Here is a 122,181-nt window from a genome sequence, read left to right on the forward strand (position 1 = left end):
TTATTATTTGTTTATATATTCATTTATTCATTTATTTGATTGCTTATTGACTAATTGTAATAAAGTTTGGATCTCCTTATCTTAGTCAGGTTGGAAGTACAATGGCTATTCATGGGCCTTATCCCTCTGATGATCTGCACAAAAGCTTTGATCTGTTCCACTTCAAATCTGAACTGATTCTATCTCCTTAGACCACCTGGTGGCTCCTGCTGTGGGATGGGAAGGTCAGCATATTGATTTAGTGTGAGTACTTTAACCTTATTGTAGCTCAGAACTCCCAAGCTCAAGATTCATCTATCTCACCCTCCCCAATAGCAGCAATTCCAGATAAGCAGAAGGATTATAGACCAGTACTACCACATTCAGATAGCCCTCTCCTTTTAGATAAAAATTCAGAAGAAAAAGAAAGAAAAGAAACCTGCTCCTAGGCAAAAGTATGAAAAAAGTAAGTGACTCAATGATTTTTTTCCTAAACCTATTCTTCCTGTGGCACCTCTTTGCTATTTAGTTCCAGCCTCTTCTACCACAGATGCCAGATACTTTTACCACCACAAGTCACCCAGTACTCTGTGATGTCCCCTGCTTGCCCAGGGTTTCAGATGTCAGTATAATTACCCACCTGGATTTGTTTTTATATTAAAATTATTAAGCATTTATTTTTCTCTCCATCCCACCTACACCCTCACAGCTTAATTTTTTAAAGAAAAACAAAACCTTTGAAATATATGCATATAAGTCAAGCAAAATAGAAGCTCGTATTAAATATGTCCAACATTGTGTGTCTAAAACTGCATATTTAGCTCAACTCTTTTGGGAGAGAGGGAGAGAGAGGAAGAGAGGAGAAAGAGGGAGAGGGAGAGGAAGAGAGAGAAAGAGAGAGAGAGAGAGAGAGAGAGAGAGAGAGAGAGAGAGAGAGAATTATTTAACATTAATCATTGAGTGAATGTACCCATGATTACACAGATGGTTAAAGTTAAGAATAGATCTGATCCTATAGGTCTTTATCCCATATAACCCTTTATTAGAGAGTCAAACAAAATAAATCAGGATAAGGACCATGTTTGAAATGTTTGCCTTTTTCCAATTCCACATGATGCAAGGGTATTTTTCTTTAAGGTGTCTGTAGTTGTTATAAAGATATTTTTAATTAAAAATTTAAAAATTAAAATAAAAAATTAATCAAATATTTTAAAATTTTAAAAAAGTTTAGACTTTAGGAAGTGATGGAGAAAATGTTAATTATGCAGAATAACTTTAAAATGTACAAACCTCACTCCAGAGATCTGATTGTTAAACATTTAACAGCAGTCCTAGAAACAAGTAGATCTCAGTACTAATTCCAGTTCTACCAATCCATCAGTAAACATAAAGGAGGTACCTATTATGTGTCAGGCACTGAATTAAGCCACTACTTAAGTTACTGTAATTCTCTGGATCTTTTGTTTCTATAAAGTAAGGGATCAAACTATATATATTATTTCAGTGATCCTTATCACCTCTAACATTTGAGAAGCCATTAAGTTCAAACTATGACAAAAACTCTAGAAAGGTGATTTCATTATCATTATTGCCCAAGACAATGCAGTGAGAGCAAAAGATAACTATTAACCAATAACTTCCCTGTGGTAGGTTGTAAATTTCTTGAGGGTAAAAACTATATCTCATTTATTTTTGTATATCTCCAATATAGAAGATGATATTTAACAGATTTGGCATTTTTTATTATTATTAAATGTTTTAATATTGTATTACTAAAATTAATGACAATTCTCTTTTATATACTGCTTTAAGGTTCACAAATATAACAGACATGGGTGAGATCATAATGCTTTCCTAACAACAGGTCCATGGAGCCAATAAACTTCTTTATATCATTTTATAAAAGAAACATCTAGGAATCAAAGATGCCCAGTCAAGTAAATGCTAGTATTGAAGCCAGAGCTGATAACTGAATCATTCATTTTGAATCTAAAACCCCTTTCTATATAAACAACTTAATCTCTTATGGACTTTAGTTTTGGGACAATGATTTCCTACTCTTATGACTAAATAAGAAAGGAAATGAGAGTAGAAAGTACCTGTAACTCCAGCTTTCTGTTTTCTCTGCCTTTGACCTTCTGGAGTTATACTTCAAAGTGTCCTCAAGATAGCAGATATTACCAGTAGGGCCAGGGATGTTCTGGCAAGTTTTGACTACCTAATTATTAGAAGCATAAAAGGAAAAAAAAAAGGATATACAGAAGAACATAATCAATAGGCTAATGGGAGAAGGGAGAGGAAGAGAAAAGTTTTCATTAGAGGAAGGTACAAAATATTCTGAAAAAAAAAAGAGTTTTGCTATGCTTGCAGGACCAGACAGTGAATTCAGATGTTTCCAAAGTATATTCAACTTCAAACTTCAGTCTTCTGTTTTTCAAGTCAATAAAAGCAAATGATCTGAATAGTTTATATTTTCATGGTGTCAATAAGAATAGCTCATATTTATTTTACTACTTTAAAGTTTGCAAAATAATTTATAAACATTATTTTATTGTCCTCAATGAACCTATGAGGTAAACACTATTATTATCCTTCTTATACTTATGAGGGAATTGAAGCTCAAAGAAATGAAGTGATTTATTTAGTGTTTATTCTGTTTGTACTTACATATATTTTCCCCCCAAGAAAATGTAAACCCCTTGAAGTGGGATAGTCTTATTCATTATATTTATATCTCAAGTGCCTAATTCAGAACCTACCACATAATAAGCATTTAATAATTGCATATTGATTGATTGGTATGGACAAAATATGTTTATTCATCATTACCCATGTCCTTAGAGCCAGAATTATTCAGACAATTTTTGGGCATATTTAGCAGTGACTGGAAGTTTTCAATAGGTTGGAATGTTGGATTTTATCATGAAAAACTATTTATCAAATTATTTGAACTGGGTTTGCATTAAAAATGTGACTTGTGATTTTATATATTTGTAATTTGCTTTTTGAGAGGACATTGGGATTGATCAATAAAGGGATTACTGTAAAGATAGCAGACCTTCATCCCAAAAATAATAACTCATTTTTAGATTTCACTTTTAGTTACAAAGCATTTTACATAATTTTTATTTTATCTATGTATATACCCAATAAGACAAGTCAAGTAAATATTATCAGTGTGTTCCCCTGGGATGAATACTGGACTCAGATTCAAGTAACTTACGTTCAAATTTCAATTCTGACATTTTCTCTCAAAATCACCACATCACCTTCACCTAGAAAATGGCAATTTGACATAGATCTCCTTCATTTACATCCAATTCCCATATAAGTCAAGAAGTCATGTTCATGATGTCATTAATTCTCTTTGAAAACAAAGGACCAACAACAACATTAAGATGAAGCATTGTTAGTTACATTTCTTGCCTCTCAGGTAATAAAAGTACTTTGCAATCTTTAAGTACTCAGCATGGCTCTGCGATTTTACCGTTTCGAGAGTTCCCTCCTACTAGACACAGATCATATCCATGCTTGTCCATCAGCAAGTTTTATATACTTGTCATCCCAAAAATTCACTGGAGAGGATCCACCCAATGTGTCAAAGACCTTAGCTTTCTCCTGACATATTAAGAATACCAGGGGAATCTTCTGGCCACTCACCAGTAATACTTCATTATTTTCAAGAGACCAAAACTTTTTTTTTCAGTTATATAATTCTTTGATGGGATCCTTTGGGTCCATTCTTCTTTGTGACTCCTCACCTGTTTATACTTGCTATGCTTTGTTTCAGCTTTCTATGTGTGATACCTAACTAAAGAACTACAAAAGCAATGTTGTTCTAGGTCTCGCTTCCATACAACAATGTGGGTAAAATGTGTCTATAAGAAAGATGGGTCTTTGATGTTATTGGAAGCTCAGGATCAATGAAATTGCTCTGCAGTCTTCTGAAAGAAATTCAGACCTCCTTCCTCCTCCTTTCAATATCTGGGCCCAGTTCATTGCCCATTTGTAATATTTATCCATGATATACATACTGCTGGACAAAACTCCATAGCAAGGATTCTTAACCATTTTTGTGTGACAGATGCTTCTTTGGTATTCTCATGAAGCTTCTGAACTTTCCAGAATAATGTTTTACACATATAAAATGTAATTCATAATATTCAAAAGGAAATTGATTAATTAAAACACAGTTAACAAAATACATATATGTATATTTATAAAATTCTTTAGAACTCCTGCTCAATAAGAGTATCCATTCAAATGTATGTTGAAATCTGAACAACATTCTTCTATTTGATCTTTTCTTTCAGGATAGACAGAACACTTGAGTGATTACTTTTTGCCTCCCATAAGGCTCTGCAATATGTTGGGGTTTTTATGCAATCAACATAATGTTATCTTCAAGCAGGAGCATTTGGAAAATCTCACTATCCATAGGGAATCTTTCTTCAATTTGGGTTCTAAGTTGGAACTTCTCCTTCCCAGCAGTGAATATTCTTGGTGACCATACATCTTTCTTATATAGCTGATAGCTATCAAAAAGTCATTAAATAATATAATTTGTGTTGCTACACTTTCCGAGGAATCCTGAATGATCTTGATGTGTGGATGAGAAATAACTTATTGTGAAAGACTCTAAAAAGTGGCAACCTGTTATCTAATAGGATGGTTTTTGGGGTAATTAAACAGTAAGTACAATGAGAGATAATATAATAAAGGGATGTTCCATTATTGAAAATCATTTACAAAAGTCTTTACATCACCTTCATCAAGGAGGCCCTCTATTTGTATTTAGATGGTCCTCTTAAAGATTTTTCATAGATACAAGAGTAAGCATATAAGTCAGTAGTTATTAATGTCTTACAGGAACACTTTTTGGTGTCAATAAGGTATAAGAATTTTCTCATAGCTTTGGTCTTTTCCCCTTCTTTAAGTGCTTTATATTTTATATTAATTGCATTTTTTATATTCTGAACATTTTCACATGCATTGCAGAATACAAAGTGAATTGTACATGTAATTATGAGTCTCCATTTCATTTTTTTGCTTTCTAAAATATATATATATGTATATATATATATATGTATATCTATATCTATATCTATACATTCAACACATTATTTGCAAAACTGCCCTTCTCTTTGTACTTCTTTCTGAACTTCCTTCCACTCTCTCTGCGCAACTGAAAATATTTCAATTGATGCAATTTTAGCATTAATATTGCTAAATGTCTCCCAATCCTTCAATTGCCCCCCCCATTTTAAAATAGAGGAAAAAATTTGTTAACAAATAAGCATAGTCAAGAAAAATATATCCACACCAACTATGTCCAAAAAAATTGTGCACCTTGAATTTATCACTGCTTTTTCAGGAAGTAGAAAATATGCTTTATCACCGACACACTGGAGACATGTTTGATCATTGCTTGAATCAGAGGATAAATCACAGAACATCATAGAAGATATTAATTTTTCTGAGGAATACTGAAAGGCATCTGCTTGAGGGACCTTAACATTGAGTATTAATAATTCATGATTATTTAGCATTTTCTTCACAACACTTTTTGAGATCGGTAGAACAAGTACATTTATATCCATTTTAAAAAGAAACTGAGAATCTATGACTTCTATAAATGCCAAAATCTAGACTCAAACATCTGCCATATTACTAGATGATAACACAACAGCATTAGTATTAGGTGGGTTAATAATTGATTGAATATAGCCATACTCAAAGAACTTAATGGACCTGTATAAACCTAGAAGGAATCTCTAGTAGAATGCCACAGCATGATGTCCTTGACCCTGCCATATTCAATATTTTTTTACCAGTGATTTAGGTAAAGACACCCTCATGAATTTTGCAACTGACACATAACTGGAAAGGATAGTTAATATATGATACAAGAATGAATGGAAATATAAAATTATTCTCAGCAGGCTGAAACATTGGGCCAAATGCAACAGAAAGAAATTTAACTTGGATAAATGTAATTTCTTGCATTTAGACTTTAAAAAAACAATTACACAAGCACTTGACGGTGGAGATTTGGTTAGACAGTAGTTCATATAACAAAGATGGGGAGCTGAGGGGAGAGGGGAATAAATTGGTCACAGATTTAATATAAGTCAATGATGATGAAGCTGCCAATCTTAGATTATGTTAATAGATGTAGGGTCTCCAAGATGGTGGAAAATAACAGTCCCACTGTACTCTGTGCTGATCAGACCACACCCTGAGTATTATGTTCAGTTTGGGCTGCCACATTTTTAAAAATGATACTGACAAGCTGGAAACTTAGAAGAACAAGACCTGAATAGTAAGGGATTTGGAAACCATCTACAGGGTAATATTTGAACGAAAGACCTATTGGATAATTTGGTTTGCTAGACAATTTGGCCTAGAAAAGAAAGGAAAGAGACAATAGATATCTATCTTTAAATAAGATGAGATTTGAAATCTCGTATATATATCTTTCCACATTCTTTTGTGGAAAGAATGAGTAAATTGCTTTGTGCTGCTATAGGAGACAAAACTATGGATTAATATATAGGTTTTGAAGAGAATCAAATGTCAATTAGAATATTCTAACAGCAAAAAATTGTATAAGGCCTTTTAGTCAGCAGGATCTCTGTCACTTTAAGTATTAAAATACAGCCATGATGATTATCTATCAGGAATGAAGTAGAAGAAATTTTTGAAATGGAAAATCACATCTAAGGCTCATTCCAACACTAATATTTCATGGTACAAGGATATTTAAGTTGAATAAGAACTTTTTGATAATCTTAACTATTCTTTAGTTATCTCTAAGAAGAAAAAAACACCTCTCTCCCTTTGGGAACTAGTTATTTTAATATTTTAAATATTGTAATATTTTAATTTAATTTTAAAATTAATTAAAATTAACTCATTGTTATTCTTTTACCTTCTCTATCCTTGATTGAAAATAAAACAATATCCTAATTTTATACATGAGGTGAAAGTGGTTTGTCCAAAATTTTTAAAATTTTGTTACAATACTGAAGTTAGAACTGAAGGGTCATTGGGTCCAATTCCCTCATTTTACAGATGAAATGATTTACCTAGATCACACAGGTGGAAAAGCTGGATTTGAAGCAGATACAGGCTCTTCCCACAGCATCATACCACAGTCAGGCACCTACCACAAAGTAATTTAGGCAAATTCCAATTCTACCAATGCACTCTATGGTTTCCAGGAAGAGCAAACCATCCTAAAGCACTTCTCTCTCCCCCTGCTGGAAAACTGCAAAAATACAGACTAATCCAAGGCCACTGAAAACTATCCTTTCACCTTTGAGGGCAGTCTGACTCTACTGATGACCACAAGATTGTCAACTTATTGGTGGGTTGCAGAGCCACATTGTTTTTTCATGAAGGATACCTTTCATCAGCCTGTCTCCAGGCTCATCTGCATTCTGATTGAGATTCTCAGCAAAAATCTACAAGAAATCTGACCCTGCTAAGGTTGGCAGAGACTCTCAGAAACCCTCCCATAGCTCCATAGCCATTGCTGTGCCTTGAGAGGCAATATAGCACAATGGAAGTCAGAGAACCTAGATTAAAATCCCAATTCTGACACTCATAAATTGTGTAACCTCACACAAACTTCTCTGACCCCTATGGAATAGGGGTAAGACTATTGATGCTCACTGTTCCTTCCAGCTCTAGAACTAAAAACTAACCAGGATCTGCAAATATGGAAAGCCTCCCCCACCTTCTTTAGAGAAGGAAGTAAAGTCTCCCTTTTGTCCCTGAAAGAGGGTAATAAATACTTTCCTCTTACCCTCCTCCCCTCCACACTTTTCTTTCTCCTGTTCTATTAGTTTTCTCCTAAAATGTTGACAGAGTGCTTGCTTCAGCAGCACATATACTAAAAACTAAAATGCTGTCAAGTTGGCTTCCATTTTGCTGAGGAATAAGTGTCATTTGACTGAAGCCATTAGCTAATTCTGTATGATTTTCTGAGCTATGACTGGTCTAGTCTATGAAAGCCCGGTCATCTTGTGGCCAGAGGCCCTGTAGGACCCTAAGGATCATTCTTAGGTTCTCCAGAACTGGTCCAGCAGAAGATCTAGCATATTCTTCTCTCCAAATAACGAATGTATCATATTATTATATCAATGGTGTAATAGGAAATCCAAAGAATTACCAAATCACAGAATCTGAGTTAGAAGGTACCTCAGAGGCCATACCTGGCCAAGAATCTCTGCTACAACATTCCCAACACGTGTTCATCCAGCTTTCCCTTGCACTCATTCCCTCTCCAAGCAGCCCAATCCACTTGTGGACAGCTCTGTTGTAAGGAAGCTTTTCCTTAGAAACCTAAATTGAACTTAGCAGTTTCCATCCAATGCACTTCTGACTAATGCTACTCTCTACAGCCAAGCAGAACAAGTCTAATCTGCCTCCAGCATGGCAGCCTTCAGATATTTGGAGATAGTTACCATGTCTCACATCTTTCCCATTTCCCAAGTCTTTTCTTCTCTAGACTACATACCCTAAATTACTTCAATTGGTAGATTTGAAAATGCATTTATTAAGTGCTTACTATCTCAGGCACTGGTATACAAGTGTATATATATGTAGTAAAAAAGTCATGTGGAGTAGAGAAGGCACTAGCACCAGGAGAAGGTAGTGGTAGCGTCAAGATTTGGGATTCGGAAAAAGCCTCTGCAGCAGGTGGCCCAAGTCTAGCTTTGAAGGAAACTAAGTATTTTAGAAGATGAGAGTAGAAGGCAGTCTCTCCCATTTAGGCACTGGGGAGAGTCTACATAAAGGCTTAGAAGATGGGAATGTCCTATACCAGGAAAATGAAGGTCTTTTTTTCTTTTTTTTTTTTTTTTTTTTTTTTTTTTTTTTTTTTTTTGGACCACAGGATACCAGAAGGGCAAGAATGAATCCTTGTAATGAATTAAGTACTGCACCTAATCAGGAAGACCTGGATTAAAATCCTGCTTGTATTGGTTGTGTGCTTAAAGATGTCTTTAGTCATTCTAAGCCTCAGTTTCCCCAGCTACAAAAAAAAATAAAATAAAAGAGTCTTCAATTCTAAATCTATGGTCCTTGGATCCTGCTCCAGCTGATCAGTACGCTGGTCCTACCGGTTCATCCCAATCCTAGTTATACCTCTGATCTCCCCTTGCCTCTTTCCTCATTTTTGTGGCTACCTCGGATTTTTCTTTTTCCTTGAGCTCCCAACGCAGTCTCCCCGGTCACCTCTCCACCTCCCAACCCCCAAGCTCCTGACATTCAGAACTGGTTCCTCATAGCCAGAAGCTTGAGGGTCCCTTCATGCCCCCACCCTCACCCCAAGCCTGAACATTTGGACTCAGCATTCCCTCTTCAGATTCCTTCCTTCTCTTCCCCTCCTTCCCTCACTGCCCTCAGCCACGCAGATAAGCCACAGCGGAGTGTTCCAAACTTTCAAGATGATCCGGGGTTATCCCCATTTTCAGCTGCTCAGAAGTATGTTAATTCCCATTCAGACTGCAGTGCTATTGACTGCAATGCAGACACACAGCTACTATAACGCTTTCCTCACATCCCTTTCTTAATTAAGTTGATCTTTTAAGTTTACACCCGACCCTCGATAACTTCTCGTTTCTTTCTTACGGCTTAAATTCACCTTTTTTTTTTTTTTTTTTTTTTTTTTTTTTTTTTAAATCCCCCAGCGCTGCCGGACCAGCTGTGGGTTTCCAAAGGGAACTATCAGATCCCTCCGTCAGCGCTCCTTTTTGCAGTTCAGAATCCTTTTTCCCCTTCCCCCCACTTTGCTCTCCCCCTCCCCTCCCCCAGGAGGGAGGGTTTTTCCTTCTTCCCTAACACCCTCCCATTCCTCCACCCCCACCTCCACCCCCACCTTATGTGTCATTTCCCTCGATGCCTGCCTGCCTACCTACCCTAAGTGCGCTAGAGGTGGATCCCTGAGTACATAGCATGCCAGGAGGTATCTAAGGAGGCTGACAGAAGGAGTCTTAAAGGTCTCTCTCTTTCCAGCCACTGGCAGTGATTTGACGCTGGGCTGGAGGAGGCTTGGGAAAAAAACTGAAAGACCTTTTAGCTTTCGTTCACGCTTACGACCAGGACTGTAACCCTGCTGCTTCTACTGCTGCTGTCACCGCCTGGAAAGAACCTGGGGACATCACACTGGGGAGGGAGGGATTTTTGCTTTCTTCTAGAGAAGCAGAGGGAGCGCAAAAATTTTAGGACAGAAACATCTCTGGAGACTGTGAAGAGGAGGTCTTCGGGAGGATCAAGGGACGGACTTTTCATCATTCCATCACCCAAAGGAAGTCATAAATTGCTCTGCCAGGTGTATGGGACTTAACTTCTTGAACTGCGCTGCACTGTTTAAGGTAACGCCTTCTCTTCTCTCTTTTCTCTTCCCTGAGGCTCTCGCCTTTGCCGGCACTCGGAACGCACTCGTGGCTCAGAGCTAAAGCTGATTGGCTCCTTCTTCACTTGGGGGAAGAGGGAAATTTGGGAGCTTGACAGTTTCCCCGACCTACTGGTGCATTTCAGATCAAACAAACTCGGCGCTAGGAGGAGGGATGAGGATGCCTGATGTCCTGTGACTAGGCAAGTGCCCGTGTTTAGTGTAGGGAATCCCCAGCCATTCGGTTTGGTTTTTTTTTTTTTTTTTCATTGATCCCATTCTCAAATAAGTGAATATTTGTGAATGAGAGTGAGAGAGACAGACAGAGACAGAGACAGACAGACAGACAAGACAGACTGAGAGACCTACAAAACAAAATAGGGAGCCAAGCAGGCAGGAAAACAGAGTCAGAAAGAGGGACATAGAAACAGACAGAGAAAGAATAGAGATACAAATAAAAAGAGGGGGACTGATGGACGAGCTCCAGATTTATTCATTTTCTGAATAAACTGTGTTGGAAGAAAAATAAGTTTGACCCACAAATTAAGGATAGAGAATAAGACCCTTTACACCATATTCATAGGAGTTTCATTTAACCCAAGGGTCTGCTAGGTCTGCTGGGTCTGTTTGGGAATGGAACTGGACAAACGTCTCTCTATTTCTATTTGCTTCATCTGCCAAGAGAGTAAATAGGGGAACCAAAAGGTTTCCAAGGGCTCCAATAAAAGCAGGGTTCTGCCAAACAGAACTGAAAAAAAAGAGGGAGAAAAGACACTGATGTGCAGGTGAACCTTTAGGAAAAGGAGGACTGTCGCCCCCCCCCAAAAAAATACACAGGACTAACCTATATAAAATTCCCATGCCCACCACGAACTTCCATTTGTCAAATTACAGTTTAGGAAAGAGAAGAGGGCAGGTTTTCCTCCGAATGGCCTTCAAGTTAATAGAGAATTTTTCTCATTCTGCCATCGCCCACCCCCTTTAAGAGCCTACTTTATAAATGAACACTGTTGGGATTTGGCTTTCACTTTGCATGGTTGTCAGGTTTCAGGAGTCAGGATCTGACCCCAAGTGCGATATTCATATCCATGTAATTACAAGCTGTGTCATAATGGGGTTCCACTGTACTTTCATTATTAATGAACTCTGTCATCCCATATTTCAACAGGTGTGTAAATTCAAGCATGGGGGTGGAGATAGTGTAAGGCAAAGACGTTGTAAAATAGGACAAAATGTGTTTTTATACGAACACCACCATTACCCCATCTCTAACCTCTAGAGTAGGTGGAAAGCAATTGAGAATACTGACATTGAGGTTATAGCTTCTTCTAATTCAGCTGGTCCAAGTCAATTGGAGGCAATGTGTCTCAATTAGAAAGAGTTAGAGGATCTGTGTTCAAGTCCTACTGTTAATACTTCTTACCTATTTGGCTTTAGGCAAGATATTTGACTCTCCATGCCTTTTCCTCATTTGTAAAAAGAAAGGGTTGGACAAGATGACCTCTGAGCTCTCTTTCTACATAAGATTTATAACTAGTTTTCTGTGACTTGCTAGTGCCTTCTGTGAAGTGGGCAAGATGGTGTAGGGTGGGTGAAGAAAGTAGGAGCATCTGCCACTGAACTCCTTGGAACAGAAATGCTACAAAAAAAAAAAAAAAAAACGAAAGGGAATACAGTGTATGATTGTCAGGAGTGTTCAGGATGGCTGTCTCTCTTTGAAAATAGAACATAGTGTGAAGTTACCCTACTCTTTGACAAGATTTTAGTGAAAAAAGAATCAATTACTTCAGAACTGAAAACTTTTTTTGAGGACAATATTCTCATTTTTAAAAAAATAAGCAGCTATTTTTAAAGCCATTGTTTTTCTAACTTATGAAAATGAAATTCCCAGTTAAAATATTAAAATTAGACTCCTTCCTCCATTATTCATTTTGTGGGAAATGTTTGATATATTGGTCAGCAAACTGAAGATATAAGGAGCCCAGAGAGAGAAAAATGACTCCCATAAGGCTTTTGTCTTGCTATACTTTCCTCTAATATTTCAATACTGCACTTTTACAAGTGCATTACATCCTCCCTATACATTCACACCTAGTTCAGCAAACACATCGATCTCACACATCTCATGCTCTCCATTCAGATATACATGCATAGGGTCACTGACTTTTGAGTTGCAAGGGACATTAGAGTCATCCAACACATACCAACCCCATTCACTTTACAAATGAGGAAATTGAGACCCAGAAAGACTTAACAATTTTCCCAGAGACACATAAGAAGATAATAACAGGGCGTAACTGAAATCAAGGTTCCCTGACTCTAAATTATGAACTCTCTTTCCACTTTATCATATATATGACATGTGAATGTGTACATATAATTTAAATGTACATTTATCCATAATATATCTATATATGCATATATTTGTATGTGTAAAGATTATACACAGAATAGTAACATATAGATGAAAGCTAAAATCTGCACCAGGGAAGAGGTTTCATGTAGAATTTTCCATGAAGATTAATCAAAGATATAGACTCTTCCTATACCAAAATTATAGATCTGGAGCCATATATGTATCCATATATGTATGTGTGGAACTAACTTTAAAATAAGAGAAAAAGAGAGAGAGAAAGATAATCATACATTTGTCCAACATTCACATAGTTCCATCCAATTTCATATTCTTGAATATAAATTATGAATACCCACACAATTATTACTCACACTCATTTCTTTCAAGCCAACATACCCATTCATACTCCCAGCTCATATTCATCAATACTACACATACTGTGTTGCAGCACACTCATTATTGCCATGAATCCTACCCGCATACTCCCTGGAAAGTCGAATTGCCTTCCACATTCCAAAAGTGAGCTTACCAGAAGCTACTCATTCCTTCCTTTAACACTTCCCAAGGTGGCTTGGGTCCTTCCAGAGAAACCCTTTTCAGAGCATTTCCCTTTCTGATGCCTTTAAAAACCAAAGACTAGAGAGTAACCAAATAGGACAATGTCTCGTTTACATCCTACAGGGCGCTATCACAGGACCCCTCTTACAAGGGGAACTGAGTAGATGTTTTCCCTGACACTAAGAATTCCTGGCCGGTGTCAGAAGGACTGAGGCCCCCTTGCTGCTCTTATGCAAAGAGCCAGGCCAGGATGTCCAGATGGTCCTCAGGAACCTCTGCTTAACCCCTTCTTGTCTGGAGATCAAGAGTTGTTATTCCTTAGTTTAGGAACTAAACTATCTAAGTTGGGGGCAGGTGTGTGTGTGTGTGTGTGTGTGTGTGTGTGTGTGTGTGTGTGTGTGTGTGTGCTGGTGGAAAAAGGAAAAAAAATCTTAAATAGAAGTGAACAACTCCTAGGGAAAAAATGTAGAAATGTGTAGAAGAGTAAATCTTGGAGAAAAACTTAATGGGTTACTGAGCTGAGAGAAAGACAAGAGTTCCATAAGAATGATTTCTTCTCTATGCTGTCAGGCTTTTTCTGTGTGTTTTGTCTAGCTCTGGTACCTTCCCCTTCTCTCTCTTTAATTAAGAGCACCTCTACTTTGAGAACTACCTCTACCATGAGAGTTAAGGGGAAGGGGTGCTTACTATGTAAGGTATCCCTCATTGCAAAGCTTGCTGCTTCCCCATACCTCCCTCCACTCATTATTGGACTTCAAAAAGCCCAAAGCTGCTGAACTCTCTGGTCCCATCCAAACCCATCTTGTCCAAGGTGAAAAACTTTGTCCACAGATCCTGGGTCCACAAGATGACTAAGTGGCTATAATATAAGCTTTGATTTCACTGCTGTTAGAAAGAGAGAAAGAGGCGGGGATAGAGGGAAGGAGGGAAATGTGAGAAAACGGTTACTTTTCAAAAAAAAAAAAAAAAAAAGTTGAATTCAGGGCAAGAACGGAAACTGTAGAGTTTACTTTTAAAAACTCAGTGCCTCCTTGTGAACGAGCAGAACAGTCCCATCTGTGTGTGTATGAGGGGGGAGGAATCTGTGGCTCCGTCTGTGTGTATAAGGGAGTGTGTATGTGTGTGAGTGCCCCTCTTTCCTCACTCTCAATGGACTTACAGTATAACCTAAAGAAGCTTTTTGTTAAACTTATGAATAGATGGATTTTGGGCGTGTAGTGCTGGGCATCAAGATTTGGAGATTTGTTTCCCACTGAGGTTATTTTTTTTCCTTTTTAAGACCCAAAAGAAAAAAAAATTCACCTTTCCCCATGTTCTTTTGGGGTTGGTTTTTTCTGTCTTTCTAAAGGTGATTTGAGACTAGGAATGAGGATCAGGAAGGTGCTAAGAACATCTGGTTTCAGCCCTGAACCTATTGCTTCTTAATTTGAAAATGCTAAGGTAGCTTTCACCTTATCCCTTCTTATAGCCAGATTGTTTGTCTGATTGTCCATGGTGGAAAATTCCTGTGACTTAGTGTGAGTCTGGGGGCTTAGAAATACCTTTTGCCATGGTATTGTGGATAGAAAACTAGATCAGGAGTCCAGAAAACCTGAGTTTGAATCCTGCTTCTGATGCTTATTAGCTATGTGACATAGGCAAGACATTTAAACTTTGCTGAGTTTTAGTTTCCTTATCTTTAAGTTCAAGATAACACCTGTAGTACCTACCTCATAGAGTCTTTATAAAGTCCAAATAAAGTAAGGAATGTAAAGTACTTTGCAAATCTTAAAGCACTATATAAATTTAATTTGTTGTTATAACTAGTATTATTCCAAAGAAATTTGTTCTGACCCCCCTCCTTCCTATAGATTTCTTGAGAATAAGTTACAGGATAGTACTACATTTTGGGTCCTGGGGGCAAAATTCCTAGGACATAAATGATATAAGAGAAAGAATTGGGGACATTAAGGGAGAAACTAGATGGAGAAATGGCCTCTCTGAAAATTACAAGGGAATGGAGGTATAACAAGGTCAGTGAGAAGTTTCATTCTTACAGATCTTCTAATATAGACATCTGCAAAAAAGTTTCCAATGAAGCATCTCCGTTGGCAGAAATGAAGTCATGAGATGCTGGCATTCAGAAATGTGCAGAGGTGGAAGAGGACTGTAAGATACTGACATCCAAGAAAGATGATAATAATGTGGGGAAAATAGTCTAGAGCTAGGTCAGAGAAGCTCTTAAATCCACACGTAATGTGTGTTTTCTCTGATAGTGGAGATCTACTCAAGCCAACCCTGTCTCCATTCCCTGTTTTCTTGTGCCCTAAATACAAGAATTCAGACAAGTACCACTAGGCAATTTTGAACAATTATTCCAAGATTTGTTCTGAGCAAATTGGTTGGTAAGCTTATTGAGGCATCTCTCTTTGTTGTTTAATTTTGGTTCTTCTTAGGTTTCTCTTGTTCTTACTGTGACTGGGAAGGGGACAGAGAACAAGATTATGTTTAGGAGTAGTCAGGGAGAAACCATGGGCCAGGCAATGGATGGCCAAGCCTCAGTACTATAGAAACCCAAGTCCAAATAAGAACAGTCACAGATTTCCTATTTCTCTTCCCACCCAATGAATGGAGACATACTCTCTATCAAGGAAGCAGTCAAAGTAGGAAACTGAATAGATATCTTGGAGAGTGAAAGGTGGCCCAAGAGAACCAGTAAAATGTTCTCTTCCCTTCTTGAATTTCTTTCTCTTATTCAGTTCAATACAATAAATACTTATAAAGCCTCTACTATGATTGAGGCACAATAGCAAGTATACAAATGTTGATTGAGTTCCTACAGAATGTATAGAAATTTGACAACAGCACTGAGCCAGGAATTGGAGCTTTTATGATTTATTATCCAAATTGAGGTTCTAGTTCATTCTTTTTTTTTTTTTAGCTTTTTCTTAGTTTTTTATTCTTATTTTTATTTTCCCCAGTTACATGTAAAACAATTTTTGGTAATAAATGTATATTCATTTTTATTATAGCTTTTTATTGATAAAACATATGCATGGTAATTTTTCAACATTGACCCTTGCACTCACTTCTGTTCCAACTTTTCCCCTCCTTCCCTTCACCCTCTCCCCTAGATAGCAGGAAGTCCCATACATGTTAAACATGTTAAAGTATATGTTAAATACAATATATGTTGTATATTCATTTTTTACATATTGCCTTATCAATCATGTTGGGAGAGAAAAATCAAAACAAAAGGGAAAAACCATAAGAGAAAAAAACACAGAAAGGGAAAAATGGTGAAAATAGTATATGCTGATCTATATTCAGTCTCCATAGTTGTCTCTCTGGATGGTGATGGTGTTTTCCATCCAAAGTTTATTGGGATTGTCTTGGATCACTGAACTGCTGAGAAGAACCAAGTCCGTTATAGTTGATCATTGAACAATCCTGCTGTTGCTATGTGCAGTGTTTTCCTGGTTCTGGTCACTTCATTCGGCATCAGTTCACATAAATCTTTCCAAGCATTTCTAAAATCAGCCTGTTCGTCATTTTATATAGAACAATAACATTCTATTACTTTCATCTATCATAACTTATTCAGCCATTACCCAATTGATGGGCATCTACTCATTTTTTTTGCCATCTGGGTTTACTCTTCACTACTATCTCCACATGGAAGTAAAAAAGAAAAGAGATTTCTTCCAATAGTGATTCTCATTTCTTGGTTTCTATATCATTCTGCACATAGTAAGTCCCATACAGTTGAGGTATCTCACAGCTATAAATCACATCATTCAGCTAGCTTTTCACTGTTTAAAGTGCTCCATCATTCCCACTAGGTACAAACCGTGGTTTATTTACCAAGTATTCATTAAAAACTTGCTTTGTATAGAATACTTTAGATACTGAAGGGAATTCCAAGTATATTTAAAATAGGGTTTCTACCCCCATAGAGAAGGCAGCTAGATGACACAGTGGATAGAGCACTCAACTTAGAATCAAGAAGACACATTTTTATGACTTCAAATCTGAACTCAGACACTTACTTGCTATGTGATCCTAGATAAGTCATTTTACCCCAGTTGCCTCAATTCCTCATCTATAAAATTAGCTAGAAAAGGAATTAGCAAACCATTCCAGTATCTTTGTCAAAGAAAACCCCAAATGAGGTTATGAAGAATTGGATATGACTGAAATGGTTCAACAAGCACATCTCTCATAAAGAAGGAAAAATACAAAAATGAAAAACTAAAATATACAACCTTTGATGATGGCTGTCCTAGAGTTGCAAAAGAAACAACTATGTAAATTCTGAAGGGGAAGGTTATTGTTGATCAGGGAAATCAGAGAAGGCTGGATGGAAGAGGTGGCTTTTTTCTTGGGCTTTGAATGATAAGTAGGAATGCCACAGGGAAAGAGAAGAAAGAAATGATATTCTAAGCACTGGGAACAATAAAAGCAAAGGCAAGGAAAAATGAGGGTCCCTGACATATTTGAGAGGCCACAGGATAGCCCAGTTTGGCTGGAAATGTTGTAAGAATTAAGGACATAATCTGAGATTAATCTGGGGAAATAACAGTAATATCATATTGCAAAGAGCCTTGAATGTCAAAGTGAACTTTATTTGGGAGGTAATAGGGAACCATTGAAGCAGAATGGAGCGGAATCATAACATAACAAGCTTCTTACATTAAAAAGATTACTCTGATATTGTTGTGGAAGTAGTCTGTTTTCTAGGACTTGACCCTTAGGGTTACAGTTCTCGTTCCTGTATCCTGCTTTCACATTCTAGCCCCAAGTGGATTTTTAGATTTAGCCTTCTGTTGGTCTCTGAATTTAAAAAAAAAAACTTTTATTTTTTTTTTTCTATCTCTTTCTCCTTGGCCTGTGATATAGGTTTTGTTCCCGAGATATTACCTTTCCTATCCCTGAATGATAGCCTACAGCATCAATCAATCACTCAATCAACAAACATTTATTAAGCATCTGCTTTGTGCCAAGTTCTACATTAGGTGCTAGGATACAAACACAAAAGTGAGAGTGTAGTCATCTTGAAAGATCATAAATCAATGAAGTGTGATTCTGTACACGAACACAACACACACACACACACACACACACACACACACACATCTCTTAGATCTTCTTTTGCTGACTCCCTCCCCCCTTTAATATGTTTCCTTTCATCTTCATCTTAATCTGATTTTACCTGGATAAAAATGTTAGTACATGAAAGGAGATATTCAGAATATCTTTTTATTTCGTATCTCTCAGGCTTAACTTAATGCCTTACACAATGAATGTTTGCCTAATTGAATCCTAATTAATTGCCCCCTCATTTTCCTCCCCTCCACTCTATACCTTATCTATCTTTTACTTGCATCCCATGATGAATTTATGCTCATGGATTCAGTTATCATCTCTACACCCATTGCTCTCAAATCTTTAGATAGATAGATAGATAGATAGATAGATAGATAGATAGACAGACAATCAGTCAGATTTGATAAGAAGATGGAAACACAGATAATATACATTAACAGACAGATAGATAAGATAAAGAGCAAGATTAGATAGCAAGATATAGATAGATAGGGAGAGACAAATAGAAAGATTAGATAGATAGATAGATAGATAGATAGATAGATAGATAAAAAGAAAGAAAGAAAGAAAGAAAGAAAGAAAGAAAGAAAGAAAGAAAGAAAGAAAGAAAGAAAGAAAGAAAGAAAGAAAGAAAGAAAGAAAGAAAGAAAGAAAGAAAGGAAGGAAGGAAGGAAGGAAGGAAGGAAGGAAGGAAGGAAGGAAGGAAGGAAGGAAGGAAGGAAGGAAGGAAGGAAGGAAGGAAGAAGAAAGAAAAATAGATCTATTACTATAGACATTAATATAGCTATAAATCCAACCCAAAACCTCTCACCCAAATTCCAATCACACATCTCCAACTACTTTTTGGGTAATTCCAAGTGGATGTCATTGAATCTAAAACTTAAATTCATCATCTTTCCTGCTAAACACAGGTCTCTTCTCAAGTTCCCTATTTTTATCATTCATTTTTCAAGTCACCCAGGTCCAAATCCTCAGAGACATGTCCATCTTTGAGTGAGAGAGAGCAAAGAGACAATCATTTTGCAATTCCCATTGGTGTTAGCTCCACATCTCTTAAGCGTACCCCCTTCCCTGCACTCACACTGCTGGGCTGCTAATTTTATTTAATTTCTAGCCAGCATTGACCTGAGACACTAAGGGCTTCCCAAAGTGAAGCCTATGAGATGACATGGACTTCACTGTTCTCTCATGTTCCATCTTCTGGTCATCTCCTGTGTCCAAACCATCTTTTATAAAATTACTCACATCATATTGCTAAAACACAAGTCTGACTATATCTGCTACTCAAAAATCTTCACTGGCTTTCTGCTGCTTCTAGGATAGAAGACAAATTTCTTAGCCTTGCTACCCCATAAGTCCTTCTCAATAGAGCTGCAACTTCCTTTCCAGTCTCATGTCACACATCATTGCCATTCACACATATGTGAAGGAAGTCCATATGGGATCACTGACTGTTTTTTAAAACACAGCATCCCTCTCTTTGCCTCTGTACCTTCCCTGGAGCGGTTGTTCCTTCCTGGAATGAACAGCCTCCTCTTCTTCAGAATCCTTCTATTCCTTGGAAGCTCACTTCACACTCTACAGCCAACTAAAAGTGTTCTCTCCCTCCTCAAATATTCCTTCATTACAGACAGCCAGTACAAATATTTATTAAGCACCTACTACATGCAGGCACTGTACTTCATTCACTTCATCTGGATCTCTCCTTTGTCCCTGATACTATCTAATGTACATTGTGTTTCTGTGTATAATGAATATAAGTTCCTTAAGGACAGGAGGTATTTCATTGCTTTCTCTTTGTGTCCCATGTATCTAGCCAAAAGTGTGCAAAAAATATTTGTTAAAGGCAATTGCTTGCGGGAATAGTGTGATATGAAGGAAAGAGTTCAGGTGGAACTATCAGAATCCTACCTGTGATACTTAATACTTACTTGTGTGACCATGAGCAAGTCACCTTTCTTTTCTGAACCTCAATTTCCCATCTGTAAAATGAGCTCAATGGCCTCTCAGGTCCCTTCTAGGTTTACCCATAAAATCAAACATTCCTGACCTTTTTGTTTGTATTTCATAAATAATATATAAAACATAATATAGATTCTTATGTATGCTTTGTGCTAAGTTCTACATTAGGTACGAGGATACAGATATTAAAGTGAGAGAGTGCAGCCATCCTGAAAAATCAGCTATTCTGCACAGTTGCTCAGAACTCCAGGTTTGGGAGCTTTCCCCCCTTTACCTTCAGGAATCAGGCTGATGAATAGGGACTCAGTGTGGGAAGGACTAAAGGCCTTACAAGTAAATGCATGAGGATCATCCACATACAACTGATCTTTTAAATCAATGAGTTGAAGTGTAAGGCTTAGAAAAGGCTACTTTTAGAAAATGAGATTTTAGTTGGGACCAGAAGGAAGCCAGGGAAACTAAGAGATAGAACTGAGGAGGGAGAATGTTGCAAATATGGGAGATATCCAGACAAAATGCACAGGCTCAGAGAGTGGATACAGTTCCTTGACTGTCCATATGAGACCACTTATTAAAAAATTAACTGCATCTTTCAGTGGAAGATATTATTTTCTGGCATCAAAAGTATGTGCTTAAGGTAGCTAGGTGGATAGAGAACCTCCCCAGGAGTTAGGAGGATCTGAGGTCAAATCCACCCTCACATTTACTAGCTCTATGACCCTGGGCAAGTCACTTAACCCTGATTGCCTATACACAGACACTTTCTCTATATGTGTGTGTGTGTATTCACATATGCATGCATATATACATATATACACATATCCATATGTATAAATATACACACATATATATGAATATATACATATTATACTTATATAAAAAATGAAATTGAAACATACCACTCCCTCACTATACCCCATAGAAATAGGATTTGTTTTGATCTAGATGGCTGCTCACCTTGCCAACTCCTACTCTTGACTCTCTTGAAAACTAAGTTATCTATGCATTATTGTGGTGGTAAATTCTACCTATGGCAAATAAGTAAGGAGACAGACCCAAAGCAGAGCATTTCTGGGTAAGAAATTAAATACTGACCCCTGGCTGAGCCTTTAGTCCCTCTTATCCTGACTGTTCACTCAAAATGGAAGAATTGTTTAGTCCAGATGTGTGGGTTCCAGAAAATGTTTATGCATTTGCCTAGAGGTTAGTCATATATTCCTTCTGTGGTCTGTGGAAACTTCTATGCCATTTCTCAAAACAATGTTTTTAAATGCATAAAATAAGATATATAGCAAAACAAAAAATTATATTGGAATATAGTAATCATTAGAGATAGAGTTGATATATGTATTGATACAAATATATTGATGTAGATATAAATGTAGTTATAGGTACATATATACACATATATGTGTTTGTGTGTATGATATATGTATTATATATACATAAATATGTAGTCATCTAGAGGGAAGGCTTTAAAGTTCATGCACACATACACACACCCTCTCAGGTTAAAATTCCCACTCTAGAAGAAACACTCTGAAGCTAGAATGAGGACACATATTTCACTTGCCTCTAGTCACTTGAATATGGGGTTCAGGAATGTGGCACTTGCCATTTTCTAATAGAAAGGAAAGGAGAGAAAAAGAGAATATGCCCAAAAATTCAGGGAGTAAACAAACCAAACGAGATTATACAAAATGACTCAGAGAGGAAAGATGATATCAAATGAAATCCCAAAGGACAAATTGTCCTCCATCTCCACAGAACACAGAGCAAAACCTATTAAATATAATGAAGAACTTCCTGAGTAAAACCTTTGTCTTGTTGAAGCAAGGTTGTTTGGAAACTCTTTTTAGACACTGTGTTGCTAAGGGTAAAAGAGTTGCTCTGTCTCTGTCTCTGCTTCTCTGTTCTAGATATAGATAGCAGATAGATATAGACAGATATGCGTGTATGTATATACACAAACACATTTATATATTTCTGTTTATCAAAGTCTGGGCAGGCTAAGGAAAAAGCTTATTTTATATGTTTTCTTGAGAAGTCAACCAGTCTGTGGATGTCGTTTTTCCTTCTCTGTAAAGTGACTAGATGATTCTCAAGGTCATTTTCAACTAGAAATCCTATAACCTTATGAAACACACATGAATTTGTCAAACCCATAAATGACCCCTAATGTGAAAAACAAAAAGGTTAGTCAGTTGTATACATATCCACATACAAAGATCATGATGCAAAGATCAATCTTGTGGATGGCTCCTGAAATGAAGTGTGTGGGATGATTGGGGCTATCTTCCAGTTCAAGTTTAGACTAAGAATTCAAGCCAATGAGAGGTCCCGCTAAAGAAAGCTGGAGGGGAAAGTCTGTATGAACTATGATAGTGAAACAACTATGGATAGAAGCTCATGCAGAAGCCCTGCCCACAAAAACAAATCAGAAGGTACTGCTGACCACCGAGAAGAGTCAGCACCCTAGACAGACTGAGCATTAGTGATGCTAAATATGTCTTCCATCTGGAATTCCTCTTGTTCCTATTCATCTGGACCTAGAACAAAAAGGAGATAAGCAATACTTTCTGTTTTGCATATTGATTTACAGCTTTTTTCTTCCTTATATTTTTGTTCATGCCATAATTCTTCTCCACAAATTTGTATAGTGGAAAGAACTCTGGACCAGGAGACCCAGATTTAACTCCAGGCTCTGCCATTTCTTTCCATGTAATACTGGACAAGTCACAATCTCTGGTTCTCATTCCTATAAAATAATAGAGGTAGACTAGATTAAATTCTAATGGGCTTATGGATTAGATGAAGTTCTAGGGACTAGATTAAGTTCTAATGGCCTTTATGGTCTAGATTAAGTTCTAGGTGCCCTTGAGAACTAGTTTAAGGTCCAGGGCCTTTGGGAATTAGATTAAGTTCTAATGACTCTTTTGGGCTAGGTTAAATTCTAGAGGTCCTTGGGGACTGATTAAGTTCTAATAGTCCTAGATTAAGTTCCATCAGCCCTTTGGGGACTAGATTAATTTCCAGGGGTCCTTTGGAATGTGATCAAGTTCTAAGGGCCCTTGCAATTTTAAATCTTTGATACGCTGTGTAAAGGACCTTATTTCATTGCTCTTCCCAATATAGTCCTGCTCCTATTACTAATTAGATTTTTTACTTTGGACAATGATAATAAAATTGATGTTTATATATAGGACTTTAATCTTCACAACAATTCTGTGAGATAGCTTCTGTATGCATAATTATTCTTATTTTACACATACACAAATTGAATTTCAGAGAGATCATTAATGACTGGCCTACGGTCATATAGGCTAATAAAAGACAAGATTTGAGCCCAAATATTCCTGACACCAAACCCAACTTTCTAGTCTACATTGTGCCACTCTTTCTGTGTGAACCTCAGTCTCTTTAAATTAGAAAGAGTTGGACTGAGTGATCTGCAGTAAAAGGTCCTTTCCAGGCTGTTATTTTGCATTTTAGTAATTTGTATGTGTCATCTCCCTATTAGACTATTAGCTCCATAAGGGCAAGAACTGAGTCATGTATTGATTTTATATCTGCCCTAGGCTAAGAATAATACTCTGCACACCCTAAGCACTTAATTAAGATTTTTAATTTAGTTTCAAGTTCTAAAATGCTATGATTCTACATTTCAAACCTTCATTTTTTAATGAGCTAGAAACATAATAAAAGGTGTCCCAAAAGCTTTTGTTCAATTTTAAGTTGTTCAAGCATCAAACTCCACTAAGACTTTTAAACACTTTGTATAATCTTTTCAAGATCAACACCACTAGTCACTTGAAAAAGAATGTAAACATTGCAACTACCAAGTCAAATGTTCTTTCCATTGATCCATCCAGCCTCCCAAATCAGCTAGCTGGAAATCAGGCCTTACTAATTGTGTGACCCTAGCCAAGTCACTTTAACCATGTTTGGCTCAGTTTCCCAATTTGTAAAATGTTGGACACAACTGAAATGACCAAACAATAAATCCAGCCTCCCAAGAACACATAAATTTGTCCTCTGACTTTCCATTTATTTGCATGGTACCTCCTCAAAGTAAATTATTTAAAATCCTACAATACAAATGAAAAATCTTTTAGTTCGTGTAGTTGTGACATGCTGTTGTCTTCAGGGTAAAGTTTAGACTTGATCAGCTGGCATCTAAGATCCTCCACAACTTAGACCTCCCTCTCTGTCTTCTATCTAGCTTTTAAAGCCCAGCTCAAATACTATCTCTTTCTTCTTTAGTCCCCCAGTTGGTAATGGTTTGTCCCTTGAAAATTAGCAAAGTACTTTGTTTTGTAACTCTCTACTGGACTAACTCATGTAATATTGTATGTGAGAGTTATCCATACTGTATGTTACTCCTTTCACTAAATTATAAAGTTCTTAAGGGTGAAGATCATATCTCATCAAAATGTTGTGTCCTTCAGGAAAGTGATCTCCATATTAGTTTTCAATTCTGTCTAACTCTTCTTGACTCCATTTTGGGTTTTCTTCACAAAGATACTACAATGGTTTGCCATTTCCTTCTCTAGCTCATTTTACAAATGGGGAAACTGAGGCAGAGTGAAGTCACTGTGACTTTCACACAGCTAGTAAGTGAATAAGTCCAGATTTGAACTCAGAACAAAAGTTTTCTTGACTCAAATCAGGCACTCTAGCCACTGAGCCACCTAGCTGGCCCTCCATATTGTGGACATTTGATAATATCTAAAGAATTTCCACTATCAGTTGTCTAATACCATGGGGCTGGATGAACAATGGTCATAATTTTGTTCTTCAGATTTGCCCTGTAAAGGAATCTATAAGTAAGAGATGCTAAAACTAATGAAATGTGTTAGTACTTTGGTTGATATTTGATTTGTGAAAACTCTTTTTCTATTCTGATTGGCTTTTTGGTATATTGGCTTTGTTATGCAAATGTCAGCTTCCTGAATGAGCTCTCTATGATACTTTATGTTTTCTCCAATTTCTATTTTAAAATCTAGAGGCTGGGGGCAGCTAGGTGGCGCAGTGGATAGAGCACCAGCCTTGAATTCAGGAGGACCTGAGTTCAAATCTGGTCTCAGACACTTAACACTTCCTAGCTGAGTGACCCTGGGCAAGTCACTTAACCCCAGCCTCAGGGAAAAAAAATAAAAATAAATAAAATCTAGAGGCACAGAATTGTTGCTACTGAATGAAGATCTTCAAAGACTTTAGAAAGAGATTTTCTCTGACTTCTCAAAACAAATTACTGACTTCATACTGTGAGCAGAACTTCAGTTCTTGAAAACTATGTGGCCCAAGGGAAAGATTGCTAGGCTAGGAATTAGAAGATCTGGGTTTGAGTTCTGTGTGAACTTTGACACATCCTTTACCTTCCTCCATAACTCCTTGGATCCTTTCCATCACTAACAAACATTCTAAGATTCAGTTTGGTTATCTTAACCTGTGTCAAATAACAATATCTGACTTCATATAATACTTTAAAGTTTGCACAGCACTTGACAGCAATCCTAAAAGGTAGGTAGCATGGATAATCATTATCCTGATTTTACAGATGAGGAAATTGGGGTTGATAGGTTAAGTAATATTCCAAGCTCCAATGGCCAATAAGTGTTTAAAGGCAGAATTTAAAATTAAGCTTTTCTGACTCCAGTACACTATCCAGTATATACTATGCTGTCTCTCATCATTGACCACAACCAAAGCCAGAGTGTCTGTCTGGGAATTTAAAAAAAAAAAAAAAAAAAAAAAAGTCCATTGACAGGGAAATCCTGACTCACAGTAGAGCCTGATGAACTGCTAAAAATGGTTTTGATGAGCCTTTAATAAAAGATTATTTGGAGACAACAGAACACTAGTCTTACCATCATATTTTTCTGTATTTTATATATATAAAATTCAAGGTTAGGCAATAAAATCCTGCTTTCATTGTTCAGAAGGGGATATGTATTGTGTATCTTCATATTATATTGATCTGAATATATCCCTAAATAAGCCTTTTGACCAGAATATACACATATATATATAGTGTTGTATAAAAATAACTTATGATTACATTTGTACACATTTATATAAGATTATATACAGTTGTATAAAAATAACTTATGATTAGAAGTTATAAGGACCTCTGCAACCTAGAAAGTATAGCCTCATTTGGAATATTGCAGTATTTCCTGTGTACTGGGCTATGTATATGCAAGGGAAACATTATACCTAGTGTTAAAAAAAAAAAGAAAAGAAAAAGCACTGAGACAGAATCAGGAGACCTAGTTTCAGTACTAGAACCTTGTCTTTCCTATATTAAAAATCTATGTCTTTACATGTATATAGGCTAAATGAAAAATCTTAGGCTACTCTCACTAAGAGTACCATCTTTCTCTCAGTCTGGTCCCAAAATAAGCATTCTTGATGGCAAGGGGTCAAGACCTCAAAATTAGAGTTGTCAGCAGAAATTTGCATAAATTATTCAATTTTTAAATAAGATAGGCTCTTTCTGAACCTTCAGATCTCCTGCCAGGGGCTTCTTCCAACTGATACACACCTTCACAAGATAGTTTGTCTTACATGGGCTTTTCTCTGTCTCGTTCTCTTTGTATGAGCTGTCTACTTGGAACCACATATAAAAATCTCGGTTGATAGTGCCAAAAAAGGAAGCTTAATTTCCCTTCTCTGGAATCCTTACTGAGAACAAAATCAACAGGCTTGATCCAAGTCAGGTGACTATCATTGGGGGGAATGTCATTGAATAAAAAAATGAATGGAGAAGACTGGGCAGAGATTTCAGCTTACTGAGTTCCTAGAAAACTGCTTAGTGAGGATTGCTGGCTCTGGCATCCTTTGTGTGCTCAGCTGGAAGACTGTGATTAGTTAGGTATTGTAGTCTTGAAGGGTAGGACACCCTTGAAGATACTGTCCAGCAGCCAGGAGAGCCTGGTGAAGAAATACATGCTGGAGACATGCTAGACAGGGAAGAAACAAGGAAAGAGAGACAAGAATGTCAGTATTTTACATTGTTTCCTGGCCACCTCAAGAAACTTATCTGTTTTGAGGGGGAGACAGGAAACAGAAGCGTATCAGCAATAAGGTGAGCAGCAAAATGCTGGGTTTTATGAAAAACTCTCTCTGAGTTTTTTAGGTCTCCATTCCACATAATTGATAGGATAATCTATGTATAGAAATATTCTAATATTTGTATCTTGTTTTTATTTTCATAATCAGTTTATAAAAAGCCTTTATGATAATTAAACCAATTCTCACTTATGAGACCTCTTTTATCCTCACAAAAGAAGGAAGGGAGATAACTCTACATTATTATCTACATTTACAGATAAGGCTTGATACTATGAGTATTAATTGAATCTTTAAAGTATTTATGATATTTCTTGGAGCTGAAGTAATTTGACACTGAAGTCACAATGTGAATAAGAGGAAAATGGATTTGAATACAGGGATCGAAAATCCACTCTATTGTCCTCTTCTCTATATTCTATATTCTCTATATTCCTCTATAAGGAATGAATTAATGAGCTTACTACATTCAAAACATTATGCTAAGAACTGGAGATCCAAATAGAAAAGTAATACAGTTCCTGATCTCAAAGTGCTCCTATTTCTTATAAGACAAAAAAAGAACAGAAGAGAAATAGAAAGGGGTATATGCAAAGGATAGCACAACCTTATTGTCACCCTTCAATCAAGGAAGGGACTGTGCCCCTCCCCTAGGGGACCCAGGTACTACCCCCACCTCTCTACTTTGCCAGGTAATGTAACCTTTTTTGCTAGGGTCAGTATACAGACTGGTTACAGAATAGCTCCAGTAGTACCTCGATATGGCGAACTGAGCAGTACCATTCCCTTTGTGGGAACAAGAGAAAGAGACCAAAGACCTCTATTTACGCACTTTCATGCTGATCTCCAGAGAACTAGACCCATGGTCTCTTCCACAGGGTCTCCTTTCACTTGTAAATCTGTAAACTGAAAATGGAGCTCCTGCACTACAGGAGTGGAAATCATTCCTATCATCTTCCCTGGACCAACAGTCCAGTAAATATAGTGCATACATAATTGCTTAGAGCTCTTTGGTTGAAAAGCCAATGCCATTTGTAGCATCCTTGGCACTCAGCGATGACACAAGGAATCATAGATGGTCAAAATCAGAAAGGATCTTAGATACATTTCCATGGCTGCTCCAAGAATGCTATAAATTTGATTCTCCTCCCATTTAATTTCTTTGGAAGGCAAGAGGTTTCACTTGAGCTTTGTGGTTTCAGAATCCTCTGTCTCAAATAAGTTCCAGAATAAATTGGCAGCATCCAACTCAGAGCGTCTACCAAGATGTCGCCATTCTGTCCTACAGGTCCCTGTTCAACCTTTCCAAAATTCCCCTTCATGAAAGAAGCTTCCCTCTAATAACTGTCCCTGAGTTGGCAAGAGAGGTCAGGCAGGATTAAGAAGTAAACTGCTAGCCCGTGATTTCTACAACAGAGAAGGTGCTTGTGCCTGGTGGAAAGTTTGGGCTGAAACATACTTGTTTCCAAAAAATCTGGGTCTAATATTTACACAAAGTCTGGAATTAATGCAGAGAAAACTTTCAGGTGCCAGCATTGGCCAGCAAGTATTAAGAACAGGAAGGGGGCAAGTATCAAATAAAAGGCACCTTTTTTGCAATTGGGATTGAGAAAAACTGGATTTCTCTAGTCATATAGAGTAGAGGCAATGACTTCATGTCACTCTAGGTCCTGGTCACTAGCCAGACAGGCATACTGATCCACATGTTTCTGTTTTACACTTTGATTTTCATGGAAAGCTGTGTTTGGGTGGATAATGGGAAGGGGGAGAGGAAAAGGAGGGCAAAAGGAAGACTAGAAATATTGGGCAAGATGAAAAAAGCTTTAGACTTGGATAAGAACACTTGGGTCTTCTTAAAGTCTCAATTTTCCCATCTGTAGAATGTAAAATGAGCTGGAGAAGGCAATGGCAAACCACTCTAGTATCTTTGCTCAGAAATCCCAAATGGGATCATGGAGAGCAGAGCATGACTGAAAAACAGAATGGGGATAAATAAAATTGTCTTATCTGCCTCACAACTTTGACTTAAAGAAAATGTTTGAACACCTCTAATTATATTGTAAATAGCAAATCAGTAATCAAGATCATAAGATTCAGAGTTGATAAGGACCTTAAAGGTTACATAGTCTAGTCATCTCTGATGAAGAATTAAGGTGAGAGATGAAGTCACTTGCCCAAGGTCAGTGAATAATGAATAATGGCCCTTTGGTTCCAAATTCTTTCTTCCTTTCTTTCCTTTTATCAGTCAGGGTTAAGTGATATGCCCAGGGTTACATCGGTAGTAAGTGTCAAGTATCTGAGGCTGGATTTGAATTCTGGTCCCCATCTGGTATCCATTGGTCCACATAGCTGCTGTAGATCCAAATTCTTTTTATATTTTTTTCACCTTCTTAACTGTGTGATATTCCATCTACATGGAGATGGAATATCAAATAATCCCATCTTTCCATGCTTTAGTAAACAATCTTCATAAGTTATTATAGTTTCAGAAGAATCACTTGAAGTAGGGGGAAACTTACAGAAATAAAGCCCTCCAAACTTAGTTGGGCTAGACTTAGAACATACACCTAAAGCTCATTACAAGATATTTCCAAAACAATAGGAGTTCCCAGACCTTGTGCTCCACTGCCCTAGTTTTTTGAGCACATGGCTGTTGAGACTACTGACAATCCTACATGAGGTTTCTAAGGAAGATTTCAATAGAATAGGAACCATTGTCATTATTTTTATGATTATTTATTAGTTGATACAGCTTGAAAACTGAGAATTCTAGCAGAGTATAAGAATGGAAAGAACATAGGAAGACATGGTATTAATATGTGGGAGGGGGCCTTTTCAAACCCTACCAGATAGAATTTTGGAAGCCTGATAGTCTTGGAAAATAATTTGCCAGGCTAAGCATCTTTCATATTAAAAATTGGAATACAACCTGAGCTTCTATTTGAAGTTTGAAGCTGTACTAAGGAATCATGACTTTGATTTGAAGTTTAGAGATGCTGGGATCTACTTTCTGGAATATGCCCCAGTCGAGCTTAATAAACTAGGGAAATTGGACATAGACATTGCAAACTTCCTTTTCAGTTTCTGAATGTGTTGAGAAGAGAAATAAATTTTGGCAAGCAAAATCCATTCCATCCTTAAATGAAACTTGGGTTGTTTTTTTTTTCCAGGGTGGAGAAATCTGGAGAATACTATTTTCTCTCACTAAGATAGAAACCACTGATTTATCATCTAGTTTAGTTAGTTAAGATAGGAAAATACTACATGGCTTCTTCTCCACTGCTTCTGTACCTCAGTGAGCTTCTCCTTGGCTCTCACCCCACTCCCCCATTTCTGACTAGTTTTGCAGATCCTCAATGTCTCTATTTTCCCCTTCTGATACAAAGATTTCCTCTTCCCTATCAATCGAATCTACCTTAAGAAATTGATTCAAGAGTACATTTTTAAGTTCTTTGCTCCAGGTGCCCAAACTGCTAGTTATAGATCTCATGAGCCAGATGATTGGGACAGTAGCTATGAAATACCAGTAGGTCTCAAAGATATTGGTCAATAAAAATTTATACCAAAGGAGGCATGTATACACAGAGGTAAAAAAGATAAACTAGTTACCTGTGGATAGAACACTGGTCTTGGAATCAGGAGGACCTGAATCCAAATCCAGCCTCAGATACTTACCACTAGCTATGTTGCCCTGAATAAGCCACTTAACCCCAAATGCCTCACAAAAACGAATGAATGAATATGGTATCAATGTAATGCCTGAAAAGGTAAATAGAGAAATTATAATGTGAGGGAAGACAAAAAAACAAGTAGAAGAAGGAAACTTCTTGGGGACTTTCCAGATGAGAAAGGGAAATCATTCCCTAATACTGGAAGCAGCAACTCCACGAACAACTGGGTGGATAAAATATTTTTGAAAAATGAATCAATTCAAACAGAGCTTGAAAATTCATCAAGAGGTAGAGCCCTTCAATTAATAAGAATAATTCTTTTTATTTATTTAGCATGTGCATAGACCTTTAAAATGTTTGCAAAACATTTTCAAATATGCTATCTCATTTGATCCTGCCAAAAAAACCTATGAGATAAGTTCCATTATTATTATGCTCATTTAAGAAAGGAGGAAAATGAGACTGACAGGTTTTATGTAACTTCTCCAAACTGAGGACAGATTTGAAGGCAGGTTTTCTACACTCCAATCCTAGCACTTTATCTACCAGGCCACCCGGCTGCCTCATAAATAATGTCTAAATTTATATGGCTTCCAGAAACTGCTGACTTTGCTGAAATCAGCTGTCATCATAAAGACAGTGAGAATAAATTCAGACTCAAAAGTCTGGACTAAAACTCATTAGACAAATGGGTTTTCCCAAGATATATTTGTTGTTCATTCACATCTGATTCTGTCACCCCATTTGGGATTTTCTTAGCAGAGATAGTAGAGCAGTTTGTCATTTTCTTCTTCAGCTCATTTTACAGATGAGGAAACTGAAGTAAACAGTGTTAAGTGATTTGCCTAGAATCACACAGCAAATATCTGAGCCAGTCTTGAACTCAAAAAGATGACTTCTGGCCTGGTGCTCTATCCACTGCACCATTTAGCTGTTTCCAAGATACATATGCTCCTTGGAGTGAGGAACCCAAAGACTGGAGTTCTAACCTGGCTCTACCATCCAGTAGTAATCATGTGACGTTGGTGAAATTTAGCCTCAGTTTCCTCATGTCCAAACCATCTAATACCATCTTTGCCCCATCTGGACTTCCCGACAGACTTGTTGTGAGGATTGAATGATATGATAAATGGACAAATTAATACATATTGATCTGCAAACCTAAGTTACTATTATGTTAGCTCACTTTCCTGCAAGGCTGTTCTACAGCCAAGGGGCCTCCTGATGCTCTTATAGATGCTGAGAAAGAGATAAAAGACTTGGAATAAGATGTCATTTGGGGAAGTTGGGTGGCACCGTAGTGCACAGACTGCCAGACCTGGAGTCTGGAAGTCTCCTGAGTAGAAGTCTGACCTCGATACTTATTAGCAGTGTGAGCCTGGGCAAATCACTTAATTCTATGAAGCCTCAGTTTTCTCATTTGCCCAATGAACTAGAGAATGAAATGGCAAACAAATCTAATATGTTTGCCAAGAAAACCTCAAATGGGGTCATAAAAAGAGGACACAACTGAAAAACTAATGAAAAAGATGTCATTTAGTAATTGTGGTTCAGTTTGAATTATATGATCATGAGATTTAGAATCAGAAAGGAGATTATATGGCCCAACCCATTATTTTGCAAAGGAGGAAACAGACCCAGGCAATCAATAAGCATTTATTAAGTACCTACTTTGTGCCAGGGACTGTATGAAATATTAAATATACAAAAGAGGCAAAAGACAGTCTCTATAATCAAAGAACTCATGATCGCAATCACAAGAAGAGACAATACTGACAAACCTTATAGAAGATAAATTTGTTGTTGTTTTTCAGTTGTTTCAGTAATGTACAACTTCACAACTCCATATGAGGTTTTCTTGTCAAAGATACTGAAATGGTTACATTTTCTTCTCCGGCTTATTTTACAGTTAGGGAAACTGAGGCAAACATAGTTAAGTGACATATTCAGGGTCACACAGCTAATATCTGAAGTCAAACTTGAATTCAGATTTTACTGACTCCAAGCCTAGATCTCTCTTCTCTATTGTGGCACCTAGCTGCCCATACAGGATAAATAAAAACAATGAATTCGGATAGAAAAGGCACTGGAAATAGGAGAAGTAAGGAAATATTCTCTGTAGAAGATGGAATTTTACATGGAGCTAGAAGGAAACCAGAGAAACCAGAGGCAGAAATAAGGAGAAAAAGGATTCCAAGCAAGGAGGAGAAATAGAGCTATGTAGAGACTTTTTTATGGACCAGCAAAGAGGGCAATGTGAATGAATCAAAGGGTAAGTAGTGAGGAGAAAGGATTAAAAAAACTAGGGTGTGTGTGTGTGTGTGTGTGTGTGTGTGTGTGTGTGTGTGTGTGTTTTCACCTATATGTTTTTGGGGGATGGCAGGTATTATGAAGAGCTTTGAATGCTAAGTGAAAGATTGTATATTTGATCTCAGAGGTGGGAGGGAGTCACTGGAGTTTACTAACTAAGGGGGTGACATGGCTGGACCCGAATATTAACCCTTATTGGCTTTTGTAAACCCTGACCCCAAGAAATTATTATAATAACAACTCCCAAACCATCAGGCTCAGATTATCCTCAAAGGATATTTGAACAATCTCCGGTGGCCTGAGAAGCGGTCTTCTCTAACTTTTGGGAAAAGCTGAAGCACTATAGAATGGCTTTTTTGTGATATCACATTGTGTCAGCTATTCCTAGAAACTCTACCCTTGGAAGTTCTGACCAGTGGCTATAAATCTATAATTGTCTATTGAGCTGGTCTATGATCATGGAAATTTGCTCTGCTGACTAAAGAGGCATCATTCAACTCTGCAGAAAGTGGTGAACAAGAGTAGCAAAAAGGAAATAACCACTGTGGGTGGGGTGAATTATGACTAATGTTACACAACTATTGCCCTTGTTCCCACCCCCAAATTACCTCCAGCTCAAGAAGAAATTAGCTAAAGATCAGGATCTCTTCTGATTGTTGAGGAGCCTCACCTGGATGCTGGAAGTACTGAAATTAGCTGATATCTATTAATTAGTAAGGTACTCCTATCAGCTCCTGAGCATGTAACAATCTTAATAATCATAACTGAAATAATAGCAAATGTTTTGTATTATTTTAAGATTTACAAAGTGCTTTGTAAGTATTCCACTTGATTCTTATCACAACCATGTTATATAAATATTATTACCTTAATTTTACAGTTGAGGAAACTGAGGCAGAAAAAGATAAAGATCAGAAAACCAGAAAGTTTTCTAGGCTAGTAAAAGCTTTGGCTCTCCCAGGAGCACTCTTTTATCTATATCTTTATCCACATCTTTCTCTATGACTACTTTACCATAAAACTGGAGTCACTGGTGCTCCCCAAGGAATTCCTAATGACTCATTCTTGTTTTTTCCAGTGATTTATTTATTAATTCATGCATTTATTTATTTATGCATTCATTTATCTGTTAATCTATCCCTCCTACTACCTTCTCCTGAATAAATTTTAAAAACAATAACAAAGTTATCAATATATATCTGCCTAGTCCAGTCACTTGAGTGAAGATTTCTGGATACTTAGGTGAGAGAAGCTCCCTAGAGTCTGGGGTCAAAGTGAATCCCAGCAAGCAGGAGATGGAGAGGAGTGGAGTGTTTCTGACACTTTATAGCAGCCCTGAGATATGAGCCAGGAGAGAGAGGAGACCTGGGAAAGTTTCTCTATGTCAGGAGGCTGGTTTAAGCCAAGGAAAAGAGACCAGAGGGGGAGAAATTGCTGTCATTTCCTAAAAATATTTTCCAGGCAAATGTCCCCAGATAGGTTCTGATTTCTCAGATCCGCAGTGGTACTGACCATACATCTCCTCCTACAGACTTCTCCCCCCAACAAGCCCACTCAACCCCTTCTTAAAATTAAAACCCGTTTCATTTTAGTGTTTGGCCAATCTCCTGTTGGCTCTGGTCAGTGAGGTTGGCCACAGATTGCCACTGGCAACAAAAAACAGTTCCATTTGGCTTGTTTCAAAATCCAGAGGCCCTGGTCTTGTTTTCTTGGCTCCAGTTCTCCCTGCCCCTCTGGTGATGAGCGTTTTGGGAAGGAGTAGGTTGACGTGGTAGTCTGCCTGCCAAAGGAGAGGGCTCGAAAGCTGGAGATATCAGAGCGTCCCCAGCCCTGCAAAGCCGGCCCAAAGCCTCCGCGTTGCGGGAGCTCTCCAGCGCCTTCTCAGCAGAGAGAACAAAACACTTCGGAGCAAACGATGTTCTCGTTCACCGGGGCGTTTGCTATAACTCGACCTGTTAAATCGGGGACAGCTTGATTAAAGTTCTGTAAAAGCCCGTTTTGCAATTCTCTAGACGGCAGTCAAAAAGACTGTCTCCAATTTGGAGTCCGGGGATGAATCCGCCTCGTTCCTGCCTTCTCTTCTGCGCTTTCTGGCAGTTTGCCTGCCCTAGCTGTTGGGAGGAGTCCTGGGTAGGGGCACAGCTCTGGAGAGGGAGGGTATGCCGGAAGTGAGAGAGGGAGCTACTTACTACTTAGGAAAGAATAGCACTTTTCAGTCTGGATAAAGAATCCAATAAAGTCATGTATTGTGTATATTGTTCGAGAATACATACAAATTCTTCATTTCAACCATTTCTATAGAATTTCCGGTTTTCCAGACCACCTGGAAAGCCTTGAATAAGATTCAGGAGCACTCTTTTATCTATATTTTTATCCACTTTTTTCTCTTTTTATCAACCTTACCGTAAAAATGGAACCGCTGGTCCTGCCCAGGGAAGTCCTAATGACTCATTCCTGTTTTCCCCAGTTATTTATTTTTTCATCCATTCACTCATTCATTCATTTGTCAATCTGTCCCTCCCACTACCTCCTACTGAATGAATTTAAAAACAAAAACAAAATTCTCAATTTATAGCTTCCTAGTCCAGTAAAACAAATTCTCCCACTGAATACCTCACTAATGTAAGGAGGAAGGCTCACTGTCACTCACTTCACAAGTGGGGTAAGCAGAGGCACGAAGAGTTCGGTGATGAGCAAGTCCTTAGGAAAATAGAATCCTACCTCCCAATCTGAAAGACTTTAATTCAATCCAAATTCTATTCTTGACTTGAGCAAAACATAAGTAGTAGCAATTATCAAGAAAGTCTGACTCCATTTCATTTGCATAATCTCTTAAATGGGGCAATGTAAACTATAAATTACCCTGAGATGAAATCTCATCAAATCATTTAATTGAGTGACTATGATGTATGAGACACAATGCTAGCTCACATTACAAGAGATCCCCCCCCCCCCCCCCCGACACACACACACACCATACAAGAATCCATATTTTCTGATTCCATCCAGTAGTCTACAACTACACCCATGCTACCTACTATGTGTTTAGTCACTGTTGGATGCAAAAAGAATATCAAATAAGGACCCGATCTTCAAATAGCTTATATTCCACTTAGGGAGGACAAGGTCCAAAAATGGAAAGTTAAATAGCAATAAAAGACAACTGTTTGTGACAGTGATAGAATATACAATATATTGATTACTAAATGAATTATACCGACAGTAAAAGATATGGGAGTTCAGAGAAGAGAAAGATCATTTACATAAGAGATAGTATGGTATAGCAGATAGGAAGATGGTCTTTAGTCAGAAGGAATGGAGGCCAAATAAAACTCACCTTCACTAGCTATGTGACAAGACAGTGGTGGGGCTTTTTAATCATTGTTCTCCCACAGGAGTGGGAAAATTGTGCTACTACAGCAAATTCGCCACACAAGTTAATATACGTTCTCATAAAAAGGTCTAATTAATACATTAATCTAACCTATAAAACACATAATATAATCATTAATACATTAATTAATAACTTACTAATTAGCTCCCCAACCACTCCTTCATTTCCTTGAAATAGATTGCTTTCCTGAAACTTCTGAGACAGTCTGCCAAGCAGCAAGTTGATCGATCCTTGTTGTTGTTTGTCCTTCCTTCTCCAAGAGGACCATGACATCAGGGAGGGGAGGCCATGGCATGCATGTGAATTGGATTTAAGTGAAGGAGGGGCTGGACAAAGTCATCTGCCTCCCTTTCCCCTCCAGAGATGCCAGTGGCAAGATATAGATTAAGATGACCAGAGATGGCCCTGGATGATGGGAGATCTTGAGCTTTTTAAGCTAAGATCTACAATAAGTTCTCAGTTTGACTGAGGCCACACCCATTCAGTGATTAAGGCTAGGTAACAATTGAGGAAAAGAATCTCCTCTTTCACCTGTCCAAAAAAAAAAAAAAAAAAAAAAAAAAAACTAAAAAAATAAATGAATAAATTAATCTGGGAAGTGAAGATACTCAGGATTTCTAGCCAAAGCAGAATGTAAATATTATTAATATTAATCAGTCAATCAAGACCCAAACAATGACCAAATGGAGCTTGGCCTAGGATCTTTGGTGGCCAATTAGGATCAGACCAGTTTTTGGTTTAAGGACTGGTCCTTAAGAAAGTAATCTAGACAATAAACCCAAGATATCTTGGGAGGTTTCAGAGGTGCAAAGGAGGGGGGGGGGGGCAAGCTTTTAAGAACATCTGTAAGTAAGAATATGACAAACTGGAATCAGCCAGTTGAAAGACTCCCTCCCTCCCTTCCTGCTTTCTTCCCTCCCTCCCTCTCTCCCTTCCTTCCTTCCTTCCTTCCTTCCTTCCTTCCTTCCTTCCTTCCTTCCTTCCTTCCTTCCTTTCTTCCTTCCTTCCTTCTTTCCTTCTTTCCTTCCTTCCTTTCTTCTTTCCTTTCTTCCTTCCTTCCTTCTTTCCTTTCCTCCTTCCTTCCTTCTTTCCTTCCTTCCTTCTTTCCTTTCTTCCTTCTTTCCTTCCTTTCTTCCTTCTTTCCTTCCTTTCTTCTCCCTGTCCACATAGAGTATCACACCCTTACCTACAGATCACTGTGTTGATCAATGTATTGGTGGCCCTTTTTAGCACTGAGATTGATACATTAATCCTCTCCTTATCATCCATTTATTATGTAGAGTCTGTTCAAATTAACAATAATGATCAGAGAGTGAGAGGACCAGAGAGCAAGTCCTAATTCTAACAGTAGCTGGTGAGCCCAAATGAATGGCAAAATCACCATCATCACCACAATGACCATAGCTCCATATAGCTATAGATATAGATTGATAAATAGATCTCAAAGTTCATGAATCTCAAATAGATTACTCACAACAATCCTGGGGGTGGGAAGGGCAAGTACTATAATGATAGCTGACATTTTCATAAAATTTTAATGCATGTAATTTTTACATTGAAGCTAATTTTATAATTTTTAAGAGAATGATGATGATGATGATGATGATGATGGTTAGTGTCAGAGGCATAATTTGAACCTAGGTCTCTCTTATTATCAAGTCTATTGCTCTACTATGCCTCATTCATAATTTTTCAACCTCAGTTTCTTCACTTGGCAAAGGGGTAAAGGTTTAACGAAGTCTTCATGATGCTCCTTCTTGGTCAGTTCTACTTTCTGCAGCACAGTGATGGACCTCTTGCCAGGTCATTGACCCAGGCTTGGTAGAGTAGAAAGAAGAAACTTTTCCCTGTCCCTTTGCTCAGTGAAGTCCAATTGTTGCTGTATCAATCAGTAGAAATTGTGTTGGATTTTCTGTTAGAAGACCTGGATTGGAATCTTAGGGTTGCTACTCAGTATCTATGTGATCTTGGACAAGTCAATGAACCTCTTTGAATCTTGATCTTCTCATCTACTAAATGAAGGGTTTGGGCTAGTTCAGAGGTTCTCAAAGTTTGGGGCCACATGCTGCACCCTTTTAGGCCTCTGAGAGCCTTCAGGGGGTCCACACAATCAAAGTTATTTTCATAATAATACTAAAACAAGTTAATTTCAAATACACTAAATATTTATAAATAAAACCCATCTAAAAAACAACTATTTAGGGTTCCTTATAATTATTAATGTGTAAGGGGTCCTGAGACCAAAAAATTTGAGAATCTCTGGCTTAGATGACTCTATGATCTGTTCCATTCTATATCTATGGGGTCAGGGCAGAGCAGTTGTAGAGAGGGTGCTTATAATAATATTAATAATAATTAACATATAATAATATGAGATATAATATTATAATTTAGTAATCTAATCTGTAGCATAAGCACCCATTGGAGAGAGTGGCAAAGATACTGGAGTGGTTTGCTATTTCCTTTTTCAGTTCATTTGACTGATGAGAAAACTGAAGAAAAACAGAGTTAAGTGACTTGCTCAGGGTCACACCATTAGTAAGAGTTTAAGCTAGATTTGAACTCAGGTCTTCCTGACTCCAGGCCCAGAACTCCATCCACTTCTCTACCTAGCCATCCTGGCCTCAGACACCAGCTATCTGGCATTGGACCAGTCATGTAACCTCTATTTGCCTCAGTTTTCTCATCTGCAAAACAGGACTAAAAATAGCATCTGCTTCCCAGCATCATTGTGAAATAATAGTTCTAAAGTACCTAGCACATAGTAAGTGCTATATAAATATTAGGACAGTTAGGTAAAACAATGGATAGCTTGAAGTCAGGAAGTCAGAAAGATTCATCTTCCTGAGTTTAAATGTGGCCTCAGATACTTGCTAGCTAAGTGACCTTAGGTTTTACCCTGATTTACCCTGATTATCCAGATATGACTAAAATGACTGAATAACATCATTATAAATGTTAGTTGTTATTGTTATAGCTAGCATTTATATACAGCCTCATGAATTACAAAACACTTTATAAATATTTTCTCATTTGAGCCTTATGACACCTCTGGAGGGAGGTCCAAAATCCATTTTATAGATGAGGAAACTGAGTTCAACTGATTTGACCAGAGTCACACAGCTAGTAACTATTGAGGTCACATTTGAACTCAGTTCTTGGTGTCTGAGGTCTAGCCACCTTTTAAGAAATCAAACTACAAAGTCCTAGGGATTGATTTCAAATTCATTCACTACAAACTCATTCATGAATTTAACCCAGAGAAAACATAGATGTCATAGAAAAATAATAATTTTGTATCATATTACATTTTATGTTCTGTTACTTCATGTAACATAATACTGAGAGGTAGAGAGAGCAGGTTTTGTTATTGTATTCCCACTTGACTGAGGGAAAATTGAGGCCCAGATAAATTCAGTGGCTTTCACAAGATGATACAGGGAACCTAGGTCTCCAGAGTTCTGGCCTGGATTGTGTTCTTTTCCATCACAGCATATTAGCTTGTCACACATCTTATAATTAACTTTATGGAAAAAGCTACAGTTCTGAGTCAGTCTCAATGAAATCCCTCTTAATTCATGATTCCTGGCGTCTTTCCTCCTCTAGATTTGAAACCTAAACCCAAAAGCGACATCTCTAAGAACTTTTATATTTAAATGGCCAAATCTTGTTAATGAGTAAGCCATTACCTATCAGTAAATCATATATATTGGGAGAGATATTGATTCTCTTTCAAATCCCTACCAAAGTGCCCAAGACACCCACAGAGGAAAACTACGAAGCTAGTGTGATCTGGTTGGTTATTGTACAAACAATTCAACCAACTCCAAATACTGTGGACACTTAAGATGTTTATTCATCTATTCAACAAGTATTTGTGGTATGCTTCTGTGCTCATATTTGTTACTTTTACTGTGCAGAGAGCTAAAGAAATTTAGGTCCTGGCTTATTTGCTCTTGAGGTGCTTACAATCTAATTGAGAAGGAAAAAATAGACTTGAAAAAGCTGGAAACAAACACAAAATGATTGACTCTACAACTGTGTAATAAGAGCTCAAAAGAGGGAGAGCTCCCCATGAGGAGCTCATACTACTACTACTATTAGTATTACTACGACTACTACTATTTATACATTGCTATAAGGTTTGCAAAGTACTTAATAAATAAATGTTATCTCATTTATCTTCACAACCCTAGGAGATAGACACCATTATACACATTTTATAGATTTGGAAACAAAGGCTGAGAAAGGTTAATGAATTATACAGGATCATCCAGGTAGGGAGTATCCAACTAATGGTCACAAAGGAAGTGAGGCTTTAGCTGTAAGTTTAAGCATGTTTGAGAGGCAACCTGGTAGAGTGGAGAGAGGGATGACCTGGGTTCAAGTTTGACCACCTCTGACATATATATTCTCTGTGACCCTGAACAAGTCACTCAGACTCTTATTTTTTTATGTATCTCTCTAAGACTCTAAGTTTCAGAGAAAGTGCCACCTTGCATTAATAGAGGGGAGGGGAAGTTGTGGCTTTCACAGATTTATTCACAAAGTAGGGTCAGAGGCAGGATTTGAACTCAGCTATCTTGGGTCAAGCCCAGCATTCCATCTACTATGTGCCTGACTAATCCTTTATGTTTTGTTTCCTTCAAAGTTCTGTTAGTCATTTAGTGGTGAATAATGAGTGAATAAATGAAATAAAATATATGTTTTAAGGTTATATACACAAGAGAACAGCTTCACAAGGGGCTTAGGGTTTAAAATGAGGGTTCTTAACCTTATTTCACATACCTCCTTAGAAATCTGATAAATACTATAAATCCCCTTTCAAAATAATATTTTTGGTTTTTTATAATAATAACGCAGATACTATTATTATCCATATTTTGTAGTTGAGGAAATTGAAGCTGAGAAAGGTCAGTAACTATGCAGCATCAGCCAGGAGGGAATATCTAACTAAGGTGGTCTCCTCTGCTGATAAGGATGAGATGAGCTTGAGCTCAGGAGTTCTGAATTGTCCTGGGTTAGGTTGACCACGTTTTGTTGTTGAGTTGTTTGTGGCCAAGTTGTTTCAGTCATGTCCCTTTTGGGGGGAGATGCATAGAAAGAGTTCTTGGCAAAAATACAGGAGTGGTTTGCTATTTCCTTTCCTAGCACATTTTACAGTGGAGGAAACTGAGACAAATAGGATTATATGACACCCAAGGTCACACAGCTACTATTTTTATAGGTCAGATATGAACTCAGGAAGATAAACTTTCTTAATTCCTAATTTATTGATTACTGACTCCAAATCTTATGGACTCCTTACTGATTCCTAATCTTTTCACTTCACCACTTAGTTGCCCAGGTTGACCCCAGCTAAATCTGATTTCATCTGGCAACAATATGCTATATTCTTAAAGAAACCAGGAACTCCAACTCCATAATCAAAACAACTCAGCACAGCAGATATCACTCAATATAACATATCAGAGGATAGTTTGACCGTCTAAATCTAGATAAAATTCTTGTCTGGTTGAATCTACAGCTCTGATCTAGTTAGAAAAAGTTAATTAAGAGCCACAGATGACCCTATAAGAACCAAAGTGTGGTTCTGGTGAGGGAACCATAAAAACCAGCATGGCCTGAAACTTATCTGGTTGCCCCTGAGTCAGCTCTAGACCACAGTTTGTCATACCATAATATGCAGACTTTTCTAACCCTCTCCTTTCTTCATCACCTCTCCTCTATAGGCAAGGTTTTTTTTTGTTTTGTTGTTAGGGGGTGACACTTCAACACAATATTATCTAGTTTTCTCACCACTCTACAGAGAGAAACTTGAGAATTCCTGAGTCTTCAAGAGATAGCTTGACTTTGCTAAATTTAGAGAAAGGACCCCTAAACTGTATTATTATTTATAAGCTAATCATATTGTCACTGGCTATTATGATGTATTCTCTGCTTCCCTCTATTCCTTCCTTCCTCCTTGATATCAAGAAAGATATTTAGAGGTAATTCCACTTTCCAGTCACCAAGGATATGTTCATTATTAATATCAATGTCTATCTGGACATTTTCCTAGAGTATTTTATCAGGATATCTCTGTTAATGACATCATACCCTGGTTTGTTATTCCTCTGTGTTCATATCTTGTCTTCCCAGGAGACTCTAAGCTCTCAGAGAACAAGGATTAGATCTCTAGTCCCCAACACAGGGTAGGAGCTTAATAAAAACTTGTGTGATTTGTTGAATAGTATAAATAGGTGTTTGCTTTTCCCTATTCCCACAGTGCCAAGGAATAAATAGTCCCCGTGACTTGAAACAGTGAGTTCATCTCTCTAAGCATGCTATTGTCAATTCGATTTTTAAAATGTCTCCTCCTTCAGATATGAAGATCTTTCATATATATACACACATAGATAGATACATAGATTCTATTATCTTGGTGGACATGAACCGTGAGCTACTTGTACCCTGATAGGAAGCCATTCACATCTGATTTCCTTTGTGATCATAAATTCATTCAATTCACTAGTATTGATCAGCCACATGTTTGAATGCCAAATATGCATTCATCAAAAAATACTATTTTATAAAGAACTCACACAGGGTAAAGCTCATAATGTGGTCAGAAAAATCAGTACAAGGACACTCTCCATGAGATGGGAAACACACCATGCTGGGTGGATTTCATGTCTACTTCCCACAGGATCAACACCCTTTTTTGTACAGACACACACACACACACACACACACACACACACACACACACACACACCACTATATATACATACACACATATATATATACATATATGTACATGGTTATGCATATATGTGCATATATCTACATCTATAAGTATATGTAGATACCTATGTAAATATATACATACATTATTTCATTTGGTTCTCTCCAACATTCTATGAAGGTAAAGAGTATAAGTGTGGGTATGGGTGTGTTTCTACATATAGTATATATATGGCCTATATATAATATAGCAAACCAAATGTGATATTTTATACACTGTAAAGCACTATCTCATACATTTGTATTTATGTTTATATTTAGCCTGCTTCTATGATGATGTGTGGAACTTCAATTATAGAAATTCCCTCCCCTGAATCAAATTAGCAATATCCCTGAAACTTAAAGTCTTTAAGAGTTGTCTGAAGCACTGAAAAATTAAGTAATTGGTCTAGAATCATGGAATCTGTATCCATCAGAGATATGACTTGAATTCAGGTCTTCCTGACTCCCAAGACTGTCCCTCTGTCTTCTCTCTCCCTCTCTCTCTCTCTCTCTCTCTCTCTCTCTCTCTCTCTCTCTCTCTCTCTCTCTCTCTCTCTCCCTCTGTCTGTCTGTCTGTCTGTCTGTCTGTCTGTCTGTCTCTCTCTCTCTTTGTATGTGTGTGTGCATGTGTATATGTATACATATATATATATATATATATATATATAAAACTCACTGGACTATTATGGGTTAAGTAGACATGCTAACTGCTAACCAGAAAAGCAGTATACACAAGAATGAAAAAGAGATGACAGCATTGGGTTGGAAACAATGGTCCTAACAAGGCTGAGTAACCTCTACAAAAGTGCTGGAAATACTTTTCAAGTCACTAAATGGGATTTCCAGGGGCAACAAGCCATTGTTATTTCTTTCCTTTGAACCCTTTGCAGACAGTAAAGTTCATCCAGCAAGCCCCTGGGAAAAACAACCATTTGTTTCTCTGGATTGTTAAATATTGCTCCCCCAAAACCTTCAAGAAATTTCTAAACAACCCTAGATCCAATGCATGACAAGTAAGAAGGCTCCTCCTCCCCTTCCCATTTTTGAATGCTTCTCATTATATTACCAAGTTGTAAAACGTCTATATGGACTGGAACATAATTCTGGAATACAAGTTCCCCCTAATGATATAGGACCCAGTTAGCCAACTCTGCAGAAAACTCTTTTCTCATTTTGTTTTTTCATGTCCTTGTGAGTTAAAAGCATGGAGATTTCTGAAATCAGTGAGATGATCCTGTCTTTAAAAAGGGAGACTTTGTATTATGATATATTCAGTCCTTCTAAGGCACATCTAGAGGCACAGAACACAGAATTAAATCAAATTTTCCAACACAGTCTTCGATGCCAACCTGGGGTAGGACTGGAAGTGATGAGTCAAAATTGCAAGGAGGAAATTGTTTATGTCAAGAAAACCTTCCTAATAAATAAATTCCAAAGTAAAATGAACCACCTTGAGAAAGTAGTTGGTTCCTCTTCATTGGAGGTCTTTAAGCCAAGGTTGGGTGACTATTTGTTGAGTACATTATAGAAGAAATTCTTTTTCAGATATCTATCGAATCAGATAGCCACTGAGCTGTGATTCTGTTAAACTGTACAGCAAAACTGGTTCTTTAAGCTTTTTCAAGGAGGATCCTGTGAAAGAGTTCAATGTCTTTGATAAGATAAGGATGATAGGAGAGAAAAAAAAATAGCTCCATGGTTTTCCAGTTTAGGTAAGCCATGTCTAAAAATCTATCTGAAACTCTAGTTGCCACATGTACAGTTACAAATTACAGTAGGTTTTGTATTCAATCCAAAATGGTAACATATGGTACTGGAAACCAAATTGTATCAAGAAAGAATGGGGGAAAACAGGAATGTTTAACATGAAAAGAAAAATGAAAGCGCTCATTGCTACCTTCAAATATAAGAAGATTTATCAGGTGGAAGAAGGAGAATTCTATTTCTCCAACGGATAAAAGCAGGACAAATGGGTAGAAATTAGAAGGGTAGAGAGTCTGGCACAAAATAGGAATTTGATAATAGGCAAAAAAAAGGAAGGCAAAAGATAGTCCTTAATGGGGGAAACAACTCCATACAAATAAGTCACATACAGGATAAATTTAAGATAATCAGTAGAGTGAAGAATTAAGAGAAATTGGGAATGGCTTCTTATTGAAGGTGGCATTTTAGCTGGAATTTTAAAGGAAGCTAGGGAAACTGAGAGGCAGATATGAGAAGAGAGCTCTTTCCAGGTATGAGAGACAAACAGTGAAAATAGAAATTAGACACTCATGCCATGGATATTAACAATAGGGAGGTTTCATAATTTAATAGAAAAAGCAAAAAACTCCCTTAGAAATCCTGGGTTCTCACCCTGAATTTGATCCTTACAAATTGGGTGGTCTTGAATAAATTGCTTGAGTAAATTTTTTTACTTCCACGATCCCAACTCTCCTTATTTGTCAAGTGGGAGTACTAATATCAGCCCATCTCATCTCATAGAGTTGTTATGAGGAACTAATAGATTTGAAAGCCTTTTGTAAACTGAAAGGTTTATATTAATGTGAGGGATTATGATAATTTGGGACTTTAACAAGATAACTAATGTCCACATCCAGCTCAAGATCAATCATCCAATCAGCAAACATTTATTAAATGTGTCAACTGACATATAATTGAAAAAATGCTTTTAAAATAAAAGTGATAACTATATGGCAAGCATCATGCTAGATGCTAAGGATACAAAGCCAAAAATAAACAGTACCTGCCTTCAAAGAAGTTTACATTCTGATTTGATGATTTTATACAGTCTATGATCCTGTAATGTGAAAAGTATTTCTGCAATGGATGAGTGAGGGGAATGTAAGCCCTCTGAAGGCAAGACTTTCACTTTTACTTTTGCATTGCTAATACAGTGTTTGCCATATAATGGCATGATAATAGATCCTTATGGTTTGATTGGTTGCCTGATTAATAGTATAACCTCTAACATCCCTTCCAACTTCTAGGACAGAGAAAAGAGGAAAGTTATCTGTGATAGAGGGGAAATTGGAACTCTGAGGCACTAGAGCCTTGCAACCCTCTCAGTTGCAGTTCCTCTTCAATACATCTCAGTACAACCCTCTCAACAATCTCTGCTCAATATAGGCACAGGGCCTGAAATGTAATATAAACCAAATCCCTCACAAACACAATTCTACTTCCCTTAATTCTTCTCCTCAGTCCCCTCTCCTCTTTCTTTGAAACGTCTTTCCATTAGGGTGAAGAGAAATAACATGCTCTACTCATTTCATCCATTCATCTTTTGCAATCACTTTTTAAAAGAATATTTTCTTAAAAAATAACACAAAAATCAGAGATTTTCCAAAAAGCCACCTATAGAGCTTCCAGGAGATTTGCCCATGAGAACCTGTGTTTTATTAGTACTTCTTACCTTCCTGCTTTCTAATAGGAAGCCCCTTTTCCTTATGCTCTTCTTCATACCTTCCTCTCACTTCTCCACTTTATTCAACCCACCTCTGTTTATAGTCCAAGTGTAACACCAAGAACAGACCCCATGTGGAGTTGAGAATTGGAATCCCTTCCCTTACCCTTCTGTATCCCAACCTGCGCAATTCCTTATCCACATAATGTCAGAGAAGTCACTGCCACGTTTCATTTTCAGTGGAGAAAGGCTGCCCTGTGTCCTGGCCTGTGGTGGGACTGGCCTGGCAAAGGTAACAGTCCTGCATAAAGAGGTTAGTTAGTCCTGGAATGGTTTGGAAACCAGACAGAATGGAATATTTCTCCCTATTTTCTTTACAGCTGAGAAAACACACACAAGTACAAGAGCATATTTATTGAGATATTTCTATCCCAAAGTTTGTCTTTTAAAGTAAAATTTAAAAAGAAATAAAATTAGGTTCTCTGCCCACTCTACTCCCTCCCTCAAATTCCCCTCTCTTTTAATTTCTTCCCATTTCCTGGCCTAAGCTGAGAACAGAAAGCACTGAGCCCTCAGAAGAAATACAGCATCTCAGGACAATGTTGAGCTTGTTCAGGGAGTAAAGAAACAGGCAACACCTTAACAAAAAAAAAAAAAAAAAGCAACTTGCAGATGAAGTGAAGGAAGACAGATAGAGTGGGTGGAAATCAAGGGGCTCTCAAAAGCAAAATGTAAAAGTCTAATTACCCTTCCTAATAAGAAAGTTCAACTACTTTACATCTAGTAGTCAATAAATATTTTTAAAGTATCTACTATGTTCCAGGCATTGTACCAAGTGCTAGGGATGCAAACAATCCTAATGGGAGGAACAATAAACAAATATGTACAAATAAGCAATTTATATAGGAAAGAATCACGAGAAGAAAGGCACTGGAAATAAGAGGACAGGGAAGGTTTCTAGTAAGAGATGGGATTTTAGTTGGAACTTAAAAGAAGGCAAGGAAGGGAATAGGTGGAGATGAGGTGGGAGAGCATTTCAGGCATGAGAAACTAATTAGAAATTAGTGGCGGAGCCAAGGGCTAAACTGTCTTGATCATGGAACAGCAAGGAGGACAGTATCATTTGATCAGAGACTATAAGAGTAAAATGTAAGAAGACAGAAGAAGAAAGCAAGGGCAAGGCTCTGAAGGACTAACAGAAAATCTTGTACTTTGATCCTAGAGATGATCAGAAGCTGCTGAGGCTTATTGATACAGGTAGACCTCCACTTCAGGAAGATCATTTTAGAGGCTGAATGGAGAAGGGATTTGAGTATGAGGAGATGAGTCAGGCAAACCCACCAGCTGGCCACTGCAGAAGTAATAATGAGAAATTGTTTAGGGCTTGCACTGGAGCTGAATGGGTCAGAGGAGAGAAGGGGGTAGAATCCAGAGATATTGCAAAGGTGAAATCCATAGGCCTGGACATCAGATTGGGAAGTGAGAGATAGTGAAGAATCTAGGATGACATCAAAATTGCCAGCCTGAAGGATAGGGAAGGTAATGTCGTCCTCAACAGAAACAGACTGATTAAGAATGGGAAGAGGATTTAAGGGGAAAGGATTTGGGTTTAGGATATGAGGAGCTGTTCCCCAGACTGGTCAAAATATTCAGGAGTATCTTTGAGTGTCAATCACACTATGGAATAAATTATTTTTCCCAAAGTTGGAAAACTTCACTCAGAAGGGTTTTTGGTCCTTGACTAGTGACTGTTTGGAAGGAGAGAGATGGCAAGACTGATGGCCAGCACCTGCCCTAAAGATAAAAGGGTCAACACAAGGGCAAGGAACAGCATCCAAGGTTTCCCACCAAAATAAAGCATATTCATATAGCATTTAATAGCCCCTAAAGTGATTTACCCTGAAAAGAACCCCATAAAATAATTAGTATAAGTATTAATATGTCCACTTTACAGACAGAAACAGCCTTGGAGGAGTTGTGTTTTGTCAATGGTCACACAGCTGGAACTCCTGACTCCAAGCCCAGTGTTCTCTAGCTTCAATCTACCTTTCCAGCCTAATTTCACCTTTCTTTATAAGATTCATGCCCCAACCTAATTGGACTATTCACTTGACTCTGTTTTATGCCTGAGAAAACTGTTTCCCAGCTCTGGAATGGATTGCCCCCATCCAGCTCCTATAATTGTCATTCTTCCCTTCTTCAAAGACCAGTTAAGGCACCATCTCTTTCATAAATCAAAGCACCCCTAATTTCCTCTGGCCTCTAAAGTGATTTCCTTAAACATCTAAGATCACATTTGGACATTCTTATGTATCTGATGTATTGTAACTTTTTGTATACATGTCATCCCCTAATATCACAAAATTATGAATTGTTTAAAAGCAAAGATGACCATTTTTCTTTATAGGATCATAGATTTAGGAAGAGATCCTAGAGACCATCAAGTACCACCTCCTCATTTTACAAGTGAGGAAAATGAGTCCAAGAGAGCATAGATTAGTTGTCCAAAGTCATGCCAATAATAAGTGGCAGAGCTGGGCTTTGGACCCAGATGTTTTTTTTATTTTAATTTTAATTTTTTATAATAGTTTTTATTTACCAGATATATTCATGGGTAATTTTACAACATTGACAATTGCCAAACCTTCTGTTCTAATTTTTCCCCTTTTCCTCCCCATGGCAGGTTGACCAATACATGTTAAATATGTTAAAGTATAAATTAAATACAATATGTATATACATGTCCAAACAGTTATTTTGCTGTACAAGAAGAATCGGACTTTGAAATAGTGTACAATTAGCCTGTGAAGGGAATCCAAAATGCAGGCGGACAAAATTAGAGGGATTGGGAATTCTGTGTAGTGTGAACCCAGGTGTTTTGATTTCAAATGCTACCTCCTTCTTTGTATTTTCATCATCCAGAACACAGCCTTGAACATAATAGACTTTTTATAAATATTTGGTGAATTGAATTGAGAGATAGAAGGTCTTCTTTGGAGCAGTAGAAATCACTAAACTTTTCAAGATGGTAGTAATTTTAGAGTGTTAGTCATTCATTTTTGCATTTTCCATAGGCTGTTCCACAGTGCCTTTCACATAGGAGCTGCTCAGTAAATGGATTGATGAAATGGTATCAAATTCCAATAGAAACAGGGGCCACTAAAGTATACATAAGGATCCCTGCAGGCTGCACATCGAATTAGGAAAACACTTATTAACATTATGTTCTATTGTATTTCTATTTATTTTTGTTATTTTACTTATTATATTATCTGGCTGGTTGCAAATTTGGCCCATGAGTTTGACAACTCTGCTTTAATAAACAGATGCTAACAAAAATGCTTCATACAAAGCAAAAGGAAGTATAATGGAGAAGAGGCTCAAGTCTCCATGATATACATTCCTACCTGCCATTTACCAGCTTCACATTTATGAAATGGGTCACAGATACTATCTTGTCTCTTGTCTTCCTCCTTGAGTCTTTCAGATTGCTCCCTCTGACTTCACCTCAAAATCTTAAGCCTTTGCTCAAGTCAGCCTCAGGGTTGTCAGTCAATATTTCATAGGCTTGTCCAGTTCTTGGTAGTTTCTTATATCTTATCATGTTTGGGAGGGTTTTAATTTTAATTTTGATATATTAATCTTATTCCTTTTCTGGTATGGAAGTGGTTATAGTCATATTTATATCTTCCACAGAACTTAGTGCAGCGTCTTTCACATAGGAGCTAAATTTTCGAAGAATTCCATTGCTATTTGTTGTTGTGTTCAATTGTGTTCGACTCTTTATGACCCCACTTGGTGTTTTCTTGGCAAAAATTCTAGAATGATTTGTCATTTCCTCCCTAGCTCATTGGGAATTGAAGCAAATAGGGTTAAGTGACTTGCTCGGCGTTACCCACCTAATAAGTGTCTGAGGACAGATTTGAACCTAAGGGAGATGAGTCTTCCTGACTCCAGTTTGTGCATTGTACCACCTCACTACCTCAAAACAAAGAAGGCCAGCAGAACACCAATTGTGTCCCACCAAGCTGGAAAGGCTTTGCCTTCAGTCATTGATAAATTACTGGTTTTAATCTAAAGTTCAGACTGGGTCAGTTCAGAAAAAGTTTCATCAGCACAGCTTCATCCACCAGGGAAGGATTTTCTTTTCACAAAGAGTGAATTGATGTTGACTACCTGGCAAAAAAGGTGAAAGCTTCACGGTGCAGATGAAGACATGTAGTCTCCATCTCCATGATCCATGTGTATATTCCTTTTTTTTTTAAATTAGTTTTATTTGTGACAAAGGTGGTTGGGTTTTTTTTTTCTTTAGGTGGGGGTGGGAGGAAATATGGAAGAGAGAGGAGAATAGTGATGAAAATGATACAGAGGGGAAAAAAGAAACAAGAGATCAATAGAACATTCTTAAATTAATAGAACAAAAAGAGGTTCAGGAGATATGGCCAACAAGATAGCAGCACATAACAAAAATGAAATGTTTTCATGTTTTCCTGGAAAATATGTGTTTGTTGTTTACCAAATTTAGAATGACAAAAATTAAAATTGTTTTAAAAATAAAACAAAGTGTTGGAAGGATTGTGATCATCATGAGGCAGGAAACATTTATATAGAGAAAAGAAGGTTATCAGAAACCATCTAATCTAACATACTCAGTTTACACATGTAACTTGATTAATGAAAGCAATTCCAATAGACTTGTGACAGAAAGAGCCATCTGCATCTAGAGAAAAAAACTACAGAGACTGAATGTGGATCAAAGCATAGTATTTTCACCTTTTCTTGGTGGCAGTAATGTTTGCTTTTTTCTTTCTCGCGGTTTTTTTCTCTTTTGATCTGATTTTTCTCATGCAGCATGACAAATATGGAAATAGGTTTAGAAGAATTGTACATTTAACCTATATTGGATTGCTTGCTATCTTGGAGAGCATGAAACACAAGGTTTTGCAAAAGTGAATGCTGAAAACTATCTTTGCATGTATTTGGAAAAGTTGAAAGATATTATTAAACATAAGAAAAAAGAAATCAGCCAAGGAAGGGTTTGAACCCAATTCATCTTATGCCATTTAGCTTCATCTTAAAATGAACATTCTTAACATATGGAAGTATTCACTGAACTATTTTCTAAATTGTTTTGGTTGTTGTGTCTGTGTCTTTTCCCTCTACCAGACCATTAAAGGCATAATCCTACCAGATTCCTAAAATCAAGGCTCACTGAGTATTTAATCTTTCTTTGGTATAGGTACTTTATTCATAAAACCTTTTTGAGTAAAAAAGTTGATTGGGTTGGATTGGATTGAATAGAACAGAATGCCCTGGTGTCTAAAAGGAATATAATTCTAGTTAAGTGGGTCAAATTTTCCATTGCTGAAGTAAAAATCACAATTTATTCTTGAGCCATAGATGAGGTCTGTGGGCTACACCTAGGACTACACTGCCCATAGTGCCCTCTCCTAAGTCTCCCTGTCAAAGAAAGTTATATATGTCTTTTCCTCCACAAGCTCTTTTCAAGAAATTAGTTTTTGCAATGGCTGATGAATAAGCGAATAGTGACATCTACTGGAAGGTAGTTCTAGAAGAACACATTTCTGAAAAAAAGACTTCTAAGCTAAATTGTATTTCCCATTTGACTTAACATTATAGTTTACGAGACACTGAGGAACTATGAAAAGAACACTGGCTTTGTAATCAGAGAACATATGCTCAATTTATGGTTCTATCTACCTGTGGGTCTCAGCCAGTTATTTCATCCCCTCAAGCCTCAAGAACATTTAAGACACATGACCATATGACCCTTAGAAATTGTTCTTATACTTGATTAATCCTCATTTAACAGTAAATCCTAACACTTTCATTTGAAGTTTTCCTCCTTCTTCCTTTCCTCAGGTTCGGTAAAATTGTGGTTATCGTTTCAGTCCTTTCATGATTCTATTTGAGGTTTTGTTGGCAAAGATACTGGAGTGGTTTAAGTATTTCCTCATTTTACAGAGGAGGAAACTGAGGCAAACAAGGTTAAGGGACTTGCCAGGGATATGTCTGAAACCAGATTTGAATTCACATCTTCCTGAATCCAGACCTAGAGCTTTATCCATTGCACCATCTACCTTCTCCACTATATGGACCTCAATTTCCTCCTCTCTAAATGATAAGTTCTCTAAGGTCTCTTCCATCTAATAATTATATGATTCAAAGTAACTTGAACCCTTAAATGGTTAATATTTGAAACATGGGATAAAATGGGAATATGTGCTCTAGGAACATGGTTTGAAAGCATATGAGATATATAATCAGAAGTCACAGTAATGGGTCATTAAAAATCCTTTCAAATGAAAGTGAAACCAGTTTTATTCTGCCCAGGGAGCGGAGCTAAGAGCAGAAGGTAGGAAGTTGTAAATCAGCAGATTTAGGTTTAAATAAAAAGTCAGAGCTATCCCAATGTGTCATGGGCTGCCTAGGGAAAATAGAGGTTTTCACCACTGATGGTCTTCAAACAATGGTCACTTATTGTGACATAGAGGGGATTCTAATTCACGTACAAGTTAGATCAGGGGGAAAAGAATATGGTATAAATTAGGCATAGACCAACATCTCACACCCTTGTATCCCCCAAGAAAAAGTCAAAATGGGTACATGATTTAGATATGAAGAGTGATACTATAAGCAAAATTAAGAGAGCAAGGGGATAGTTTACCTGTCAGATCTTTGAAAAAAGGAGGAATTTATGACCAAACAAGAAATAATGAACATTATGAAAGGCAAAATGGATAATTTTGGTTATATTGAATTTAAAATTAAAAGGTTTTGCACAAATAAAACCAATGCAGCCAAGATTAGAAGGAAAGCAGAAAGCTGGGAAATAATTTTTATTGCCAGTGTTTCTAATAAAGACCTCACTTCTAAAATACATTGAGAATTGAATCAAATTTATAAGAATACAAATCATTCTGGACGTGGCTCTCTTCAACAATGAGATGAATCAAATTAGTCCCATTTGTTCAATAATGAAGAGAACCAGCTACACCCAGTGAAAGAACTATGGGAAATGAATGTGAACCATAACATGGCATTTCCACTCCATCTGTTTTTATCTGCTTGCAGTTTTGATTTCCTTCTCAGGTTATTTTTACCTTATTTCTAAGTCCGATTTTCCTTGTGCAGGAAAATAACTGAATGGATATGTATACATATATTGTGTTTAACATATAGTTTAACATATTTAACATGTGTGCCATCTAGGGGAGGGGGGAGGGGGAAGGAGGGGAAAAGTTGGAACAGAAGGTTTTGCAAGGGTCAATGCTGAAAAATTACCCATGTATGTATCTTATAAATAAAAAATTTAAATAACTCTGAGGTACTACCTCACATCTACAATATTGGCTAGGATAACAGGAAGATAAATGTTGGAGGGAATGTAGGAAAACTGGGACACTGATGCATTATTGATGGAGTTGTGAACTGATCCAACCATCCTGGAGAATATTTTGGTACTATGTCCAAAGGGCTATACAACTCTCCATACCCTTTGATCCAGCAATGTCACTATTGGGTCTGTATCCCAAAGAGATCATAAAAGAGGGGAAAGAACTCATATTTTCAAAACTGTTTATAGTGGCTCTCTTTTATGGTAGTAAGGAATTGAAAACTGAGTGGATGCCCATCAGTTAGGGAATGGCTGAATAAGTTATGGTATATGAATGTAATGGAATACAACAGCTCCATAAGAATAATGACCAGACTAATTTCAGAAAATCCTGGAAAGACTTCATGAACTGATGCTGAGTGAAGCAAGCAGAACCAAAAAAAAAAAAAAAAAAAAAAAAGCATTGTACATGAACATAAGATTGTGTGATGATCAACTATGAAAGGCTTAGCTCTTCTTAGCAATTCAGCGATTCAAGGCAATTCCAATAAACTTGAGATCAAAAATGCCCTCCACATCCAGAGAGGGCACTATGGAACCTAAATGTGGATTAAAGCATGCTATTTTCACCTTGTTTTGTTTTTCTTTCTTGTGTTTTTCCCTTTTGTTCTGATTTTTCTTTCCCAATATGACTCATATAGAAATGAATATACACATATAAACTATATCAAATTCCTTGCTAACATGGGGAAGAAGAAAAGAAAAGAAGGGAAGGAGGGAAGAAAAACTTTGGAACTCAAAATCTTACAAAAATGAAAGCTGAAAACCATCTTTATATGTAATTGGAAAATAATATACCATTAAAATAAATTTTTAAATTATTTTATTAATAGAATGGTCTCGGTAAAATATTAGAGATAGACAAAAATAATTATCCTGAGGAAGAGAGCTTTCTCACTGCAGCAAGACTAATTCAAAAAATTTATTAAATGCCTAATATATGGAAAGTACTGAGTTGTCCTATGAAATTTTTTATATCTAACCTTTAGTGGGCTTTTGTTTTTGTTTTGTTTATACATAATCTCGTTCCCCTAAAGGTTTTGTAATACCAAGTGTCACTGGAAGGAATATTTCCTTTAACTAAGGGGAAGTTCCTTAGTCTGAAGGAATTAGATTTACAACTAACATTTATATATCACTTTTAAAAATTTGCCAGGTGCTTTATAAATATCTCATTTGATAGTCAATCCTGAGAGACAGGTGCTATTATAATTCTCATTTACTAGATAAGAAAATTGAAGCAGACTTAAGTAATTTGTGAATTACTGTGAATAAGAGTCTGAAGTTACATTTAAACTCAGGTCTTCCTCACTCGAGGTATAACATTCTATTTGCTATATCATGGCTTCTTAAGCTTTTTCCACTCACAAACCCTTTTCACCTGAGAAATTTTTACCTAACCTCAAGTATATATGTATATAAAATAGCTATACAAATCAAACATTTACTGATAGATAATAAATCATAAAAAATTTATTTAAAACAATTATTTGGTAATCCATATAATTTTACCATTTATTAAAGACAAAAGCAAATTTCTATGCTAATGAGATGGATGTGCTTATTTATTTTTAAATCAAGAATTAAATTTTGGTGGAGTATTTGATACCTTTTACTGTTGCCAAATTTTTTTGAGTCCCACATTCAGTTATGTGAATAACAACCCACAGTTTAAGAAGCTGTGTGTATGCTTCCTAGAGAGTCTTCTTGGGTCTGTGTTCTTTCTTGGCTTCACTCCATGCTAACCCACCCAAATTCTCAGTTTCTTTTCTTTTTAATCTATTCCAGGTAAATTATGACCACTTTACTCTTACTGTTGGTAAGTTTGAGAGTCATCACTGCAGCCATCTCTGTGGAAGTTTCAGGTAAGGGCTCCAATATTTCCTAAACCCCATAAGTAGTGATTGAGTCCTCATTTTCCAGAGACTTGATTCAGGGGCCAAGGTGACCTTAGCTTCTCAAACACGATGTCAGCAGAGAGTTAGCCCTGATAGAGCTTATTCAGGAAGACTCCAAGTATGAGCCCATTATCTGTCTGTCATAGGATAATGAGCTAGCCTAGCCAAGTTCCTCCAGAATCATCAGCAAAAGGCAGGCCAGCAGATGATAACTTTCTCTGATGAATTCCTTCTACATTATTCCTAATAGTCACTAGCCTCTGCTTAGACATGTTCAGTAATAGGCAACTTACAATGTATTTGATTGCTTATTTAGTAAGTTCCTTTATACCTGCTTTATATATTTTCCTTCTTTTTTCCTCCTTTTGTTTTTTTTTTTTTTTTTTAAACTTTATCTCTCAATTTATTTCAATGCCTTTGTCTAGGCTCCCTGTCTTTCCAATTTAGTTTGTAAGAGCTTCTGGTACCAGTACTAGTAGAGGCATTGGTGGACAAAGAGTAAAGCGTGGAAGAGTCATCTGCATCGTCACAGACTCATAAATACAATCTAATATGAGAATCACTTACTTATGTGCTTAGTCTGTGATGCACTCTAAACATTGAAACCTCTTAAAACTACCTGTATTTATCTGCTCAGCATGAATGAGAGTACCAATCCAATTCCAGAGGCACTTATTGAGCACTAACTGGGTATAAGATAGGCTTTGGGAACACAGATAGAAAATAAAAAGAGCAGACTCTCTTTTTTGTTATATAGCTTACTTATTCCACTGAGGGGATATGATACATAGGCAGATGAAAATTATTCAAATACAATACATAAAGAATATTAGTGAGGAGATGAATTTCTACTTCCTCCTTCTTGATTCCTACTTGATACAGATACAACATACAATAATACCGCAGGATTTTACCTGATTAGAGGATTTGGGGGTAAAAATGTGGCAAGAACACATCAGGACATCACAATCATGATGTCATTGGTCTTCTTCAAGAACAAAGGATGAATAACAATCACAATAACGATGACAGTACCATCTACTGGCCTCTATCTTGTGCAATCTTACATCATTCAGAAAGATCTTGGGGAGGTCTTTTCAATGATACAATACCACCAATGCATCTACTGGTATATGATGTTAATTGTGCAAGTTAAATTGGAAGGACAGGAAGCCAAAGATAAGGTAAAAATAATTGAAAGAGAAGTTTTAAAAAGTTTTTTTTAAAACATTTTAAAAACAAGTTTTAAAGGGGGTACAGATAAAGTCCAAAAGGAGTAGGTGAAAGAAAGCATTAAGACTCAGAGGCATTCATCTAGGGGAAAGGGTGGGGGGAAAATCTGAAACACAAGATTTTGCAAAGGTCAATGTTGAAAAATTACCCATGCATATGTTTGGTAAATAAAAAAAACTTTAAAAATTTTTAAAAGACTCGAAGACATTATCCCCATTAATTTGAGTGAGTGGCTTCTCTTGATTTAGACTAAATGCTCTGAAGTTTTCTGTCTGTTCCTAAAGTGCTAATAACTTGTCTCCCTTTTTCCCCTTTTAGACCATGGTAACTCACTGAGTGTGAGCATCCCAGAGCCTTCTCCCCTTCGAGTCCTCCTGGGGAGCTCCCTCACCATTCCTTGCTATTTTATTGACCCCGTACACCCTGTGACGACGGCCCCTTCCACGCCCCCGCTCTCCCCCCGCATCAAATGGAGCCGCCTCTCTGAGGAGAAGGAGGTGGTCCTTTTGGTCGCCACTGAGGGGCGGGTGCGGGTCAACAGCGCCTACCAGGACAAGATCTCCCTGCCCAACTACCCCGCCATCCCCAGCGACGCTACCCTGGAGATCAACAACCTTCGCTCCAACGACTCGGGCGTGTACCGCTGTGAGGTGATGCACGGCATCGAGGACAGCCAGGCTACTCTAGAGGTCGTTGTGAAAGGTGAGCGCCTCCTCCTCCTCCCGTGGGTACCGCCATCCCAAACCAAGGTAGCAGCTTGGGAGCTAAGCTTGGAGTCAGGGAGAGACCAAACCTCACCTCATTAACTGTGTCACTCAATCTCCTTGTTGTCTATTGTTGAAAACCTATGAGAGGCTTGGACTGCATGGCCTCTAAGATCTCTTCCAGCTCTAAATCTATTTCTCCTTATTTCCTTCCCTAAATATTCATAACTGGCCCTTCATTGCCCAAAAGAAGGGACCTTATCCTAATAACAATAATAGTACCTCGCATTTCATACTTTTAAATATATGTATATGCATTTTCTTGCTTATTCCTCAGAAAATACTGTGAGACATTACCATTTCACAGATGGGAAGATTGAAATCTAGCGGCTTAGCTAGGCTCCTACAGATGTTAGCAAGTTAGCAGCAGAATTGTGATTAGAATACTGTCCTCCACTTCTTTGTCAGGGAAGCAAGGTGACAATATAGTGCATAGAGTTCAGGACCTGGAGTCAGGAACAATCATCTTCCTGAGTTCAAATTTAACCTCTGACTCGTCTTAGCTGTGTGACCCTGGGCAAGTCACTTAACCCTGCTTGCCTCAGTTCCTCATCTATAAAATGAGATGAAGAAGGAAATGGCAAACCATTCCAGTATGTTTTTGGTGACATGACTGAACAGTGGAACAATTCTTTGTCCAGCACTTTTTCTATTATGAAATGCTGCCCCATATCCGGGGTAATCCTGAAAGCCACAGAAAGTGACTACAGTTATATTATTTTTCTATGTTCTTTATGACCCAAAGAGAACAAAGGATCTTTCTTGGGCTTCTGGAATCAGGAAACACCAATTTACATTGTCACCAGGTTTTGCCCAAAAGAAGATAAAGAAATAGGAAGCTCAAGGAAAGACAAGCAACCCTTTATTTTTCTCAAAAAATAATCCCAAATGAGGATTCATAGAGCAGAGAACCTGGAATTTCTGAATTTTAGTTTTAAAAATACATGCATTTTCAAGCCTATATTTCAATACAATTGGTTTCCTTTGTAGTCTTATGTACTTTATTTTATGACTCTAAGAATATTCTGAGATTTTGTTGTTGTTGTTGTTGTTGTTGTTTTTGGTATCACCAGGCTGTCAAAAAGATCCGTGACTTTAAGAGATTAAGAATCCCTATCTTAAGTAGAAAACCTTCAAATCTACAAATATCTAAGAAATTTACTAGGGCCATTTTTATTTTCCCAAAGGACTTTGAGAACCCCTTTCCACAGAGCAGAAAGGCAACGTCCAATTAAGATGTAAACAAGGCTTCAGAGATTCTGACTGATATTCATGTACATGTGTGTGTGTCTGTGTGTGTGTTTTGCAGGCATTGTGTTCCATTACAGAGCCATCACTACCCGCTACACCCTGGATTTTGAGAAGGCCCAGCAGGCTTGCATACAGAATAGTGCCATCATTGCCACCCCTGAGCAGCTGCAGGCTGCCTATGATGATGGTTACCACCAGTGTGATGCTGGCTGGCTGGCTGACCAAACTGTCAGGTAGGCTTTCTGTGGCAAAATGAGATCATGGAGAAGGGGAAGCAAAGAAAAGACAGTGATTTAGGACTGGGAAACTGAAATGGAAAAGAAAGTCAGGAGAATACCTTGCCTTGTGGATACTTAATAAATGTATAATGGAGAGGAAAGCATTTCTTGGAATTCAGAAGACCGTATTTACATTCTGCCTTTGACATGCTCTTGACATAAGACCAGGAGCAAGACATTTAATTTTTCAGTACTTCAAAAAATCCTCTAAGGAAATCAGAGTTGATTTATAGCTATAGACAAGTTATTGATCTACATTGGTAGGAAGGTATTCCCATCCTGAAAGTACCCTACACAGATGGAATCATGGGCAAGTGTCGATTTCCTCATTTGCAAAATGAGATGGAGTAGAAAATAGCAAACTACTCCAGTATTTTTGCTAAGAAAATCACTAGGGGTCACAAAGGAAAATTCCAAATGGGGACATGACTGAACAATAACAACAGCAATTCTTTGTCTAACACTCTTTCTACTATGTCATGCTGCCCCACTTCCAGGGTAATTCCAGAAGCCATAGAAAATGACTAAAGCTATATTACTTGTCTATTTTCTTTATAGATAACAGATCCTCTCTTCCTCCCCCCCCCAACCAAATTATTATTTTATTTTAGAAATACTGGATTCAAGTATTGTGCTTAATGAGCATTTAGTCCATTCAAATACACCTATCAAAGACCCTCAGAATGAATGCTGATGCATTAGCAGAGATAGATAATGATATAAAGCAGGCAACATTTTTACCAAGAAAGAACTCACAGTCTAGTTGGAATAAAGCACGTAGAGAAAATGCAAAGACCAAATGATAGTAGCTAACATTTTAAGATTTGCAAAGAATTTTACATATTATATCATTTTATCCTCACAACAACCATGTGAGATATGTACTATTATTATCCCCATTTTTCAGATGAGGGAATTGAGACTGACAGAAGTCTGGTGATTTTTCCTGGGGTCAAAGAGCTGGGAAGTATCTGAGACAAAATTTATAATTTGGATCTTTCTAACTTCAAGATCTTACATTCTAGTCACTCTCACCTAACTACCACTCTAATACTTTTTAAGAAATATTTTTTAAAAAATAAATATTTTTAAAACACAAATGCTAAAAAATAGTTAAATATAAACTATACCAGAGGAGTTGAACATGCAACTCTCAGGCCACATGTAATCCAAACTCTATTGAATATGGCTTGAGACAGATTAAAGTATAGTTGAGAAAGATTTAACAAAATTCATAAAAATACAATAAAATCCAGATAATTTTACATTTTAAAACCATGTCATATGTGGTTCTGAAGGATCTTTATGTATAGGTTAGAAGCCCCTTGATTATTTTGGTGTTTGACAGCCCTGAACTCCATTATCTGCATCTACATTGATATATGTATATGTGGTCACAAGCAGACTTTCTCCAGCCTCTCATTCCGTTTTCTGTATCCCTTCACTCTCTTTTTATTAGGTACCCTATCCACAGCCCCCGTGAGGGCTGCTATGGAGACAAAGATGAATTCCCTGGAGTGAGGACTTATGGCATCCGAGATACTAATGAGACCTATGATGTGTACTGCTTTGCAGAAGAGATGGAAGGTAAGTGTGTCTGAGGACTGAAACCTGTAACGTGCTCTCCTGGCAGTTACAATTACTAGTCTGTCCTAGACCCACCAGAGTACCTTTGACCACTGTCCTTTGCAGTGTGAGCTCTACCTGGCTCGCCTCCTCTGAGGCCTTCTAAGGTCTCTGGCCACAATCTCTTGAATCTATAGCTTAGTAACCGGTAGCGCACTCAAGAACAACCACATGTAATCTTAAAAGCCTTTATTACACCTACGCACATAATGCCCTAACTGATGCCCTGACTTGTTGGTTCCCTGGTGAACACCTGGTCAGAAGACCCATGTGTTCACTACCAAAATCCTTACCTCTTTCGGCTACCCATCTTGGCTTGGCCCAGGCTAGGAGCCAGGGTGAACAGCAGGAGATTAAAGAGGGCGGTTGCTGCCTGCAGTGGGCTTATATAGGGCCTGTGAGGTCATACACACAGCCAATCAGCGAGAGAGTCACCCATTACGAAGCTATCTCAATATGGCCAGGATCCCGCCCAAGGGCAGTCCCAACATCCACAGAAATCATTTCTGGGCCTCAATCCCGATGCACTGTGTCCGCCCATTTAAAGGGCCCTTACAATTCCCTTTCTCTTGTTTTGCGGGAACCGCACATCTCACCAAGCTAAACTTTTAGCACCAGCTATAGTTCACTTGGTCCATGAGATGACAGAGTGTTATGCCCAAGGAGGTACAAAGCAGCAGATCAGTAAACAGAAGTATGACAATGAGAACCAGGCTCAACAGTGGCCCAAATGTTCAACCCATTCATCAAAGTCATACTCGAGATAATAGGCCAAAGAGATTGGATGCCAATGAGGTAGGATGTCAACACTGAGGTGGGAAGTCAACAAGGTAAAACATCACAATTCTAGTTAACAAATATCAGTAGGTATGTTGTCACAATTCTAGTTACATTTATCACAGTTCTAGACCAATTCTAGTTTCTTACAATTTTCTGTTGCACTTTTCACACTCCTAGAACAATTCTAGCTTATCATAATTCTCAATTGCACTTGTCACAATCCTAGAACAATTCTAGTTTATCACAATTCTCAATTGCACTTTTCACAATTCTAGAGCAATTCTAGCTTATCACAATTCTCAATTGCACTTGTCACAATCCTAGAACAATTCTAGTTTATCACAATTCTCAATTGCACTTTTCACAATTCTAGAACAATTCTAGCTTATCACAATTCTCTATTGCACTTTTCACAATTCTAGAACAATTCTAGCTTATCACAATTCTCTATTGCACTTTTCACAATCCTAGAGCAATTCTAGCTTATCACAATTCTCTATTGCACTTTTCACAATTCTAGAACAATTCTAGTTTCACAGGTGCACATAAGCAGTCATGTCCAGTAACATTGTCTCAATAACAATGGCAGGTGGGTGTGTTGGTTTTTCACCCACTAATTTAAAAGCATAGTCCTTCAATAGAAAGCATAGGGCAAAGCCTCTTCCCAGGCCACCATATGGCAAGTGACCACGGGAGAAGCAAGCAGGCCCATTGTCCATTTACAGTCTTTATATTGCGTATCACCCAAAACAGTCCATTTCAGCTGCAACACTGGAACCGTGTCTGCTGTCTCTGGTGTCACGGTCAGGAGGGGCATCGCTGCCATCAGCGTCTGAAGGGCTGCGGACATCTGGCTGGTCTCTCTGGACTGTTGTCTGGTCCTTCTCTTGGATCCCCAGGTTACAAATGTCTCTGGTGGGGATGAACTCTGCTGCTGGATCTGCACCTAGGAAGGAATGTCCCCGGGGCCCAACTTGGGCCTTTCCAAATGCCATCCAGGCCTTTCCACATCACAGTGGAAACAAAGTTGTTGTCAAAAAGATTAACAAGTCAGACAAAAGTCAGTCTGTCACTTAGCTGCACTTTCTGTGTATGCCCGAAGTGCATTGCTAAGGTAAAATGCAAAGAATTTAAAAATGTAAAACCAAAATAATTTAAAAGTGTAAAACCGAAATAGATTAAAAATATAAAACCAAAATAACTTTAAAATGTAAAATCAAAATACTTTGAAGATGTAAAATCAAAAGTGTTTAAAAATGTAAAATCAAAATTTAAAATTGTAAGCAATCACATATCCCAAAATTCCCTTCTCTTGTTTAGAAGAGATCTTGGGGATAGTCTGTGCAGTAATGACTTTACTAGAACACTCTGGCTATATCCCTGAATTCTTTTGCCTAAAAATCAAAGTTTGAGTTTCTGATACCGAATTGTACTCCAGGAGTGTGAATCAATAAATCTGATATTTTCCTCCTGGGTCAAAGATCACACACTGTCTATTTATTCTAGTGATTAAAACAGCAATTTTCCAACCCATTCTAGACATAAACACTGTTTTATAAGTACCCGTAGGGGGTTGGGAAATCAAGCTCACCTGTGGAAGTGGAAAATCCACGAGGTAAGAAAAGAGGAGTTTCAACTCTCCAAAGACGATCCTAGCAGTTTTACAAGTATAAAACTCCACTCTCTCTAACTGCAAGGTCTTATCCCTGTAAGGTTTCTTAGAAATTAACTGAACTGTATTTTCAAAACTTTTCTGATTATACTCAATACCCCACAATTCCTTTTTGCCTTGGGGCATAAAGCCTACTCCTGTCCTTTGAAATGAAGACACAGGAGTTTTGAATGGATTAATGGGCAGTGCTGATGATATTATCGCCCTTCCTTTTCCTCCTCCCCCTTCTCCCTTGGCCCAAGAAGGTGAGGCAGAGGGAAGAAGAATTGGAAAATTCCCCAAAGGCTGATTTAAAATCAAACCTGAGCTTTGCACATAAAAAGAACTAAACTTCTTCTCAATGGAAGAGTAATCAATACATTCCTTAAAACAACAATGCAGGAGGTAAACCAACAAAACGCTAAGAAGAATTTCTACAACTGAAGTCCATGTGATTCGTTTATTTCCTTCCTTAGTTTCAGCCACTGGTTTGAACTCTTCCTGTTCTATCTGTAGTAACCTAGCTTTTTCTTCTTTCTCTATCTCCATCTGTAGTTTAACCTGCAATTCCAGCAACTCTTGCTGTGGCATTTTATACTCTATACTGTCATACATACGCATTAGCTCTAGGTTGCTCCCTCTCCAAGCTATATCTAATAGGTGTGGGGATAGCCTTTGTGGAGCTTGATTACAAGCTTCCTGCTGTTCTTCAGTGGTGATCTTTGTTAAAAGATCTTCCATCTGGCTCTTTAACCTCTGGATATAAGCATTATGTTCAGCTGTGTCCTTGAGTCTGATCCCAGATTTACCTGGGTCCATATTGCTTCTCTGTCTTCCCTCTTAAGTGGCGTTTCTACCGGATCTTTCAGAATCTTAATTCTGAATATTAAATATTTTCAAAACCTGATAATTCCTGATGCGTCCACCACGTTGGGCGCCATTTGTAACGTGCTCTCCTGGCAGTTACAATTACTAGTCTGTCCTAGACCCACCAGAGTACCTTTGACCACTGTCCTTTGCAGTGTGAGCTCTACCTGGCTCGCCTCCTCTGAGGCCTTCTAAGGTCTCTGGCCACAATCTCTTGAATCTATAGCTTAGTAACCGGTAGCGCACTCAAGAACAACCACATGTAATCTTAAAAGCCTTTATTACACCTACGCACATAATGCCCTAACTGATGCCCTGACTTGTTGGTTCCCTGGTGAACACCTGGTCAGAAGACCCATGTGTTCACTACCAAAATCCTTACCTCTTTCGGCTACCCATCTTGGCTTGGCCCAGGCTAGGAGCCAGGGTGAACAGCAGGAGATTAAAGAGGGCGGTTGCTGCCTGCAGTGGGCTTATATAGGGCCTGTGAGGTCATACACACAGCCAATCAGCGAGAGAGTCACCCATTACGAAGCTATCTCAATATGGCCAGGATCCCGCCCAAGGGCAGTCCCAACATCCACAGAAATCATTTCTGGGCCTCAATCCCGATGCACTGTGTCCGCCCATTTAAAGGGCCCTTACAGAAACCTCCATATTTTCAAAAATATATATATCACAAGGAACACAACCACAAGCACAAAAAAGATGGTCACTTATTCAGGAATCTATGGGATGACCTATCCTGTTCTGTTTTTCTAGTAAGGGCATGAAATGAGTAGCATAGCCTACTCTCTCTTAATACTTTGTCTAGTATTCTGCCATCTAGAGAATTCATCTTTTCTCCTTCATGGCCATACCACAAATATTCCTGAACCAGAATTTCTTCCTTTCACAGTAAATAGAGCTCTCAACTCTATCCCAACAGAGCGAACTCCCCATTTTCATGCTTATGCTCTGTATAACCCTAAGTTTACTTCCTCAATCTGAGCTTTTTTTAAGCAGAATTGTGTCAGTGTCTATGACCCTTGCATGAATTGGTATGAAGAAAAGGTATTTTGGTAATAACTGCAAAATTCACAGGCTTGGCTGAGAAAACATAAGATATGGCTCCAACTGAAGTGAATATGGTCTCTGCATTCTCTCCTCCCTTTTACTAGCCAATTCTTTGCCTATTGATGGGGTACTCCCCCAAATTCCTTGTTTTGTTTGTTTTTGGTTTTTTTTTTACTCTCCCAAATTCCAACCCAGTTATCCAGCATTTTCACATATTACCTCTTGCCTTAGAGAAAAGAATTGATGTGCTTGTTTGTACTAAGGTGTCAGTCATTGCATGAACAGAATCTTATTTGGAGAAGATCTCAGAGGTCATCTGGGCCAGTCCTTCTTTACATGTTTGACTCCCAGGGGAATTTCTATTTTAAAAGAAGTCTAGGAATTCATTGCTATGCATGGGAATTTATATACTAGAAACAGGGCAGTAGAAGAGATATATTTAGGTAACAGAGCCTTCCTGCTACCCCTCATATCACACCTACTCTGCCTGCAGATAAAGCCAGCTTTGCTTTCTACCACCACTTTGTCATTTGAGTTGTTCTTCCTTTGATTCTCTGTTTTCTTGGCTTGCCAAAGATTGGAGATCAGCAGCTTTGAATCTATGGGAGCTAGGTTTTTTATGGGGGGTGGGGGATGGGTTGCTGGTCAAATTTTGAGACTTTCAAAGATCTGCAAAGACTTTAAGAAATGGATAAATAGGAATCTGAAATTCTTAGCATCAGGGAAAACTGTGGCTTTAGGAATATGAAGAATTGGGGGGGGACCTGGAAAAATGAGACTTTGAGCACCTGGAATGCCAGGGATTTGGGCAAGTTCATATTATAAGAAGAAAGAAAAATGCTCACACTAGATGACATATGCTTTCCAGGGGAAGTCTTTTATTCTACATCCCCGGAGAAATTCACCTTCCAAGAGGCAGCAAATGAGTGTCGGCGCCTGGGAGCCCGGTTGGCAACCACAGGGCAGCTGTACCTAGCCTGGCAAAGTGGAATGGACATGTGCAGTGCTGGCTGGCTGGCTGACCGCAGCGTCCGATACCCCATCTCCAAAGCACGTCCTAATTGTGGAGGCAACCTCCTAGGGGTAAGGACTGTGTACCTGCATGCCAATCAGACGGGCTACCCGGATCCCTTATCCCGCTACGATGCCATCTGCTACACAGGTAGGTTTCTTACAATTTGGGGGTTTGGGGGAGGGGACATGGAAAATAATTCTTGGAGAAGAAAAAAAGTGATATAGACTTAGTACCTGAATCAAATAACTGCTTATACCTTTAATTTCCCCACATACACACACAAGCCTTCTTTATACTGGGGAGAAAATCGGTAGCCATGAGTATTAATTCCTATTCTGCCACTCATTTGTGGTACTGATTTGAAGAAATCACTTGTCCTTTCTAGGCCTCAGTTTCCCCATCTGGAAAATGATAGTGTTGTCCTACAAGTTTTGTAAAGTCCTTTATAATTCTATCATTGAATGATTATATGATGCTCTCCTTTAATATCTCCTTATAAGGAGAAGGATTCAGAAGTAAGCTCAGCCAGTAGCAAGCATTCAGATATGCAGATCTACAGGGAAAGTAGGTGCCACACTAGATAGAGCACCCATCCTGGAGTCAGGAAGACCTGAATTCAAATCTGGCCTCAGAGACTTACTAGCTGTGTGACCCTGAGCAAGTCCCTTCTCCCTGCTTGCCTCATTTTCCTCATCCATAAAATAAGTTGGAGAAGGAAATGGCAAAGTTCCAAATGGAGTCACAAAGAGTTACACACAACTGAATAACAACAAGGCAAAGCTAGTTCGGATCGGACGGCAATCTTTAAAATCAACATCCATCAGTTCTGGTGTGTCATGTGCTTGAACTCTGGGGCAACAGCTACAACCCCAAGGTCAATCTGGATACACCTCAGTAACAATACAAGGGGCAGAGAAACTCAGGACCAAGCAAATCTGCAGTTTCCAAGCTCTAACTATTCTCTGCCCTATAGTCACTGAGCTTTCACCACCAAATACAAGGCTGCTTGATCTAAAACAGACAACACTCTTTGCCTTTACCTGCCTCCCTTAAATTCCCCAGGAAAAAAACTTGCTTGATTTATTTGTATCCCACTACTCTGACTCTGTAACTGGCACCTCAGGACAATTTTCTGTGTGTAATAAGAGGGGCACGGGTGCAGCTCCCACCTCTACATGCCAGGGAGCCCTATTGTTCTTACTAGAGTGATAACAGGCAATCTCTCCCTCATTCCAACTCAACTCCTCTTATTGCAGCTCTGCCATGTCAACACTGAGGGGCAGTGCAGACCAGAAAAGCATCTTCAGTTTAAACAATTCAAATAGAAAGGTTAACATTTCAAACAGAAAAGTTCAAAGCTAGACCATCTTAAATATTGAGTCTCCCAATGCAAGAGGAATATCCTGAATGAAGAAAACCCCAGGTTTTTCTTTAGAGAATTAGGGATGAAATATTCTAACCATAGCCATGGGACTAATCCTGGTCTCTAGAAAAATGAATGATGTTCTAAAACCACTAAATTAAAAAAACCCAGCTATACTCATCACTGTAAAATCAATCCTATCCCCTGTTATTGGTACCCTATCCCTGCCTTTCTGACCCCAACATATTCCAGATATCTGGAAAGCACCCAATGTTAAATAAAGACTTCTCTTACACATCTGTGTCACAGGGAATCACATATTTATATGGCTCTTTCCATGAGGTTCTTCAAACCTCACAACAGCTATACAAGATAGGTCCTATAGGGTTCTTTATTATCATTTTACAGACGAGGAAACCAAAGCTCAGAAAGTTACAAGATTTTTCCAGAATCACATGGCAAAGAAGTATTAAAGGTAGAATTTGAGCCTGGTTCCTCCCAAGGCCAAGTCTAGCATTCTATCTACTCTAGCAGGCCCCTATAACATGGGGAAAATTTTAGTCTGAATCTCCTATCCTTGACTATAAAACCTCTATGTCCAATGATTCTGGTAAACACCAATATTTCCTCTCAATGCAATAGCAACTAAGAGCAAAAGGAAAGCCTAGCCAAGATTGCATTATTGCATTTTTCTCCATCACCCACAGAGTAGCCCACATTTGTCGGGGGGTAAGGGACCAGTTAGGGCCAATAGAGTTCATTGTTGAATTTTATCTATACCTTGTTTCAAGTGGAAAGATCACCGAACTGAGTTCTAATAATAGTTTATCTCTGAATATGGCCAGGGGCAAATGATTTGTTATTAAGATCATTTTTATTAATATTAGCAATAAGGAAAAGGAACTGGATCTGTAACTTTAGTGGTTTATGGAACTCCTAAAGAAATACATTCTCTCAACCAATGCATGTTAGTGCCATCTTTGTTCCTTATATACTTGGTGCCTAAAGCTCTAAAAGGTTAATTGATTTTCCTAGAATCACAAACCTCATTGATATCAGAGGCATGATTTAAACTCTAGTTTTTTGACTCCAGGCAGGGCCTGCTTTCTATTCTATACAAAAGTCACTTTTACATATATTATCTCATTTATTCCTCAAAATAGAGTTCTCATACATTTGGAATCAGAGTTCTCCCTTTTTTTATAAATAAGGTAACAGAGCCACAGAGGAATTAAACAATTCACCAAAGATTATGTTGCTATTAATGGCAGAGTTGTCTAAAACTGATATCTCCTTAGGAGTTCTTAACCTTTCTTGTGTCATGTACCTTTTTGACAGTCTAGAGAAGTTGATGGGTGAACTCTTCAGAATCATGTTTTTAAATGCATATAATAAGATTCATGGGATTACAAAGACTACTAAAAATTAGTGAAAATAAAATTCAAAATAACAACAACAAAAAAAACTATTCTCACCTCAGTCTAGGGCCCGCCAGGAGTCCAGAATCCCTAGATTAAGAATTAATATACAGATTAAGAACCCGTACCAAGTACCCTTTGAACTGTGTCACAATGCCTTTTAATGTCTCCAAGCCTTTGTCCTCATTTGTAGAAGTGAAATGACTAAATTGAATGATGTCTAATGTTTCTTTCAGCTCTATTTTAATTTTAATCTGATCCATAGAGGCATCATGATGGCCCAGATCCTTTATTTATTGATTTCTTGTCCTTAGAAGCTCTTCTGTGGACAAATGTATTAAATAAAATCTCAGTGATCCAAAAATCATAAAGTACCATCTATATAAGAAATAGTAATCACAGAAGTGGGCTTCTAAAGTTGTGACATCCTGAGAATTTCTGGCAGTTAGTCTCTCTGAGTAGCATATGCCATCCATGGCCAAGCAGATGCCACTTGTGTACAAAAGTGGGGCCATATGGTTTCTTCACTCTCGCTGCTGGCATCTAAACAACACTGCCCAGGCAACAAGAGCAACATCTGAGAGACAAACGCCAGGCACAATGTGGATCGTTGATAGAAACTGTGTAACTTCAGATATGGGGTCCGCTTAACCTGTCCCCTTATCCACCTTGGATAGCCTACATGGGATTGCCAAAGGGAGGGGGAAATGAGGGAGACTTTGAACAGAGCCCCATCTCTGACTTTCCATTGGCCTTTGCTTTCTACTCTAGGGGAGGACTTTGTCGAGATCATACCAGAGAGTTTTACTGACGATCTGAGCAGCGAGGGGGAGATCACTATTCAGACAGTCACTCAGCCCGATGTGGAATTGCAGCTGCCCCAAAATGTCACCAAGCAGGAATCCCGAGGCAGCATCATCACCTCAGAGAATGTCATCACTCCTACTGGACCAGAGCCTGAGGAGGCCTTCACTTGGACCTTGGGTAGCACAGGCTACCCAGAGTTGGAAAATGAGACTGATGAGACTACCAAGCCATGGGGCATCCTTCCGGAGGCCACTGCCTCTTCCCGTGATGCTCTTTTACCCAGCGAAGTCACAGAGGGGGCTGCCACTGCCATCCCTGACCTGGAACCTGCCACAGCCTTCACAGGAGAGGATTTTATTGCACCAGCAACAGCTGTTCCAGATATTGCTGCTGTCCCTGAACCACCACTCTCGCCAATGGGTAAGAATCATGGAAAGAACATGTGACTAGGAGGCAGGAGACCCAAGTTCTTGTTCTATCTATGTCAAATCACCACTTCTCAAACTGCAATCACTCCAGATGTAAAAGGAGGTAGTTGGACTAAAAATGATCTTCAAAGTCCCCTTCAGCCAAAATTCTGATTCTTGGAGTTTAAAAATGGCCAAAAGAAGTAGAACCTCCTTCTTTTATCAGGCCTTTTCTTAGCAGTCTCAAGCTCATAATCTATGTGATTCCCTGTCCTCCACCCCCAGATCCCTAACTAGGGTTGGGTAGCTAGTCTCGTCAGTCAATCAGTGTTCATTGAGTACCTACTATGTTCTAGGCACTATGTTAAGCACCATTATCCCCAGAGTGAGACATTTAGAGGATACTCACAGAACTTTCCCATGAGTGCTTCCTGTCTTGCCCATCTCTCCTCATCCAACCTGCACCTTTCTGCCAATCCCAGCATATTCAAGGTTCCCTCAAAAATTGGACTTTCAGTGGTGTGGCAACTTCACTTGTCTGGATTTTAGTTTCTTCCCCAGGCCATACCCTAAGTGACCCCCACTCCCCTTTTCCCTTCTTCCTTCACCACTAGAATATTGCTAGTTAGGTCTCTGATCACCCCTAAAGTTTTCTCTATTGAACAAAATTTCTTCTTTGGGGATGTCAGTCTTGAAATTTCAACTTAATAAATGTTGACAGGCTGATTGAAAGCCAGTTGCTCTACCTAGTTAAAGTTATGGAGGTGGGTGAGAGGCAGGATTTCTCATTATTAGATAAGCTTATGCAGTCACGACTCCTCCGAATCATGTAGACTAACATGATTGTAAGTGCTCTGAGGAAATTTAGAGGGTCTGATATCAGACTTTGAGGGAAGCCTAAAATTACTTCACACAGATGTCACTAAGACTGGCAACAAAGGATGGATTATCATATCATTTATTTATTTAGAATCAATTCGCAGTTGTTTCAGCTCAATATCTCAGAAAGAAAATACTGTTGTGGAAGCATCAGCAAAGACTTTATACATCTAAGCAGATAAAAGTATTGGACCTATGATTCTGGCAATAAAAAAATAGATATTCAAATATTTAAAAACTCAAGAGGATACATGATATCATTGATTTAAGTGTTCTCTCCAGTGATTGTGATCACAATCCCTTCATGTCTGTCTGTTCTGAAGGATTATTTCCCATGTCTCTCCATAAGCATATCACATGAGACCCACTCAATGCTCTGGAGACCTTTCTTAGTTTTACTGACAGTGTCACGGTACCTACCAGTGGAATACTGGTTAACTACCCATCAGTTCTCACCTTCTCTATATGACCATTCCATCCTATTTTCCTATCTTATTCTCCTTGATGACATCTTTATTCTTACTCTTCCAAGTTCCTCTTTGGCTATATGTTGTAGCCTATTCATACCTACCATAGGTCTCATCATTGTTCTTGTGATATTCATTTTAAATTCTACAGTGACATTATATTCCATATTTCACTCACAAATAGCAAAATATTATATATACATATATGTATATATGTAAAATTATATATATATGTATATATATATATATGTCAGAGTAAGTGTTATTTGGTAGGAATAGTAGATTTCTTATATGGAAAGCTGTAGGCTGTTAGAAAGCTTACAGTGCTAGGAAGAACCAGTTGAGAAAAGGTACCACTAATTCATTGATCAACTTTCACCTGGTGGGAAATTTACTTGAAGAAGGTGAGAGCAACTTTAGGAAATTAAAGAAAGATAAATAGATGAAGGGGAGTTCTTTAGCATCTAAGGGATACACTCTCAAAGCAACAAAATGAGGAAGTAAACATTGAACATCAAAGGATCCACTTGAAGAGAAAACTTGAAGAAAATCCACTGAAGTCCAAGGAATAGGAAAGAGAGCTATGGTTCCTAAGGTTTAATCAAGTTGTTCAAAATTATCAGCCACAGAATATAAGAGGCAGGAAGATAGAAAGCAGATTGCTCATAATTAACCAACAAATGTTTTTGGTTTTGTTTTTTAAATTATCCATAGTTCTGGCACTGTACTAGCAGTTGCTGCTCTTGTCTTAAGTCACTTCACTTCTGTTTTCTTACCTGAGAGATGATGAGATCCAAAATCTCTTAATTTAAAAACATTTTGAAAAATATACCATGGAAAATCTCTGACCCCATTCTGCAGTGCCTCAGTGTAAAAGTGACTTCCCATATACATTGTTTATATGTGGTTGATACATAGTTGCTTGAATGTTGTCTCATCCATTAGACACAGACACTCATTGAGTAAATGAACTAGTGAGATGTAATAGTAAAAATGATTGGTGTCTTGGAGCTCTGAGTAGAAGAGGGAAGTATTTCACTGTAGCCAGGCTTACTGAAGAGAAAGTGCAGTTTGCACCTCCAGTACCACCGCTGCACCACCTCCCACCCACAGCCGAGATGAAGGCTGACTTTTCCCTTTTTCTTCTCTTTCCCACCAGGCGTTGTCTTCCACTACCGTCCAGGTTCCACCAGATACTCCCTCACCTATGAAGAGGCCCAACAGGCCTGTAGGGCCACAGGAGCTGTAATTGCTACGCCAGAACAGCTACAGGCAGCCTATGAGTCTGGCTATGAGCAATGTGATGCTGGCTGGCTACAGGACCAGACAGTCAGGTGAGCCCCAGAGCCAGGGACTGTTTCCCTTTTTCCTGTAGCATTCAGATAGAAATCCCCATGTTCATGCTGTAAGAGAGACCTCAGAAATCTAATCTAACCCATATTTAGGTAGGAATCCTTAAATGATACTTCTATAGACTTCAGTTTCCTCATCTATAAAATTAGATCATTGGATAAAGTGATTCCTGTAGTCACTTCTGATCTGGACCTTATGATCAGGAATTCTGTGACCTTACAGTTTCTTCAAATGTAAAATAGGGTGGTTGGATTAAATGACTTCTCTATTCTCTTCTATCTCCATATCAATGACCTTATAATCTCTACAACATCCCGAAAAAGTGGTCCTCCAACACTGTGCTTGAATTTAGTCTGTTCTGAGGCAGACGTTTCTAAAACAACTTTACCAGAACAATACTCCTAGTTACTTTTCCAACTGTGGTGACCTCCAGTCCTGGCACAGCTAAATTGGGCCACAAGAAATGAGTTTAAGAAACATCTTCACAGCCTTTTAGGAGTCCAAAATTAAGCAATAGTTGTTGATTTATCTCTACATCCAAGAGCAAAAAACAAAGGCAACCAGGAATAGTCCTGACAAAAAAATGGGAAAAGGATTTTGCCATGTCTTCACAATTTGTTCTCTAAGAAGAACTGGATAAATGAGGAGAGGTCAGTTCCTTTCCCATTGCTTCTTCTTTGGATAATTGCCTGGTTTATTCTTAAATCTTTCCTGGCTTAGTCAGTGATCTTGATTCCCAAGATGTCCCTCCCCTATAATCAGAGGTCACCTCTGAAGCTACAAAATCCATCCAAACAATTGATGTTAAAGTTCAGGATGATGCTGTTTTAACAAAGCTAAATGTTTCTGTGTGACTAGAAGTCCTAGGTCCAGGATTCCTTGCCATGTTTCCATCAGTGACTATTATCTTTTGCTTCAAAAGGGCCTGTTTCCTATTACCTGAAGCTCAACATTTTTTCACTCTCTCCTTTGCAGATACCCCATTGTGAGTCCCCGGACCCAGTGTGTTGGAGATAAGAACAGCAGCCCGGGAGTCAGGACCTATGGCCTACGCCCACCATCAGAAACCTATGATGTCTACTGCTATGTAGACTGGCTACTGGGTATGGAATCAATATCCCCAAAGCTCTGGGCCCAGCATGAGAATTTTGGGATGAAATTCCTTAGCAATGGGCAAATATCCCAGATGTATCATCTGTCCTTCCTGAACAACTTCTAGTTCTGATAAGGATCCATGGGGAAAAATGTGGCTCATCTCTCTCTTGGCCCATTAACCTTTGGCTCAATCTCTCTCCTCTCTTGCCTCCTCTCTCCTCTCTCCCTCTCCCTTTCTCTCCTTTCTCCTTCCCTCCCTCTTTCTCCCTCCCTCCCCTCCCTCCCTCTCTCTCTCTCTCTCTCTCTCTCTCTCTCTCTCTCTCTCTCTCTCTCTCTCTCTCTCTCTCTCCCTCTCTCTCTCTCCCTCTCCCTCTCCCTCTCTCTCCCTCTCCCTCCCTCTTTCTCCTTCCCTCCCTCTTTCTCCTTCCCTCCCTCTCCTCTCCCTCCCTCCCTCCCTCTATCTCCCTCCCTCCCTCCCTCTCGCTCTCTCTCTCTCTCTCCCTCTCTCTCTCTCTTTCTCTCTCTCTCTCTCTCTTTCTCTCTCTCTCTCCTTCTCTCTCTCGCTCCTTCCTCCTTCTTCTTCTTCTTTTTCTTCTTCTTCTTCTTCTTCTTCTTCTTCTTCTCGCCTTCTCTCTCTCTCTCTCTCTCTCTCTCTCTCTCTCTCTCTCTCTCTCTCTATATATATATATATATATATATATATATATATTTCTCTCTCTTCCCCACCCCTCTCTCTCCTTCTCTCTCTCTCTGTCTCTCTCTGTCTCTGCAGCACATATACAGGGTCCAATGAGGAAAATGCTTATAGTTATAGGAGAATGCATCATTCAAGAAAGGCAGCTGGATATAGGATTTGGAAAGATCAGAATTAAAATGCTATCTGCATGACCATGGGGAAGTGACTTAATTCCTATCATCATGCAGATGGGACTTGAAGAAGTTTTCATACCTAGTAATTCCCCAGAGTGCTCAGAGGGCTTGGAGGCATCCCAAGTGTAAGTGTGAAAAGGGACATGAAGAGATTTTGAATATGTACTAAATTGTATTAATATGTATTAAAATGTATAAAAATGTAACCACATAGGTGAGGGGTGCTTCTAAGAAGGGTATTTGGCTATGGGAGCAATTTAATCTAACTGTATCTTCCCAATAGGTGAGGTATTCTTTGCCACTCGGCTGGAGCTGTTCACCTTCCAAGAAGCCCAAGAATACTGCGAAGATCACAATGCCACTCTGGCATCTACAGGGCAACTTTATGCTGCTTGGCGCCGGGGTCTAGACAAATGCCATGCTGGCTGGCTGGCAGATGGCAGTGTTCGTTATCCTATCATCACCCCCCCGCTCTGCATGTGGTGGGGATAAGCCAGGTGTTAGAACTGTCTACTTGTACTCCAACCAGACTGGCTTTCCTGATCCCTTGTCCCGGCACCATGCTTTCTGTTTCCAAGGTATCATGCCACTCTTTTCACATTGCCCAATTTTCCCTGATGCAGTAGGAAAGGTTCCTTTATGTTAAGGAAATACTCATCTTTATAGTCTCCTTTTTTAACCCCCATGCTATTTTCCCTTTAAGCCGTCCACCTGTAAAATGTTCCTACAACATAAAAAAAAAAAAAAAAAAAAACAGGGCAGAAGAGTCATAACAAAGAAAGAGACAGACATAGCTAGGACAAAGGTAAGGAGGGATGAAACATGAACTTAACTCAGCTCTTCCTGCTTTCTCATCAAAACTCAGGTGAATCGTTGCCTGAATGCTTAAAGTATGATTATTTCTCTATCTCTGTTTCTTCAGGGACCTAGAACTATATCCTAAATGGATCCCCTAGGATAGAGCCCTGAGTAATCTGAAGTAGAAATTTCCTGCTTGGGGGTCAAGTCACTCACCATCTCCTTTTGGATTTTTCAGCTGGAACTCTAAAGGAAGGGGAAGATAGCACACAGGTCTCTATCATTGATGAAGAACTAATTCCAACTCAGGTGGCTCCAAAGGAAGGGGGAGTGCTACCTGGAAGAGAATTTGAGTTTACCACTGTACCTGAGAATCAGACAGAGTGGGAAACAGATTTTTTTCCAACAAATACGTCATTACTCTCAGGTCAGTATGAACCCTTGCCTGCCAGGAAACGATGTGGACCAGACCAAAGGATCATAGATTTAGAGCCCATCTATTCAAAGTCTCTCATGAAATTGAAGCAAATATGATTTCATTCATCATTTGTCCAGGATCACATAGCTAATAATAAAAGTCTGAAGTGTGTAAAGTTCGTCTCTCAGTTGTGATCCTTCTTTGGGAGGAGGTTTCTTTTCTGTATAATCTTTTCCTCTATGAGCAGGTTTCTTGGGAGGCTTCTGGAGCCTCCAGCCAGCCTCTTCTTCTTCCTGAATCCTGGCTCTGAATCTCCTCCAGCTCTTGTCCTTCCCCAGTCCAGACTGCTCTCCAGGCTCAATGTTGCCTCTTTTATCCTCCCAGAGTATGGGCGTGGGATCCTACAAGGGCTTCTGGGAAGAACCACTTCAACCAATGAGCTTGCTCCTCTTAGAATTCCTAAGGTGTAAACTCCCTTTAAAGGCCCAAACCAAAGGTCTGAGCCAGAGAACTGTCAAGTCAACCTGAGTTCTCACCTTGTAATTGTCCAGACAACCTGAGTTCTCACCTAGTAATCCTAACAGAAGTGGGTTTTGAAATTATGTCTTTTTTAATTTTAAATAGAGGTCTTTATCTACTCTGCCACACTGTCTTATGCAATGCTAGCAATGCCCTCTCTACTCAGCTGGACAATACTTTCTCTCCATGGGAATTCCAGAGATCTGCATTCTATTTATCAGATCAGTTATTGATTCTCTTTAGAGTGCTGGATAAGTATGTCTCTGAAGCTCTGAACTCAAAGAGAATGTTTAGCATTTACAATACCATTAATTAATTTAATATTTATATTATGTGTATAACACTTCAGTGAGACTGAGATAGACAAGAAAGTAGAAATGGCATCTCCTTTTCATTAGTTCAAATATGCAGAACCACTCCTGATTTTATAACCTCCTGTAGTTCAGAGTCCCCCAAAGAAGGGAGTATAAAGTTAGAGAGGGAATACTTGGTCAGAACCAAGAGGAAAAGAGTGATACAAGTAGGAGTGTGACTTATCATACTATTTTTTTCTGAAAAGTGAGGAGGTGGTACCAGATAACCAAAGATTTTTGGGGTCCTAAAATGCCACAATTCTCCTTTTCTTTCTTTTCCTCTACATCTACTCCCTAGTAAAAATTCCCATTCACCAAGTACAATTTCAAGCAACAGTTGTTCTGATTAAAACATTTGATCCTAACTTGTGAATGATCAATAGATTTAACCAGTCTCAAGACTACTTATATCCCCAAAGAGTTATTCCTATAGGAATTTACAATTAGTAGAATATAAAACAGAAATTTTTGAACAGTGGACCATCTGGGGTTTCTTAATTGCTTATTGATTCCAGGAAATAGTTCCGTCCCATATCTCCCATAATTAGCCTATCATGGTACAAAACTACATAAATGCATCATCAAAGACTCTTTTAGAACAGATACTCTGTAGCACCCCTCTTTCTATTCCCAGTAAATTTAGTGAATTGAATGTATATTGTACCACTATATCCAATCCAATCAACATTTATTAAGTTCTGACTATGTGCCAGGGATTGGCACTCTATTTCACCATTCTCTAAAAATGGGGTAAAGGAGTCATCATAAAGACATAGCTGGACAGACATACATACAGAAAGATAATACAAAGAAAGCTCCATACTCCCATAGAGATCTGTAAAAACAGAGTCACTGCTAGAAGTGAAAATACAGGTAGACCTAGACTACATTTACAACTACTAATGGAAAATGACTAGAAGGATCTCTGGAAGCACTAGAGAATGATTAAGTTTATGAGTCTGAAACAATTCATTTGATCTCTCTTCTACTTCAGTTTCCCTATGCATAAAATAATATCTGTTCCTGAGATAAGAAAAGAGAAACATACCTGTGAAAATATTATTGAACATGATATTAGTAATATAAGCTTAAGTGATAGTATTTCTAGTCAGTTATTAAATATTACGGGTACAAAGAGACTTACCTCTAGTGTCCCTGTCACCTCCACCATCACCATTTTGAAAAAAACTAAGGCCCTCAGAGATTGAGTGACTTGCATAAGGACATCAAGTGAGTTAATGTCAGAGGTAGATTATCATTTCCTCTTCCAAGGATGTTGTAAGTCTTTCATTCAGGGGCTCTTAACCTTTTTCCTGTCATGGATGCCTTAATTCATAAAGTTAAATACATAAAAATAATACATAGATATGAAAATAGTTTTCTTTTTTGTAAAAGTTCACATACCCTTTAAATCTTTGGGGGTCCCCGGATCTCAAGTTAAGAACCCAACATCATTATAAAGAATGATAAGAGTGGATTTAGGCTTGTAGGTGTGAAGAACCATGGAGTTTCACTTAGTACTTATTAATAAAAGTTTATCTTTTCTTTTTTTTTTTTCTTTCCTCCTTCAGTGAGTCCTTCATCTTGGCCTCCCATCAGTGCTATTCCAGAAGAAAGTACTGGAGAGCCTTCTTTCAGTGGAACACCTTCGGCATCTGGCGAGCCATATGAATCTGGTGTGAGCCCAAGCAGTGGCAGTGGGGAGCCATCAGCCTCTGGAGAGCCATCTGGTGTTCCAGATGTGAGTGGCAGTGGAGAGCCATCAGCCTCTGGAGAGCCATCTGGTATTCCAGATGTGGGAGTTCCAGATATGAGCAGCAGTGGGGAGCCATCGGCCTCTGGAGAGCCATCTGGTGTTCCAGATGTGGAAGTTCCAGTTGTGAGTGGCAGTGGGGAAACAACAGTCTTCGGAGTGCCATCTGGTATTCCAGATGTGAGTGGCAGTGGGGAGCCATCAGCCTCTGGAGAGCCATCTGGAGTTCCAGATTTGAGTGGCAGCGGGGAGCCATCAGCCTCTGGAGAGCCATCTGGAGTTCCAGATGTTAGCATTTTGGATGTGAGTGGCAGTGGGGAACCACTGGCTTCTGGAGAACCAGTCACTGTTCCAAGTCTTGGAATTCCAGATGTGAGTGGCAGTGGGGAACTGTCAGCCTCTGGGGAGCCATCTGGTGTTTCAGGTGTTGGAGTTCCAGATGTGAGTGGCAATGGAGAATCATCAGCTTCTGGAGAGCCATCTGGTGTTCCAGATGGGAGTGGAGACTTCCTTGCCAGTGGAGAAGCTTCAGGAGATCTTGAAACAAGCAGGCAGCCCTCTGAGGGCAGTGTAAGTGGATTGCCCTCAAGTGACCTGGATTTCAGTGGAGATGGATCTGGGATATCTGGGGAGAGTGGATTGGCTTCTGGGGAAACAGATGTAAGTGGATGGTCTAGCACTACTGGAATTAGTGGACTACCTTCAGGAGATGATTTAGTTGTGACTACTTCTGAACATCTAGACCTTGGGGGGATGCCTTCTGGAACTCTGGGGAGTGGTCAAACTCCAGAAACAAGTGGTTTGCCATCTGGATTTAGTGGTGAACACTCTGGGGTAGACTTTGGAAGTGGCCTCTCATCTGGACTGCCTGATTTGAGTGGATTTCCATCCGGGTTTCCAACTGTCTCTCTTGTTGATACTACGTTAGTGGAAGTGGTCACAGCAACCACTGTCAGTCAATTGGAAGGAAAAGGGACCATTGGAATTAGTGGTCAAGGAGAAATATCTGGGCTGCCATCTGGAGAGTGGGACATTAGTGGAGGAACTAGTGGACTACCTTCAGGAACTGAGCTCAGTGGACAGGCATCAGGATTACCTGATACCAGTGGGGAGATATCTGGAATATTTGAAATAAGTGGACAGGCATCTGGAATTCCTGAAGTCAGTGGAGAAACATCTGGACTATTTGATGTCAGTGGATATGGATCTGGAACTCCTGAAGCCAGTGGAGAAACATCTGGAATATTTGGAATCAGTGGACAGGCATCTGGTTTTCCTGATGCCAGTGGAGAGACATCAGGGATTTTTGACTTAACTCAGAAGCCATCTGAAGTTCCCCATCTCAGTGGTCAACCCTCTGGATTACCTGATGCCAGTGGAGAAACATCTGGTGTACTTGAATTCAGTGGAGAGCCTTCTGGCGTTATAGATATCAGTGGAGAGATATCTGGAGTTCCATTTGGCAGTGGACAACCATTTGGAGTAACTGATTTCAGTGGAGCAACCTCTGGAGTATTTGATATCAGTGGACAATCATCTGGAGTTTCTGGGTTCAGTGGTGAAACATCTGGAATCTCTGATCTGAGTGGGGTGGGTGATCTCAGTGGTTTGGTTTCTGGGACTGTAAGTGGCAGCGGTGAATCTCCCAGTGTTACCTTTGTTGATACTGGTCTTGTTGAAGTAGCCCCAACTGCATTCAGGGAAAAAGAAGAAGGTTTAGGTTCTATTGAAATCAGTGGCTCTCCTTCTGGGGAGGCAGATATATCAGGTAAATACTCTGGAACTGTAGACTTCAGTGGACAGTCTTCTGGAACCATAGAATCCAGTGGGCTTGCTTCAGGTGCCCCAGAATTTAGTGGTCTGTCAAGGGGGTCTGTGGAGCTCAGTGGAGAATCCTCAGGAGCAGAGATTGGAAGTGGCCTGCCATCTGGAGAATATATTAGTGGACTTTCATCTGGTTTTCCCACAGTATCTCTAGTGGATAGAACTTTGGTTGAATCTTCAACCCCAACTCCAACAGCAGAAGAGGCAGGAGAAGGACCTTCTGGGGTCTTAGAAATCAGTGGAACCCCTTCAGGAGAAACAGAAGGCTTTGGGGAGATATCTGGAACACTGGACCTCAGTGGGTCCCAATCAGGATTAATAGAGACCAGTGGAGAGTCATCTAATATACCATCTTTTAGTGGTGATTTTTCTGGGGTCACTGATGTAAGTGGAGAGTCATCAGCAGTCACCAGCAGCAGCGGAGAAACTTCAGGATTTCCAGAGGTCACTTTGATTACAACAGATTTAGTGCAAGCCGTTACAAAGCCAACAGTTTCACAGGAACTCGGTCAAAGATCTCCTGTGACACTCCCTCATTTTGTGGAATCCAGTGGGGAGTCCTCTGTTTCTGGAGAATTCAGCGGAATGTCAACAACCCATGAAACTGAGGTAGAAGCATCAGCAGTTCCCGAGGTGAGTGGTGATTTATCAGCATATCCCGAATCATCTGCTGTCCCTGATGTCGACGGCACAACATCCACACTTTATGAAACTGAACACGAAGTATCTTCTTCATCGAATGGAAGTGGGGAAACATCCACTTTCCAAGAACCATCCTCCACCCCCGACCTGAGTGGAGATTCATCTGCCTTCCACAGCATCTCTGAGGAAACATCTGCCACACATGACATGAGTGGAGAGATAGCCAGCCCCCAAGAAGTGGACTTAGAAACATCATCTGTGCCTCTGGCTAGTGGTGAATTTTCTGTGAGTCATGAAGACAGGACTGAAGTTAGTGGGGAAGCTTCTGGACTCCCCACCCTACCCCTGCCAGATGTTTCAGGGGACACCTCTCTGCCAGATGTAGTCATTAGCACCAGTGTTTCAGAGACTGAATTCAGGCATCAGACCCCGAGCCCTGAAGAGGCTCAAACAGAAATTGAATCTTCTAGTCCCTTAGTATCAGGAGAAGAGATTGAAAGAGCTGGAACAGTCCCTACCCCCACAGACACTTCCATTGCATCTCAAGTTTCCCCAAATGAGCAAAAAGAACCAGAGTACACAACTGAAGGTATGGTTAATATTTTCTGACTTCAATTATAGTAGATGTGTAAATAGTATAAAATAGTGAATGGGATGGAGGGGAGAGGAAGAACTGTTCGTAATATAGACATATGCTTGGTTTATCTGGATTCAAAACATAAAAAAAAAAACCAAGATATTTAGAAGAAATGTGGTAAACCCCTCCATTAGGTACACACACACACACAAAGTCTCTAATTAGTTTGCCTTCTTTACTTCTTTTGAGCTTTCTCTACCTCTTTTGTTTCTAAAGCATCTTTTTCAAAGTTTTACAGAGTCTATGAAAATCAATGGTATTCAACATCTAATAAAGCAAAGCTGGACTAAAATATATTGACCCCAAAATAAGAATTCCAGAGACCCCAGATCTCTTTACTGAGAGGTCAATCAGGCTGCCCAAGTGGCTGCCCAAAGTGTCAAGATAATCTGGTTGATCTGCTCTTCCCCTGCTGGTTACAGCCATCCCCAAGTCATGTGCTGAAGAGCCATGTGGAGTTGGGACCTGCCAGGAGAGGGAGGGTAGTGTCATTTGTCTATGCTCCCCTGGGTATCTGGGCAATCACTGTGACATAGGTAAGCTCCTTCTTTAGTCTAAATTGGGAAGGGCTAGTGGACACCTCCAACTTTAGAAGAGGAGTTTGCATTGGCCATTTTAGTCTTACTTCAGTTTACCTGGACATAAAGATAGAAATATGATTTTATATATGTATATGTGTGTATGTGTGTGTGTATATATACATACATACATATATATATATATATACACATATATATATATATATATATATATCATACACAAAGTGAGTCAGTAAATATAAATCCATTACCCATCACTGATGCTCCCATGGTTCTCTTCAGAGTCCAACAGCAGGAGCCAAAACAGATATTACGTTCCCAAGCCCTGTCCTAAAGTAAGAGGAAAATAAGCAGGAAAAGAGGAAATTTCTAGAAGCATTTCTCTATCCCAATTTCAGAGTTGGGTTTGGGGTGTGAATTCGATCTATTATTCATTCAAGAGTTTGTTAAACTGGTATGGCATATGGGATACTCAATCAACCAACCAAGAAGTATTTTTAGGTGTTTACCAAGTGTGAGGCGCAAGATAAAATGAAATAGTCTCTGACGTTAAAAAGTTTGCATTCTATCAAGAGAAATGATATAAACATATAAGTTCATACAAAATCAATACAAGGTAATTGGATAATAAGTTGGGTGGTCAGGGAGGATCCCATGGCATATGAACTAAATTTTGAAGAGAAGTAAAGGATCTAAAAAATAGAGGTAGAGGAGTACATTCTAAGTATGAGGAACAATCTAAGCAAAGGCATGGCAATGGAAGATAATTATCTTGTAGAGGAAAAACAAGACCAGTTTAGACAACAATACATGAAGGAGAGTCTTATAGAATAATGCTGGAAAAGAAGGTTAAATCCAGGTTGTGAATCAATCAATCAGCAAAGATTTTATTAAGTTTTTTTTATCAAACACTACACTAGGTGCTAGGCATCTTTTTTATTGTAGAAAAAACAAACAGTACCTGTCTCCAGGGATTATACATCCTATGAGTGAGAAAACATATGTATAAATGGACACATATGAGATACATATAGGAAAGATGTTTATAGAAGGTGCTAGCTGCTGGAAGAACTGGGATGTACTTGTGGATATAAGTTCTGTAGATTTCAGTGTTTTATGAACCTAAGTAGAAATGAGAAAGAAAGTTGACTTCCTATACCTCTTTGCCAAATATTGTGAACACCTGACCAGGGAAGACTTATAATTTAATATTGCATGTGTGCTATACATATACTACTCCCTTGAGTGAATTTTCCCCAAATTACAAGCAGAGAAGCTGGCTACTTTTCCTGAAAGGTAAGAGGTGGAAAGGGAGCCAGGAGGTGACCGGGTGACCCCAACTTGGAGTAGTAAAAAAATGAACTGATCGGAGTACTATCTCTGATTCTCTGGTATTAAATCTGAGCATTAAGTCCTTAATAGTCTTGTTTCTGTGTCATTGTTATATTGTGTTATCATCATTTTTAAATCAACACTCTTTCCTTTTTAGCAGCATTAATCACCCCAAATGCCTCATAGCATTATTTAGGTATACATGATCTAAAGAAGAGATACTCCATGACCCTCCCCAAAGTTCAAAATTTTTCATCATGAATACAGCATAGTATTCATAGCTGGGGGGGTGCAATGCTGGACCCTAAATCAGAAGACATAGTACCTAGGTGCCCATAAGCAAGTCAATTCACTTTTTGGCCTTAGTTTACTCAACTTATCTCTAAGGACCCTTCCAGGAATAAATCTATGATCTATGACTCCAGTGTTCTTGATGCATTACCTGGTTTGCAGATGTACCAGGTCTGTCTGGGTAAGTCAATCTCAGAAAAGCTGGGATCTCTGCTTCTATAGCACGACTCTCATCTATTTTGTGTTATCTATTTAGTATGAATGTAGAGTTATAGAAGGAAAAATCAGAACAAAACCAAGTATACAATGTATAATGTATATGTTTAAGGTATATTGTACTTATATATATGTATATATTCAAACTAACTCCCTTATTACATATTATATAGGTATATAATATATAATAAATATACTGTATATAGCATATATACAGGAAATATATATGTATATATAAATAGAAGTTGGAATATATAATGTGTATAGTAAAATGAGTTCTTTTTTCAACTGTGATTATATATGAATACTGTACTCCTTAAAACTTTTCTCCTATTCCAAAGGGATTGCTTGTGTGGGGGTGGAAAGAGTTTATTCTCAAGACGACCAACTACAAAGGGATTAATTTCCTGGTCAACAAATGATGACTTTTACAAGCAAAGTTCATTTTTAATACAAAGGTATCCATGGGGTACTAGTGACTTTGGGGATGGGATTGACTCCTTCTCTTTGCCATACACCCTGAAATCTCTATAGCTGCCTTCCATTTGGGGTGAAGAGAGTATATCTCTGAATTTTCCAGCATTCCAGGGCTAGAGAAGCTGCTGATGGCTGAACTGAGGATGAGAGAACCAGCCATGAGCAGGAATGAGTTCAGTTTTCAAACATCCTAAACCTGGAGAAAATTTTTCAGGACATTTTTCCAGAGTCCCATCCATAAAACTCACTATTGAATGACAGTACAGAGAAAATTAATCAAGTTAACTCAGAGGATAATGTTTTGCTGCAGTAAAGGGATGACAAGACACTATGCCAAATTTCTCTTTTAGTTTATCCTGTGTTAATTTGGAAGTTTCTTAGGTTTGAAAGAACAGAATAAATCTTGAGAAAACCAAAACTGACTTTCAGGATCAGAACGTGCTCCGTCCTTTTGGCTTTTTCTGATATTTGGTAATTCTGTCTCCAGCTTGAAACAATACCAAAATGCTAATAGAAAAAAGTCAGCCATCTCTGACTGCTTCAGCAGGATTGAAGTCTTTGAGCAGCAAGCAGGCCTGAAAATGAGGAGACTGGTGTTAAGTGGAGCTTACCTAATTTATTATAGGCCCTTTTTATCCAGCATTGGCTAAGCATTTTATGCTTCCACAGGGCTTTCTGACTATTGCTCCTCCAATATCCCCATGAGGTAGATGATATCTAGAGCTACTCTGCAGTTAAGCTGAGCAGAGGGGAGGAACTCCAGGACTTAGCCAGCATCACATAATGAATGAGTGATGGAGACAAAACCAGAATTTAGGTCTTAATCCACTTAGCCCACTGTGCTAATGGAAGCTCCCAGATGAACTTTTTAAAAAGCTTCTGAAAGAAAGATCTGACAGCCTGATATCACTTTTGTCAAGCTCTGGGTTTCCTTAGAAGTAAAATGGTAAATAAAACTTCTTCTCTTTGGGAGTTAGTCTAACATAAGACCAAAGGGGCTTGTCCTAAGTCATTGTTTTCTCTGTGAGCTAAAAATTCAATTATTAGTTCAATTTGGGGGCAGCTACATAAAAAAGTGGATGGAATGCCAGGTCTGGAGTAGGAAGACCTGAGTTTAAATCCAGGCTCAGACACTTACATTCCTGTTTGCCTTAGTTTCCTCCTCTGTATAATGAACCAGAGTAGGAAATGGCAAACCACTCCAGTATCTTTCCTGTCAAGAAGATTCATCATTTACTCACTTAGCCTTTCCAAAGGCACTTTCGGAACAAAAGCAGTGACTTTTACCTGGGCTCCATGCCTATTCATCATTTAGAACAGGGCCAAAGGTTCTGGCAGTTTTCAAAGACATAGCATTTTTCTTACTGCAATATTTGAATAACTAAAGAAACATCTGAAGTGCTGGGGGTTTGAGCCTATAATTAGTCCTAAGAGAAAGGACTTGACAATTATCTTTGTCTTGTTTAGCAAGTATTCCCTAAACAAGTCCTTGATAAATTATTAATCAGCAATTTTGACACTGCAATAAACATCCATTTAATGAATTCTCTGATCCCTAAGTGATTAAAGGCAGAACTGTATGCACTAATCTAATCCATTTCAGAATCCTCCCTTCTATTGCTAACTAGCACCTGGGGGCATTAAAACTAAAACCAGATTTCACATCTAATTTTCTGCTCACCAATGGAGCTGTTTGGGCTCTACTTAACTGGGTAGTTAAGAGGGCTGAGAACATAAAACTTAATCAGTTTCTCTTTCTGTTAACTGCCAGATTTCACTTTCTAGCTTTCATGCTCTGAGCTTGAGAGCTAGCATTTTTCTCTTTCCCCAGGGAAAAGTTTATATTTCAAAGAAAGTTTTCTCCCTAGATGGGGAAACATTCTCCCTGGCATATTAAAGTGCTGTATTACCATTTGTATTGGTTTTGCAGAAAAAATATGTACTTTAAACATCCAGTTGAACTGAATTGTAGATGATCAATATGTTTTCACAATTGTGTAATTATCAGGCCCTAACAAGATGAGTAAATTTTTTATATCATTATTTGTTTAATTAGAAGCAGAAGGCCTGTCTATACTTAAGTAAAGTCCTGGACTAGAACTAGTCCTTGGATTTGAATCCCTCCATACTTACCACTGAGTGCCACTGAGCAAGTCACTTACATTCTGTGAGCCTCAGTTTCCTTATCCTTACAAATTCATAACTCTAGAATTTACCTCCTAGGAATATTGTGAAGTTTTAAATGAGATGTAAAGCAGCCAGGTAGCATAATGGATAGAGTACAAGCCAGCAGTCAGGACCTGAGTTAAAAATTATCTCATTCACTTACTAGTTCTGTAACTTGGACAAACTATTTAATCTCTTTTGCCTCAGTTTCTTCATCTTTAAAAGGAAGATGATAATAATAGCACCTACTTCCCAGGTTTGTTAGAACAAAATGAGATGATAATTGTAAAGCACTTAGCACAGTGCCTAGCACATAGGAAACACTATAAAAATTAGCTATTATTGTAGATAACGATAAGATTTTAAATGAGGCTTTGTAAATTATAAAGAACTTTTTTTTTCAGTCATTCTCATGTCAAATTACCCTTATTCTTTATAGTTCTTATCAGATTTATATATGAGTGCAATATTATGCAAAACTGGATGTATCTGTGAAGCTAAATAATTAAACTTCCACCACTCAGACTGGAGAATTACCCCTGGCATCATCTATCCAGAATACGGTAGATTAAAAAAAAAAAAAAAACACTAAATTTTGAACTTTCTTCAGTTCTTATAAGTCAAATACTACCTCTTTCTGAGTCCAAAATAACTTTTCAATCTGTATTCTTGACATGGACAGATAATAAGGCAAGTACGTTGGCCAGAGCATTGGGAAAAATCACCATTTCTGATGATGTCATTCCAAATCTCCTTCAATCTCTACCTCTATTTTCCTGACCTTAACACGGGAATCCAAGGTGAATTTTCCCTTTTGCTAAAGGACTCCTATGAAGATGGATGAGCTCATAGTTTTAGGTACTTTGGATGAAGAGTTATTTGTCATTAATTAAAACCATTCCACTTGTTGAAAGGAGACTGGAAAAGAACCTTAAGCATCCTGATCCTTTCTGGATTGCCCAACCAACGTTCACAAGCTGTTCGTTATGCTCCCACTGTGTATACCAGACATAAAATCATGAAATGCCAGACTTTGAGGTCAGTACAATGAGCCCTGAAATCTTCCTCCTCCATGTGTGACAAAGGCCCAACTTCTAAGATCATTTTCGGAACCTCAACCACTTCACATTTGTATTTTTATAACATTTTTTTCCCATGATAGTTGATTTGCATCCCTCTCCCCCACAGGACTTTTCCTATTTCCCAAAGCAGACACATAGAATGGCAAAATTTCCATCTACCTCTTCTTGACTTGTTTGGAATTTTTATCTCTCAGATGAAATTTGATGAAGCTAAATTCTCCTCACAGTTTCAGAAATTAAGAAGTATCCCAGAGCTTTAAAGACTCTTCATCTGAGAGGAGAAGAAACAGACCATGAAGAGAAAAAGGGAACTTGTCAAGATCTTGATTACTCCAGATCAGAGAAAGAGCTGACAACCTTTGAAAATTTGAGATGCCTTTTTTTTTCCTATACTCAGTCCAGAGAAGGGAATGACTGCAGCAGACTACAACATAAATCAAGAATTCATGACCCAATAAAGACTACTTTTTCCTTTATCTTTTACCTCTAAGATAACCATGGAACATCTGTTTTCTGGGAAGTCAGCATGTGATTTTGTTCATTGTAGTTTCCATCAGTCTAAGTGTCTACATTGGATCATGTGTGATGGCCATGTCATTTAGATCAATTTATGTGTACCTTTCTTGGTACCATGGTCAACTATAGTGGATGACCTTCTTTTGTGTCTCCCTCCCTTCCTCCCTGACTTAAAAGTCTCTGACCATGGTACCAAGTTCTCTAGCCAATTAATGAATGTTTCTGCCTGTTCCAGAAATCAACCTTATTCCCTGCTGAATATTCTGCTTTAGCTGCTGTTTTTGCTTTATTCCCATTGCCAACAGGATGCTTTACCCTGACATATAATCGAAGCTAATGAGCAAAGAACTCTTGCTTTTTTATTCAGGTGAGAACCCTCTCCACTTCCACCTTCCACTTTACAGCGTGACCTATTGTTGCTACTGCTGCTGCTGGGAAACCTAGTGTATGTTGAGATTATCATCAATCCCTATATGCATTTTGGGATTTGCTCCCCTCCCCTCTCCCTCATTTTAGGTTTAGTTATCTTTTTTGGATTGGATAGGGTTTGAATCTTCAACTGGATGAATTTCAGCAGATTTAACTTGAATCTATCAATTTTTGACCCATTCTTTAACTTCTCTGATAATAAAATATGAAAGAATTTAAGGATAAGAAAGATGGAGACGTTCAACCTTCAAGCTGAGTGAGTTTACCTTCTATCCTAATAAGATAAGGGAACTTAGTTTCAAAGCTAATGTCAGGATCAAAAAGAAAGTTCATTAATTGTCTTACCAGAGACTTGAGATTCTTAGTCTTCTCAAATATGAGTTTCATCTGGATTTGACCTCTCTAAAATATTAAGGAAAAAGTTCAACACATTTTTCTCTGCACATTTGTACCGGTGGACACATAATATCTGGATCCTATTCCAACAATATACTGAACCAGATGATAATATAACCCCTATGAGAGCAGCACCTTGACATTTTGGAATTTCCCCCCAAGTTTCTTATTTAGAAGTCATGGTCCTTGTATGGTGCCATAAGTCTAAGTATAGAGCAAAGTATATATAGCTCCTTCAAATCAGAAATAACCATTCACTCCAATGATACCCTATGGATAAATGTGAGGGTTTATAACAATCAATCCATGATACCATAACAAGGGGAAATGAGCATTTCCTTATCCTCTTCAGCCTGGAAGGGAGAAGATGGATAAGATATTCATCAGTCACAATGTGTCTGGCCCATACTAAACTCTTTGGATATTCTCAGCTTTGGAGGTCAAATTCAGAGGATGGGGGAAGGAATTTTTGAGTTATTGTGGGGTGTCAAGGTGAAAGAGGACAATTCCAGGTTATTCAGTTCTTACAGACCTTTGTCCTTGACACTATAATTTATCCAGAACCACTGGGCAAATTAATCATTTTAACCCACCTGTCTGAAAAAATAAGAAAAAAAATTGTTGGTGACATCATCTGAACATCAGAAGAACAGAAGAGTGGAAGGGTCTATTAGAAGCAGAAGTGGGAGATGGAGATTTGGCAAAATAACATCCCAGAGCTCATCAATCACCATACTTACTGAATAAAACTGACAGCTAAATGGCCCAGCAGATAGAGCACCAGGCTTGAATTCAGGAAAACATGAATTCAAATTCATCCTCAGGGCACTTTTGTATGACTGAGCAAGTCACTTAATTCTGCCTCAATTTTCTCATACAAAATGAGCTGAAGAAGCAAATGGCAAACTATTCTAATATCTTTGTCAAGAAAACCCCAAATGGAGTCACAAAGTATTGGATACAACTAAAACAACTGAATAACAAGACTGGAAAAACTAGCTCCTGAATCATTCAAGATGAACTGACAAGTACCTAATAAGCACAAAGCTTCTAGCTCTCCAGGCTATCTCAGTTGAAAAATCATCTTCTGGAATATTGAGTCTAAAGTAAACTATCCTTAGAAGATTACTAGGAAGTCAAGGCATTTCACCCTACTGTCCACAAAAATCCCCAATAAATTTAGTGCCCATAGTCTTAGGAAGTATCCTAGAGCTTCAAGAAGAGTTCACTAAAAAGATAATTGCAGCATAGGAATGCATTTTCTTTTATGTGGTGAATGCCTTCTGCTATCATGCACTACATTCACTCAGTGGACCATTTATCAGTTCTTAAAATATCATCTTTGCAAACTTTTCTTTTTTACCATAACTGCTCTACAATTTTACCCTCCTTCACATCTTTTTAATTAAAAATTGGTCCAGAACTCCAGGATAATTAGATCTCCGGAAACACCGAAGACTTTTATGATCTAGTGAGACATGGAATATGACGACTATTTTTCTAGAGATCACCTAGAAGCTTAGTGAGCCCTTTCTGGAAACCAGATCCATTGCCTAAGGCAATATTAGGAAGCTGCAACTTCTGGGAGGAACTTTACCATTAATCTCATGCAAATCACTTGGTATTATGGCAATATGACCTGGGATATGCTACCTGACACTCCCCACCACACCCAGGATAACTTCTGTCTTCTGTTTCTTGGGACGTCATTTAAAGCTTCAATAGGAATAGCAGCAGCAGCAGCAACAACAGTACTTAGGGCAACATACCAATCCCCCTCCAGTCCTCTCCACAAACAGCCGGTCTTACCTGGACCAGTGGAGCGATGGCCATCCTCACCCTGGATTTGTCTGCCAGAGGTCCTAATGGCAGCCCTTCGTTTCTTACAGACATTGATGAATGCTTCTCAAACCCCTGTCTGAATGGAGGTACCTGCATGGATGGCATCGACTCTTTCACATGCTTATGCCTTCCCAGCTACGGAGGGGACCTGTGTAAGATCGGTACGGCCACCCCAGCTTCAGCTAATGTAACTAACCACCGTATCCGTGTTTCCTTCCCTTCTCCCCAACTCTTCCTTTTTTCTTCCTGAGATTTTCCAGTCTAGCTTCTAACTCTAAGCAACAGCCTCTCCATTGAGAAAGAGCCTTATTTTCAGGTAGATGGTGCTGTGACCCATCACACCAGCCAAGCGACAGTTTTTGAGGAGGTGACTGAGATGTCTTGCTGCACAACTAGAAAATCCTCTTTTTGGATGTTTCAAATATGAATGCAGAACAGGATGTATGGGCCAAAGTGCAACCTTGGAATCTGGGTCTGTGTGGGATCTTTGGAGCACTAATCCTCCCCAGGACTTCCAACCTACTCTGCTCTCCTAAAACTCACCAGGACAGGAATGCATCCAACTGAAGGGAGTTGCTAATTTCATGCGTTTGTCTTGAAGGAAGTTGTGGGGTGGCAAGATTTTGCTTTCTCCCTGGTGACCCTGTATCTTCCTGGATGGAAATACTGACCATAATGACACTGATCCCTCTTGATCACCATGTCACCAAGGCTGAGCTGCCTCTCTCTTCTCTCAAGAAAAAAACAAACAAACAGATTTGCCATCTTGGAGTCTTCTGGTTTCTCAAGCATGGGCGGGGAACGAGGGTTATGCATGAATGAGGATAGCAGCATGATGCCTCCATCTCTGTAACTTTCGGTGACAATAGCAACGGGCACTGCATTTGTCACTCAGCTTCTCTTTCTCCTTTGCCATCTTTCCTCTCATAGAAGTGGATTTGGAAGCCCATGGAAAGAGAGAAATTGACTTGTCAGAAAAGAATCTGGTTTTAGATGAATACAGGCTAGGTTTGCTCTCCTGGGGCTTACCAAAACCAGGGCTAACATACCAAATGCTAAGTAACACTTGGGCCTCATAGACCCTTCCAGGATTCTGACTGAGACCATCTACTTGGCTCATCTTCAGTGCCTTCCAATCTGTTTTTTCTAACTGGAAGCATCATAGATTTCCTGGATCTCAGAGCCAGCTCATCTTGAAAAGAGCAGATCCTCGAGACCTCGTAGCAGTATCCCACGGAGAGCTGTGGAAGCATGTTAGTTGCATAGGCCATTTTATTTGACTGTGCCAGCAGTGATTGAGAGAGAGTATCAGAAACCTCCAAGAACTCAGCTGAGACCCATTTAAGTCCCAAGATAGATATTCCTTGTCCCATTGTATGGATATAGTATTGGGGAAGGAATGGGATGCGGGATGTGCAATAACTACAACCCATGTCCCATGACACTTCCATGTAAGAGAACAGAATTCACAATGGAGTATAATACTTCTGGAAGGAATGCCTCAACCTTCCCCTAACTCTGGGACCCCAAGAAGTTGGTATGGAGTCTTACTCAAGATGGGAAACAAGGGCTTCAAGGATCTTCTCCCCAAGGTTGCTTGGGTAATCATAACAAGGGAAGAAGAGCAAAATGGAAGAGGGGGAGCATTCTGGAATATACCACAAAGACAATACTTTTGACCATGGAGATGGGAGGGAGGTAAAATCTTTCAGAATGAGGATAGGAAATTGACAGTTTCCAAACAAAAATTCCTTCAGATAAAGTTCAATTGCTCTTCTTAGTCATGGGTGTCGTAGATCAAATCCCTCTAAGACTTTGCTCTATCTTGACTTTGCTGTCTTCAATATCAACGTATTAACAAATCCTCTCAGTTTAAATCGCATTACTTCTCAGACCTTACTTGGGCTTCCTCTTCTGGTTGCCTGCTTCTCTGCCTTTGAAAGAGCCTCCTTCATAGATTCTTCTCTCCATCTCTCCCTTAGATATTGCTCCTTCTTGCTTTGCTTTGCTAGTTTTGACTCTGAGCATCACCTCCTAAGCTGGGTGGAAAGTGATAGGTCAAAATGGCCAGTTCTTCAGGATCCAGCCAAATATCTTGGGGGAGTGGAACTGATATCACTATAATCCTTGCTCTGGTTATCTCCTCAACATCTCATTTTGTCTCATGGGAAAAGTGTGGGCAGCAGTAATGGGAGGAATGAAGAGAACAGCATAAATGTGATGCACAGACCACTGAACAAAACAGGAGTGAGAGAATTGGATAAAGTACCAGCTCTGACACTATCTATGTGATTATGGGCAAGTCACTTTACCTCTGTCTCAGTTTTTCCCTTCTGTAAAATAAAGAACCTAAGGTCCTTTCCAGCTCTAAAACTTTCCTATTCTTATTAATAACCTTAACACTTCCTTTCTAGACTTACTAATGCTCACAGAACAGAGTGCTTACACCTCTCCTCTTGCCTTCAAATCTGCCCCTAGCCTTCACATCTATATTTGGTTTTTTAGTTCTCTAGCTACCACATTTTTTTGTTTTCTGCTTCCTCAACAGGGCAATCAGACCTTAGCCCACAAAGATGAGTATGCAAAGAAGTGAACTTGCATACACACGAGAAGAAGAAATTCTACTACTCCTAAACCAGCATCCTCATGACTCAATATTTCAAATGAGAGGCTATTGAGGGTTAAATAAGAAATTTGTATTGGAAATATAAATAACAATAACAAATCTCCATGGCAGATATCCCCTTAAATTCATGACTTTCCTTAGATCCCATAATTTTCTGTAAGCCTCTGTTACTTTGTATTTCATAAGAGTTCGGTATCCAACCATAGGATTAATCAATGAATCAATCCTCTCTCCATTATCTCCTGAAGCTGGGAAAAAGGCCCAAGAGCCAACTGCCCTCACTTTGGTGTGTCTCTCATATAACATGCAGGTGGTAGGTCCAAAGGCTGAGCCTATTATGGAACAAGTTTTTCCAAAGCTCCGACTCCTACCTTTTCATGAAGTTGGGTCATTTCATTTTTGCTTATGTATCTATTTCATGATTTGCTAGAAAGATAGTTCCAACTCTATAACAAATGTCCCACACTATTTATCCCTCTATTGTCTTCAGTCCTTTGCCCCTACCAACTTTTATGTTCCTCCCCATGTCTGTGATAACTTCTGGCCTTTCTAAACTACTTTATCCTCTCCATCTGACTTCTACTCTTTTTTCTCTCGCTTCTCTACTTCTTAAATTAAAATTTGTTTTTGTTGAGAAAAAGGTAAGGTTGATAAGAGAATGCCCATCCTCTAGAACAGTGGTGTCAAATACAGATATTGCATAAGGATCTCTGTGGGTCATGTATTTACTTAGCTTTAAAATATGATGTTAGCTATGTTTCATTTTATTTTTATTTACTTTACTAAATATTTCCTAAGTACACTTTAATTTAATCCAGGGTTCATTCAGGAATGGGCTGCAGGCCATGAATTTGACACTTCTCCTCTAGAACTTGTCTTCAACAGACAAGATATTTCTGGGTCAATGGCAGGGATGCAGAGTCGCTAGAATCTCCCAGCCAGAGCTCTGAGATTCCTGTGAGCAGGGCCCAGTCTTTTCCTGCTTAAGGCCTGAGCCTCTCCCCTCACTTGTACACCTGGTATTTGAGGTAACTTGATCAAGACCAGGGTCTCTGATCAATCTTTGAATGTCCCTTCATGTCCTTGATGTTTATTTTAGACCAGGAGATTTGCGAAGAGGGCTGGACCAAATTCCAAGGACACTGTTACCGGCACTTTCCTGACCGGGAAACCTGGGTAGACGCAGAGAGCCAGTGCCGACAGCACCATTCTCACCTGAGCAGCATTGTCACACCTGAAGAACAGGAGTTTGTCAACAGTGAGTGCAAAGGGGCCCACCAAGGTTGGGTAGTTAAGGATGAGCAAGCACAGAGAACTGCATTGTAGGAGCAGAGTCTGACTAGTGAAGTAAAAAAATTATGGGTGAAGATACGTCAAGTTCCAAAAACTAAAGTATTCTCTCAAAAATGGGTAGTGTCCAACAACTCAGTTAAGACTTCTGAGTCAGACCACCTTTTGCTCCATTTGGGACAACTTCCTATAATATTAAAGCATCCTTGAAACAGTAAAGATCACTCACATGTATTTTACCAACTTGTGCCATCATTAGAAAGTTATTTAATACCTTGTGAGTATGTAAGCATTCAGGCCTAGACTCTTGGATGTCCCCTGGGACCAAGTTCATAAGGACTCAAAAATATGAGATACCTGACTCCCCATTACACTTTTTCCATATCTCCATCTTCTCAGATTATGTTCATTATTTTTTCAATCAAGCTCCCTTTGTGTGTCATGCTCACTCTTTTTACTTTTCCCTTCAGACAATGCCCAAGACTACCAATGGATTGGACTCAATGACAGAACTATTGAGGGTGATTTCCGTTGGTCAGATGGACATCCCTTGGTAAGTTAGTTATGCCATGATACTCAAGGCAAAAAGAGAGAGGATGGGGTAAAAATAATAAGAATTCACATTTAATATAGTTTCCCCCATTATAATCTCCTTGAGGGCAAGAAATAGTTTTTGTGGCTTCTTTGAATCCCAAGCTTATATCTAGAATATATTAAATACTTAATAAATGCTTATTGAATGATTAGTTAATCATTAGTTAATCAGCTGGGATAGAGATTCAACTTTGGAGAAAGAATCATAGGAAAGGAAAGAAAGTAAGATTTATTTAGAGATCACTTATATTATATACTTAGGCTTATTTGGGCATTTGGGGAGAAATAGAAGCCTAATACAGATTGCCTGCCCTCAAGAAGCTTACCATCTGTCAGAAAAAATAGTTTATGAAACAATACAAGTGCCAAGTGAGTAATAGAGATAAGAATTAATATGTCTTGAAAGAGTTGATTGTTGCTGATTGAAATGATTGTTGAAGGATTTATAAAAATAGAAGAACATGAGCTAAGATTTCTAAGACAGATAGGTATCAGAAAAGGGGAATTTGTTCTTTACATCCTAAACCCCATAGAGTCTTCTTTGAAGGATTTTCTCATGGATTCTTATTCATCTTTCTAATAAACATTCAAGCTAAACTGGAAAAATCAGATCACTTAATTTCCTTCAAAAGAGAGAAAATGACATGTCTCATCAGCAAATTCTGTGAATTTTTACTGAATGTTTTGAGACTGTAATGGTGGAAGTTCAAATTTATATAATCAAGGAAGAGCATGCTCCAGGATATAAGGGACAATGCTGCTATGCTCTAAGCAGCCTCTGCTGTCATGAAAAACTAAATTTCACTTCATGAGAAGCAAGATGTAAAACATTTGGAGATGGGAGATAGAATAAAGCTAGAATGGAACACAGATAGAAGCAACTGGCCCATTCTCCTTCTTGTCCTCTTCTCACTTTCTATTCCATATCCTGTCCTCAGCAATTTGAGAACTGGAGACCCAACCAACCAGACAACTTCTTTGCCACTGGAGAAGACTGCGTAGTAATGATCTGGCATGAGAAGGGTGAATGGAATGATGTCCCTTGCAATTATCACTTGCCATTCACTTGTAAAAAGGGCACAGGTAAGCTAAGGCCATTGCCGCAAAAAGCACCAGGAGACTTTTAGGATCTACAACACTGGTTCTGGAATCAAAAACAGAGACTTAATATTTGTGTGACCTTGAACATATCACATCATCCCTGGGCCTTATTTTTCTCACTTATAAAATAAGAGAGTTGCACTCAATGGCTTCTAAACTTATGATCTATAATCCCATCCACTTCCCAGGTGGGATTTTGCCCCACTAGAATGGACCAAGATGATTCAAAGAATGGGAATTTAAGTGAGAGGGAAGAAGAGGAGGAAGAGGAGGAGGAGGAACAGAGACAGAGACACAGAGAGATAGAGACACAGAGAAAAAGACACAGAGAGATTTATAGTTATAGATAACATAGCTACTATGGATCTCTATCTATCTATATGTATTCCACTGACCTGAGAGACAAGAGACCGGGAGTCTAGTTCACACTGCCTCAAACTTGCTTTGTCACCTTGGCCTAACTTTTCTGGGACCCAGATTCCATGTATGTAAACTAGGAGAGTCAGCATGGTACAACAGAAAGAGCTTAAGATTCTGAATTCAGTGGACTTTGGTTCAAATCTCACATCTGATGCTTATTATTTATGTGATTTTATATGTCACTTAATAGCTCTGGGCTTCAGTTTCCTTATTTGTAACATATAGGAATTAAACTACATGGCTGCTGAATTCTCTTCCAGCTCTATATCTGTGATCTTTTGGCTATAATTTGAAAAAGGAGAAGCCCATGAGCATTTATTCATGCTCTCCTAAATCCCAGAGGAATCCAGATAAAAATTACACAATAAGGGTTTGGTTTGTTCAGACCCTCAGCTGCCAAGAGCTCATTCTGTTCTGTTACCAGAGCTAAGCCCTTCTTTGCATTAAGCCAAATGCTGGAATAAGATCCCTTTTTAAAACGACCTTCCAAGTGAAGTGTTATCTCAGAGTCTACTTATAGAAGAACACTTTTGAGGGAGGTATTGGACTGCTTAGACCAAATCAAGAAATATTTTCTGTTTTACCTACTCTGTGCCTAGCACTATCTAGCCAAAGTTCTGTGATGGGAAGAGGCAGAAAATCTAGACTTTGATCTTGAGCTTTTTATAAACAAGAGATTAGAACATTATAGCCAAGGAATTATAATATTATATAAAGACTAGATAGTGTGATATACTGATGCTACAAAAATTCAGAGAGAAAGATTAATGTGAGATAAGGTCAGATAGAACTTCAGGGAGGAGTTGGGATTTGAACTAAGCCTGGAAGAAAATAGGATAGGAATGAGCAGAGAGAAGAGTCTAAGGAAGAAATATCAGATGAAAGAGATAGAGTAAGCAAAGCCCCAAAGCCAACAATGATTTACACAAGAAGAAAGAATCATAAAAGATTGGGCTGGTAGAGCTGGAAGGGGTCTAAGGGTTCACATAATCCAGATCTCATTTTATAAATAAGGAAAATAAAGCCTTAATGAGGTTAAGTGGCTTGCCTTTTGTCCCATAAATAGTATGTTCCTTTGATCTGCATACTATCATCTTTTTCTGCTTACCTTTATCTATCTCATCTCAGAAGTGTCTGCATTTTGATACAATCCAAGGTTAATCTCATTAACTAGAGATCTACCCAGAAGTCTCAAGTCCTTTCAAAAAGATCTGTGCTCAGTTTGTAGAAATAAGAGCCATTCCTCAACTGATATATATTCAAAGGATATGAAGAGGAAGTTTTTAGATGAAGTAATCACAAAGTTATCCACAGTCATATAAAAATTGCTCTAAATCACTATTGAGCAGAGAAATGCAAATTAAAACCACTCTGAGTTACTCTCCCACATCTATCAGACTGGCTAATATGAAAAGGAAAATGATGAATGTTGAAGGAAATGTAGAGAAAATGAGACACCAAGGTACTGTTGCTGAACTTATATAATGATTCGACCATTCTGTAAAACAATTTGGAGCTACATATGCCCAAAGGGCAATAAAATCATGCATGCCTTTTGATCCAGCAATGCTACTGCTAATTCTGTATCCCAAAGAGACAAAAAATAAGAAGGAAAAGGACTTATATATACAAAAAGTGTGGCAAGCTTTTATGTGGTGACAAAGAATTGAAAATTGAGGGGACAACATCATTTGAGGGATGGTTGAACAATTTGTTATATATGATTATAATGGAATACTATTGTATGACAAGCAGGAGGCTCTCGGAAAAATCTGGAAAGACTTACATGAACTGATGCAAAATAAATTGAACAGAATTAGGTGAACATTGTATATAGTAACAGTGATTTTATGGGATGATCAACTGATTTGAATAACTCAGATTTTCTTAGCATTACAATGATCCAGGACAATTCTGAAAGACTTATGATGAAAAATGCTATCTATCTCCAGAGAAAGAACTAATGGAGTCTGGATGCAGAACTTTTTCTTTATTTTTCTTGTTTGGTTGGTTTTTTACAAAATCTATTTCATTCACAATATGACTAACATGGAAATATATTTTGCATGACTGTACATATGCAACCTATATCAAATACCTTGTCTGTTCAATTAGGGGAGCAGGCACTTCCAGCTGATCAAAGATGGACAGAAATAACTACACCCAGAGAAGGAACACTGGGAATTGAATGTAAAATATTAGCACTACTGTCTATCTGCCTAGGTTACTTATACCTTTGGAATCCAATACTTAATGTGAAACAAGAAAATTGGATTTATACACATATATTGTATCTAGGTTATACTGTAACACATGTAAAATGTATGAGATTGCCTATCATCTAGGGGAGGGAGTAGAGGGAGGGAGGGGAAAACCTGGAAAAATGAATACAAGGGATAATGTTATAAAAAAATTACTCATGCATATATACTGTCAAAAATGTATAATTATAAAATTAATAAAATAAAATAAAATACTCATAAGAGAGCAGAAGGGAACAAAAAAGCATCATATCAATTGTAATACATATTTTAAAATATATATAACAGATGTACATAGCGATATAAAACTTTTCTCTATAATTCAAAAAAAAATTAGGGGAGCAGGGAACTGAAGGAGAAAATTTGGAGCTCAAAAATTTTAAAAAAACAAATACTAAAATTATTTTACATATAATTTAGGAAAAAATAAAATATTAAATTAAAAATTATATAACTTTGCTTTACTACATGTTTTCAACCTTACAGTTGCTTGTGGAGACCCTCCTGCAGTCGAACATGCTAGGACCCTTGGACAGAAAAAGGACCGATATGAAATCAATTCACTGGTCCGGTACCAGTGCAATGAGGGCTTTGTTCAGCGCCATGTGCCCACAATCCGATGCCTACCTAGTGGACACTGGGAAGAGCCACAGATAGCCTGCATAGACTGTAAGTACTCCTTGTTTCTGTTTGCCCAACTCTTCCTTCTCCTAAGCTATCCAGGGAGGATCTGATTAATGAATGAAACATAGAAAACTAAGGATTTCAGCATATTTCCTCCTATCCTTCCAGAATTTCTGTAATTTTACTCTTGAAAATGCTCTAGTTCCTACTTAGAGAAAAAAAAAATGGGGCTAGGGGATATAATCATAGAATTAGGGACAGAAGGAATCCAGATCATTTAGGCTAATGCCCCCATTTAATAGATAAGTAAACTGAGGCCCAGAAAAGATTAATACTTTTGGCAGAGCCAGGATTGGAACGCAGATCCAATTTCAATATTCTTCCCATTACCAATATGGGGTGCTAGAGAAGTTTCTTGGAATCCCAGTTGCCTTCTTTGACCCCAGGACCTAATAGGTTCATAAAGCTGAACATAATCCAATTGAGAATATAGTATCTATGTGTTTATAGTAAAAAACATATAAGATAAAAGATGTAGGAGAGATTTTTTTTTTTTTTTACCCTTCTGTTACCTATGCCTGAGACCTGATCAGTTTGGTAGGTTTGGGGAAAATGCAAAGTCCAGAAGCTGACAGCCCAGGTAGAAGCAAGGACCAAGGCAAGTGAAGTTGATGAAGAGAGCCAGCTTAGAATGGACTCAACTCTGTTCTCCCTTCCCTGAGTAATCAGTATGTTCTCCCATCTTATAGCTACCACCTACAAGCAACGACTACAAAGACGGAACTCTCAGCCCCAGCGGAGCAACGTCCACAGCACAGCCCACTAGACAGTAAATTCCCCCCAGAGAGCCAAAAAGGACAGAATGAGCCGACAGACCTTACGGAACTGACACTATTTCATGGAGTCATTGTCACCTTCTTGTTGCTTTCTGTCATATAAGGAATTACATTAAAAAGGAAAAAAAACCCACATCATGTATATACCCATCCCCAAAAAATCATCCCCCAAAATATTTTTTTTTCTTTTTGCAAATCACTAAAGCAAAGAACTAGATTCCAGCCACATTTTTCCCCCACAGTCTGAGTTTAGGTACTTTTCTTCAATTTCATGTTGTGCCTATTTCAGGGACCAGGGCAGGGATGGGGGGGAGGAGGGAATATGGGGAGGGGGTTAAGTTAAATAAAGAAGATTATTTTTTGTTTCCTGATTTTATCCAAGAACAATGTAATTATTTGTTATTTAATCTCCAAGAAGGGCTAGCAGAGGGAGAGGGAGAGTGGGATCATGTGAATGTTCCAAAGAGACAGAGGACTTGGAGAATGCTGTACTAGTGAACTATAGTTGAATGTATCAGAAATGATGGGGATAGAAAGAGTAGGGTGTCTGTGATAAAGGCAGGAGTCAGAGGGAAAGGGGGAAGAGGAAGGAAAGTGTATGAAGAAGGCAAGACAGAAGGAGAGCTATAGAGGAGAAGCTCAAAGGAGGATGGGTTCTGGGGCTGGTTCCACTCTGATTAATTAGCTTCTCTGGCTTCCTCTCATCACCTATTTGCCATCACAGCCAGTGTCACAGCAGGGCTGGGGGGCACTCCTGATCCAAGTTCTAGCATCACCCCCCGGGACCGTGCAGGCCACCATGGTTCCGTGCACCTATTTATATTTTTGAAAACTGACAATAATAAAAAAAAATTGGAAGAGTCCTTTTTTTTTTTTTTTTTTTTTTCTTCTTATAATTCAAGGGATGGCGCCGGAGGACTAAAGGCTTATTGAAAGGACTTCTGGGGAAATGTAAAGGTTTTTTGGTTAACTCCCAAAGGGATAAAAATCCTTTGTATTCAAAGAAGATGTGGAATTAGGTGTCTCTACAGCAGACAAGCTGCTATAAACCATCTACAGTAAAACATAGTAGTTTATTCTTATCAGGATGATTTAAGTATTGATTTAGAGCTAGAAGAGATAGTAGAAATCATTTCATTCACACACACACACACATTAATCCCTTTCACATCAAAACTTTTCCTGTTGTGGTTTTGGTATTGATGAGAATCAATCAGGATCAGTTGGGGTCCTGGGAAAAGAATTTCAGGGAGCAAGTTGGTTCTCAGTCAAGGCAGAATTTATTGCAAACAATAGGGCATGCTTGGTTCTTAAGGAATCAAGAGCAAGCTAGAAAAAAGTTCCCATATTTATAGAAATTTCTAGGCTAGATGTCACAGGTTGAGTCAGTTTTCATGAGGACAATTAATTGCTGAGAAACAGGGTGTAGTTGCTCAACAGTCAGGTGCAGGAGTGCTACATATTTCAAAGATCTTGGTGAATAAAGTCAGTCACATTTGCCCTCCAAAACAGCCTTTGTTACTGGAAAAAGTTTCCTAAAGGGCATGGTATAAGGCAATGGTTAAAGCCAATCTCATCAATGTATTGCTGGTCAATATAAGAAATTAAATGGGAATTTGGGGGAGCTGTAGAAGCCACAGATGACACACAAAGGACATCAGATGACACAGCAAAAGTTTGGAAACTCAGAAATGCATAAAATATACGTGTGGTATTGTGTAATATCAAACATTTTATCTTTTAATACTATGATAAATTATGATTTTCTGGTACAAAGGGGGAGGGACAAAATGTTTTAGGCACACTTTCCAGATTGAGGGAGGATGCTGCTCCCCTTACCCTTAGAAGATAGGAAGAATAACTAGTTTTATTTGTCTCCAGGAACACAGAGTGCTTGTGTAATGAGACCCTGAGGATGTGTTCAGCCCAAAGACATAGGCCTGGGTGAAGGTATAATAAAAACAAATCTGACTCTAGAATCCAACCTCCAGCAGCTACTAATATTGACTAAGACAGCAGGGACTTTCCCCTCTCACTCCTCTCTTCAGATACATCCCTTTGTTTCACAAATTCACTGAATGCCTTTAAGAAAACATTTCCACGGCAGCAGCTCCTGACTCCAGAGCAGTAATTCTCCCATATTTCCCCCACCCCCTGCCAACGAACATGTACATATGTGGATACCGCACTTTCTTCTCTCTTATCACTCCCCACAGTCATACCTGACCATGGAGCAAGAAGTACTATTATTCATCTTCCAGCTCAAAAAAAAAAAAAAAAAAAAAATGTATAGGTAGAGACAAGAGAAGAAAAAGGACCCAGGAGGAACCAAAAGTTTTTAAAAGGTCATAGCACCATTTATTACTCTTGGAAACTTAGTGGCAGTTCCCAGAAAGGAATTAGAAAATGAGACTGAGACACAAAGGTCCTTGAACCAGCAGAGCTTGGGATGTTGTTTGGAGCATCAGCTTCTTGGATGGACTGATTTGGATTCATTTGGACAAGAATGGACCCCAGTGAAAGGCCAGAAGAGAAGGAAAGTATGAGAGGCAGGAAGCCAGTTAGCAAGAGCTGTCCAGAATCTTGATTTGAGTCCCTTGTCTTGTTTTATGTCAACACAAGGAGGATGGGAAGACCCCCGAATCCCTTTTTTCTTCTCACGTAAAGATACCCCCCCACCTCCACCAAAGGAAGGAAAAGTGTACTAAAGAACTGTGGACTAAGAGTAGAGATCTGGGTTCTAATTCTAGCAGTGCCATGAGCTTGCTTTGTGACCCCTCTCATGAACTCAGTTTCCTCATCTGTAAAATGACACAACTGAACTAGATGATCTCTGGAGTTCCTTGTAGCTTTTAAGATTCTACTTCATGCCCTAAGTGAGAGATGGAATCCAGAGGTAAAAAAGACACATAAGAAGACATCTCTTTGGAGAATTCAGTTTCCTCTTTTGGTTTTAAAAAACACATAATAAAAAATATTATTGTTTAAACAAAAATGATGAAAAAATGTAAAGTTATCTAAAATCTCCTCAACTCTCAGGGAAAATGAGACTTACAATAAATACACCAGCCTTGAGGAGCAGGCAGGAAAAGGAAAGGGACCAAGGCTGTGGTCAAGGGACCCCTTAGCCCTAGCTCGGTCGGTAACAATAGACTCCGTATTTCCTGCTCTCCTTGTCAGGGAAGCCGAAGCTCCGCACACCGGGATGAAGGGATCCACAGTTAGGCCGGGGACGGGTGATAGGATAGCGGACGCTGCCATCGGCCAGCCAGCCCGCATCACAGCGGTCCAGGCCGTAGAACTTCCAAGCCGCAAAGAGCTGGCCCACCTTGGCAATGTGGGCCCCGTCCTCCTGGCAGGCCTGCTCGGCCTCAGCCAGCGTCATCTTCTCCGGGTGTGCTAAATAGTATACCCGCCCTGTGGGGAGAGGGGGGGGCACCATGAGCATCAAAGCAACCATCACAGCAGGGGCCACAGGTCAGGCTGGGAAACACTATTAAACCCCTGCTGTATGCAGAGCACACTGAGAAAGACGCGAAGTTAGGTAGAGGAGCAGATGGGATCCTGATTGTGTTAAGTAAAGGGCTTTGCAAAATGTAAAGCACTCTGCTCAATGCCCATTATTAACCAGCATTACACTAGTGTCACTCGGGCAGGAAAGCCCCCTCAGAGACCCAGGGGTAGACAGGGGCAGAGGAAGGCCGAGGACCCAGGGGGAGCCGCTCACCTTTCACGGAGGAGAAGCAGAAGACGTCATAGCGGTCCTGCCTCTTGTGGCGCTCCCCGTAGCTGCGGATCCCCGGAGCGAGCCCGTGCCCCCCACACGGCTGCCGCGGCAGGGTGATGGGGTACTGCACGCTGCCGTCCAGCAGCCACCCGGCGTTGCACCAGTCCAGCCCCTCCTCCCAGGCCCTGAAGAGCTGCTCAAAGGAGGCCAGCACGGCGTCTTGCTCCTCGCAGGCCCGCTGCGCCTCGGGGAAGTTGAGCCGATAGCGCCCGCCGGGCGGCTGGTAGGGGAACACCACACCTGGCCAGGAGAGAGGGAGAGGACAGGATGGGCCGCTTTCTCCAGGCCCCTCTTCCGTCCAGTCTGGCCCGAGCCAGGACAGCCGGAAGGCCGCTGGCAGCGAGCAAAGCTACAGACCGTTCCAGAAAGGCCTCACCCTCGATACTGGATCTATTCTGGCCACCGGACCCAGGGGGCTCCACGGGAGGAAGTGAGGCGGGTGGCCTCGCCCAGCGATTCCCTTACACGTCATAATGACGTCACCTCTCTGAGGTCACTGTGCTCTTCGAGAAGGAAGAACGGATAACGAGGGAGAAGGCAGAGGTGTCTATGATACCAGAACATAAGGGAGGGGGGAACAAGGGGGAGAGGAAAGGAGAAGGAGCGGGTAATAGGGAAGGAGGGACAGGAAAATACTGAAAGGATGAGGAGTTAGGGCCCAGGCCCAGTCCTGAGGATCCTGGGTCTCTCCTCACCCCATTGAAGCCGGGGTCCCTTATGCTTTTCACACTTCTACAGTTCACAACCACAAGTCACAACCCAGTTTAAGGGGCTGCTCTGAGTGATCCGGTCAGGGGTCCCATGCAGGCGCGTTCACATCCCAGGTAAAGGCAGACTTAGCGTCATTTTCTAGCCCTATCCCAACACGCGGCCCCATTAGGTGACTTCCGTTCCTTTCCAGGAAGCAGCAGGGCCAATCAGCTCTGCCTAAGCCCTAGCTAGATCCCTGCCTGGCCGCCTGATCCCTGAGGAGTCTGCCTGACCTTTATGTGGCTTTCCACGCTAAGTTTTAGGTTCTGTCCTACAGTGAGAAGTTTAAACTACTAGACAATGGGACTGGACAACCAGAAGGGAGCACATACCAGGAACAAGGGAGGGGACGGAGAAGATAACGAGTCCTTTCTTATCTCACCTGACTTATCCTCAACCCCACGTCCACAAGTCCACAATCCGATCTCTCGGTGTACTGGATTCGTTCTTGTCCTAATGTCTCCTCTCCCACCTGCTGCTTTGAATCTATTCACTCCCAGCTCCTAATTGCACCATTTCTAGTTACCTTCAGCAATACCTTTCCCATCCTCAAACTCAGAAGTTCTCAAACTACTGCGGGTGGGCCAGATGCGGCTGCTTGAGGACATTTATGCGGCATGCCAGGTTATGGCAAATGGGCTGAGGGGCGGAGACAGAGTGTGAGCTTTTGTTTTTACTATAGTCAGGCCCTTCCACAGTCTGAGGGACAGTGAACTGGCCCCCTATTTAAAAAGTTTGAGAACTACTGCCTATTCCCCCCCCCTTCCACTCATAATCCTACCATCCCTCATCTCCGCTCCCACCATCCCATGGATCACTCAACTTTATCTACTTCTCTCTCCTTCCTACCTCCCGGGACAAGTCTTAGGGACCAGGGTCCCATTGACCACAGAGAGACCTCTCTCCCTCCCACAAAAGAGAGGTGTCCAGCAAACTAAATCCAATCAAACTTGCTTTCCTAGACACAGGAAACCCACATAGACCCAGATCTAGGAATCAGAGCAATAATTCTTTGCATTTTATAGATTTCAAAGGGTTTTCACATACAGTATCTCACTCTGTCCTAACAACAATCTTATGAAGGCATCAGGGGAGATAGTCCCCCCATTTTACAGGTAAGGAAGTAAAAATAGAGAAAGGTAAAGTGACTAAGACTAAAAAAAAGTCACAAGACTAGTAAACAGCTAAGATGAAGATAGGACAAAAAACTGCCTGACATCAAGCTCATCCCTTCTTCCTTTGAGACCCCCACTTCTTGCTTCTAATCGTCCCTTTCCTGCCCATTTTAGGAGAAGGATACAAACTGATGCAGTCTAGAAATGTCAACAGATATGCTTAGAATCAAAAAGACTTAGATACAAAGACTGCTTCAGACATTTAGAGCTTAGCAAATCACTTCCTCATCTGTAAAATGGAATAATATTCACAGGGTTGTGAGGACTTCATAAATATGCACTATGAACTGCGGTCTAGTGGACAGAGCCTTGGGCATGGAGTAAAAAAGATCTGAATTCAAATCCTGCTTTAGACATTTAACTGTAGGGCCCTGAGCAAGGTACTTGATGTCTCTCGGATTCCATTTCCTCATCTGTCAAATGGGATTAATAACAGCACTTCCCTCACAGAGTTGTGAGGACCAAATAAGATAACATATGTAATATACTTTGGGGAGGGGAAGGAGTGTGGTTATTAATGTTAGATAGTGTTAGCTATTCCAACAGGATGTGTTGGCAGGAGCTGAGATGCTAAGAATATGAGGTAACATGGACTACTGGAAAGAGCATGAGTTTAGGAGTCAGGAGACCTAGATATAAATTTTGGCTCTGTGATTTACTATTCATGTTAAGTTTGGGCAAATCATTTCATTTCTCTATGTGGATCCCAGTTTCTTCATCTGTAAAATGAAAGGGACTACTAGATGATTTCTAAGATCCCTTTAATAACTAAATCCCACAATACTCTATACCTGCCCAGAGGGCTCTTTCCAATTAACTTCCCTACACCAATATTGTATCTCTATCTCTGTTTGTGTCTCTATATTTGTTTCCGTCTCTGTCTCTCTCATTCTCTTTCTCAGTTTCTGTCTGGCTCCCTCTCTTTCTCTCTCTCCCTCCCTCCCTCCCTCCCCCCCCCCTCTCTCTCCCTTTGTCTCTCTTTCTCTGTGTCTCTGTCTGTCTCGGGCTCTCTGTCTGTCTGTCTCAATTATATATATCTATCTGTCTTTCTCTCTGTCTCTGTCTCTATATCTCTCTCTGTGTGTCTCTCTGTCTCTCTCTGTTTCTCTCTCTCTTCTCTCTTCCTCCTTCCATCCTTCATTTCCTCACTAACTTACCCCTCAGCTCCAATTCCACAACACCACTCTCATCTTCCAGCCCATCAATGACCTCACATCGATAGCGTCCACAGTCCTGCAGGCGGAGGTCATGGATCACCAGGGAGACATCCTGCTCCTTTTCTTGTAAAAGGTGAACACGACCCCGGAATTCCCCAAAGCTTCGGTGCCTTAGCCCAATAGCCACCAGCACATCCCGCTCGGGGGCCCCATTTTCCCCCAGTTTCCACCACTTGATCCGGACAGGACGAGAGGAGGTCAGTGCTGGTTCATAGTGGTAGCGGCAGGGTAGGGTCACATTGGCACCTCGGTGAGTGAACAGGGGATCCTCAGGTGTCTCTACCACCAGCTTCACCCCATTGAAGAAACCTTTTGGGAGAGATGGGAATCCAGGGTGAGAAATTATCCAAAGCCAAAGTCAAGAAACCAGAAGTCCCTTGATACTTACCACATTGCTACAATTCACAACCACAACTCAAACCCCAATTACAGCAACTAAAGTAATTAAAAGGAAGTATTTCTAAAGCTCCTAAGGAAAAAAAAATCTGTAAACTTGATCCAGAAAAAGGATAAAATGTATCTCTTTTCATTTTTTTTTTGCATAGATGTGAGAGTATTAGTACAGAACTTAGTATATACTGTCAGACTATATGAATTGGTTACTTTTGCTAAAATGCTTTTTCCCCCTCTTATTTTTGTTACAAGGGATGGTTCCTCTGTGAGGTGATAGGAAAAGAACAACCAAACAAAAAGTTATCAATAAAAATTTAAAAACAAAAGCAATACCAAAAAGAAAGAAAAAAGGGGTAGGTAGGTGGCACAGTAGTTAAAGCACCAGGCCTAAAGTCAGGAAGACCTGAATTCAAATTTGGTCTCAGACACTTAATATTTCTTAGCTATGTGACCTTGGGTAAGTCACTTAACCCCAATTACCTCAGCAAAAAAAAAAAAAAAAGAAAGAAAGAAAGAAAAAGGGGAAAAAAAGCATTCAACTCAACTTTCTGACCAAATACCATAAACTAAGAATAAGAAGAACTTTTTTGGTGGAGAGAAAAGTCAGTAGAAGAAGAAGCCAGCTCCCAAGCCAGTCCCTGCCCAGCTATGGGACACATTGAAGAAATGTCCTCCTATCAACAAAAATCCCCCCAGAAGGGGAAGGTAGATGGCTCAGTGAATAGAGCACCAGCCTTGAATTCAGGAGGACAGGAGTTCAAATCTGATTCAGACACTTAACACTTCCTAGCTGTGTGACTCTGGGCAAGTCACTTAACCCCAGCCTCAGGAAAAAAAAAATCCCCCCAGAAGTATTTGCTAGCTCCAAGAGTTGGTCTCTGTAATTAGCTTCCCTTATTATTTGGAGGAAGTAAAAGAAAGGAGCTAAGAACAAGTTAGACTTTCAGTCCAGTTAGCCAGTTAAAGGCTAAAGAGTTGTCCCTGAACTGAGATTTCAATGGATTTTTATTTTTTTTTTAATACTAAAATATTCATAGCAACTTTTTTTGTGGTAGCAAAGAACTGGAAACAAATTAGATTCCCCATTGATTGAAGAACAAAGAATCAAATTGTGGCAGATAAATACAATGCACTAGTTCTCAAACATTTTTTGTACAAAGAGCTGAACATTTAATTTGGCAATACTATAGGCGAGAGTCAAGAAACTCTAGTATTCAGTTTTCCTTAAATAAAAGCAGCTGTTTTTGTTGAGTTCTCTATGAATTCAAGGTTGATGCATTTTGAGGTTAGCACATAGAAATAATAGTCAGGTTTTGTTTATTTTATGAATACTATACTTTGCCATGCTCCATGTGGTGGGTAGATAACTAAAATGCATTTAAACAAAATAATTCCAATTTTTTCTTTTATCTGCATTAATATACCATCCAAAATTTCATGGCACATCCAGTGGAACTAACAGTATATCCTTTGAGAATTACTGATGTAATACAATATTATTGCATTATTAAGAAATGGTAAGAGGAAAGATTTCAGAGAAATCTGGGGAGTTTTGTTTGTTTTTTTTTTTTTTTTTAACAAACTGATACAAAACCAGGAGAGCAATTTACATAATAATAACAACAGTATTATAAAGATAAACAACTTTGAGTTCTTAAGAACTCTGAACTGTTATTTGATATCTATTAAATTCTGAATTAAAACAATTTTATAAAAAAAAAAAAAAAAAGAACATTCCTTGAGAATGGGGATTGTTTTTGCTTTCTTTATATATGCACAATACAGTGCCCAGGATATTTGTGTTGTCCTCAGATATATCTAACTCTTTGTAACCCCATTTGGGGTTTTCTTGGCAGGGATTTTGAAGTGGTTTGCCATTTCCTTTTCCAGATTTTTTTCCAGATAAGGAAATGGAGGCAAACAGAGTTAAGTGATTTGTGCAGAGTCACACAGCTAGTAAGTGTCTGATGCTAGATTTGAATTCATGAAGATAAATCCTGCTGACTCTAAGCACGGGGCTCTAAAGCCAGACTATAGGTAAGTATTTAATAAGAGCTTGCTGATTGACCAAAATTGAAGTCCCCTGCCTTGTGCAAATAAGATTCTTTGTCATTGTGGAAGATACACCCACCTTCTCCATTGCCATTTCTGTAGCTTCTGTCATTCATGACATTACCATAGTAGAAACCGTTGTAGAAGGGGAGTCCAGGACAACCAGAGGGCAGCAGGAACACAATCAACAACTCCAACAGCATTTCTCATCCAGAGAAACTCCACTGCTCTTGGCTGAGAGTTGGGGGCTCCAAACGAGCCAGCTGAGAAGAGAAGAGCACAAAGGTTAGAGAAAGACTCCATTGGGAGAGGATTACAGGACACATCCTTATGATGTCTAGACAGTTGGATCAGGCAACAGAAGCCCAGCAAAGGTACCCTCTCTAAGCTTCCTTCTCAGGCCATGAAAAATTCCCTTACTGATGACTCTAAAGCCACAAAGAAACCATAATCCACGTAGCCTCAGTTCATTCTCCTCTCCTCCCATGTTAGCTCTGGATGGTAAGCTAAGCCTTTCATGTCTTGCTTAACCTTGAGTCTGGGCTCCCTGCTGAGAAAGATTGGCAGCCAGCCCTCCCGCCCCTTCAGACTGAGTGTGGTCCAGCTGGCTGCCCCACTGCACTATGCCCTGCCTGTCAGGCAGTCTGCCTACAACGAGAAAGAGCATGCTTTGGTTCTCCTCCAGAACCTGGATCCCTGACTCCAGTTACCTCCTTATCCTTCTCTACCCTACAAGGAAATTGGAGCCATAAGGATCTTCAGCAAACTCAGGGAATGCATCTGTATCTCTTTCCCACCTGATGGATATACTGGACTCTCTACAATCCATCAATTAGTCAATAAACATTTATTAAATGCTCACTATGTGTCAAGGACTATGCTAAGCACTGAGGAAACTAAAAGAGGCAGAAGAGTGCCCTTTTCTCAAGAGAATAGCATTCACAAGACATAATCAATTAACCAATCAGCAAGCATTTATTAAATGTAGATTAAATGTAGTAAAATGTAGATACAATGTGTCACATTATATTAGATACTTTAGTATTTATATGCTGCTTCATAGAGCCAGGAGGCAACAACCTCAGGGAATGTAAGGCAAAAAAGGACCAGCTTTGGTTCTTAATAAACAGCAGTTTAAATTTATAAAGAATTTTTTTAAGGTTTACATAATGGCCACTTTAAGCCCAGCCTTGGGAGGAAGCCCACTGGAACCACACAAATGTTTGATGAGCCTGCTTCTGGAATGAGGCAATGATGGAAGACCTCAGTTCTTCACCTCAGAGGATGCACAGGTATTCTGTAACTGACCCCTAACTGCTTTCTGCACAGCTGGCCACTGAGCTGTAACTGGGAGCATATAGCAAAAGTTCCAATGGAGAAGCTCATGCTTTTCTTTCCTCTTCCACACAAGGAGTAAGGATAATTCTCTGAACTCTGAAGCTGGTGGCCTCCTTGGCAAGCCTGTGTCTGAGATGGGATCTGTTTGCATATTCTTTCCCTTGGCACAGGACTATGTAAGAATTAGAAAGATTGGAAGAACCATCTTGTTCCATAGGGAGAATGGGCTCCAACTGAAAAATGGAAGCTACAAACACTGTTCCTGCCACTGAGTTCACTTCTGGAGATTGAGTTCAACTCATCGGCAATATCAAATCACAGCTGGGCAAGGTCAAGCATGTGCTTCCTCAGGAAAGGTGCCTCCTTAGGAAAGCTGCCTCCTTAGGCTTGGCCACTGGACCTCCTATGACTCCTCCAACTTTAAACAATGGGAACCTTTGATATTCACTTTTGGTTCTAGCAAAAGCCCCTCTGCCATTACTAAGCAGACAGGAAAAGCTGGGCTTCCATTCAACATCATCATACCTTTCCAGAAGCAAACTCAACCAGTCATCCACATGGAATCCTCATTGGCCAGTCCCCTACCACATTTACAAAGTATTTTCCTCACAACATACCTGTGAGGTGAGCAGAACCAGTATTATTCCCTTCCCTATTTGATGACAACTATAACACAGAAGGTTGTGACTAAAGGTTTCCGTACCTCCTAAGTGGTAAGAAACTAAATTTCAACATCAGTCTTCTTACTCTCAGTCTTCTAGTGTAACAAATGATTTGGTATCTTTTGCTTAAGAATAGTTCAGGCTCTTCTGTCAGGCAGCCAGTTTTCCAATCCTGGTTCAGTAATCTTTCCATTATGCTCCTGTATCTTTTTTACTTTGGTCCCCAGAACGTTTCCCTTCTTTCTTTCTTTAGTTCCAAGCTGGAGACAAAGTATTCTAAAATCTTAGCTAGTGTATGTAGGTCCTTAATTTAGCCAGAACATAAAGTAGAGAGGCAAACTAGCATAGTATAAATAACCCTAAATTGGGAGGAAAAAGATATGGGTTTTTACTCCAGTTTTGCCATTAAGGTAATCACACCTCTCTGGTCCTCGGTTGCCTCAACTACAAAATTAAGACATTGGATTAGATAATCTGTAAAGTTCTTTTCCAATTTTATACTTTTGAGATTCTGAAGCTGAGACATGGAAATACCTCTCTGCCTACACAAGATCTTTGGAAAACACTCCTTTCTTAACCTTGCTCTCATGGGCTTCATTCCACACTCCCCATATTCTTTTACTCAGCTCATGTCCTACATTCAACTGAACTAACAAGCCCAAGGAGCAAACACAAAACATCCTGCTCTTTCCTCCCACTAGAAGCCAATTTGATTTTCCTCAGACTTAGGAATACAAGCAGAAAGGGCCCAGGATTCAGCCCAATTATGAATCATGAAATCAGAGATACAGGTTGATCCTCAAAATTGTTCTGATCTTCTTGTTATCCTTTAAAATGAGGATAAAACTATTGCCTAGAATATTAGCGCTGGAAAGTATCTTAGGGATTGGTAAACTCTAATTTTATAGCTTCTATTCATAAAGTACTTAAAAACTAGCAAAATGCTTCATGAATGTTATCTCATTTGATCCTCACAACAAACTCCAAGGAAGGAGTTACTAATATTTCCACTTTACAGACAAAAAAAAACTGAGATTAAAAATCTTGGTTCAAGAGCATGAAACTAGCAAGTATCTGAGGCAGGATTCCAATTTAGGACTTCCTGACTGAAACCCATTTCACAGAGCCCCCGAGCTGATTCTTGTTCAAAGTCATGAAGCTGGATAGTAGCAAAGTTAAAAGGAGGACCTCCATCCACTGGTTCCTTATGCTCCTTTCCTTACACTTTGATGCACAGAGCATACTGAGGGGCAAAGAAACGCCTATCCAGACCTCAAATGCTGTGAGTGGTCCATAAGAAAGACTATGCCCTCAGTTAAGAGAAAGGAATGAAGGGAGATTCTAGGCAAGGAAATATTTCCAGTGTTAGATACAGTCTGACATTCCTTCCTATCACATACCTCTTAATTTTTCAAATATAAAACTTTCCTACAGTTTCTTACTTTTCCTGCACCAACTCAGGACTCAGGTCACTAGTTGCCTCCCTGATGAAGGAAAATGGAAGGAAGAAGAGAAGAGAAGGAGGAGAAAGATCAACTGGACAAACAGACAGATAAGGAGATATGTAGTTTGCATAGTACTTGAAGATTTACAAAGTGCTTAGTAGAAAGAATCTAGAATTTGAAAATCGAAGTTTAATTCTAAATTCCAATACTTTCTACCTGTGTGATCAAGGGCAAGTTCACTTAATCTCCCTTTGCCTCCATTTCCCTTTCTGTATAGTGAAAGGGACTAGATGACTCTTTTAGCTCTGAATCTATATTCCTAAACTTTATGCCTCCAAACCAGGTGGTAGCTTTCTAAATCCAGGTGTCTGCACATCTCCATAATACCAGCAGAGGGTGCCATGCACCTACCAGGTTACTCAACAGCTCTCAACCCCCAGGGCTCTGGGATAGGAATTTGACATTTGTGCCCCCTGTTTGGACAAGGTTTGTTTATAAGTTCCTTTGAAACTGCCCCTATCAGTCAAGGGAATGTGGAGATAGGAGGTGAGCTGAGAGGGGAATCCCAATTGCTCCTGACATTCCCTTTGCTCTAACCCTAACTAAGTACCATAAAGGAACCTTAATACATCAGGAAAACTTCCTGATCTCCCAAAAAAGGATCCTCCAGGATACAGAGATAAACCTTTGCTTAATTAATAGACCCGTCTGCCCTTAGAAATATTCCAGGGACCTCCCACCAAGTCCCACTTTCTGGCAGAGACAAAAATTTTTGGCCCTCCTGTGCCCCACAAAACAATCTGCCTGCCCCTCCCGCTGCTGGAGGGCACTCCAGGAGAGAGGCTAGAGAAGTTGGGGAAGCACGAAGCTGTGTCCTCTGCTTTGCTCTGGTTCTGGGTCAGGCTCACTCATGTTTGCTCTCCCTGTCGTAGTTCTTAAATGAGGAAGACTGAAAAATGTGGGTGGGTGTCCTGGACTATCAGAGGAGCTGGGATGGAAGTCCCAAGCCTAGCCAACAGGGTCATTTCCACTCCCCTCAGACAGCTGTTTTCATTTTCCCCCAAGCATCTGAAGGTACCTGGCCCCAAACCTGCCAACTTACCTCTTCACCTCACTCCATCATGGACACTTCTGTGGAATTGGCACACGGCAGGCAGTTTCTCCCCTGGAGAATATTACAGCAGACCACAAACCCTTTTACTCTGCCCTGGATCTCTGCCCTAAATCTTAAGTAATCCTTAAGATCCCCCTGTCTCAAGCTTTCATTCTTTGCCCCAGGGCTCATACTGTATCTCCAAAGAGCTCCCTTCCCCAGAGCCCCGTCCCAAAGCCCAAGGGGCTCTCCCTCTGCCTCTGAATGTCTTGGTGCCCAAATCACAGACCTCACTCTGGTCCTGCATCTTGTCTCAGATCCCAAACCAACCTCTCCTGAAGCAGGGAGTAAGGGAGCCTCACTGCAAGAAATTACAGGTTTGCAAAAGTGCCTCCCTGGATTCCCTGGGCCAGGGCACTTACCAGCACAACTCCGGTGAGACTTCCCACAGTCCCTGCTCAGTAAATGAGGCTAGAGGGCTCCGGGATATGTTTGGGGCTCTTGAATGGCCAGAAAGGAAACAGCACAGAACAAACCCCACCACTCCTGGGCCAGCCTCTTAAAGGAACACACGCCCCTTTCCCAGGCTTTGGCTGGGCTGCAGGATAGGGTAGCCACAGCAGTCCTAGAGCTTTCCTAAGAGCCTTTGAGAACAAGGACATTTTCTGCCCTCAGAAACAGAATGGAGGAAGCGGACTTTGCAAGAGCAGAAGACTCAGTTTAAAATAAAGGAAAAGGGAGTGGGAGAGTTCTACCCCAGCTTGGTAGTAGCAATCTCCTAGTTTAAAAGATAGAGTTAGAGTCACTGAGAAAGGAGCCACTAGGCAGTCAGTAATATAACCAGAGATGGTCCGGTAGCAACCTGGCCCTAATCCTTTTCAGGAGTTGAGTTTGGGGTGAGGGGTCTCAAGACAATTTATTCATTTTTATTCCTTTCTGGGAATGACAAGGATCATAGACAGGGATCTTAGAGGTCATCTGGTATAGCTCTCTCTTTTTTATAGATGAGTGAATCAAGGCCTTTAGAGGTAAATTGACTTCCCAACATCCTTCAGGTGAGGTCAGAAGCAGGCTTTGACCCCAGGCAGGAGTATGCTGGAGATACCTCGAACCAGCTCCAAAGAGCAGATTGTTAAATTTTCAATATGAGTAGCTACAAATCCAGGTGTGGTTTGTTGCTTTCTGGTTTGTCTATATTTAAGAAAGCGATGATAAAAAATGTTAATAATGTAGATTAAATTTAAAAGTGCATTGTGAGTATATTTTTCCCCTAGAAAGATAGCTGGTAAATATTTACCAGCATCCCCTTGGTGCATAGGCTTTCTTATTCCACAGTGAGCATTTGTTTCTCCCCTAGAGTAAAAAGAGGGAAGAAGGATCCATAATGAAGATTTAGGCAAAGGTTTTTTAAATAGCAATAGAGAGTACTTCACTCAAAGAGAGTTATCTATTCCAACCTTCCATTCTATGCGCCCATAAGGCTCTAGCTCCTCTATCATTCCAAGCTGAAAAAATGTAAAAAGAGTATAAAGGAAGAAGGCAGGAGTTGTTTGGGATTCTTGACCCCAGATCCCTCCCTTGAGCCCCTCCTGGGGCCTGAAGCTCCTACTTAAGTTTGTTGCTCTGTGCTGAGGAAATGAGCCATTTCGGGCCAGGACCTGTGTCCTGCCTGGACGGAAAGGAAAACAACACTGTCCAAATAGAGCCATCCTGCGAGGTGAGCTGAGGCCCACCCATCCGGATGGCAGGCTTAGGGAAGGCTGGGTCCTGGTCCCCCTACTAGAGAGCTCCTTTGCCATCATCTTAAAGTCCACCAGAAAGCTAAGGTGGGTTCAGACTTGTAACCCAAATAAAGCCTAATACCTAAGACAGCAAAGCCCTAGCCTGACATAAAAATAATACCTTACAATTGTGAAACACTTTACAGATTACCATGTATTTTCATTTCTTCTTTACAACAAGCTGGTAAGGTAAGCAAGATTGCTATTATTGTCCCCATTTTACAGATGAGGGAACTAAAGTGCAGAGAACCTAAGTATTTTGTCCAAGGTTACCCAGCTGGCACAGCTCAGGCGCTAGAATATTTGATAGCTTTTATGATTCGGAGTCCAGTGCTATAAGTATACTTATATAAGAAGAGGAAACTGAGGCAAACAGGGAGAAGTGGTTTGCCCAGGATCACACAGCCAATGAGTGTCTGAGGCCAGATTTGAACTCAGGAAAATGAGTCTTCTACATCCTCAGCATTCTCTCCATTTTGCCTTGCTGCCTGTATCACTTCCCTCCCCTCCAGCTTCTAAATCTCTCCAAAACCCATCTTCCTCCTGCCTTTCCAATTTTCTTTATATTCCTGGGTGTGTTCTTCAGTGCAGTGAACCTCACACTAAACACTTCATCTCTGACTCCAGGAAATGCTCATTGTGGACTCCCACGATTGGAAGGTACTTCCACCTCATCTCCACCTCCTGGCTTCTTTTAAGTCCTAACTAAAAGTGTACCTTCCTCAGACCATTCTTGATTCCCTTTAATTCTGGTGTGTTTCTTCTGATTATCTCTAATTTATCCCTATATGTAACATTTTGTACATTGCTATGTGTACATTAATGTGAGTTCCTTTTATTTTTTCTTTATATGTGAGCACTTTATATGTGCTTGGCACATAGCAGGCCTGTAATAAATGGTAGGTGACTGATTCATCTAGCCCCTACTCTCCAAGCCAAAAATCTGACAAAAATTTGTACATTTAAGTCTGTGTCTTTCACCGTAGGACAATTTTAATAGTCTTTGCATCAATCCATAGCATATTATATTCTTGGAGTTTACAATTAGAAATATATAAGTGAAACTACCAGCATCCTCATTTTGCCTTCTGCACCATAAAATTATACATATACATGTTTATAGACTATAATGTGAGCTACTAAGTACTTGCTTTAATAAGTACATTTCTCTAAATTTTATGGTTTTCAATTGTTAATGACAAGTCAGTCTTTTACTTAGAATACTTGTGTTTTGCATAAGACACTTTGGGTTTTAGTTTTATAATCTAGAATAACGGTCCTCAAACTTTTTAAATAGGGGGACAGTTCACTATCCCTCAGACTGTGGGAGGGCTGGACTATAGTAAAAACAAAAGCTCACACTCTGTCTCCATCCCTCAGCCAATTTGCCATAACCCGGCTGGCTGCATAAAAGTCCTCAGCGACCCAAGGGTCTTAGTTTGAGAACCCCTGATAGATTCTAGATAATGAGTTTTTGGATTCATTGACATTAAGATCCCTTCCGGTTCTAAATCCTGGGTTCCTAGGGCTTGATTCATGCCATTACTTATATGCTAACATGTTAGAATTTCTCAAGCATTTCCCTGATTGATGGAAACAATGGGACAGAATATTTTAAATTGAGGCTTTGAGAAGCATTTATAGTAGTGAATAAAATTGGTCTTGGAGTCAGTCTAGATTTAAATCTGATTTTTTCCACTTACTAGATATTTGGCCATAGGCAAGTAATGCAACTTCTCTCACACAAAATCAGAACTATAAGGAAAATCTAAACCTAGAAAGATGATATGATTCGTCCAAATCTAGTGCTCTTTCCACCTTACCAAGCTGTCTCTCAGACTCTCTGACCATCAGACAACTTTCCAACACTATAAGCTATAAATAGGAGGCAATCCACATTGGTGGAAGGGCTTCCCACATCAACCTATTCAGAGGCATGTTGCCACATGGGCAGCTAGGTGGCAGTATATTTGCCAAGAAAACCCCAGTGAGGTGATGAAGAGTCAGACAAGACTGACAATAATATGGTGTCGTGTAAGATAAAACATTCAAAATCCGATCTACCTCCAAAAATCCAGAATATATTGTTTCAAGACAATGTGCTGCCCTGACACTGCAGGAACTAAATAATGATGTTAGGGAAGGACTCTGGGAGATACACAGGTAAAGCAATTCCTAATTAATATTTATTATCTGTCATTTGGAGTGGTAGAAATAGAACATTACTGAGCTATAAGAATTGATGGAGATGATAAATGCAGAGAAACATGAGGAAGATGTATATGGGCTGATACAATTCAAAGTAAACAATACCAAGAACCAACATACAAGATTCCATAAACCAATGGAAATCATTGGAGAAGGCGACAAAAGTATGTCAGACTTAATTAAAATTTTGGTTAGTTTTGCTAGTTTGCTGTTTCTCTTCCTTTTCAATCTTTGTTATAAAAAGTAGCTAAGTAGTGCAGAGGAAAGAGCGCCAGGGCCTCATCTTGCTGAATTCAAATAGGGCCTCAGAAACTTAATAGCTGAATAACCTTCAACAAGTCACTTAACCTTGTTTTCCTCAGTTTCTTATCTGTAAAATTAGTTAGAGAAGAAAACAGCAGTCCATTGCAGTTTTGCCAAGAAAAGGCACAATTGAACAACAACAAAATAAGGGGTGACTATTTGAGAAACATTGAAATATGTAGTTTAAAAAAAAAGAATGAAAACATAGTAATCTGATATGAAAAATAGACTTTTGACAAAATTAATTTTAAAAAGAAAAAAATGAACACCCATATCATTTGAGTTATCAGGCTAACCACCTACTTCTGAAAAGTCAGTTAACTGAAAAAGAGGGCCATGAGTTTGCCAAACACTGTGGGCAAAGGACAATGGAATCAAGTTGTGGTGTTATATAAATGGTTCTCTCCAACTCTATAAAACGAGGCAATTGGGCTGGATGACTTCTAGGGTCCTTTACAACTGTAAATCTTAATGACCTCTATGAATCCCACACCTGAAGGAAATTTTAGGAAATGGAAAAGCACAAGAAAAAAGATCTTTACAATAATAGTATCAAACCCAAAAACAAATGCTGGCCACTACAAGGGCCACTAATATATTCATAAGGTTCCCTGTGACTGTATGTTGATTTAGGGTTAAAATGTGAAGTCATCTATGTTTTATTGTATTGTTATTTTTGTTGTTGTTGTTGTTAAACGTTTCCTGATCTAGTTTGGAGCTCTTAGGAGTTTAGCGGCATCTTATGACCCTCATGCTCTCCATTGTTGAGTAGAGTCTCCAGTACCAAGCTCTGCCACCAGGTGGCATTTTTGGAAGCAGAACCTGGACTTGGGCCCCTGTGGTCTTGGACAAATCACTTCACCTGTCTGGATCTCTGTTCTTCATCTGTAAAATGAGACAGTTAGACTAGTTAGACTAGATAGTCTCTAAGTCCTTCAAATCTCAATTCTTTGATGCAGAAATTATTGCCATTCAGTTTTCCCCCTTTGAAATGAGAATGATGAGATGTTCTGAGAAGAAAAAGGAAGGAAGGAAGGAAGGAAGGAAGGAAGGAAGGAAGGAAGGAAGGAAGGAAGGAAGGAAGGAAGGAAGAAAGGAAGGAAGGAAGGAAGGAAGGAAGGAAGGAAGGAAGGAAGGAAGGAAGGAAGGAGAGAGAGAAGGAAAGAGGGAGGAAGGAAGGAAGGAAGGAAGGGAGGAGAGAAGGAAGGAAGGAAGGAAGGAAGGAAGGAAGGAAGGAAGGAAGGAAGGAAGGAAGGAAGGAAGAAAGGAAGGAAAGGAAGAAAGAAGAGAAGGGAAGGAGAGAAGACGGAAGGAAGGAAGAAGAGAAGGGAAGGAGAGAAGAAGGAAGGAAGGAAAAAAGGAAGGAAAGGAGGGAGGAAAGAGGTAGGAAGAGAAGGACACATATATTAATTGCCTCCTATGTGCCAGGCACTATGCTATGAGTTTTACAAATATCTCCTTTAATTGTCATAACCACCTTGCAAGTTAGGTGTTACCTAGCTGTTACAATTCAAAACAAAACATGGTAGCCTCAGGCTACAGGCACACAGCCTACTGTGCCACCTGGAGTTTAGAAATGAAACTAAAAAGACAGATATGACCTGAAATTGGTAGAAATGAGTCACAGAAATGCTGTAGTCTTTAAAGCACTGCCTCCCAGACCCCCAGAAATGCTATTCACCAAAAAGATAAGTCAGGATCAGGGGTCACCAGGTAGGGAAATAAATAGATGAGGTTATTTAGTTCAGTCTCCTCATGAGAGGATGAGGAGGGCTGGGTTCTGATCTGACTACAAATCCAAGACTTTTTTTTCACATTGGCTTTATTCACTCACCCTGCTATGGGAGTCAATTTGAAAGGGAGCAGCTACTTCTCCGGAGGTAGACAGGGAAGTCTGTCCCTGAAATAAACATTTAGAGAGTATCTATTATTTCCCAGATTCTGTGCTAAACTCTTTTTATAAATATATAATCTCACTTGAGATTCACGACCACCCTACCAGATAAGAGTATTATTATCTTCATTTACAGTTAGTAAGTTAATTTACTTTCAGTAAGTTAAAGTTATAGTTAAGTAACTTTACTTATAACTTAACTTACAATTAAATTATTGAGGCAGAGATTACACAGTTCCTAAATGTCTGAGGCTAGATTTGAACTGCAGGCTTTCTGACTCCAGACCCTGCCTTCAACACACCATGCGCCAGCAGCTACTGCCATTGGCCTGGTGCTAATCCAAGAAAATAACTACTGCCCAGGGATGCTGGCCATCTCCTGAGAAGACATGGAAGAGAAAATGCTTGGGTTTACCTTTAAGAAGCTCATAGGACCATAGTTCCCATGAATTGGGGCTAGAAGGGACCTCGGAGATCCACTAGTCCAGCTCCCTCATTTTGCAGATAAAAGCCCCCAAAGTGAAAAGAGTGTTGGAGGATTTGAACCCAGCTTCTGTGACCCCAGAGCCAGGACTCTACTTTGGAGGGAAGAATTTCTCACTCCATTTGGAAGGTCTTTAGCTGGTGAGTTCTGGGTTGGC

At 39.2% G+C, this 122,181-nt stretch overlaps 2 protein-coding genes and 1 long non-coding RNA gene across 4 annotated transcripts; 1 reads left to right on the plus strand and 2 right to left on the minus strand.

The window, feature by feature from the left end:
- The first annotated feature begins 9,929 nt into the window (after positions 1-9,929).
- ACAN (aggrecan) lies at positions 9,930-101,653 on the plus strand. Its single transcript, XM_074295121.1, is given in 19 exon segments — positions 9,930-10,361; positions 56,171-56,247; positions 57,832-58,215; positions 59,587-59,761; positions 61,266-61,393; positions 66,655-66,948; positions 70,354-70,809; positions 73,302-73,476; positions 74,471-74,598; positions 75,744-75,925; positions 75,927-76,038; positions 76,497-76,685; positions 79,120-82,356; positions 91,738-91,851; positions 95,416-95,574; positions 96,077-96,159; positions 97,139-97,283; positions 100,469-100,651; positions 101,356-101,653. Coding segments are annotated over 18 exon segments (6,291 nt in total). The 5' UTR covers positions 9,930-10,361; positions 56,171-56,177; the 3' UTR covers positions 101,433-101,653.
- LOC141558231 (uncharacterized) lies at positions 61,609-65,354 on the minus strand. The gene is made up of 2 exons (XR_012487000.1): positions 62,669-65,354; positions 61,609-62,569 (listed from the first exon to the last, which is right to left on the minus strand). It is a non-coding gene; the product is annotated as an uncharacterized LOC141558231 (long non-coding RNA).
- Positions 101,654-103,774: 2,121 nt separating the features above from the next.
- Positions 103,775-115,883, minus strand: HAPLN3 (hyaluronan and proteoglycan link protein 3). Of its 2 annotated transcripts, XM_074295123.1 has the most exons (6): positions 115,777-115,879; positions 115,364-115,426; positions 110,896-111,079; positions 108,312-108,680; positions 105,170-105,469; positions 103,775-104,859 (listed from the first exon to the last, which is right to left on the minus strand). In XM_074295123.1, the coding sequence occupies exons 3-6, from the start codon at positions 111,017-111,019 to the stop codon at positions 104,573-104,575; spliced, it is 1,080 nt and encodes a 359-aa protein (XP_074151224.1). In that variant the 5' UTR covers positions 111,020-111,079; positions 115,364-115,426; positions 115,777-115,879; the 3' UTR covers positions 103,775-104,572. The 2 variants fall into 2 exon arrangements, with proteins under 2 accessions (XP_074151224.1, XP_074151223.1); XM_074295122.1 differs by lacking the exon at positions 115,364-115,426 and having other exon boundaries at positions 115,777-115,883.
- Between the last annotated feature and the right edge of the window lie 6,298 nt (positions 115,884-122,181).

This window comes from Sminthopsis crassicaudata, chromosome 2 (genome assembly GCF_048593235.1).
Source record: "Sminthopsis crassicaudata isolate SCR6 chromosome 2, ASM4859323v1, whole genome shotgun sequence".
In the NCBI taxonomy this organism is placed as follows: Eukaryota; Metazoa; Chordata; class Mammalia; order Dasyuromorphia; family Dasyuridae; genus Sminthopsis; species Sminthopsis crassicaudata.

Coding starts and splice junctions, on each gene's coding strand:
- HAPLN3 (XM_074295122.1), bottom strand. CDS start 111,019: ATGCTGTTGGAGTTGTTGATTGTGTTCCTGCTGCCCTCTGGTTGTCCT. Junction 108,681..110,895: donor CAGAAATGGCAATGGAGAAG/GTGGGTGTATCT, acceptor CTCTCCCAAAAG/GTTTCTTCAATGGGGTGAAG. Junction 105,470..108,311: donor TGTGGAATTGGAGCTGAGGG/GTAAGTTAGTGA, acceptor TCTCCTGGCCAG/GTGTGGTGTTCCCCTACCAG.